The 144,179-nt window shown below is 40.0% G+C and overlaps 1 protein-coding gene across 3 annotated transcripts; it reads right to left on the bottom strand.

The window, feature by feature from the left end:
* Nucleotides 1-25,909: 25,909 nt before the first annotated feature.
* On the bottom strand, nucleotides 25,910-133,856 carry TBL1XR1 (transducin beta like 1 X-linked receptor 1). Of its 3 annotated transcripts, XM_030455995.1 has the most exons (17): nucleotides 133,504-133,801; nucleotides 86,276-86,340; nucleotides 63,951-64,018; nucleotides 46,507-46,609; nucleotides 44,684-44,829; nucleotides 43,015-43,234; nucleotides 41,195-41,327; nucleotides 40,851-40,992; nucleotides 40,499-40,562; nucleotides 40,301-40,398; nucleotides 38,587-38,647; nucleotides 37,261-37,382; nucleotides 36,723-36,797; nucleotides 34,196-34,323; nucleotides 33,850-34,015; nucleotides 32,891-32,992; nucleotides 30,363-31,344 (listed from the first exon to the last, which is right to left on the bottom strand). In XM_030455995.1, the coding sequence occupies exons 4-17, from the start codon at nucleotides 46,562-46,564 to the stop codon at nucleotides 31,318-31,320; spliced, it is 1,542 nt and encodes a 513-aa protein (XP_030311855.1). In that variant the 5' UTR covers nucleotides 46,565-46,609; nucleotides 63,951-64,018; nucleotides 86,276-86,340; nucleotides 133,504-133,801; the 3' UTR covers nucleotides 30,363-31,317. The 3 variants fall into 3 exon arrangements, with proteins under 3 accessions (XP_030311856.1, XP_030311854.1, XP_030311855.1); XM_030455994.1 differs by lacking the exon at nucleotides 63,951-64,018 and having other exon boundaries at nucleotides 28,264-31,344; nucleotides 133,504-133,856; XM_030455996.1 differs by lacking the exons at nucleotides 63,951-64,018; nucleotides 86,276-86,340; nucleotides 133,504-133,801 and adding an exon at nucleotides 49,065-49,136 and having other exon boundaries at nucleotides 25,910-31,344.
* Between the last annotated feature and the right edge of the window lie 10,323 nt (nucleotides 133,857-144,179).

Raw genomic sequence — 144,179 nt, 5'->3', positions numbered from 1 at the left:
ACCAGAAATTCAATGCTTGTCCTGACTGCTCAGCTGTCATCCAAGTATTCATAAAATATAAACCTTTCCCAGTTCTCCCACAAGTGAATCTTTGCTGGGATCTTGGCAGTAGAAAAGCTATGATTTGATTAATACTAAGCATGGAGTGACTATGGAAGCAGCATTTCTTGTAAGGAAAACCAGCTCGTTCTTCTCAGTAAATGAACACTAATACTCTTTCCTTATTAAGGCAGACTACTGCTTTAAAACTTTTATGTCTTCCATATATCATGTATTTGGAAGAAAGTTTTGCTATTTAAATAGCTGCCAGAGTGTTGCAGGCTGATATGATTGCAATTTACAGTACTTCATAAATCAGCAGGCCTAAGATGCATTGGACAGATGAGACTTGAAATTGACATCCTGCCTTTTTATGAACATTAAAAGGCTTGATCTCATGACATATTTACACAGAAGTATCCCTGCTGCCTTGGCCAAAATGTTCATAAAGTACTCTACATGAACTAACATGAGGATGACAACTTGAAGCTTTGGACATTTAATTATCTAAGTCTTCATGCTGGTCCAGAGGGATTAGCTCAAGACCAGGAAAGATCTCTGTGGTGCCTGTTGCTCCCAGCTTAAAATGGTGAAAATTTATCAAGATCAATATGCAGGAATCCCTTGGGCACCAGTAACTTTGCAAAGTGGACAAAATACATCCATCTTCACTTAAATGAGAGCTTGCAGAAGGCATACTATGATAGGACCAACACCCAAATCAATACATTTTGACTTGGCATTATTGCAGTCACTAGATGCAGGCATGTCAAAAAACACAGCAGGCATGAGCCATGCTTCCCTCTCAGATCCTTCAACAAGAAAAAAGAAACCTCATCCCCACTGACATCCTGGGTAGGGTCTGTCATTGCCTTTACCTGACCCTCAGCACACTCAGTCACCATTTGGTTACTGTACTGTGAGCCATTCCTCACTCAACACTGATGTTATTTTTCAAACTGGAAAATTAAGATAATAATTCTTCCCTCCAGAGTGGCTGGAGATATCTATGGAAGACACAAGCAATCAGGTTTACTCTCCATATGAGAATGATTTGTCTGTACTTCTGTAAAGCCTACATGGAGTGACATATGTGGTGAGATTTGGCCTTGAATGATGGGGAGCCCTTAGTCAGGTTTACCCAACTTTTCCAGCCTGGGTTATTTTGAATAAAGAAGAAGCAGTGCAGGGACCTCCCCAAAAAAAGGAACAAAGTGACTCACATGATCGAAACGGAGCAAGACCCAACATGCCTCAAGTGCCAAGTATATGTACTCTTTTCCTAATTTGCTTGGATTTTCCTGAATCTCTTTGCAATTGAAAAGTGCTTTTTCTGCCTCTAGCTGAAAGGAAAGTCTGTGCAAGCATCTCAGGTAATTGGAAATGCACAGCCCTCAGAAGCTCAGAAGACATTTCAGTGCAGAGACAGAACATGGAGCTGGATGCCATCAGCCACATTTCTAGTAGATTAAGCAGAGTTTCTTGTAAAAAAATACTATTTTGAGAGCATTGCTTCAGTCAGTGTTCTGGCCCAAATCCTCCAGATACATGCACAGACAAGTGAATTTATATAGCTACAGAGTTAAAGAAAATGAGATGACTTATACACATACAGCAGTGGAGTTATATAGTAGCACTTCTAAGAAATATGTGTTTTGGAAAAGACAGGAGGGTGACAACCACAGGACAAGCTTCCCTGAATCAGAGTTCATCTTGAACTTCATGGACTCAATAACTTCCCCCCAGGACTGCTATTGCATGCAGCTGCTGCAAGTCAGAAATTTTCAGGCTTTTGCCTCAAAGTGCTTTTTTTTGGAACCTCTCTGCATAGCCAGAAACTAAACTTTTTCAGACTGGGATTACCTCAGGAGAAAAATCATTTTGAGCCCTCCAGCATTCAACTCACCCACTAATCTATCTGATACATTTCAAGTAGAAATTAGACTCGAACATTTACATACTATTACCTAATGGGGCAGACCATCTTTTAATTACTACATATCTCCCAGCAAAACTGAAGCCAAACATCCAGAGCTTCTTTCCAATCAGAGGGCAACAGTCCACTTCTCATCATGAAAAAAATGAGCAAATAAGCCAGGAAAAAAATCATCACATCATTGGAAACCACCCCAGGAGGTAGACGACTGCCTTAAATGATGCGACTCATATTGGCCGTCTGTGAAATGATACCAAAGAAATTATTTGGTTATTAAAAAGCATCAAGCAAAAGCAATCACCCTCTGGACTCAACTCCTGGCTCTAATCAAATAAACATTCAGGCACATCTCTTATCACTCAGCCACATGTTCTAAAAGCTGAAAGAACAAAACTAATAATCAACATTAATAATAAACTCTAACTTGCTCCTAGTAAACCTCACTCACTTCCCCACTTAAAAAGGTATTGTTTGAAGAAATTATATCCTCCCTCTTCTCTCCTGCCAACGAGCATTGTTAAGAGAAGACATGTAAAATATTATGGATGTCATTATTGTCCTCGTATGAGCCAGCAATCCTGAATAGCTTCCCTTCCCTACAGCAACAGAGCTGAGTGGTTACAGCCAAGAGAGGAGTGAAGACCAGGCTCTGCTATTAGTTATGCTACTACAAACACCAGCAGAAGCTGAGCCTGTTGTTAACATCAGCGGAATTATTGTTACAACCAATTTGTCTCGTGGTCGGGATGCGGGTTCATTTTTCTAAGCACTGTGGAAGAAACAACAAACTCACAGCCTCTTCCTGGAGTGCAGAACGTGTACAGGATGACACCAAGCCCCAGTTTCAAAACAGGGTTGAATTATGGATGAAGGAACAGAGGGCAGAGAGATGCTGGAAGATATTATGTACCCAACCATGCAATGAGAGAAAACTCTTAAATATGAATGGGTTTAACTTCCTTCCTTTCCAGGTACCTCCACGTTGCACTCACTAAGCAGGGAAATTTGTGTAGACAAAAAAATGCAATACTTTTAAAGGTCTTTTTGACACTTGAGTCTGAGTCTGCCCCATCTACTCTCATACACCTGACTGAGACTCTTAAATATTTGCTATTTTGGCAAACCAGTTCCCCTCTGTAGATGCCCATCTCCCCCTGTTGACCACAACACCCCTCACCGCCATCACCTCCATTCCGTGTCAACAGTTTGGTGGCAGAGTCTCATTCCTGACTTCCCCAAATGTGGCCACATCCTAATTACCCTGAGCACAGCCAAGAGGCCCTGCCAGGCCTGGACAAGAACCAGGCTTGGTCCTGCTCCCAGCCACCTGCCCCTGCAAGCAGTCCTACCCAAACATCCTGCCTGCCAAAACAATGAGCCTCTTCTGTCCCTGCTGCTTGTTTCCACAGGGCAGCAGATGACACAGCAAGATGGCTCACACTGAGTTCCACCCATTTCATAGCCAGTTCATATAACTATTCCAGTCACATGATTAAGCAATCTCCAGATAAGGCATTAAATGTATGAAATCAAGGGCTAAAGTGAGGTCCCAGGCACACCTATGATATCATGGTTGTGACATCATGTTCTGCTCACAGCCCCAGAAATGGCTTTTTACAAAATTCAGCTTGGTAGACATGCCAAGTTTTCCTATAAATATGAGTTCAGGCAGCAAGCATAAGGCAATCCAACAAATTTCAATTTAGATATGTACAATAAGACACAAATGCAAAGTCTGTGGATATTTTGGATAATTTGGTAGCGCAGAGGTAGTAAGCAGAACAGATAAAAGGTAGGAATAACCAGTGCAGTTTCTTCTGATCCTGATATGGAAACTTAGTAAGGCAGGCAGTGCACAAGCTTTTTGTATTTAGCACTAATTATCAAGGTTAATCCAATATCCATTTTGATCTTCCCAAATGCTGTGAAGAACCTTCATCGACTGTGTAACAGCCTACAAAGCATTGCTAATTTTCAGTGATCAGAATCTTGACTGCAGCTGTTCCAGTATCACAGCATAGTCTTTAAAGTCATGAAGTTAAAAAAAAAAAAATCAATAAATAATAACAGCATTTAATAACCATCTGTGAATTATATTTGCATTTCTGGGTAGGCACTAGCTTCTGATCTTTGAAATGCAAGGTCACATTTTCTTAATGCTTTAAACTTTTAACTGGCTCAAGAAGATTAGAACCTAACCTTTTCTTTTCCTTAACAAAAGCTGAGATTTGCCTAAAATAATGTGATTACAGGAAACAGATTAGTTTTTATTGTTGGGCTATTTTTAGGAGCTAGACCAGGTGACACAGTTGCAGCAGAACCACTTCAATGGTACTTGTTCAGTTTATTATGGTTGTGATAGTCAATGACAACTGTGTTACTGCCTACTTCCTCCTGAGCTCTGTTTTTCTTTTAGTCCCAACACTCAAAGTTTTACTCCTTCTGGCAATCAGAAAATACAAACCTTTTGTCATTCCAGTGGAAACTTTATGAAATCAAGTGGTTTATGTATCTACAGCCAAAGGTTAAACTTACACAGTTTCCTGCTGACTTCACTGGTTTTAACATTTCAAGTTTGGTTGTGAAAATCCCTAGCCCACCCACATAAACATAAAAACTCAGAGGGCAGTCCTATTTGGGATTACTCAGGGATGTTTGACGAAGTATTACCTTTGCCTCTCTCAAAGTGATGCAAAAATTGGTTTGTCTGCCTGTAAAAATCAGACATCCCTTTCCTATGGACACATCTGCACAGGGACAGGGCAGAGGGGCACTGTTCCAGCGTGCTCTCCCTATTTTAGAGATAGAATTGTTCCATTCTTCTTTCAGGCTATGTAATACACTGTAGTCACAACTACTTTCCTGTATCTAAAAATGCCTCTTGGACAGAGATGGCTCCCAGCAGGACCAGAACAGGACTTGGATTCACTGATATACCAGGACAAGCAGCAGTCCTACACAGATCAGGGAGAGCAGAGGTGCTGCTGGGAACTGGTGAGGACCCTGGGGACACAGACTGCAAAAAAGACATCCTGATCAAAGCTACCAGGAAAAGGGAGGAAAAGAGGAAAAGAGAAAAAAAGTTTTGGGGTATGTTTTCAAAAGGAGACAAAGTTGTTCTTCAACAAGGTCAACTAAACAGGGCAGGATTCTTAAGCCTAAAGGTTTTGTTGTATTTAAGTAGCCATACTCAAGCCTGGGAGTGAACAGAACATTCACAGCTATTTACAGAATACTCTGTGCTGCCCTGTCCCTCATTAGTGGTCTCCTCTTGCATCAGCTGAAGAAAATATTTGTGCTAATGAAAACAAGGTCTCTGTGCCATGTGGTGTGAGCAACAGAGAGGGATAAAGCTCTACAAGAAAGGGCATTTTGAGGTTTATGCCTTGCATGAAGGAGTGTTGGAGCAAGCAAGAATTATTTTCCAGGAATATGGTACATCCAATTACATTTTATATTCTCCAGTGAGGGCTGCCATTTAGAACAACAAATGCATTATTTTGCCTAGCTTGGGTGCCTCCGCATCCATCTCCTTAATTTTTAGTATTTTCCTTTCAGGAGCACCAAATGCCTATAAAATCATAAAACTACCTGAATTCTGCAGAGATCTGCAGCATTGGGAGCTGGAGGCAACGTGTCACACAGTCTGAATGTATGGTATCCAGGGCTCACTCTGATACCTGTGCAGGGTTTTAGCAGCTTACTGAGCTGAGAACAACCAAGGGCATAAGTTTCACTGCCTCCTGCTTAGAATACATCCTCATAATGAAACACATTGGTAGCAAACAATCAATTAGTAGAACAGAGGAAGAGTTCGGAGCCAGGACTAGAAACACATCTGCATCTGTTCTTCTCTTGTCATGAGTGTCACCTTGTGCTTCCTGAGGGTCTGATCCTGCTTTTGATGCCTGAGTAACTGTGAGAGCTGCATGCACATAGCGAGGAGAGAGAGAAAGTCACAGCAAGCAGAATCACTCAGCATTGCTGGAGCACATCTTGGGCTGATGGCAATTCTTTGGACAAGGGAAGATATGCAGAAGCACATCCCTAGATGAAGTAGATAGCATATGTCAACATCAGCATTCCACATGGTTATAAAGAATTTGATTGAATAAAGGGCCCAGTCATAAACTACATGAGAGATTCCAGATTGCAGCACACGTATCCCTCTCATGCCTTTTCTCTCCCAGAGAATCGTATTTATGGGTAACACGTAGGAAGTGCTGCAGACTTGTTGACCACTCAGAGAGGAGAGGTTCCCTCACTGCCCACCGCTGCACTCTCCCAAGAAGAGCAATTCCTCCAGGTTTCCCAAAGCCACCACATTTCACAGAGGTTATGTTCCTCTGCCTTTAGTGGGAACCCAGCCCAGGTACATGAACCTATGGCAATAAAACTTAATTTGTTAAGACCCTTGCTTTCAGGGTGATTGTTAAGATGCTGCAATCATCCAGGAAAATTGTGATCTAATTTAGAGGCAGCAGGGCATGTTTTTTCTCTGAGACTTTTGGAAAACAGATCTGGGTTCCCACTTTCATGTGATGTAGCAATTTTTTTTTTCTTTTTTTTTTTCATGATAAACAATGTTCACCTTTTCTCCAGAAGGCAGAGAAGGCACTGAAATGCAGGCACTCTTCAGATGGCTGTTGGTTGGGCACACAGCCCAGTGCTCCAGCAGGGATTGCAGGTCCTGCACTGGGACACTAATCTCAGTTCTGGTGTCCCTGTACATCATCTGCTGCTTATGACAGTCATCCACAACTTCCACAACAGAGGAGAAAGTGGGAGTTTGTGATTCCTTTTTGTCACAGCTACCCCATTAAATGATTTAGATGGCTGTTCTACAGTTTTCCGTGCACGTCCTTCTTAGCCCTCAATTGTCAGGAGTGGTGCAGAATAATATGTCTGTAATGAGTGACCGTAGGTTTCAGCTGCAATTTTAATGTAGAGCATCCCATTTCACCTGTTTAACCCTGCCTCCTGTGAAGTGTTAGAGATAAGCTTAGAAGTATTACACAAACAGGCCAGGGGATCCTCTTTCCCCCCTCTTCTAGAAAATTTCTGGGTAAAGTCTGCTTCTTCCAGTCAAGCTAAAACTACTGAAGAAAGATTCTTTCATTTCTAATTGGAAAGGTTTCCTAAAGGTCACACACATTCGGACTGAGAGTTTCAGTTCCTGAGATTTACATTTATCTCTTGCACTGAATTTTTGCCCCTGGTGTAGTCAGGTGAGTGACAACCACAAGGGCAGTGATGGCAGCATGTCCAGCTCACTCGTGACCTTTCCAGCTGCCACTGGAGCCCAAGCACCACCACACAGGCCTGTGACAACAGGCTTGCAAGGGAGGGATCACCTTGGTCCATGGTAGTTTGGATGAAGAGCTTTCTTGGGGAAGGCTTTCAGGGGTGACACTGCCCCATCTCTAGCTGGTCCCCAATGTGATGCTGTATTTTGGCTCTGCCCCAGGAGATCACCCAGCAGATGAACAGTACAGAAGTACAGCGGACACCAGCTGTATTCAGGGCGAAGAAACATAAAAATATTCCATACCTTGGAAGATTTCTTCCTTCTCCTGACAGGAAAAGTTTCCTCTTTCCAACTTTTCTTCTGAGAAGCAATTCTCAAGGGGCACAAGGAGACTTAGCAGTGACTCACAAGGCAATGCACTATTTTTGGCCAGAGGCATTTTCCAACTGTACCTGTGACCAAAAAAAAACATGAGTTTTACTCAATACCATTATCATTCCTCTCGGCTCCCCCGGGATCATCCCAGGGCAAGGGACATACCATGGAGATACAGGGGCAAAATTGAGGTACCTTTTTTCCACCGTGGCGTCAGGGTTTCTGCACTGACCTAATTTAGCAGAAACCATTGCTGCTTCAGTGGGGACAAGACTTTAGAGGCCCAGCTGCTCCTGGGTAACTTGCACCCCCTCTCTCCAGGTTTGATATCCAGCACAAGTCCTGTGAGGAAGGGCTGAGGGTGCTGGGGTTGTTTAGTCTGGAGAAGAGGAGGCTCAGGGGAGACCTCATCACTCTCTACAACTCCCTGAAAGGAGGTTGGAGCCAGGGGGGTTCAGGCTCTTCTCCCAGGCAACTCTCATTAAGACATGAGGGCATGGACTTAAGCTCTGCCAGGGGAGGTTTAGATTGGATATTAGGAAGAAATTCTTTACAGGGAGTGTGATCAGGCATTGGAATGGGCTGCCCAGGGAGGTGATGGATTCTCCATCCCTGTAGGTTTTTAAAAAGAGACAACATGGCACTCAGTGCCATGGTCTGGGAACCACGGTGGTAGTGGATCAAGGGTTGGATTTGATGGTCTCAGAGGTCATTTCCAACCCGGATGATTCTGTGATTCTCTGATACAGCTACAGACAAGTGACTGCTTCAGTGCCCCCCATATGAGGCTTCCAAGCAAGGCAGGTTGAGTAGAGCTGAAAAAAAAAAAAAAAAATTCAAACCAAACCTCTCTTTTGAATATTTCCAAATTGCTCCTTAAACTGAACTGTGCAATAAAAACGTTTTCTTGGCTTTTTTTTTTTTTTTTTTTTTTTTTTTTTTAATTATCCGGAGGTAAAGGATTAAGAGCCGCTCGCTCGGCAGCCGACGCCTGCACCTTCAAACCACCTCAGGGGTGACAGGAGGCGTCCGCCACATCCATCAGGGAGGCGGCCGGATACCCTTAGTTACGAGCGGAGCCTCAGGCGCCGAGTTGCGGCGGGGGAGATCGTCAGCCCGAACCCCTGTAGAATCGGGTCGATAATGAGCATTAAGGTGCACCGAGTCGCCCCGGATGCCAGCGGGAACCCCCGACCCGCACCTGAGGGAAGGCGGAGCTCAGGGGCCTTGAGTTGCGCCTCAGCGGGGCGCGGGTGACACCTGGCGGCGGCGAGCGGCAGCTGCAGCGCGAGGGTGGCCCCGGCTCCTCAGAGACCCCCAGACCCCCTCAGGGCTCCCAGAGCCCCCTCAGAGACCCTCAGAGCTCCTCAGTGCCACCTCAGAGCCCCCTCAGAGCACCCCAGAGCCCCCTCAGAGCCCCTCCAAGCCCCCCAGAGCCCCTTAGAGCCTCCTCAGAGCCCCTCAAAGCCCCCAGAGCCTCTCAGAGACCCCTCAGAGCCCCCTCAGAGCACCTCAGAGCCCCTGAGAGCCCCTTAGAGCCTCCTCAGAGCCTCTCAGTGCCCCTCAAAGCCCAGAGCCACCTCAGAGCACCTCAGAGACCCTCTAGAGCCCCATAAGAGTCCCCAGAGCACCCTCAAAGCCCCCAGAGCTCCTCAGTGCCACCTCAGAGCCCCCTCAGAGCCTCTCAAGAGCCCCTCAAAGCCCCCAGAGCCCCTCAGAGCCCCCTCAGAGCACCTCAGAGCGCCTCAGAGCCACCTCAGAGCCTTCTCAGAGCACCCTCAAAGCACCTCAGAGCCTCCCAGAGCCACCAGTTCACCTCTCTCAGACTGTGTTGGCAAAAGCCAGCAGTCGCCTACCCCACACATGATAATCTACATGATAATCTGTATTATTATAAATTAAATTAAATTAGCAAACTCTCAGACAGAGCTTCTTGCCTGTCACAACTGCACAGGCTGGGAACATCCCCGAAGAACCCACACGAGCAAGGCCAGTTTCACCATCAGCTCCATCAAGCAGCATTTCTCTCCTGCCATGGATTCTTCGACATCTGGAAGAGCTTAGACTGCTTGTGTTGTCTTTGGAAAAGGCTTTGGGAGATCTGCTCAGCTCAACAGAGCAGCCCTGCATCCAAGCCATAGTGTTGGGCTGGCACCAGCTCTGGCAGCCCCATCGGCCACAGGAGGGTGGCTCAGAGACAGAGATGAGTTTCGGCATTAGGGCATCATCTGTGGAAAGGGCATCAACCCTTCTCCAGAGGTTATTCACCTTTAGAGAACTAGCTGCAAGCCAAGGGGGTGGAAATGAGTTGTGTGACTGACACCCATTCCTAGCACCCGATGGACTTCGTCTCACCCAAAGAGCACTACAGAAAAAATTGGCAGAAATGACTGTTATGAGCATTTATGTTCAATTCCTGTTCTGCAGGAATTAAGCTCTTCCAGCAATTAAAAAGAGTCAGCAGAATCCTAGATAGTGTAAACATTTGCAACCAGTAATTACAGAAATCGCTTCCCCATCTGAGCTGCCGAATGACTGCCGCCATCTGATACCCCTCTACTACCTCCCCTTTTAAAACAAAAACCAAAACCAACAATCCATTTTGCACTGCTTGAACAATTGCAGCCTATAATTTGAGGCAGACTGGGCTGTATGCATCATACATTTCTCTGCAGTCCCTATTTCTATCTGTGGGTTTATTTAAACCTTTCTGTTGTAGCCAGCTGGGAGGGAAAAGACTGATCCCAGACCACACAGTGAGGTGCCCTTCATGCCCCAAGCTCACAACCTGAAGAAAGATCATAGCTAGTGTGGGCCCAAGGTATTCAGCATCACCAGGGACTGAAGTGCACATGAAGAAGACTGGATTCAACACTATGCAAAGGTCAAACTGCATACTTCAACAGCATCTTACCTCAGAATTGCTTTTTAGAGAGTGTTAACCCAACTTCTGTGCCTCCTGGGGATACTCTGAATAACCAGAGTGGTTTCCTTTTTAACAGGTGGGTAAGGGAGATGCAGACAAAAGAATTCACTTGCTCAGACATCACTCCATATGTCCCACCAGCAAACTCGACACCATCAGTTATACCCAAGAATTCCCAGTTGCTAAATCTGGCTTTTATTTTAGCTGCTCTCTGACAGGAGAGTTGACTTACAGGCTGAAGTCTCACCAAAGATGGGTGATAGAGGGTCTTCCCAGTACAGGTAAGTTTTCATCTGACATAAGATGAAAGCTTTCCAGAAAGCTGAATTTTTGTATTTCATATGAAATTTCTTAATTTATTTTTAATGTCTACTAAGAAAAATGCAAACTTTTTCATGAAACAAAGTCAAAAAATTGTTCTGTTTCTATAACATTGAACCATTTTCTTTTGATAATGTCAAAGCATCATAAATATTATCTTATGCAAAATAGCAAGCAGATTGACAATTTTAATGAGCCAAAGTGAAATTAATTGACCCAAACAAGTCAGACTTATTTGATTTGACTTCCTCCTTTAAAAATTGTCAAATTGCCAGAAAACTGAGATTCCAACACTAACAATACTGCCTTTCCTAGATGGTAATTTCCAGCCTGAGCTTTAGAATAGCTCTTCACATCACATCCAGACTGACTTCAGTCCCAGCAATACCCATTGCTTTGCTGGTAAGTAGTCCAAATCCTGCTCTTCTGTAGCTCCTGGAAGGGAGACAAGGCTTGTGGTGATGGAGCTGACCACAGTCATAACGTGTACAACACCTATGATGTACCCTTGGGGCTACCTTTGCTCTGTCTTCTGCTGGTCCCAGGGACTGTGCAGCTAAAACTGTAGGAAGTGGCATCCAGGAGGCAGCTCGAAATCAAACAGTAGCCACTGGAGGTAAGAGGCCAGAAAACAATCATTATCAGCTCTGTGGAATCAAGTGCACAAATGGCTGAGTCTGGTCACTTCAATCTCGACATCTAGAGCTATACCAAACCACTCAGACTGTGCCAATTTGTAATTATGAAGGGGTGATTTATTGCACATTGAGAGCCCTGTAAATCAAGTTGAAAAACTGGGCTTGTTAGAAGCTGTCTGTTAGCATTTCTATTTCTTTCTGTGGTTACTGCTACTGGGGAACCTTCAGACTATGCTGCTGCAGGTCACACCTTCCTTTCACATTTCATTTTCAAGTATTTCTGCTCCCATGAAAGGACTGAACAATCTGGGTTTTTGATGCTGAGAGTCATGGCCCAGAATATTCCCTCAAGTCTTCTCCTCCAGAGAACACAAAAAAACTCAATGCCCTCCTACCACAGCTCATGTCCCACATTTCAAAAAAGCACAAAACTTCAAATACACTAAAAGACAAGATGGTCACAGCTCCCAGGAGCAGTGAGGGAAACCAGCTAAAGAGCAATGCAGGCTTGGAAAAATGAGAGAAAATTTTAATTTCCACAAAACCTCTTGCCAGTCTGTCTGCAGGCAGCCTGGCTCCTTGCACACATCACACAAGTTCCCTGCCTGCTGCTGTAGACCATTTTGATAAGGGGAGGATCCTCACTTTGTCATTTTGCTTTCCATCTCCCCTGGATGCAGGTTTGCCCAGAGTCCTCACCCTTGCAAACACCTCATCCCCTGTCTGAACCCACTGCTGCAGTATTAGAAAGTTTCTTCATCTGTCTTCCAACAAGACAGCAAAAAGAGAGATCCATTAAACATGATTAATGTATTTATACCTGGCAACTACTCCCACCAGCCAGTCTGGTCACCCTAAAGTGGTTGCAGGAAGGACCACAAAGGTCCAGCCACATTTTCCCCATTTTTAAGTCTGCCTGTGAGGAGCAGTGTGGCCTTTTCCCAATTCAACACTATTTCACATTCCAGGGAATTTCTTTCTGGCCCCAAAATGTGAGAATAGATAAATTTGGAGATGACATTTTTTTTCAGAGATATCTCCTGTTCTTCACTATTTGCATATTATATAGCCAGTCCTGTTTCACTTTGGTACATCTTTGTATCATACTGTTTTTACATCTGACAAACACCATTAGACTATGGGACTGTGCTGTAGTGTCAAAAGCAGACTGAGTTTGCTGATTGCTGGAGTTCTTTGTGCTGCTCACACAAAATTTCTTTCCCTTATAATACGAGTTGTTTGTATATTCGATAAAGTTAATATCTGTGAAATCAGTCATTTTCCCTAGCTCTAAATTATACCACAACAGAGAGATTGACTTCACTGTATTGACAAGAGAGAACTCTCAATGCTTATTATTTGTGGTGACTTGGAGAGATTACAAAAGCACACAGAATGGCTTTATCAGGGGAGTATACGTCTATAAGAGCTGATAAGGAGATTTTTGTGCATTAACAGTGGAAATAGTTTTTAGCAAACTCCAACTTTTCCAGTATTTTAGTGAGGAAGAACGAAAGAAATAGCATAAACCAACGCATCACTCCCTCTCTTCATGCCAGTATCCTGTTTAATACTGATCTCATGTGCAATATTTATGTCTACATAAATAATTCAGGAACTAATTAAACCAATTCTTTTATAATTACCTCTTATAATGGCATACAGCCCAAATCCCAGCAGCTTAATTGCTACTTAATGGAGATATTTATGACACCAACACTATTAAAGAATATAGGCACCCTCACTTATTTCAATTAGGAATGAGGCTTAAGCTACTAAACCCCTGATTCGGATTTCAAACACCCCTGAAGTTCTGGTGTTTGAAGACAGTACATGGGAGCAGTCTGAATGTTAAGAGTATCAGATTGGAGGGAACAGGATGCAATGCACTGTGAATCCTCTCCTAATGAACCACCCCAAGGACCAAATTAGACTCTTAGATGAAAAACCTCACTCAAACAGGTGAGAGCAGAAATGCATTGTGTAGATCTGGAAACATTAGAATAAGATGCAGGTTTCTTGTGTACTACTCACCCCAGCCAGGTACCAAGATGTGAGGGAAATCTCCAGCTCTCCCAGTCTCCCCACCAATGCTCTTCTGCAGGGTCAGGAGTTTATTCTTTCCCCACTGTGGTCAGCATCCTCGTGATCCAACACACTGGAAATCTGCTCAAGATGGACAAGCTCAACAAGCTTGACACAGCTGCAGAAAATACTCCATTTTCAAAACCAAGGCAGAAGACCTGGTTGCTGTGTGCTAAGCATGGGTCAGAAGTGTTCAGTGGGATGCTCTGGCAGAGATGAGCTGTGCCACACCACCCTGGGGGTCTGGCAGTAAAGACCAAAGATGTCTGGGATTTTGCTAGGCTGGACCAGTTTAAGGATTCTTTTTGCTTATTTTCCACATGTAAATATGAAGTATAATAACAGTATAACCAAGCAGTAGGAGCAGGCAGTGGCTTAGTGAGTATTTATGGTAGTTACCTGCAAGAATTGGACAGCCGGCTCTGTCAGCCAGTAGTGGATTTGAAAATACTTAGAAAAGTAAACAGTAAGTAAAGGAATCATTCAGGTCATAACCCTGTGGAGTTTTTTGCTCTAGTCACACCAGTTGATATTTATTTTATGGGGTCAGGTTAATAAGGGCATTAAAAGCATGAACAGAGTAATGAATAATCAGGTGTCACTGGTCACATCCTCATGTTCTATCATTTATATCTCAATAGGGGAAAATGCCCTGATTTAGAAATAAAAGAAGGTTAGCTCTCCCTGCTTCAGCTTACCAGACCTGCAATTTTCATATCATCCCTTCAGAGGAAAATGTGAGAGGAAACCTTGCAAAAAGAACAAATGTTTTAGGGGCTCTCTAATTTCATAGTCCTACCCTTAACTGTGAGTAGTGAGTACTCATGTGAGTAGGATATTTTCATAGCACAGTTTGTCACACACTGCCTGCTCTAGGAGCATCTTGTAAGCTTGTCTCACACACCACTTAAAATAAACCTTGAAAATACAAGACCATTCCTTGGAGTGCAATATAATTAAAAATGTGCTGTCTTTGCATACATTGCAGACCTCCCAGGCTGGCTGTGCATGTGCCTCAGCACACCTCAACCTCCAGAGTGAGACAAAGGGAAAAGCCTGGAGCAGGACCCCTCATCCTTCCTCTCAAGGACACCCCATGCTCACAACCTGTTTTAAGCAACAAGTTACAAGGTCAGCTGGAGAAAGACAGCAGCATTCAGGCAGTCTGCACTGAGTTGTTGTATCAATCTGGTTTACTTCAGCCTCAGAAACAATAATAATGTTCAGGCAGTGCAAACAGCTATAGGGACGAATGCATTTTGGATTCAAAGGACTGCATTTAGTTCAACTTGAATGCATTCTTGATTGATTTAAATTAGGGAAAAGTAAGCAGTTCTTAAACAAAAAATGAACACTCAGAGATTGGCTGGCACAGGTTCTTCCCATTGTGAAGAAGTTCTAAAACATTAATGGCTTTCAACTTGCAAAATCACAACAACCTGAAACTTTGCCTTGTTGCCTGTAAAGTGTGCTATACCAAAAAGTACTTGATAATTAGAGGCAATGTGGTGGTGTGCATATAGAAATCTCGCTTTAAAGTGTTTTAAAGCTTAAGAATACAGCTTCAAACTGGGAGTAATTTGGGTTTTAGGATTGCTTTTATCTTTACTAGCAGATAAAGACATCCTCTGAAGTCTTAAACTAGTCTTAATCAAATGTTTTAGTGTATTTTCATGAGATCTGGCAAATTTATTCCATTATACTGCTATTAACTGGTGGATGTTTTTTGATCAGGATGCAAAGGAGCAACTCCAACAACTAACATTTCACTAAGGAAAGTTTTGTGATTATACCAAGAGAGTGGGAAATAGGATTCCTAGGTTTCTTCTGTTCTGTGTGACAGATATTGCACTGTCCCCAGAGTGAGTCACCTGGATTCCCTTACCCACAAAACACAAAATAATGCTGATAACATATGATAGCAAGGTGTGTCAAGATATGTTCAATGAAAGGGTGAGTTTTTTGGCATTTAATCCCTCCAGTTGTATGCTCACTCTAGGGCATTTTAGTGCTGATAAGTTTTTGAGATCTCAGGTGAAATGCACAGAGTACTTTTATTGGTATTTACGGGTGCTTAATGAATTAGTCTCTTCCTCACTGACCTGAGTCACAAGACTGGGAAGCTGAATTTGAACAAACAACACTAGGTAAGAGGTACAAGATAGACTTTTACAAGGAAACTAAAAAGAAACTGAGTTGCACCTAAAAGTGTTTTCAAATAAACCCCTTTTATTTGGGGAGAGAGAACTACCCATCTTTGTAAAAGAAAGTGAAACCACCTCCACTCCAAAATCTAAAGACTGAAAATCTCTCAGAATTTTAATACAATATTGCAGTTGTGGTTTATTTTTAATTAAAAAAAAAAAAAAAGAAAACCAAAAAGAAACTCTAACCTGTGCACATGCTCCCTGTAGATCCTTTTCTTCCAGTGGTTGCTGAACAGACAGGGCAGACCAGCATTAGCAAGCTAACAACACAGTAGTCAGCAGAGGTCTCTGAGGGATGCCACTTCAGTTGTCTTGCAGAAATCCCAGAGGGCAGCTTGGAGAGCTGGAGGAGCATCAGGTTTCCTTTCCCATACCTGCAAAGAGCTGGGCAGACAATTCTTGCCAGATAATGTTCAGCCTCTTAATCTTCCTCTATTTCTAAAAAACTTGTCCCCAAGGACAAGGACATGAACAAGCCCTTTGGAGAGTCAGTATTTTTTAGCATTATAAAACTTACTTGCTCCTCTTACAAGAACTTCATCACCAGTGTCCCAGCTGGGTACCAAATAACCACTATGAAAATTCAAAATATGGGAACAAAACTTAATCCTGTCAAAAGCTGCCATGAAAAATGAGAAGACCCCTCTGTCAGGTGAAGCTCCCATGCCAGGATAGCTTTCTGCCAGGGTCCTCACTGCAGCCTGCCATGTGCCAGGCAGGCATCCCAACCTCTGGCTGCTGCATGTGCCAGTGTAGTCTCAAACACAAGAAAAAGTTGTTTTGAAATTTTCCATTGAAACAGCTCTACATAGGTGAAGTGTTCAACACTTCACTTTCTAACACTTTCTAGAGAAAGACATTTTATCCAAAAGACTGTCTTGAATTTATTAGATCCACTGAATTTGGTGGAAGAAGTCTCCTTTCTATGCTGATGGGGATTTATCTGCTAAGTCCAATGGCAAAGGGATCAGAAACTACTCTGCCTTCAAAAAGACAGCAGACAGAGGTTTCACCTCAGTAACTCTGATTTAAATGTAGAGAAGTTCTTGTGACTTCTTTTGTGTTCTTTCAGATCCATAGGAACAAAATGGAGAGCAGAACTTTGACAATGAGCAGCAGAACCACAATTGCCCCAGCTGAAAATAGAAAATAGTTTAAGCAAAAATATTTTCTTTCATCATGGAATTCCCAATTATCTTGGGAAATTAGTGATTCATTTCCAAAAGTAACAAATTCTTTTCATGATATGAAAAGAAAAGCAATAAACAAAAAATCCCATACAAAAACCTTTCCAACTTTTCACTTATTTCAAGAATATACTTACCTGGACATGCATATTTTTATTTCCATGTTTTATTTGAGGAACAAATTCAGCTAATTGTAAATACCAATATCTTATCCCCTGTATTTAACAAATAAAATTCTATGGTAATTTCACAATCAACAATGCCTGGTGTTAAAGATTTCATTATTAAATCTGATTGAATATGATTAAATATGGCTCATGCTTTCCAAAATGGGTTGCATGATAGATTTAAATGAACTCATTAGTGGTTAATGCAGCAAAGCGCTTTCTAAATGCTAATGTTTGGCTGCCTTTGGCTTGCTAATTAATTTGGAGATTGTGTAATTATCAGAGCTTTCGATTAGCATATGTCTACTTCTTTTTATTCTCAAATGACAGTTGTTTGCATGTAACTATTGGAAATTCAATTATATTTATAAGAAAAATAGAACATCAAATTGCCCAAACAAGCACACTGCAAGAAAACAGCATCTTTTCCTTTAAAGTCTTTTTTAATTAATGATATTTTCAAAAAGAGCATAGGCTCAGCAGCTTTCTCTCAGCACAGAGAAAGGATAGCAGAGTACATGGCTTTGCCAGATAATTACATACCTCTGAAGAGTTGTGCAAGATGATGAGGTCTGAATAGGGCTTGGAAAGAAGCAAAGCCTGAATTGTTTCTCCCTCATGCTCTGTGGGGCTTTTTCCCCACCTTTTTTTTTTATTATTTTTATTCTGCACTTTGCTTTTAAAGCCCAGCAGCCATAAAATGAGTCAGTACAGCACAAATGGTGTGTCCAGAACAGATGAGCTGGTGTGTGCATCAGGACACAGCACCCACCTGGTTGCTGGTGGAGAGCCACAGGTACCAGTGGAAGCTGGAAAAGTGCCACCTGTTAAACACAATGTGCTGACTCTTAGGGCAAGGAGTGCACTTCCAGCTTTCCTTTAAATAACACAAAAGTATGGAAATAAACCAGAAATAATCTCTTGTGCAAATATTAGGCAAAATGATGGGGTCATTAATGCAAGAAAAACCAGGAACTGAACAAAACATTGCAGGCAAAGCTTGTGTCTGTAAGAGGGCTATGAGATACAAGCACTTCATAAACATCAGCATGGACTCATGAGAAACACCACAGGGATAACTCATGTCTGAGATTGCTAGAGCTGTAAGGCTCACAGGTGGAAGAAAACAGTGCTTTATCTCCTACAGTTATTATGACTGACAAAAACTAAAAAAAAAAATATGTGTGGATCATTTCTCCCATGGTTTTTAAATGCACATCTGATTTCTCTAACATCTCTTCATAGCTGTCTTCACATGACACAGTGAATTCACATCAGTCTTTTTGACATTTAACAGGGAACTTGTTTGTCATGAAAAGATGTTGTTTCACTTAAGTATGGGATTTTTTTCTATAGTTATCCAGGGCCACAAACAGCTGGAGTGGCAGCACAAGCATAGAAGACAGAAAAACAGACCTGGAGGTTCATTAGCACACATACCATTGCCTGAGAGAAGCCCTTCTCTGCCAGCAGCTGCAACAGCAACAATGAATTAACATATGGAATAATTAACCCCAGTAACTAACTATTATGTTGTCTAGTGAAATAAAATAGCTTAATTTTCTCACTCAACTTGTATCTCAAAAATATCCAACATATATCATTTAGATAAATTACCTGATTAGTGCATCTTCTTTAATTGCTATTCATCATGGATGTTTATCCTATGCACATTTATATGGATATTTATTATTCAAAAAATTATCAACTAGGCATGATTAAATAGCTAGTCCTCTATACCCCCCCAAACTCTCAAACTTCAGAAATTTTCATTCAAGCAAAAAAGGCAAGGAATGATCATAAAACAAAAAGTGTCACCTTTCATTTCTTCCCTACTGCTTGTTTCAATGCAACAAAGAAAAATTGGTTAATTCTTTGGGTTTCACTAAAATTGCTGATTTGCTGTGTCATTCCTATTGCTGACAGAGGTTTACCTCTATCAGTAGCAGGGGGGTTGAAAAAGATAGGGTGTGGCTATAATGATAATTGACAGACAACTAGGGATGCCAAGATCTCCAAGGTGTCTTGGAGAAAAATCAAACCTCCAGTGGGTGCAAAGGCCCATTGCCAGCTTCACTGTCCTGGAGATTCCACACATCCCTTCTTCTGAGCTAGAGCCTTGCTGCTTGCATGCAGCATCACCTGAAATCCAATGTTTAATGCTAATGGCCATGGGCTGTGTCCCAGGGAGCTCACACAGTGGGAACAGGCAGCACTCCTGCAAGACAAACCAATGCAAGAAAAACCAATGCAAGACAAACCAATGCAAGACAAACCAATGCAAGGCAATGAGAAGAAGGGCTTCAGGTGCACAGTAGCTCACCTCTTTCTCCAAGGATAACAGTGCCTGTTGAAATTTCCCTGTTCTGCAAAGCTGACAGCCTGGTACACTTTATGGAGTCCTAACTTGTCTTTCCTTCCTTCCCATAAACACACGCACACACACTCACACTCACACTCCTGCTGTAACAGCAGACTTGACTTTGGAAGAGCTCTCCATCCACCCATCAGTTGAAGAGACTGTGGGCTCGATGCAGCACCTGACTTTTAATCCTCTTTCTTCCTATCCTTGTGGCATACTCCAGCAGGTTTAACTCTGCAGATAAAGAAAGCTTCTACGCTATCATTTACTCAGTGGATGATGAATCTGACAGTCTGATCTTAACTTCTTAACAGCTGTGTTTATTTACTGAATTGCTAAATTGTTTCCTCCAAAGCAGAGAGGGGCTGGGCTGAACAAACCAACATCTCTGCAATTTGGTGAGATTTGGTACTCGCATATGCCTTCTCTTGAGACTGTACATTTTTCTATCATTCAAATATCTCAATTACAGTCAGTCTTGGGATCCAATCTTAGTTTTAATGACTCTTCTGGCTGCTGTTTTGTGTAGAGGAGAAGGAAGGCTGGAAGTACTGTAAACTGGCTTACAAGAAATGGGAAATAGTAATACCACTTATGTTCTGCATCTTATTGACTTCCCGTTCCAAGGCACTTTTCTGTTTCCTAGTTGTAGTTTAATTCAGATAACACAAATCACTGCAACACCAGGTTGTGCTTTTAGCCTGTCTCTGCACTTAACACAAACTGGACACTGGATGGTTGCATGCAAGCAGCAACTCCCCAGCAGGTTTGCTGCAGTGCAAGGCTTGCACCACTCTGCTGCCTGCTCCTGCTCTTGCCCCATGACTGCTTCAGAGCCTGCACAAAGCACAATTACTGCCCTAACACTGAGAAAAGAAAAAAAAATATCTTGTAGCTTGTTGTGTACTTAGTATGGCATTGCTGCAGCAGTCCCAGCTGGAGTAGGAAATTTTGGAAAGTAGTGGAGACACAGAAATCTAATGGGAAAATAGCACATCCTTCTTGCTCAGCAGTAGCAATAAAATAATGCTAATAAAACCTCCTCTCCTACTTTCCACTTCTCCTTGGGGACATGAAAGGAGCTGAGAATACAGCACACACCTCCTCCTTCCACCACTGCTGAGGCTGTTGGATCCTTAAAATCTCTCTTTCAATAAGGCTGATAAAGCAGATGCCTTTTTTTCTGGCTTTCTCCCCACAGCAGCAGCTGTGCTCAGGCCCCTAAGGTTCAGGCTGCTCTCCCAAGAGCTCTGCAAGAGCAGAGCAGGTAAGAACCCAGAGCTGGAAGTGATCTGCATACTGAAAGTACAGCCTGTACCTCTTCACCCTTTTTCAGTCATTCCCACACACCCTGAGACACGAGAGTACCCTGAGGTGCCCAGTGACTGAAGGACACATCCAGAAACATCAGCACACATCAGGCTGTGGACAAACGTGGTCCAAGATCCCACCTGCTGGGAGATCCTGCTACCTGCACCTCTGCAAAGAGAAAAAATAGAAAAATAAAACCAGGCAGTGTTTTCCTTTTAGGCCAAGTGAGCAGAAGCAGCTTAGAGAGAGGAACCCTATCTCTCTTTTTGGAAGCTTTTAACCTTTCCTGTAGCCAGGAACAGGTGTTGGAGGCTGTTACCTAGGACGGGTAGATGCCATGTAAGCATCATGTAAGCCACGCTCTGGTGCCCTTCCAAGGGCTTTTTTCACAGTAGTCAGGGTTCCAGCCAGCTGTGACCGCTAAGGGGAGTGCTTGAGACAAGTTTCAGGTCATTGATCTTTACAGCTTAAGAGTTTTCCCCTCAAAAATCTCCATTTGAATTTAAATTATTTCTTCACAGTCTCAGCTGAGAAACAAAGTCTTGGTTAGTTTGCAGGTGTCTGGGGTTCTCCAGTTTTAAGAAGAGGTACGTGTTTAAAGCCTTTTGTTTGCAACAGATTTGGTTGTTTCTCAATCTTTGAAACATTGCTCTATTTAAAAAAAACTCTTCGGGAGATAAAACAGCTGGGTGGTCAGAAATTAGGAATATGTAGGTCTCCACAAGATAGAAGCAGTCTTGACTGAAGGATATTTTAATTGATTTTAAAAAAAATGTACTGCCTGAATTCTTGTCTAATATAAAGCAGTAAAAATTCTCTCTGTACTCTTACAAAGTGCATCAGCAGATCACTGGAATACTTTAGGCTTAAATTCACTTTTCTGTTCTCTTTCACTGCAGGCATCATGTACATCTCCCAGTTCCCAGGGTGTCCTTTCCTATTCTCACTATTTCTGGGACATTTGTAGCAGTGTTGGTTTGGGAGGGTGGTCCCAGGTGTTGACCACAGGGAGAAACAACCCACAGCCTGGTCCTCTGTCCTAGTCTGGGGGAAATGCCTTTGGCCAGGATAGGGAATTTTATTCCTAGCTTTGACATGGACCTGCTGGGCAACTCTGAACAGAACTTGCCACTAGCTGAAAACCAGGAAGTAGGAACAGCACAAAAGAATTCTTATAGAAAAGAAAAAAAGGTGTTTATGTAAAACTTCTAGGAACAATGGGGTCCCATCTTTGCTAGGCCATCAGTAATACAAACCTATAAATGATTGAGCCATTGTCTTTATTTATTATAGCAGAAATGCAAAACTGGGACTCGTATTTCATTTTCACAGTTCCCCCCCCTCCTCTTCCTTACTCATGCCAGAGACCATATTTCTTATAAACAAGATACTTATTTCAGTATTCATTAGATTGTTTGTCAAGAAGAGCAGCTGGTGTTGATTAAGGTGCACTGAGGATGGTTTAACCTAAAGAAGAAAAAACACAACAGACTTCAAATATTTAAAGGCTGCTGCAAACAATAGCAAAACAGCTTTTTCTTTCCCTCCCCATATGCACTCCGGATGGACAAAATAGTAAGTTTTTAATTGCAACAAAAAAGATTTAAATTAGACAGAAAAGTGCTTTAACATTTAAGTCTTCAGAGAACTGCAACAGATTGCTCAGGAAAGCCTCTGAGAGCAGATGAGCAGGTGTCAGAACCAGGCACATTCCACCTGCTGAGTTCTCTTTGAGACCCAAAACCACAGTCTGCTCCCTCCTCAGCCTTCCTCATCATTTGATGACCCATTACCTTCAAGCAAAGCATCCAAAACCAAAAGTATTCAGTTTGATCTTGATTATTCAAAAGTTCTCCTAAATAAAGTGGAATATAATGTCTGAAAAGCTGGAGAGACAGAATTGTCCTAATTCCTGTATCCAGACATACAAAAAGGGATTGAGCCACAATGGAAAGCCCCCTAACAGGTTGGTTCTCTAACTGACAGAGCTCCATGGGCACAGATTTCTTACCCTTATTACTTCTTGTCCAATTCAGAGGCATAACTTACCTGCAATAAGAAAAGCATACTATGGAAACACAGATGATTTATCCACCCAGCCAAGCAAAGAGTAATAAGCAAGGAGATAAATAAATAAATGGGTCATTAAGTATTTCATCCTTTAGTGCTCTGAAGAAATCACACAGCTAAACCCCAAACTCAGAAGCAGAGCCACTGTCCAGGCAACAGCAACAAACTGAACCTTTATTTCACTGACATTTCAAATGGGAGCTGAGCAGGGTATTTCCCTGCTTTAAAAACACACAGTGCAGAACTGTAATTTGTTCTCTCTAATAAAGCTATACTGAATGATTTCCTGTAAAATTAGCTGCAGGAACTGAACTGAAATGGAATATTTAATGAAATAAAATAACAGAATATTTAATTCAGCACACATAGCAAGATTTACTGATTGAGTATGAGATGGCAAATAATGCAGCTGCAACAAACTACCCACACCTCGATTTCTTTGCCTTGGGAATTGGCTTCTGGTTTCAAATTACTTACAGCTAGAAAGCAGTTTGTTCCCATCCACCTAATCAGCATCTGACTTCACTGCAGTACTCAAGCAAACTGAAGATAGATGAGATGCTGTAATAGAAAGTGAAAGAGCTGCAAAACTTTCAAGTAACAACTTAAAAAGTAAACTAAGCCTCAGTCATTGCAATTCTTCACTATTTTCTCAAGGCTGGAATTTCCTACCTTATAAAATGATTCACATACAAGAGAGGAAGGGATATCTGTCAGAATCTACTATGGCTCCTACTGTGTTAGGAATGAAAGGTTACTATATCATTAAGAAGTCATTTTCCATACTTATAAAACCACAATGCCATTCAAGTGGAACAACAAGCAGACACTACGCTCCCAGCAGCTTTTCCAACTGCAAATGATGCAGCACCACAACTCCATGAGGAAGAAAGAGCTTGTGAAGACCCAACACAGGTTTGGAGAACCAACAGCCACGTCCAGGTGAACTGCATCCTGCCTGTGCCTCTGTGCCTGGCATTTATTGAAGGTTGGCCACATGCCTTCAGGATGTTCCTTGTCAATAGATGGGACAAAGACAGAAATTAAAGTAAATGGAGCCTGAAGGTTTTTCTATGAAGGCAGAGGCAACGTGTAAGGAACAGAAAAAGTGCTTTAGAGTTGTTGAATATGCACTGCAGTATAGGGGAAGGGGAAAAATTATTTTGAATTATTGGATTTTAAAATTTTTGTCAGGAAGAAAACTCATCCACCATTTTTTTCAGAAGTGTTGCCCTAGGTCTCCTTTATTGGAAACTGGAAAGGAATTGGAAATTTTCCCTTAGCACTGCTGTGAGCAAGGGTCTTCCATTCTCTGATGGGCGAGAACACTCAATACAAACTGTGGTCAAGTCCAGTGAAGTCTTGAAATGTTCAAGAAACTATAATTGAAAAAGCTCAAAAGGCAGAGGCTCTCTCATGTTAGAAATCAGGGTTCTGGGCCTCTAGAAAAAATTAGAAAATCTCTGTGGAAACAAAAAAATACTCTGTTGAAAAGTACTTGACCTCTACTGAGACTTCTTGACATTTGTGTAAGAGCAAAATCTTGTTTTCTGAAGAATGAACCTGGAAGCTGAACATTAAGTATATGAAGAAAACCTGTCCTTTTAAAACAACTGTCCTTTAGGGTACCAATTTTCAGTTAGTCAAATGAAAAAGCAAGCCTCTGCACTGCAGATCTCTTGGGTCAGCTTTCCTTAAGGACAAGTTGTACTAACTGGGGCACCATCATTCTCTACAGAACCTTGATTAATTCCTCCTAAATTATTATTCTGTTATAGCTGTGCTGTGATGACATCAAAGCTCTTGTTTCAGACTTCTATTAAGGTAAGGAATATGGATTTTATGAATACCTGAGATCACAAGTTCCTACAGAACTACAAAACCCAGATTGTGAGAGCATGAGGGTTAAATGAAGGTCAAATGAAGACTTGGGCAGTAATAGCACAGTGCACCTACCTGCAACAGTTTCCTCCCCACAGAACAGAGGTGGGAATCACTTCCTTGCAAGTGTAACACAGATAAGCTGTGACACCTCTCTGTGGCTCCTCTGTCTCAGGCTGGGCATACTCTAGAGGGGAAGATTTGCACGAATGAAATCTAAAGACAAACAAGCTGCCTGTATCATGCAATTAGTAGAGTCTGCCTCATAACCATGAAATTGCTTCAATACGGCTCTCTCAAAATTCAAAAAATGACAGAGAAATCCTGAAGTGCACTCAGGCTCCAGGTAAAGGGAATCCAAGACTGGTTTTACACTTGTAAGACAGCCTCTCCTCCATTTTCAATGTTATGCATGTTTTTCAGCAGTGAGTTTCAACATATTGAAGTACATGGACTTTGGCAACATTACTGAAATAAGAAAGCTTTAGTTTTGAACTATACTAAAACAAATATAGGCTACATGCAAAAGCAGTTATTTGACCTTGAAGTTCAAGCAACACTGAAAACATCTGAGTTCACTCTCCTGTATTGTGACATGACCCAGAATTCTAAAAGAATTAAGACATCACTATGGATGCATGGTATTTCATGAGTAAATCTAATCAGATTCAAATATCTGAGATAAAGTAGCACAAATCATGTTCCTTTCTGTAATACAGGTGAATTCCTCTGCAAGAACAGACCCTTCTGACATGAGAATGTATTGGCACACAGGAGCTGGTTCCCAAACCTCCAAGGTTTTCTGAACAGCTGGGGTGTAGCTGTGAGTGCCTCCAGACTCGGTTCTCTTCCACAAGTGTCTGGGTGAGGAGATGATGAAGCATGTAAAACGCCCATGAGCAAACTGAGTTTGCCTACATCAAACACATGGGGGTTAAAGGTGGCCAAAGACAGCTCCACCATTTTCAGAGGATCTCCTGTGTGCTGGCAAAGAGCATGCAGCTGTACAAGGTACCTCCCATTGCTGCTAACACATTATCTTATGGGAAACCGTGCCAAAATAAATATTAAAAATTGTGTTCCAGTCCATCACTTCCCCAGTGAAATCATCTGTAAATCTTCAGCACCAAGCATTTAAAATTACATTCAGCCAACGTAATATCAAAATATATTTTATTCTGGACCTCTTTCAGATCTGATTCAAATTACAGTTGTCAAAGCAATACAATGCAAAGGGAAACTGCAACAGAAAATGTGCCTAGAAGGGATATAAGGGCCTTGGGGACAAATCATTGTGACGTAGAACCAAAATACATCATAAAGTGTAATTAACATGGTCCAGGACAGTATAGAACATCTATATCAGTCTTCTTTAGACAATAATCATGAAAACTGAACAATAAAAGTCCTTTAAACAAGTACAAAAAACTGTCATGGGCTGGTTTACACTTTTACAACAGTTGTAATTTAACTGGATAACTGAAGAAATGATGCAGACATTTTAATCCAGTGCTATAGGTAGGCTCACAGAATTAGACCCAAAGGATTTGTAACTCCAAATGAAACCATTACAACTACAATGTCAATGTCAGGAGAGAGAGAAAATTACTTTTGTATTCTAGAATTACTGTTCTGCACACTGCAGTCTGTTGAGGACAAGATTGCAAAGTACACTGGACTAGCAACAACATGCAGACTGTTTTCTTGTATTTACCCACAAATGTCAAAAAACATTATGAAGTAAAAATGAATGATTATTTAAAAAAAGAAAACGAAACAAAAACATGCCTCAAGTTATTGTCAAGCTTCAAACTTAAAGGCAGAGAAAGCGAATTATGTACTCAAAACTACTGATCTGAAGCACTATTAACACTAAATCCGCAATCCCTAAGAAAGGGCAGATTTTCCTGGTTTGTCTGCCTTCCATCAGACTGACAGTGAAGACAGCCACACTTTCATAGAACGTGGTATTTCAGAGCTTTCTCTAGAGGGAGAAGTGAAGACTGCTCCATGGCTTTCTCCCTATGGAAAATGTCAGGGATCTCGATGGAGATTTACTGCTGTCTCCTGAAGCCATATTTGCTTCTAACATGCCACAATGTTGCTTCTGCTTTCTTCAGACTTCTGGAGAGTGTGAAACTGATCCCACTGGGGAATGGCTCTACAGGACTTGGTGAAGGGAGAAGCTATCAGGCTTGTCAATGAAAAGGAACACCGGGATAAAGCCGGCAGGCCCTGCTCTGGCAAAACCCTCCCTGAAGCCAAAGGGAGTCTTGGATCGAGGGAGATGTCTCCTTTTTACCTACAGATCCAACGCCTCCTATGATTATTCTGGCAAGGTTTTCTCATGAAGTGAAACACAATGGGATTTCTGGTCAAGTAAAGATTGGAAAAAAAAAAAAAAATCGGGTCCCAAGGCTCCTCTTCACTAAACAGACAAAAAACATACAACCTTGTATTTACAAGCTGAAAAACCCAGTCTGCCAGTTTAATTAAATTCCTTCATTCAGCAGAACCAACCGCATCATCGGCTGCTGAGGATGCTCCACAGGCAAAGCGGCACAACCGCCCTATGCCACCTCTTCTTTTTCCTAAACACAAAGAACATTTCAAAGGTACAATGTCCCATTAAATACCCTAGCATGAGGTAAGCAGTATAAGGAAAAAGGAGTGCTTTTTAAATGAAAATTAATTAAAATTGGTAGAAATCTTTGGCCTTTCTCTCAAGATGCATTTAAAGTGTCATAAAATCAAGAAACATGCTTCAAAATGCCATGTCATTCTGACTCTGGTAACTATTACCTCCCTCCACCCAACTCAGAAAAAGAGGCACTTTTAGTGTTTCATATAAGTTTTCCAATCATCTAGTAGACACACTAAATAACCCTGCACAATTGTAGTCCCAGAATAAACTGAGTTTATCAACATTACAAAGAGTCTAAAAAAGCTTTTATGAGGACCTAGATATTCTCTTAACTACACTAAAAAGTCCACTGGTTGGGAATCTTTACATTAATTTAAAAATGCAGAAAAAGGTAAAGTAAAAATAGAAAAAGAGGAACTCTACAGAAACCTGGACCTAATTACACAGAAATGAGAAACAGGATTCTGAGATGGATGCATAGAAAGACAGCAAACTGACGAGCAGTTCATTTCCTATTCCATCATTAATTCTGAGCCCAATTTTTCCCCTTCCTTTTATTCTGTTTGGAAATTTGCCCATTATCATGTTAAACTGGAAAAAAATAGGAACTCTGATGTATGCAAAGGCTTATGCACACTTTGCCTTCACTCTTGGAAAAGAGGTGCAACAGAATTACCTGGTATGCAAGACTAAGCATGTGTTTATAGGAAGTTAGGGTCTTACTGACTTTTGGCATACTCAATTAAGGGAAAATTTGGATCCTCTACCTCACTATTCAATCCGAGGTCTTTGTGCTAAAAAAGATAATAATTAATGTCATGGTTCTCTTTTTTAATTTTTCTTTCTTTTTTTTTTTGGGGGGGGGGGGGGGGTGTTTCGTTGTTGGTTTTTTTTTTCTTTTCTTTTTTTTCTTCACATAATCACAGAACCTAGCACACCTTGCATGCAAGCATTTAACACAAGAGGGGAGAAGAGGCGTGAGCAGGAGCAGCACTGTGGCATGCTAGTCAAGGACAACAATAAAATACCTTATTGGCCAGATCCTTGGTGAGGGGAAGCTGGCATCACTCCACTACCGTGGGGCACTGCTGATCAACACCAGCTCGGGGGTCTCAGCCTGCACGTCCAGAGCACTCAACACCAGCTCTGACCTCCCTGCTGGACTGTGCTTCAAGCACCTGGAAACCCTGGACCTGTGCTACTGAAGCTCTGTTGTATCTATTTCTGAATACGTGATACTATACTTAAGCAACTAGAATTACAACCAAAACAGCTGATGACTGAGAAAGAGGAAAATGGCAATACCCTAAAACATGGCTGTATGATTTTGCAGCTATGTCACAGAATTCCACCACAATTGTTTAGATTGGCTGAAAGAATCATCCAATAACTTTTATGAAAATGGATAAACTGTCCATATTAAAATACAAAAGTACTATCAAGAATCACTTCTGACTTTCAGATTTAAATTCAGTGCAATTGACAAATGCATTGCTAAACAAAAAATGCAGCTTAAACATACTCAAAACATTTGTGTCTATTCCTGGGAGCACAGTTTAAAATTATTGCACAGAATTCTTTTTTTATTTTTTTTTTCATTAAATGACAGAGGTCAGCCACAGTCATGGACCTCCAGCAATAAAAGCAATATTTCAAGTGCCAGACACTCAAGATAACAGATTTCCTACATATTGTTACTCACAGGGTAATTGCTTTAAACATCTCTAATATGTTCCAAAACCCTAAAAATAGCTGGCACTGAACCACCACAGATGACTGTCTATGGATATGATTTTTTGTTGGTTTTAAATGCTGTGTATGATAGTATTATAATCCTGGGGTTTATATAAAGTCTGTACTGTTGACTTCTCTTTACCACTGGCAAATTGCTACCCTACCTTAGCCAAACTCAGACTTGCTTCAAGTCGTGTTTATTCCTTGGAAATAGCAGAAATCAATGTGGTTAAAATGTCAAAGCTGCATTATCTGAATTAAATCAATTTATATCTAACTTGGAGGGGAGAAAAATAAATAAAAAAAAAATTTTTTTTAAAAAAAAAAGGTTAGAGACTAGCAATCATAAGCCACAAAATTATTTGTGATTGAAATAGTGTTATAAAACTGGTAACTCTGCAAAGCTCTGTAATATAAACCATTTCTTAAGTAAAATGCCTGTGACATAAATCTGACAACCTCTCTTTTTATAAATTTACAGTCTTGGAATCTTATGCAAGACATGATGCAACCTTTTCAGCTACGCGTAAACACCACCTCATGCTATCATTTACAAATAAAATCACTATCAGTATACTTCAAACACATGAGCAGAAAAAGGTTTGCCATATACATCTGTCATTGTAAGAAAAATACTTGATATTGTAAACGAGTAAAAGACACTATATAGTAGTGATTATTAAAAAAATAGCAGCTTACACCTACCCTATATTTGGAAAAAAATGTAGTCACAAGATACAATAAACTGCAGGACTGGAGCAGCAGGGAAATTAGTGCAAGTATTCATCTTTTAAATAAGTTGAATCACTGCTATTAAAATAAACTTGAAGCAAGTCCTCTGTTTAAGATTTTTTTTTGTTTGTTTTTAAATCTAAGGTAGTAAACATTTTGCCTTTTAATGGCAGTTATCAAATATATGCCAAAGGTTTTATTTTAATAAAGAAAAATTACATGAGATACTTTTAATACTGGAGTTTGGTTACAATTATACATCTAAGCTCCTACAAATAATGATGGGCAACTCTCAGAGAAGCTGTGGCATGAACCTTTGTCCAGAAAGATCTTAACCTCTTAAAAACAATCCCCCAGCTACACTTTGCTCCTTTTCACAATAGTGCACAATTTAACCATATTGTAGCTATAGTCTTAAAGCAACAGAAGATGCATTTTTTCCTCTTTTTTTCCTTTTTCCTATTTTTTTCTTTTTTTTTTTTTTCCTCCTTTTTTGCATCTCTGTATTTTTCATTTCTGTAATTTTGTGCCCTTCTGTTCTTCAGTTTGGCAGAATTATGTCCCAAATAAGAAACTACTGCATTTCAGCCATGTCTCCAGAAAACAAAACATAGTATTATACCCATTACTGTCATACTTTGTAGATGAGGAGGACATGAAATACCACGCCTCGAAGAAGGATTTTTTTTTTTTTTCTTCTCTCTCCATAATCCCTTTTCCACCCTCCCTCTGTTCACAAAATTGTGCTCTGGGAGCCACAAAATGTACCAAACATCATCAGGTTCAATCTACCTCTTCAAAGAATGCATTAAAATATGTTTCAAAGGAACATTTTTTTTTTCCCAAGGTGAAAAGAACATAAACAAGAAACTAATTCACTCCCTTACTTCATGCATCCATAAACTTAACCAAAACAAAACAGAAAACCCAATGTTTAAAAGCAAAGAAAAAAAACTACTGCTGCAGATTTCTGTAAGTCCATTTTCTCTGTACACACAAACTGTTCAACTACTGAGAAGGAAAACAAAAATACCCCACAATCCATTGTTATGGATTTAAAAGGGGGAGGAAGGGGTAATGAAGGCTGCCATTAGTATCTTCTGAATTTGGTATGTATATGGGTCTGCTCTTGTATATTTCTCTCTCTCTCTCTCTCTCTTCTGTTTTTCATATCCAAAACCTTTAAGCGTTATTTTGGGGCACAGCAGATTCCAGCACTTGGTGAACAGGATTCACAAGCTGTGACAAAACTCTGTCATCCTCTTCAGGGTGTAATTTTTTTTTTTTCTTTTTCTTTTTTTTTGTTATATACAGTATATGTATATATTTCTTTTACGTTTGGCTGTAGTGGACTGGCCATGGTTCAATTGGGACTATAGCAGTACATGGGTCAGGGACAGTCATTTTGGCTATGTACACATTCATAGTCGGTCCATGGCTTCCAACTAGTAGCGCTATTTCCGGAGGTCTAATACACAAACCTGTAAAGAAAGAGAAACACAGGTACAGAAATCACGTTGCACCAGACTCCACAGTTCTGTCTGAAATATCCAGGACTCATTGTGCAAGCTTTGGCTCTTAACAACTGAGCTGAGGGGAATCACCAGGAGAGCACTTTGGTTATGAGTACCCAGCCAGACCCCGCACTAAGGCTACTGCTTCATCAGTTAATATCAGACTATTAAAAAGCAGTGAATTTTCTAGTTCTGTTCCAGAAACTAGTAAATACAATCACTTAAAAGCTACACTTTTAGTCAAACAGTTCAAATGTGCCTCTGTTTGCTTCGTTATTATGAGCTGTAAGTATATTTAGAACCCAGGGGCTGAGAAGCGCTTTCACTTGCCAACGACTTGAAACAAAACAAATCCAACATTTTTAAAACAGCAAAAAGTAAATGAAAGCCAATTAGCTCTTTGGGTCTAATTAACTGGAAGACTGGAAAGGTTTCACTGCACCTAGGGTGGAATGACAGCAAGATATGCCTTGAGCTTTTGTTCTTTTTATGATACCATCTATGCTTTTAAGAGAAAAGCCACATGAAATACCAATCTCAATTAATTCTCTAGAGTTTAGTCTACTTAAAATTCTGAATTTCCTACTTTCTGTTCTGAATTCCAACAAAGCAATGTTGCTTAGCAGTACTGGAGCATGCAGGACAGGAGAACACTCTGGCACCTGGTTTAGATAGTGCCTGAGACTCTGGGCTACAAAGCTGACAGGACTCCTTTTTGCTGATGTTTCTTATTTTAAGCTAAAATATTCAATTCCTTTATTACACCCATTTTGTTCTAATTTTGCTTTTCCCTTGGCTCTCTTTTCTCTTAAAACCATGGCAAAAGAGGTGTTAAGAAAAGAAAAACAGTGACTACAGTTCTGAAGAACTGCAAGTTAGTATTTTACAGCAATACTTTACAGGACAGTGTCAGAAGGGCTAGGAGGTGATGCTGCAACACATTACTATGAGATGACAGAATGCATTCATGGTTACTAAATGTACAATTTTATTCCCTGCTTCTTCTAAGCAATGTAGGCAGACTGGTATTTACATATAACTCCTGTCATTTTAGGAACTTTTTCATTATGATCTCAGTTTTGCTGCTCTTTCTGTTGAATGCAATGCAGAAGACATCTTGTTCCTATCATGCATTATAATAATATCACCTACACTGAACATTTTCACACAAAAAGGGCAAGCAGGCAAAATCGAACTTGATTCCAGACTATAATTAAAAGACCTGCCCAAATGAACACATTTCCATGTCAAGCCACAGCAGGGACAGAAAACTTAAAATGGAGGCATTTTCCTTTCCGAGATTTTTGGAGTGTTTAGAACAACACTGCATTAAGCTGGAATAAAGATATTTTCTCCTTTCAACATTACAGAACCTTTACATGTGAAAATCTAGATGTAAGCTGGCTGTATTAAACTTCAGCTAAAGAAGGAAATTTTGTCTTCATTTTAAGTCAAAAGATTTCCAAAAGATACGTGTTGTTAGAATGCCAAATACAAGTCAAGCTACACTTACTGAACCATCTGAAGCACTTGCTCCAACTTTGTCTCCTGCTGCATTCCAGCAAACCTCAAAAATCCCTCCTGTTCCCCGATAACTGTGGACTAGGGCACCTGTCTAAAAAGGGACAAAACATGTAATTAATATAACAAAATCCACACAAACAATAAAATTTGTACAATATGTGAAATTCTCCACTCCTTTTACAAACTGAAATCCACAGTGGAAATGGTTCAGATTAAACTCATGGACAATCTCAACACTGTGTGAAAGGATGTGACCAACACAATTATTGCATCTTGATCTTGTGCTTTACAGAAAAAAAAAAGGGATATTCATGACACCTTCCAGTTACTAAAATGAGTTTTTCAAAAATTGATATCCAATTCCCAGCAGCCAGAGATCACATCTTGTCTAACAACAAGGTCTTTAGACTTTCATTCTCATCAGTCCTTTCTTGCACCAGAAATAACAGTAATAGTGTCTTTTCTCAGAAAGTTATGTTGAAACATGTTGTCATCATCTTCTTTCACTTTACATTCTCTTGTTTCTCAGAGAAATCCAATGAAATAGCTATCACATTTTCACAGCAAACCTATTTTATCAGGAGTTTAAAGTTCAGAGTTAAACACAATTTCTGGATGCAACATGTCACTGCAGACACTTCACTGAATACATTTTATTACGTTTAGTTGGGGCTTTTTTGGTGGGTTTTTTTTAATTGGATTTGTTCGGGTTTTTTTTCCTAAGACACTACAAAGACAATTATTCCTTCACCATAGCCAGGCACTCAAAAAGAGAAATTAAATGTACATCCATTAACAGAAGTAACCTTAGAAGAAAGTTAAAGTGAATCACTGCATGAGCAAGGGAAGAGTTCTTTGTGGTGAAAACATGATGGAACAACAAAGGTTGGAAGGGGACTGATGAAAAAGACCAAACCACAAACTTCTAGACAGACAGAAGAGCTCTACCTGTGTATTCCAGATGTGCACACATTTATCAAAGGAGCCACTGGCCAGGTACCTGCCATCAGGACTGAAAGCTACACTGTACACAGGTTCTTGATGTTTTGTCAGAGTATGAATACAAATTCCTCTGTCTACATCCCATAACCTAACAGTAGAGTCAAAGGATGCACTGTCAAGGAAAAAAAAACCAGATTAATTACATCTCAATTTAATATACTTTTTGCTTCTAATATAATTGTAATATCATACAGTATTCTACATGCTTCAAAACATTCTGTGAACTTTTACATATTTAGAGTGAAGTAAAAGTAATGCTTAATTGGCATTTAAAAACAGGATTACACAGTACCTTGCTAACATAAGATTGGCATTTGGATTATTTGTTCCTGGTCCTGTAGGACTCCATTTGATAGTATAAATTTCTTTGTTGTGTGCTTGTAAATCATGAACACAACTGTCTTGCTTCATACTCCAGATCTATGATAAAAACAACAGAAAACACAGACATTTAGCATAATATTGTACTAAAATACATTTTAAAACTTTATCGTTTGCAGCCTGACTGCTACATTTTAGGCCATTGAAAATATCTGCTATTCCTGCTGAGTTTCTAGAGTAATTACAACAAGTATTATTCCAGTATCCTCCATTCTTTGAGCTTTAAGTACCTGATGGGTTAATGAGTAATAAAGGTTCTGTCTATAGAAACCAACTCACATGTGTTAACTTTAAGCCCCTTGAAAAGTGCAGGGATGACAACAGATGCTAAAATGAGAAGAGCAATATGTGTGTGTTTGTGTCGTAGCTGACAAAATATCACAGTCCTATTTTTAAATGAACTTCTTGTTATGCAGACTGAGCGATGCAAAAGGACAGCAGAGACATTCTTTGTTTTCATACAAAGCTATAGGTGCATACTGCAAAAACCATCCTGGCGTTTTCCTGGCTTATTAGGATTTGTATAGCCAGGTGTTGGTTCAGTACTTAATACAAAGGAGGAGTTCCTTAGAACTCCTGTATGATAACCTTCAAACAAAATAACTTCATTCTATTAGGTGTTTGAATTGCATACAGAAGGGTTTTGGAAGGCTTTTATACTTTTTTCCCAACATGAAACTTGATATAGCAGTTAATATTGGAATGCTTCTTCTAATGATACCTGGTTTAGTAGTGCTCTTATCTCACATTTATTAGAAAAAGCTAACAGGATCATGTTTAAATCCAGCTGTGTTTAAGATGCAATTGGGATGTAGGTTTAAATAAATGGCCCTCTTCAGAACTGGTGCCTCACTGAAGGGAAAATTGATTTTCAATGTGCAGACAGAATTAAAATTTTATTTCCAGTTTAAATTGATTTGATCAAAATCTAGCTTTTCTTCCCAAAACCAGTACAGAAAAGAGTGCATATTATCTGGCCTAGAGAATACCAAGTTAGCATCTCAAGAGAAAGAAATAAACAGGCACCTTCCATATGCTTCAAAACCTGACATCCCTTCCTACTGCCACTGAAAAGCAAGCAATCCCTAAGTGATTAGTGAAGCATTATGTACAGGCAAGTGGTGTTCCAGCTCATCCTAAACAAAATTTTAAATTCTTTCCACAGAGCTGAAATCAAAACAGCAACTGAGAAGTTAACTGCCTGAGCTGCCCAAGCCCACAAACAGTGACACGTTCCCAGCTGTCCTCTCTCTACTCACTGAGATGCTGTAGCAACAGCTTCAGCTCTAGACTGGAGTTCATCTCACCTGAGTTTGAGCTGCTTAAGTATTAAATACCCAACTGTAGCTGCCTATTTTGACTCCATCCATTACCAAAGGAGGAGGAGGGATGCTCTCAGGGGTTTACTAATCACATTTTACTTAAGACACTTAGGAAAGGAGGAATTGTTCTTCCTTGGTGCCAGGCACTGTTGACTAACAAAGTCTAAACATCTAGCATCAGACTGGAGGCTTAATGCTTAAAGATGTTTACAATTAGACAAAGTGGTTTGCATTGCAAGTGCCTGACTGTGTGCCAGCACAGGAGGCAGCATCTGGCTACTCCTTCAGTCATTCCCTGTCTCTGAGTAGACAGAAATTAACTGTCCCAAGGGTTACTAGCAGGACAGTGCTGTCAACATACAGAAACATTTCCTAAAACTTTACTCAACATAGTGCTAAACACCCACTAAATATGATGCAGTATGGGAGTAATGGAAAAGCAGAAACAGCACCAGTCTGTCAGGCATGAACAACCTCATTTCTCTTAGTCCAGCTATCCTGGTGGTATTTCTGGCATGGAACTCTAATGCATCTTGAAGTCATATGAAGAGTAGCCTCTGTGTTCACAAGTTTGCCCCAACTGTACAAGAAAGCAGGTTGCTATGAGTTATTTGGAGGAAAAACATAGATGCAGTTGAGAACTGTAGAACAACTGCTGAACTGGAAAAACCATGGAGTATACAGTCTCTTGAGAAAAAAAATACACCAAAGACTTTGACTAGAAAGAGGGAGAGAACAAGAAAACTGGGAAAGGAGCTAGAAAACCAGGAAACATAACACATACATTCTGGTATGTACTACACCTCTCAACTCTTCCATTTAATCAAAACCAACAATCAAGTGTGACAGCTTCATGATTAATGACCTGATTCTGTAAACAGCTAAAAGCACCTAATAAATAATGTTCCAAGTCTCAGGGTGGCAGCTTGTAATAAGTTCCCTGGACCAAAGCTTGGCTCTGATTAACCAAGATTTGCTGGGATTGCCTCATCTTGTTATATTTATAAAGAACAAGCATTAGATGACATGAGAAGTAGGTGATACTGCTGGATTGGTGAGGTAATGGTGCACTCCTGAGCCCTGCAAAGACAAGAGCAGTACCAGAACTCCTGTTACCTTTAGAGTCATATCATCAGAGCAGGATGCCAGAAGGTTACCAGTTGGATCCCATTTGATTGCGTTTACTTCATTCTAAAATTGAACAGGGAGAGTAAGTTGGAGTCTTCACTTCCATTACAAATGACAGCTTACGAAAATAAAGTTGGACAGCAGTTCTGAGTATCTGTATAACTGTCAGCATTTTAACATTTAATTTCCATTCCCAGCTTTGCCTTCAATAACAACAACTTTCTGCTACCTCCTCATCACATTTTCCTAAGCATGCTCTTACACAATACTGAAGTCACCATGTTTCTTCTTCTAAAGCTCACTTTTGTTATGCCATCCTGTCACTGGTAAAAAAAGCTGCACAGAGGAGTGAATATCATTCTAATAAAGACAGGGACTGCAATTACCACATGACCTTAACTAAATATCTAGACCTGTTGCCTAAGAACAACCATTACACAAGTGCTGTCCACTGCAAGTATACTAGGACCCCGATCTCTCATTAACAGAAATCCCATACAGTAACCCCCAGTTTTCCAACACTTACTGTGTGACCCTGGAAGGTTTTGATGGGCCTATCTTGTCCTAGTTTACAGACATGAATACACATGTCTGTACTGCAAGAGGCAAATGTGTTGTTACTCTGCCAATCAACATCTAATGCTGGTGCTAAAAGAAAAAGAAAAATATTCAGAACTATGGTATGAATTCAGCAGGGGTATGATTTGCAAATTTAGCATGCACCACCTTAGAATAAATGCCAACAGGAAGCAACCATTAATTTTAAAGCAGTTCTAAAGATAATCAAACACTATGAACACGAGAAACACAGTCAAAACCAGACTTAGATGAAAAAATGAAACAAAATTTAAGAAGTTGATTAAAATACGGAAAACATCTGAAATAAGTTAGACAGAAGACGTTGCAGCAAGACAATAAGCTGCAGTTAAGTCATTTAAAAATAAATCTCAAGAACCAGCATGGGAAACAGGTTCCCACATCTTAACAAATGGTCATGCACAAGCTCATCTTCACTAACAATCCCTGCCCGTGCTCATACATGGCAGGGAAAGGTAATGATTTATTTTCTTTCTTCATTTCAGCATTATAAGGTGTGGCAACTTGAAGTTTAATCATGGGTGACATATTCCATTTGGTCAAGCCAAGATATTTTATGGCAGACAGCACACAGAATTGCTTTGAGTAAATCAAGAACTGATGGTTTTGATTGTTGTCATGCCACTGGAAACGTAGCATGAGTGGAATGAAAAGTGGAAACGGGACATTTTTTAAACGCCCTTCAGTGATGTTTGTCATCCTTTCTATTCTATTTTCCAGCTGATTCTGGCAGGCTGGCACAGCACTGCCCACAGAGCAATTTGTTTGACCTCCTGAAAGGCTGCCCTCTCATCCCAGCTGGGCAGTGAACAGCCTTTCAGCTGGGTTGTGGCCAAACAAACTGGGGACAGCAGAGCAGGCAGCAGAGAACAATGGGATGCAGGGCTGGGATTACTGTAGCAGGGAGAGGACAAACACAGTCCCTGGTTGATAAACACAGATCCCTCCTAGCCCACCCACTTGGTTTGTCTTCCACTGTGTTACTGAAAGTCAGCAATATTCGGATTATCTGGTGTGACTTTCACAGGAGAATTGTGAGTTGTAAAGTTACAAAATCCAAACAATTCTTTGCTTTCATTCGCAAAATTCATAAAATTACAAACACTGGATTCAGTATCCAAGACTGCAAGACTTTAAAACAGTGTCAATAAGATCCACAAATTTCCAATTGTTTTCTTCACAGTTTTATTAAATAAATAACACCTTTTATTGTCTTTTCTGATGACAATCCTGAATGAATACAAGAAAGACTTACCAGAATGGAAAGGAAACTGCTGCTTGGCTTCACCAGTGTGGGCATCCCAAATAATTGTGGTCTGTATTAAACATATAAAAAACAATAAACAAACTTGTGCAAATTCACATGCATCAGACTGCCTAGCCTACTCCCCATTGCCCAAGCCTCCTCCTGATTATATATTTCTAGCATTTAACTCAGTACATAAGGAAATTGTAGATGTACAGACAGCAGAAGAGATCCTCAACATGTAATATTAAAAAGGTGTTTAGCACAACATCTTGGGGTCTGGAGGGAAGAAGGGTGGACTTTTATATTTTATAAATAAGCATTAAATAGATAGCTAATTAGCTCTATTTATAGTCTTGTGATCTACTCCATACATCTATCTTAACTTCAAATACTTGTATATTTAATTCCTAGTTTCAAATACTCAGTTGGCCCTAAGGAGGACTTTACATAAACAGTAAGTCTCATACTTAAAAATGAGAGATTCAATTTAAGGGTGTACTTTTGTTCCAAGTTTTTTTCTGCCAATCCTGATAGCTTTCTGGTGAAAGAAATCTTACTTAACACACTTAGTTTCTCTCTCACCTCTATATTCTATGCCAATATTCCTGACCTACCTCAATGAAAATTCTAACACTGATGTGGAAGTGTGAACTGACCACACAAAATTATTTATGGAAAAGAATCAGGAGGGTCTAATGTGGAATATTTTTCAAATTATAATCTTGGTTACTTTGTCCAAGGAGTTTTATTGACAGAAGCAAAGCTCTTCCAGAATATTTTTCTGCAAATTAAAGCTGTACCTCCACAAAGATTTAAAAACTGGCATAAGCCATCATAGCTGCCAAAAGAAAAAAACTCATCCTTTCCATGCTTTGTGTTCCAGCATTTATAAAGCTGAGCACTAAAGCAAAAGAGGTTAAACGTGTGTTGGAAACAAAATACCAAATACAGGAGAATATCTACTACTTTACAGTAACACTGCCAGTTTTCAGACTGTGGATTGCTGTCTTACTGAGCTTGTAGTTTGCCTGTCTCACTAAAAGAAACCCTGTGTTTGCTTCTGCACCTTGAACCAGTTACAGAGGGAAAACTTTTTACTGTCTGAATTAATCTTAAGTCTATTCATCACCATGTGCCCTTCCTACCATTCACAGAATCTCTCACACTAACAAAGGTTTTAATTTAAAGACCCTGTGACTCTAAATTTGTTTAGAGACATGAAAGAAAACATAGTTATAAAATGAACTTCATGGCATTACACTTGTGGCACCTTCCCAGTCAGATATATTGACTTTGCTTATGTTCCAGCTATAACATTTTTAATCATTCTCAGGCTTGACTGATATCCAATGCAGCCTGGGCCTACTCCTCCAGCACAGTTTTTTTTCTGAGGCTTTGCAGAAAGTATTTCACTGAATTTTAGATGATTCAGTTTTACAGAGGTTTAATGTACCTACATTCAAAGCAATGACTTTCCAACTTACACTAATCTAACTGGGAAAAGATCCTGAGTCACTAAAAACTAATAAATTAGAATTTCTCAACAAGCTACTAAAACACACAAGGAAACAGAGCTAGAATAATAAGTTCTTTCTTAATATATATTTACATCCCATGCCTTAAGTTTAATTTACTATCTTTCTATAGCTTTGCTATTATGCTTACAATTAGACTATAATGGTGAAGGAAAGAATTTTAATTTTAGCAAAGATCATCTCACCTTGTCCACTCCTGCACTTAAAATGAAGTTTCCTTTCTTGTTCCATTTTAACGCAAATATAGGACCTTTATGTTGCCCTAAGGTGCTGGCAAGATTACCTGAAAATTTATATTGATATAAATACATTAAAAAAATAAAAAACTATGCTGCGAGCCACAATACAGGAAAAATATACTGGAAATTAAAAACTTCACTTACCATCTTTAGTCCATATCCTCGCAAAGCCATCGTACGACCCAGTTGCTAGAAGTGTACCTTCACTCTGCCAGCAAAAAGGTTATTTTATTTATATATTTTTACTGTACAACTAAAAGCTAAAGAGCATGAAGCAAACTTCAGGTAGAATACATCTGCTTAAGATTTACATAACCGACTACAACTTATTAAAAAGACATCCCTGAAGTGCAACACAAGAAATTACCATGCGATTCACAACCAGAAACACCTGGGGAGCTGTGGATGTTCAGCTGCTGAAAGTTAAAATTTGACTCTGCAACCTTGCTGAGCACAACTTCCTCAGAGCACTGTGAGCCCTGCCATTTCTACTTACGTTCCAGTCCAGCGATGTCACGTCCTTGTTGCTGGGGACATCCTGCCCTCCTTCCCGTATACAGTGTCGAAGTACCAGCTGCGTGGAGCCACTCGTGCTGTTTTCACTGAGGTTCCATATCCGTGCTGTCGAATCTCCAGATCTACAGAACAGTTAATGAGAATACACCCTCTTCTCCCCACTCATCCCATCTAAAAAGGTAATTCCTTTCAAGACAGCAAAAGCATTTGATGGAGAGGAAGTTGGGGTAAGTATTGTTTTGTTACCAGCACCCTAGGTAAGGTATGCTCACAGAGTTAATTATAATTATAATTATTATGTACACAGGTGGGTAACGCACATACCCTGAGGCCAAAAGGTCACTAACGGGATTCCAGGCACAGATGAATACTTCAGATTCATGGCCACGCAGCACCACTGCCTTGTTGGGAGGGATTTCAACATCTCCATCTACTTCCATCATATCTGTGTGATTATCTGCATTATGGGAAACAGCAGAGAGAGGTGGACTTTAATATATTGGGACAACACACTGAAATTACTGTATGGCTGATATTCTTCTGGAATGAGCATAACGATCTATTCACACTGACCACTGTTTGACAAAACAGTCACATCCCTTTATTTTTCATGTTCACGTTTATGAAGTACTGTAAACAGATAGCAAGTTTCAAAAATGTGAAAAAGCTCTTAGCCTTTCTAAACCTCCACATCCAAAAGGACTAAACTTTGAAACTTCAAAACTGAGGCCCAAAAGTGTTGGGGTTTTTTTCCTATGATAAAAAAAAACCCAAACACTGATGTTAAAAGTACTCACATTTTTGCAGGAATGATACTGCACAGAACAGTATGTTATTAGTCTACCTTGTGCTTTAAAAACACATTTATGACACATTTGTTTTCAGAAAGCTCTCTTTTCTCCAACAGTAAATAGGTTTTAAACTACATCTCAGACACTTTGTTTACAAAATGGTTTTAATTAATGTAACAGCATTTGGAGATACCATAAACCAGTAATACAGCTCCTTTTAACTGCTTCAGCAGTTACTGTGGAATTGTGGCATATGCAGCTTTTTCTGTGGATGTAATTTTGAATCCATATTGTTCTGTACAACCTACTAGGGGTAATTCAACTGTCAAAACAGTTTTCTTGCCAGCTACCATTCTATTATTAAAAATAAATTCACACTGAGTTTAAATGCTGAGTTTAAATTCACCTGCTCTGAATTTATTCACTGTAGTTAAACCAACTGTCTCACTTCTCCTACTTAACATTAAGGGTTTCTGCCACTGTTTGTACAGGCAAGAAAACAAAAGACTATTAGAAAGTTGCTTCAATTAAAGGAGAATCAATGCTGGTATAATTTGGTGTACCGGCCAGCAGGGGCTGCTGGAACATCACATTTAACTCAGGGATGAAGTTTAAGTTCACTCTATCCCGTTGGCAGTTAACAAGTACATATTCTTTTGAGATTTTTAAAGTAGTGAGCATGTTTTCTTATGGCAAAGATTGTATTTCCAAGTTTATTTACTATATATTAGAATGAAAGATGCAAAACTTGTACACAGCTTGACAGGAACATTCCCATGATGGAACAGGAGCAGTGCTGGCAATGAAATACTCTGAATTTAAAAATTCACAACTATGATGCACCTTCTGCTGCAGTTCCAAATATCAAACTGGGGACAGTAAGAAGTGAGATGCTATCTGTTCAAGGATCACCCATCCTCTGCAAGCTGAAGAGTTATACATTGACCTCCTCACCTACTGGCTCACACTATGATCAGTGCCAAGGAAAGGACATTGGCATGGATTAAGGTCACAGAATGGTTTGGGTTGGAAGAGACCTTAAAGCTCATCCAGTTCCAACCCCTCTGCATGGGCAGGGACACCTCCCACAAGACCAGGTTGCTCAAGGCCCCATCCAACCTGGCCTGGAACACTTCCAGGGAGGGGGCAGCCACAACTTTCTTAGGCAACCTGTACCAGTGTCTCATCATTAAATTAAACCCTCAAATTAAAAAATTTCTTTCTGATGTCTAAACTTAATCTTGCCTCTTCAACGTTTAAAGTATCACTGATGTTAAGTCAGGATTTACCACAAGAGAGATAGGACTGTTTGTCTGATGGCAACATGAGGATGTCATTTCTGTTTCATCTTACTTGCTATAGTATGTGCTCCATTCTCTTCTCCATTTGCAGTATTTTCTCCATTTTTTGCTGATCCCTGTTGGTTAGTGGTGGCTGCAGCTGCAGCAGCTGCTGCCTGCTGTTGTGCAAGTTTATCTCTGTAGGCCTGTTGTCTTGTCTGTACCACATCAGGCATTACAGCATCTATCAGTGAGAGAGACTCTATCGGCCTACCGTCAAACAAGGTACCATCCTGAATTACAGCAGAGGGAAAGAACAGAAAAAGACAACACCAAGTACAAATTAACATTATGGGCAGAAATTCCAAGGAAAACTAAAGCAAATGTTTGATTTGATGCAATAAAAGAGTTTACAAGTGGTATCTCATCACTGTCGTGGTTGGGATTTTAGTCTGAAGTTAAGCGGTCAAGGTAACTGTGCAAAAAAAGCCACCACAGGACTCTGGCAGAGCTTCTGGTATCTAAAGTTACAGGCTTTGAAGTTGCTAAATCATCTGCTAAAGCAAAAAGTTCTGCAAGCTGTCTATGAATATGATTTCAAACACGAGTGGCTGCAACAACATCTAATGGTTTGTTTGAAGAGCTGCAAACATTGTAAGTCAGGTCACTGCCTTGTGAACTTATTCTATCATATTAAGACTAATACTTTCCATAAACATATTATCTGGAGAGTTGACTGGTTTTCTTCCCTTTTTTAAACAGTGCTGGCATACTTTCAAACAACAAGTAAGAATTTTACCCTGAAATGGACAAGACCAAGTTAAAAATACCCGTATAAATATTCTAGGGCTTTGTAAGGATCTATTTATAGGAGCAAAAAGGATTCCTCGAGATAAATATAGGGTCTCCTTCTTCTATTCCAATCACTTGCTTTCTTTTTCTGAGGCTTCCTAAGGGAAAGCTTTTGCTTCACTGGGACTATGAAAACTACACATCCAAGAAGACATAAGGGAGACTGGAAAGAAAGTACAATTAGTGAAAAAAAAAAAACCCACCTGTTTCCTTCTGCAATATAACTGACACGTACAAAGGCTGCTAACCTTCCAAGCATAAATGAGAACAGAAATCATGGGGCTCTGCAGCCTCAGGCAGGAAGATACATAGCTTTCTGTACTGCTGGAATAACCATTTAAACATCAAATTTAATAGATCCTGCTCAAGATGAATTAGCCAGCAGAGGCAAAAAGCAAACTGGCATATACCTTTATTCTTCCTGCCACAAATTGAAACCCTCTCTCTATTTGGAAACCTTGCCCTGGGGCTCTCATTACTTCATTATAATGACACATCACCCAAACCAGAGCTGCACAGCACTCTCCCACTTCCCTACTGCACGTCTAGGAAAGTAAAAATTAAGAGGTTACTTGTCTCAGTCACTGTTTTATTGCACATGTCTGGATTTACTACATGATTATATTAGAGTAAAAACTCTATAGCCAACGGACCTTTAAGCAATGAGCCAGAACACCATGTGCCTGGTGTTGTGTGGCTGCACTGGGCAGAACCCCTACCCAGTTATGTCACTCCATTCTGGTTCCACCACTGGAGTCATGGTGAACACCAGCAGTGAGGAATCTGAAGTAAAAGTAAATAAATAGGATACAAGAAAGTTAAGAAAAATACTAACAATCAAGCTTTCTGCAAGCAAGGACATGATGTTCCTGTAGGCAAAGCCTCCTTACCTCATTAATACTGACTTCTGCCTCTACATACTGCAGACCTTTCTGGATGATGGAAATCAAAGCAGCTGGTGGCACCAAAGCACCATTTATGTTAGACTGGCTGATATGGCTCTCTATACCAAAGGTAAATGCTGAATGGGAAAACCCTAAAGAAAAGGCAAACTGTCAGAATTTGTTTACAGACAGACAATATTACTTGCCAGACTACTGTAGGATCTTCTCTCCACAAATCTAAGCAAGCTATACAAATAGAACACTTATGAACTAAAAAAAACTTATCAAAACACTTTTGTTACAGTTACATGTTTCTAGTTTAAACATACAAAAAGACAAATGCTTATTTTTTATATAAACATTACATTTATTAATTATTACATCAGTAGCAGGGGTAAATATAAAAATACAAAAATGCAATCTGCAATAGGATTTAATATAGATATATATATTTATTCTGAAGATTTATATATATTAGTTCCACATATAGTATTTAATAAAATACATGTAAGGCGAGACCCTACGATGTGCTGGTTATTTTTTACTCACTGATTTGTCACCCATGGAAGTGAAATGGATCTGTATGCAGAACAGAATTCACTTTGTGGTTACAACTGTGGATGTTTTGGTACTAAATGAGTATCATGCACTGATTAGGAAGTAGCAAGCAGGGTATGGTGCAGCACTGGTGTGTTTGCTTGGTATTATTTCATTACCCTGAAAAGGCAAATTTAACCTAGAGAAAAATAGCTGTTTCATGACATTAAGTTTACTGTCACCAAGCTGTTTCTTAAATTATATAATTTTATTCTTTGTTTCCTTGCTTGGGTTTTTCTTTTGTTTGGTTTTTTGGTTTTTTTGTTTTGTTTTCTTTCAGGTAACTAGGAAGCTGCCTACAAACTTTCAGATAAAGATAAAGCAATTTTGAAGCTTGGCTTCTGTCAAAAAAGCAATCTGCAACTGGGATAAGAACCTGTAATAGTTTTCAGTAAACTCAGGAGGAACAATGAGTTTCTGCCTTCTTCTGTCAAGCAGAGACTGAAAAACTGTGTCATTCACCATTGCTTCCTCTGCCTCTAAGTCTCAGTTTGGGAAGTTCATGAGCAGTAGACAGATGCTGGATAAGTCAAATGCATTTTCAAGAAGCCTGAAGTTTGTTCTCAAGTTTGACAATATTTATCTGTCTCTTGCTCTTCCTCCTAAGAAGCAACAGGAAGGCAAGCCTGGCACTGAAGGACAAAATCGTCCAGGAAAGTGTCCTGCAAGGAGGGAAGCTTCTGAGAATCCAAGAGTCATTCCTGAAAAACATCTGCTTACTTGCATTTAGGCTACTTCCAAAGTAGCAACCACTTCTTCCTTTGAAATTCCTACAGCAATTATCTGCTGTAGGAAGTCACATATAGGAAAGGAATTGGGCCATGTTAAGACCAGCCTGCAGGAACACCATCGCTTCCAGACAGCACAGTAAAATCCCAGTATTTTGGTGGTCATCTTTTTTTCTGCTTCAAGGAGCCCCAGAGAAAATGCTGCAAATGCCATTGTCACTGTAGATAAAAGTCATCTCCTGAGAAAAAGCATTTCTAGCAATCAACTGATTTCTTAGCTAGGTGACTGCCATCTGAAAACTCCAAATGGCTGAATCTGATTAAGTTACAGAAGGTAACTTGGCAGGAATTAATTTGTTGAGAAGAAACACTAAGAATCAGTTCAGACAGAGTCACATGGCTCCTGGCAAAATAAATAAATGAGTCTTGCCCTTGCTAAAGCCAGCTGCAGATGAATACCAAGTAAATCATTTATTGTTAACAACCAGAATTAGAAAAACTCACCTGACTCTTGCAAGTATCTATATACCAGGAAGTTAACCTCATCACTGCTTATACTCATCTTTATTCCCAGTTAAACCATGAGGTCACAACAAAGGACACAACCCTGAAAATAAAGAAATAGATCAGTTAAATACTTTTAGTACATGATAATAAATTTCTCAACAAATGTTGTATTTATAAAGTACAGAGCTCCCTGGCAGCATAGACAATTATTTTATTTTATAATGCAAAGAAGTCTACTGTGTTCATTAAAAAGAGATTTGTCAACTCACAACTTAAAGGCTGGTAAATTAAATACTGAAGGGCTGCATTCTCAAAGAATGCAGATTGGTATGGACTGGAGAACTATGAACCTTAATACCATAATTTAAAAAGATTTTCAATCACAGGTGTCAAAAGAAATAACCAAGTGGGTTTCATCTAACCAACAATACTGCTATGGAACACATTCTTCAAACTGTGGATTTCTCTCTGCCTGGCTAACAAAGACCAAGAACTTGGTTTCATGTTGGTACCCAGGCCATTTCCCACTTTTACTTTCTAATTCCTTCAATTTTCAGGTACTCCTGCTCTAGTAAAAAGGTGCAGTATGGGATATAACACTGTATCTGTTCAAAGAAAGTCCAGCTATTTCCATTAAAAATCAGAAAAGACCTCAGCTGTATGCTTACTTTTTGCAAAACGAATACTTGAGATTAGAGACACGCTGTAAAAAGAGCATTTTTAGTACTATTTCTCTACACTTTCAATCGTTGCTTTTAAAATATTGATGGATATATAAACACACAACTTTCCCTTGATTTTATTAATGGTAAATATTTAGCAAGAAAATATCACATCAGATTATATATATACTTTTTATGACAAATTCTGAAAATATGAAGCAACAAGTCTTGAAAACACAAAGATTAAGAGCCAGAATACAGCAATTTTTTTTAAGCCTCTTTTCTGAGAATATTCTCATGACTTTTGAATGCTTGGAAATGAACAAATAAAAATATTAATTCCAGAACACAGTATAAAAACAGCCTATGCACCATGAAATAGATTCCTAGTAGTCAATCACCACTTTTCATCATCAGACCACCATCATTTTCTTGTATGGAATGGGAAACTGAGAAGGTCAGTAACTTTTCCTACTGTTATTTGACAAAGTTGGGCCTGGGGCTGTCGTTAAAAAAAAAAGGACCAGAGAAGAGATTTCTTCTTAAAAATAGAAAGTTCTTGCTGGTGACAATCACAGCTTCACAGTCAGGCTGCTGGCAGTGGGACATGGGAGCTCACAGCAGTAAGCAACAGCTTTCAATGAGGCTGCCAAAGTCTTTCTGAGCATCTTTTCTTAGCAAGCTCTCCTGAGGAAACAGTACAAAACCAACCATGCTCTGTTTCTTACAACCAACCTTTCAACTTTACCAGCAAACTACAACCAAATTTGACAGCAGGAAGGGCTCTCCAAGATGTCTCACCAGCCCCATAGTGCTGTGGAGGAAAGACCCAACCAAGAATGGAAGAGGCTGCAGGATAAACTCAGACATCAAAAGAAATGCATTTGCCCAAAACCACACAAAACTTTGAGGAATCAACAAGCACACGGACACCTCCTAAACCTGCCCCAGCCACTGGGCCCCCATTCTTGCTGGTTTGGAGGGCATGGGAAGCACCACACGATCTGAGAGCTGCACAGGGAGGGCTCAGACCCAGCCAGGACCAGTGGGACCCAAGTGGGAGAGCTGGGATTTATCCTGTGGGGAAAGAAGGGGGCTGCACATGATGCTCTGTGTGTCCACAGAAACAGACCTTATGCTTATAGAAAAGCTCAAACTGTGCTGCCACAGAGGGGAAGTTAGTTTTAATTTCTTAAGGAATAAATTAAATAAAAATGCAGATAAATATACATAAATTTTTAAAAATCAGAAAAATAATTATACAAGAAATAAAAATGCAAAGCTACTTAAATCTTTCTCATTCCTCTAAAGGAAAAAATAATTGTTCCATTACAGTAACTTCTAGCTAGTGCACCACAACTTGCAAAGGCATCACTGGTACTAATCCTACCCCGCTCCATCCACACCCTGGTGTCCCAGGTACACCTGCCAAATTGCAAGAGATTGTCAGGGCTTGTCTGCTGAGCAGAGTGTGAAATCAATGCCATTTTAAGCCATTTCATGCATTAGCAACCAATTACACCATGTACAGGATCAAACACTAATTTTATATAGCTATGGTTTGTTGTCATACCTGGCACAAATCATCTTTATTTCAGCCTGCTTGTTACAGAGAAATTCTGTAGGAAGAGGGACAATATTCTCCTTTAGAAGAAAAGGTAAGTAAATTTAAAAAGACTTGTAAAGAAGCCTTTTTACATTGCACACAGAAATGGCAGCATCTGTTCATGAGTTTGTTACTGACTTTTAAAATCTTGCTGCATCATCCAAAAAAAGGTGGATCAAAATGAGGAGATGAGATGAAATGCCCTTTGCTACATAGAGAAGAGCTGCATTATTCATACAGAGAGCCCCCACTCAAAGCAGAATTGTGGAGATACCACATAAATTCACCTGTTATGGAGCTGGATAGCTAAAGAAAAAAAGCTAACATCCGTCTTGTCTGTCAAAAGTGTTATTCATTCTGCCCATGTCAAATGAGGATCATTTTTCAAGGCTGGTTCAGGGAGTTTTCCACAAGCTGCTTTGGTAAGGTGAGCACAGCCTCGGGCTGGCCTGCCTGGCTATCAAGAGGTGGCACTGCAGCACTGCCTGCTGTACTCCTAACAAGCAGAAAACCACAGAAATATCTTCAATAAATACACAGCTTGCCTGATAAGGACATGAAACTGAAAAGGTTGCAAGTTTCCATTTTATTTTTTTTAACCTAGATATTGCTTTATCCATTTTTTTCCTTTGTGCTTATTTAATTTTGATGTAAACCTGTTTCTGTATTTACCCCTGCCACAGGATCAGGGGCTCAGCCAGTGCCTGGCCCAGGGAATTCTGCAAGAATTGTGAGAACAAGCAACACCAAACCACCCTCCTTCCCATCCCAAACACACACTAACAAATTAAAGAGAAAATACAGCAGCAGTACAGGCAGGAGAGGATACACTAATTTGACAAATCTTTACATCCAGCTTGGCTGCCCACCTTTAAGGTGGGGGCAATCCTGCCTTGGCAGCAGACTTTGGGGGCAGCTGAAGCAGCAGCTCAGAGCTGTGTGAACCCCACGGCACAGGATGCAGGCGAGGGGGTGATGTCAAAAAGGAGTAGAGGTGGGAAAGAGAGGGGAATCCCTGACCACCAGCCTTGCTGGGGGAGCTCAACACACATGGCCACCCCCTCGCTGCAAGCTGAAGTCAGAACATGTCAAGGATGCTGCCACAGAAAAAAAGTCATGGGAAAGAAAACAAACCTAGGAGCCACATGAACTCCATTTTCCCTAACACCCCAATAAGGTCCCAGGGCTTGTCCAGGAGGTGATGGGGAAGATGCCTTAGCTTCATGTAAACAGAAACACAAATAAAAGAGGAAAAGCTGGAAAGAAAATTAGAGAAAAAGAATAAATGGACCCAGGCATCTACACACATACCACACATAATAGTGGATCTACTTCATTAATGCCACATTATTTACCCCAAGCCCACTATTTCCATGTGCAACTGACTGCTTATTTTGGACACTTAGTAGGATAATAATATTGATCCTTATTTTAACTAAAGCAAGTAAATAACAGTGCAGACACAAAGTATGATGCAAAATAAGCAGAAGCGAGACATAATTCCTGCCAGTTTTCTAGCTTAACTTGCAAAGGGATAATAAAAAAATACTTCAAGATATTAGCACCTCTATGTCCCAAACACATTCTGAGAACATAACAAGATCTCTGAGGCCCTTTTTTCTGGCCCTTATGAAAAATCCCAAGTCTTCCTCAAAACACTCTGTGCTGTATGGAATACAGCAGTCTGGTGCACTCACAATACTTTTTAGTGCCCAGTGTGCTTTTCAAAGGAAATCCCCTGCTTGTCCCTGTTTTTGCACCTTGAGGCAGTCACAGGGCATGCAAAGTAGATAAAACTAGGATTAGGAAAAAAAACCAAACAGCTAAAAATTATGTGCACGGTCATCTGTAGAGTTCTATTCCTGGAGGATGAGCCTGTGGTTTATTATATCACTGGTTCAATTAGAATCCTCACAGTATCAAAATATCCCAGGTAATTTTTAATGTCACTATAGAAAGTCCCTGAACCAAAAAATTTATCAGGCGTAAAATACACAAGCCATAAAATAAAACTCCAGTGTCTGTACAGATGCTGCCCTCAAGATGTGATCAAGAGCTAAACGTGCCACGTCTCTGCTTTATAGAATTGACACACTCATTCCAACTTTGCAACCAGGTCAGAAATCACACCAAAAGTCATTCGGAAATGACTTTTTTTAAAAAAAAAAAAAATTAGATTTCTTGTCCCAAAGCCAACACAGCAATGCTGACAGCAAAAATCTGCCTGTATTTCTGCAGCCTGACTACCATAATGCAGCCACACCAGCAGGCAGGGTCTTACAAAGGCTGCTCCAAACCTTCAGCCCCTCCATGTGCTTTCAAACTCTGGGTAAAACTTGCAAGTAAACTTTATTGTAATGAGATCAATTCCACTGTGCCAAACACAGGCTAATGGGTGCCCAACAGTAGAAATCTGATTGCATTTCTGACAAATGATGAGTCTGCTCTGCATGTTTATGCTCGCTTTGTACTCTTCTTCCAGGTTCATGCCAAATGCTTGAGAACAGATGCTGCCTGATACGGCTCCCAGCCCAAAAAGGGTTTTTTTGTTTTGTTTTGTTTTCAACAAACCTGAACTGGTAGAGAAAGTTTATACACCAGATTAGGAATTTGTATCTCTTAATCACAGTGTCTAACAATGTATGGTAGAGTTACTACTGGATCATCAAACAACAAGAGAAGAAAGTATTGTTTCTGTAGTTTTAGGTGGGCTCTGACACGTCCTAATTAGGTGGGATAACAGAAAAATCTGGCAGGTTGCTGTGAATAGTAATTCCCCCCAACACACCAATCCTTACTTTGATACCAAATATAATATGTTAAAGGGAATGGCTAACACTCCGGGTAGCTCTGAAAAATGTTTAATGTTCAGATATAAACAGATTGCTACATTTATCCATGGAAAACAGAAGTCTGGCTACAGAAAGAATACATCTCCTACAACAGAAATATTGTCACTAGTCCTTTTATTTTTTCCTCTTTCACAAGAAATCCAGAGAAATATTTTGCCAACATGTGAGCACGTAGAGAGTGATAATTTTTTTTTAATTGCTGTTTATGCAGCTTCCTTTTTTTAATGATAACTTAAAAATAAAAAAGCAATTTATATGAACCAACCTCAGACTCATGATTCTTTTAATTCCACCCCAAAAAATTGAAAGTGCCTACAGGTCCTTCGGAAAGTGTTACTGCAATTCTGCTTTCTCTTAAAAATAAAGTCCTGTGTGTGATACACAATTTCTGTTTGTTACACTCCACAACTAACACTGGGAGTCTCTCAGGCTGGCAAACATTCCTGCTGAACTGGAGCTGTGTGACTGTTATCACAGACAATAATACCCTGTAGCTCAGGAAAATGCCAATACACTAAATTCCACGTTTTCCAACTGCATCCAGGTTGACTAAACCAGTGAGACATCAATGCCACCACATCTGCTTTGACCTCTCAACTCAGAGGTGCTGATCCAACCACTAAGAACCAGCAAATTCCTGGATTTGTGAGGTTTCAGGACTTCATTCAGACAGCGAATCTGCCATGTGAGTAATTTGCAGAATTAGAGTTTTATTAATTAAAGTTCAGGGGTCCACAAAAAGCTCTTTCCAATGACCACTGTTCTGCTAAAGCATTCTGCAAAGGTTCTTCCCCAAAACATGGTGGGTTTACCCCAAACAGCTACTCAACTCAGTAAGACTACATCTCTGGAAGATCCATGTACAGCCTTTAGAAAGGATTTATAGGAGAAAACTCATTAAAATGTTAGTGATTCCTGTATGTCAAGCCCACAGTGCATGACCAACATAATACATCATTCTGTGTAAGAATATATTCAACATCAGTTTCAAAGCAAATGAACATTTTTCTCATACTTTAGAAAGAAGAGAAAAAAGTTGAGCCTTCTTTAACTGTATCAACTAATTGCTCTAAACACTCCCATTTGCTGGTTAACATCTTCATTTGAGAGACAGGGTCCAATATTGTATTGGGCACAATACAAATGAGCCCTTATTAAAGTTCTCCTTCTATCTGACAATCTGCAATTAGGAATTCTTTATAACATGCTGAAATTAAAAGAAAACGTTTTTTTAAATGAATGCATAACCTTTGTTGCAACATGCTTTAAAAATGAAAGTTCTCATTTTCTGCAATTTTACCTGCCTCTCTAAATAGCTTTGCTTAAATGTACATTTTTCAAAATTTTAAGATTCAATGATCTATGTCAAATGTGAACTCACATTAAAAATAATATTAATTAAATAATTAAATAAATTAATTAAATAGAAAATATTTATTAAAAAAAATAATCTGTAATTCTATCTTGATGACCCTTCTTACTGATTTCCCTTATGATCAACCCTTGCTAGTTTTCCTTCTAGCAATTTAAAACAAGAGATGCTTCTCATAGTTTTAACTCTGCTGCTTTGCTTTTAATCTCAAGAATACAGCTTCATTTCCAAGTACTAAAAAAAAATAATTTTCCTTTCATCATCTGAATTGTTTTCCTTAGCTCAGGCAATAAATATTTGCATTCTGTACTTGAACATTAGTGACCTAATTTATGGCAACAGTCTCTGTCTTTCTGTGCCAATTTGAGAGTAAGAAGCATACAAGATGACAAAGCCAGTTTGAAATTTTCTGAAGAAAGAGAATTACAACCGTGAAAGGGAAAAAGAAAAAAAAACCAACACAAAACAAAACCCACCCAAAACCTTAGCTAAAAATAACTGCCCACTTATCTGAGTACTCAGGCCCCAGAAACACCAGGCACAGTCCTGAGTAGTGTTACAAAAGAAGCTGCAGATGAAGCCCATTTGTTGGTTTTGCCTAGAGCAAAGTAGTATTTAATTACCAAACTATGAATCTCCTCCCCAAATGCTGTGAGACCCAGGAGCCTGGGATTCCGGATGCTACAGCAGGGACAAGTGGCAGGATATTCAGCATTCTATTTCCAGGGCTAGGTTACAAAGCTGTGACTTCTATGCTTTCTGGAGTTTGAAATACACCTTCTTGGACATCTATAGGGCATCTTGCAGTCATTTTTGGCAGCCAGATTTTGTAAAACCCTTGACCAACTGAAGTAACAGGGTACTTCTGGCACTGACACTTTATTCAATATTCTTTAGGTTCTTCAAACTCTTTTTTTTTTTTTTTTTTCCCTATTACAGTTCAACATAAGAAGATATTAAGCATTTGGTGGGGATGTTTTTCTACTTCCTGCATCAGAATAGCAAAGGGCATGGTATATTAGTATTTTTAAGACTTTACAATTCTTTGGGGAACAACAAAATAAGTACCTCTTTCTGGGAAAACTTTTCTGCATGATAATTGCAGCCCAGTTGAGCTGCAGGTAGTTCTAACACATCAGGAGCAAATAGGCTATTCCTTCAAAACTTAAAAGCCAAACCCAGCTGGCTCAGAACATGCACCCACTGCACCAGAGTAAAACCACTGTCAGAAAGTCCTTCCTCAAGAGAGATCATTTCATAAAAGCCCTCCCTGACTGCTCCCAAGATCCCAAACATCCTATTTCACTGCTCTTGAGGCCACCAAGGAGGGAGCTTTTAATCCCAGAGTTGCAGTCCCCTGAGGCAGGCAAAACAGGATTAATTAAAACCAGCACAAAAGTAGTTAAAAAGTTTGATCGTTGCCCTCTGCCAACACTTAAGTATTTTCCAGAGTGTAGCAGGAAATATAGGCTAAGATAATTAAATTCTTCTTGATCAAGCACCTAATCCAGATCAAAGGCATTTTTAGAAAAGAGGAATCAGTGGCTTTTAGGGATGACCTTCAAGGTTAGACTGCTCTATCTGTACATGAACTGAGCAGGTACCTGTGGCAGCAAACCTGGAAATGCAGCATTTCCAACATTGATTAGAAACAGCTTCTGATTGATCACCAGATCAATACATGATAGCATGGTTACCTGGGGAAGCAGCAGCACAAGCTTGGTATAGATTACTTGAGAAGATGACCTGCAAAATCCACCTTCAAGGCTCTGTGTGCTAACCTGGATCTACTGGGAAAGTACCAGACTAATGTTTGTCATTACCCCAGGGAGAAACACTTATCCCTCCAAAAGGGGAAAATTTTCTTATTGAAAGAGCTGTCATCAGAACAGCGATACTATGAAGCAAGCTGTAGAGCTTCCATTCTTATGCCATTAGAAGTATGTCCCATCAGAGCAGGTTACAGTCCTTCAGGAATACTTAATTTAAATAAACAAAGCCTTCTGCAATCAAACATATAGACCCTGTCTCAAGAAGGCTTTGTAAAATTGCTAAATGGCTTTACTGAGGGCTAAAATAATGGCCTACTAATATTCTCTAGATCTAGACACAGAACAGCAGTAGGATGCTGGAATCAAGAGGTAGAGAGATGAAAATTGGATGAAGCATTATCTGCTATGTTGCTTAAAATCCCATGCAATAAACCTCCTTAGCATGCACCCAGCTTCAAACATGAATACAATTGCTCATCTCCTGTGCTGCATTAAAATCTTAGCAAAAAAATTAATTATGGATGAACATGGGAGTGCACCCATTAATGCTCACTGGGATCAAACTGTGTAAAAATTTCAGAGAAAGCAACCAATCGAGAAGAGCTCTTGAGTCAGTCAAAATAAGCACTATCATTCTGCTGAGACTAAGGGAGGGAATGGATGACATCCAAAAAAATGCCTTCTATTTGTGACACACCGTTGAAAATAAACCCAAGGACTACAACTCAAGCTTTCTGAACAAGAACATAGAGAAATTGAACAGTTTAAATAAAGATCTCCATACTGAGCTAAGTTCCTGATCTCAGCTGATTTATTCTCATTTTTGTTGCTGGAAAACCTCCTGAAGAATGTGGCCTCTAAGTCTGATCAAGAACATTCCATTTTCTCCAATACATTGTTCCTGATATTCCCACAATAAATCATTCAGGGCTCTAAGGGACTGTGTCAATTGAATTGAATGATACGGTCGCCTGCTGGTACATAAATGCAAAGGCAGAGCTGATGGGGTTTATTTTCAAAACAGGAGACATTGATCCTGTGACAATATTCCATTACTCTGACTTTATTTCTATCAGAGACAGTGATTACATCTACATTAATTGCTTCAGCTGATGGATACTGGTACACTAACAGTGACACAGTTTTTCACTATGCTACTGCTGCTGACCTGCATACTGATGGCTTACCAAAAAAAGATTCATTCTGAGCTTGGAATAATGACACTTATTTGTCAATGAAAAACTAAAGGAGTTTGGGCAGACTTTCGTAATTAGCAATTTTTCAACTGTTTGGGTTTTTGTTTTGTTCTGGAAATAGTATTAATGTGGAACAATGACAAGAGATGGTGTAGCCCTGACAGTGGTTCTATTTGTTACGATTAATATATTTATACTGCTACTTGATAGTAATAAAAAAGCATATGTAATTCTTACAGGCGTCTGTGGAAACGTATCTGCAGTCCTACAACAGCATCCCTACCCTGACTGGGGATTTTTTCATACAGCTGTATGGATTCCTCTTCTGCTTCTCTGTACTGTCACTCTTACAGTTTCTATCTGCTGTACTTGCATCTTTCCCAAGCTGGTGATCCATCTTCTGGCTTTCATCTCTTGATCTGACATATGATCTTTGAGCCTGTGGTCACACATTTGCCCTCCTTTTCACCTCTTCAACAAGTACTGACTACGTGTACTCTGCACTCCTGAATTCATCCCTCCAGCTGCCTTCAGAAGGACTGACTTAAACTCTGCTTCCTTCAGTCATTTCTTGCTCTATGTTCTTCTTTCCATTACGACACGAGGTGCTAACATATTGCACAAATCTTATGGTTGAAAAAAATGCAATTCATCTCCAACAACAGTGATTTCTATTCCATCTAAGCCCTGATAATTTCATTTGTCCTTTTTTGTTTCTCCTTATGCCCTGAGTCATGTCCTGAAGTGCCTGAAGGAGAAAGGACTTTCAGTCACTTCAGTGTATTTACCGCAGTGGGTTCCCTCATTCTTGATTGAGGTGTTTTTTTAATGCTGCCATAACAACAACAAAGTGAGGTGATTTGGAGTTATACCTATGCAGAGTGACAAAGCACAGCAGAGATTTAGCAGCATCTGAACAAGTGCAGACCCCAGCAGAGCTGCCAGAGCCAGCCAGCATCTCCACAGGGCACTCTTCCCTCTGCCCCATGCTGCCATCTGCCACTCACATCAGCAGAACATTGGTATCTCCTTACTGATCATGCACATCTCTACATTTTTCTTAACCAAAAGAGAACCCAAATCCTCCTCTGTGGTGTGTCCTAGCACTTGCAAGGCTGAGCCTAGGAGATCTGAGGACACTCAGCTGACCAGCACTGAATTTTGCTACTATAACTTTTGGAACTCCCATTGGAGGCACCACTGCCTCATGGTTTTAGACTTTTAGGTGTTTTGTTGTGAAACGCTAAGTTTTAATGTTGTGTTAAATTTGCTAGAATTACTTAGGTAATTGCCCTAAATTCCTGCAGGTCTTTGGGATCTGATTCTTCTTTCCCAGTCAACAACTGAAGACAAACTAAAACCCCCAAAGCACTTCCATCACTCTGGACACAGTTACACCAACAGGACCTTTTCCAACAAAGGCTCCACTTGTTTGCCATGCTCGTGGTGTGTGAGCCTGAACACTCTCAGCTCAGCTTTTGAAGCACCCATAAATCTAATATCAGTTGCAGATCTTATTTTCAGCATGGAAGTTGACAGAACTATCTTACAAAGAATATTAACCACATAAACAGAGCAAGAGAAACATTTTACACCACAGAAGAGCCAGGAGAAAGGATGCTCTATGAACTCTGGTGGAATAAGGAATTCACAACCCTGAGCATCTTCCCTAACTCCTACAATACTTCTATGAAGGTAACTTTAAAGATTTTTCTAAAGATCTTTGATTATCAGGCCTAGCATGTATCATCTGCAGTGCTGGGGATGTAAATGTGCAATTAGACTGGGGAGAAACAGAAAGACAGAAAGGAGGTGCTCTGTTCAAAGAGCTGCTGAAAAGGGTTTGATCTATCTAAACAAAAATAATTCCTTTCCCATGAGAAAGGAAGTTCAGGAATTGTATACTCTGGCTACATCTAGTTTGGGGATAACAAATAAGTTTTCTGAAATTCCTTTGTGAGTACATGAAAGTTGCCATGTTCTTCCTGAGGCAGATGTTTTGTTGAATACCACCAGCTTCAAGTCCACTGTTTCTGAATACTATAGGGTGAAATGCAAAATGCCTGTGAGAAACTACCATAAGGGAGTGGGAAGGAAAAAAAAAAGTTCCTTCAGTTACAATTTATTACCATTTCCAGTCAGGAAAATGTAAGCTGTTAACAAATAAAGATATAATTTCCAGCTTTAGTTGCCATTAATCAAGAGCAGCTACATCAGAACCTGTTACTTAATGAAGAGGAGGCCAGATATTTTTTATTTTAATTGGGATGAAGAAAAAGCAAGCAATGCTCTAGTAAGAGAAAATGATGAATTAATGATACTAAGGATGCTGTGCAGTTGGTTTAGTTGTTGTTTGTTTTTAGTTTTTTTATACTGGCTTCTGAGTATTTGGGTCAAGACCAGTATCACTCATGAGCTAGGGACTTCTGGCAATCTGGCAAATGGGTAGATTGGGACTTATGAATGTTAACAGTAGAAATAAACTGTGCTTTAGACATGTTTTTCTCTATTAACCCAGATATTAAACATGCTGAGAATCTAACTGCAGCTGGACAGCAAAATTTGATATTGAAAATACATGCCAACATTCATCATATTTAGTGCTCCAAGTTCTCTACAGCCATGAAACATGTCCTAAAGCCTGGAAAAAATTAAATGTAAACTGACAAGTTCTTTCTAGCCCCAAGATATTCACCTAAAAGATTCAAAGATGTGTAACTCATCCCTGATGGCAGCATTATGCATGAATGGAGAGTTTTAAAGAAGGCTTAAGAGAGTTTACACTCAGATTAAAAACTCAGCTGTTACCTTTACCCAAACACTTCCACATCCAGCCCCGTTCAATGTGAACTGAGCCTGTGGCAATATGCAGGTGAATAATCATTACAAGTACAGGAACTCACCACCTTTCACAAAACCAGAAATTATGGATAATATGCTTCTGCAATTAGCTACAAAACATTTTAAAAATAGAACAAATTGTTAATCTATGTGAGATGTGCCTACTCCCACACTCCTCCACTACCCTTGCTTTATTAGATTCCTGATCTGCAAACCAAGACATCCTCTTCCCATAAACACTCCACCAATACCACCTATAACACCACTATCTTTCATTCCCAAATAAAAGTCTGAGGAAACCAAAGGCAGTGACATTATTAAAAGGTGCAAACCATAGCTCTGAGTGTTTAAAAGCTGTCTTATAACTGTAACACATTACTGTTCAAGAATAATCAAATTGCAGTGTCTGCTCTGAAGAGGCAGAAATCAGTTATCAATGCAAACAACATCAAATGCAAAATGGCATTATGAAACCATTTTCACCTAAGCTTTTTTTTTTCTTTAATTTAAAGACCAATTCCTAGGAAGAAATAACGATATTCAGAACATTCCTCAGAAAAGGGAGAGGTATTAATTAAAATTAATTTAAGGCTTACAAATTTACTTTAATAAAAAGGACCATTGAAGTGGATTAGAAACCAACTGTTCTTACTTTAGCACCTCAAAATTTAACCTCAGGTGGACTTTGAAATTAGGAAGCTAAATTTTCCAGAAGCACCTATATCACTTAAAAGCTTTATTGCAATTGACTTCTGGTGAAGAACAAGAAGTGGAGTCCTTTCCTTTTCTGGGTACTCATTCAGACCAAGCTGAATCATCTCTTGAAGCCCATGAAATAAATTAACAAACAAACATCATCTGACAAACCTTATTTTTTAATATTCAAAGAGTCAAAGCTGCTCTTCTCTGTTGAATTAAAATTAAGTATTACAGACAGAGTTTAATATAAATTATCTTAGCCCTTATAAGGATACTGGTCATGGCCATGGACAGGACTGATGGCAGCTGCAGACAGCCTGCAATGATTCCTCTGTGTTAGGCTGTGACACTCCACCATCAGCCTACTGGTCCTATTAAAATAATAAAAAATGTCAGACCAAAGAAGCACTCTCATTTCTTTCATTGCACTGTGCCCATCTGCAGCATCGATGCAATCTATTACAGAAGTAATGGAGAAATAAAGTGACAGGAAACCTAAGCAACATCTCAGAGATGCTGCACCAGCCAGGGCTGCTGGACAAGGGGGTTCATGTGCCCAAGATGGCTCTGGGAATGGCAGCCCAGAGGCAGGGTGAGAGCTGTTGGCATAGGTCCTGAAGACAGAGTAATGCTTTCCTTCTACTGAAATAAAAGACTGGGTATTCCTGATCCACCCTTCTCATCTCTCTCTCTCGCTCAGGGCTGTTATTGCCTCTGCCACACAGAACCCAGGGTGCAGCACAAAAAGGGGGAGAGAGGCAAGGAAGTGATTTGTATAGCCCACATCCAGCTGCCAGGATGGGACAGGACACCCAACCACATGAGAAGCAGAGCTGCAGACCTGAGACTCTGACCAGGACATAGGAGGCTCCAAGATCAACACCTCACCCCCAATAGCTCTGCAACAAGGGCCAGGTTGTCTTCCAAACCTGCAAATATCTCTTGCTTCATTTATACAATTTTCAGGTTCTGCTATAAGAACCACCTTCATTTCAGACGTTTAGATTTACATCCTCCTCTGAATAAACTGTCAAGAGCAAAAGCAACACTAAGTAGCCCCTAGTGCTATGGATTTTGGCAGAGAAAATTTCCATCTATATTAACTATAGCTAAATTTCATACAAAACAATATTTATTTTTCCCTTTGAGTACATTTAATGCAAAACTCACTCATGCCTCCAAAGGTTGTCTAGACATTAATTCAGTCCCGCCTTCCCACCTTCAGCATCTGCTTATTTTTTTCCCTAAATGAAGCTGTACCAAGGGTCTTTTTGCAGAATATTAAGAACAGCATACATGCAATACAACCATCATCTTTGACCAGAGTTTCCATACCCTGCAATATATATTTTTAATTTTTTTTTTACTGGGAGCTGTTCCAATATCTGAATCATCAAAAGCAGCCTTTTCTTGTACAAAATGCCCTGAAAAAATAAAAGTAAGCTTCTTTCCTTGTCTGTTGAAAATGGAGTATTTTACTTAACTCAAATTATCCTAGATTATGGGCAACTTTGAATGAACGCCAAGTTCTGCTACCTTGCTGGTGTTTAAGTCTAGAGGTATATTTATACCATTGTGAAGAAAAAATTCCCAGAGATCCTACGGATTTGCCTGCTGTAACACAGCCCCAGACAGCTCCTACACACTGTAAAGTCACCTGAATCTGTGGAAGTTCCATTGCTGTTCATAGAAGATTAAAGAAATGTACCAAATGTTCTTCTTCCTAATCTGGCACTGTACAGAGGGCCTGAGTAGCAAAGGAACCTGAACACACCTGCAGAGGGATATGCAAGTAATTTCAACAAATTATTAAAAGATGGTTTAAAAGAATGGTAACTTTGCTCTTCTGCATAGCACATTGGAGATTTAAAAAGCTTTTGGTTTGTGAGGGAAGCATCCTTCAAACATTTATGCAAATGCTTGTGTAAGTGCCTATACATGCACATAAAAACCTGAAAATTTAAAACTGTTGGCTTTGTACAGTAGAAGCAGGAGATCTATTGAAGAGCCTCTTACCAAATGGACTGAAAGTCACAAAGGAGCCAATTAAGACAAAAAGTTCAAACCCAAAACACCACTTCTATCTGCTTAGGACAACACCAGACATCTGTTCTCACAGTTTTTTGAGTTAATCGCCTTTGAAGTAAACTCTTGAAAACTTGATAATCATCATATGGACACATGATGATTAAATAAAGATCCCTGATGATTAAGTAAAGATCCCTACTCCATTAGAAGGTGCTCTTTTGAATTAAGCAGTCTCCTCTACTGGTGCAGTTAGAAACAAGATCATAGTTTCGAGCTTTTTTGTAGAGAAAAGTGTTCTGCTTAGTCAAGTTCAAACTTCAGCAGAGATGGAAATACACCCCAGCTTATAACTGCAGGCTACAATTACATAGGCAGCTGCACTGGAATTGTCCCACAAATGACCTCTATGCTATCTTTTACAGAATGAAGCAATCGCAGTAACTACTTCTGCTAGTTCAGTTTTAAAACAAATCAGATGGGATGGCTTTAAACAAACAAACAAACAAAACAGAGAAGTCCCATGTTAGGTCATCTTTACCTTACCTCAAACACTGGAATAACAAGTTCCACACACAAAAAATTCCACTCCCTCATTTCCAGTAATAGGAGCTTTATTGGAAAATGGAGATGATAGAGAGGAAGTAGTCCATGACTTCTCCAAATCACATTATACTTTAATAAGCACTGCACAAATTGCTCCCAACATTTTGAAAAATTCTCAGTTTTCCTCAGACTCCAAAGAGCTCCCATCATCTTTCTTTCCTTACAATATTTATAAAGCTGTGATGTCTTTGCAGAATTGGCGTTTAATGTTCTTGAGTAATACTACTCAAAACTTTACAGTGCCATTTCCCTTATACAAATCTAAAAGCCTATTTACTTCCACTCCAAGATTTAGAAACTTGTATAAGTCTACATATGCCTTATTTGTGTGTACTCAAGTTATTATCTACCTATAGGGCTGTAAACCATACAGTGTGAACAGTCCCATACCCAAGCCTTAGACAGACCAATCTAATGCAATGGCAGCAGGGAAAATGCCTTCACTCTTTACACCAATTCACTTGCATCTTCAAATAGCATCTTTTTGCTTCCCTAATTTTTCAGCCTCCAGAACCTTTCCAAGCAAGCTCACCCAACCCATCTCTAACACAGAAGGACCTACTACTGGTTTCTTAGCTTGACCAGAGAATCCCACTAAGACATTCCTGTGTACCCAATCTTGTTTGTGGAAAACAAACTCAAGAGCTTGTCAAAGTATATATAGATGTGGATCAATCCAGAACATTCCAACGTATTCCTGCCCCATTGACTTAAACTGCTTAAGTGATTTGTTGGAGCAGCTCCAGTACAGCAGCTCCCTACAAGAGCAAGGCCATAAAGAACAGTCAGTAATATCCTTCACTGCCTTGTGGGTTTACCTGCAAGACAAGGCCTGTTAAAACAAACTCTCTCTCTTCCTTGGAGTGCTCTCTATAACCCATTATAGTGTGCAAATAGAATTTGCCAAAAACATTAAAAGGATTTTGGTTTAAAAGAGAACAACGAAACACAATAAATAAATTTTAAAAATTAAAAAAAGGGGGAGGAACCCCCCCCCATCTGCTATGCAAGACATTGGTTAAATTACAGCATATAATAAAAATTCTATAGATACTAATGTGATCTCAATTGTCTGCTGACAAAAAGATACTTAGTTGTTCTTTTGCACAATCCTAAAGCATTGCAGGTGGTAGATTGGCTCAGAAATAATTTTCCCTTTATTAGAAAAAGTAATCTCATCTGCCTTGTAACTCTAGCCATGAAAAAGAGATAAGAAAACACGTCTAAGGGAAGTATGCAAAATCAAACAAATTACAGAGTGATCACAGTCACATACATTTAAAGAAAACAACTGCAAAATCATGACTGTAAATTTAAGAAGAAGAGATCAGTAACAGCACACTGTTGGCATATTTCCCCTCTTAACCGTATACTCAGATTTTCCTTCAGGAAGCCAAGACTTGAAAAAAGATACTATAATCAAACCACAGTAAGGTTTTCCCCTCTTTAAAAACTGATAGACAGCAAGGCAATAGTGACTCCAGCACTTCATGTAGACAGTGCAGTTTTCACAAGGTGTTTTGTCAAAAGGTCCATTCATTAGAACTTCCATGCTGTGAATTGTTGTTTTATCAGAGTATCTCTCAGCAAAATGAATATGGATTTACACGAGGCAGTAACAGCTCCAAAAGGAGCTGTTAAAAGACTATTGAATAAAAGAACACTTAATGTAAAGATTCAGTGGACTGTAGAAACCAATACCTAATAAATACTGTAAATGCAGGTAATTGCAATGACTGATACCAAATGGCACCAAACTCTCCATCTACTTTTATGACAAATAAATAGATAAATCATTGAGTGTCCTTACCAGAACTACTCTCTGAAACCCCACAAAATTGAGATGTGGCAGCAGTACAGCCCTTGGTATTACACCACCTGTAACACAAACCATATTATGATAGTTTCTATCAATATTTATTTTAAAGGATGAAAAAAGGAAAACAGCTGTTTTTCGACCAGTCTTTTACTGAAAGCATTAAAACAACATTCACTTTCCTACTGACTATAATATATGTTTAGATAAGGAAATAAACAAATTGAAGACAATCTTTTGATTATTTACATGGAATTTTTTTTTTAAATTACAGGCACCTTTTCCAACTCTTTTTCTCCCTCCTTTAGTCGAAAACAAAACCCTAGCATGGAATAGAGCATTAGCTTTACTGGGATTTCTGTTCTTTTTGGCTGCTTATATTGACAAAGAAGAACTTTATGAAAGGTTAAAGTTTACAAATGACAAGATATTGATCCTGTAGCTTATTTTAATGTTAGATAAAGTGTGCAACTAATATGACTCAACAGCAAGACTAAAAAATAGGCCAAGATCAAACCAGCAGGTGTTTTCAAATTTTACCGTTCTGGATCTGAATATATCACCAATATATGGAAAAGAACCTGTTATATGAAAGAATCCTTAAAATACCTTTGTGGAGAAAATTTCCACAAGCCACTTCCAAACTTAAACACTTCCTAGGAGTTAAGTACATTATGCACCTGTGATTAGAACAATTCCTGATCCTACATTTGTATAACATCGTGGTTTCTTCCACCAATATTCAACACAATTCATTAGGAAGTAATCTTACATCATAGACTGAGGGATTAAAGAGTGAGGTTTAAAAGCAAAAGCACAGGCACACTGTCTGGGCACTGCAAGAAAAGGATCCATGTATCCAAAAAATGGAGTTCAAAGCAGAACATACTTCCTATGAAACAGATAACCCTGCCCTAAATGGAAGAGGATTAGGAAAAGGGAAAACTCTTTTTTAAATAATAAGCTCTAGCCACCAAAGGTCACAAAGTGTTAGAAATAACCCTGAACCTTCCCAAAGAGCTCCTTAAAACAAGGACTAAAACCAAGGAAGGGTAAATATGCCTTAAACAGCACACAGCATTTAAGACTTTGTCATCTTAAAAATAATGACTGGCCTCTAAGAAAACCTCCAGAATTCAGTCTGCTGCCACACCCAACAAGACTTGAATATGGTTTTTTTTCCTTTTTTGACTGAGAAGCTACAGATCATTTTGGTCAGCAACCACTTTCCCTGTGATTTCCAAGAGATGCAAATAAACCAGTATCTGGTCCTTCCCTACTCCCAGGCAGCTGGCTGGACATAGTCTTGAAACCTCTGAGAAAAGTCCTGCAAGAGAAACCGGGGAGCTCCACTCCTCATATCTAGAAACTGCAGTGTTTGCTTAATCATTATTTAATGAATATTTACACATTAATTGTTCTCCTGGTCAGAATGAGAAGACAAAAATCCTACGATCCAGAGGTGTGAGAAATAAATAACTACAAAGCATGACTTGAAATACTGAGATGACCACTTTCCTCATAAAAGAACTAACTTTATTCATCACATTTCCAAGAAAAATACTCCAGTCCCACCAGCCTGCTCTTGAAAAGTGTCCTTGTTTTCCCCTGTAACCACACTTACTGACAGCTCACAAAGTAAGTGAAAAGGTCCTGACCCTGTATTAATGTCATTTCAACTGTCTGCTAGGCTATTATGTACTGCCTTGATCATTTCTGCCTAACTGTACATATCAACTATGTTGCTAAAAGTTAATTAAAATGTAAATCTGAAGGAAAGTTTGGAACACTTAGAAAATTTTAACCCCAAGATGTGCGATAGTGTGAAAGGTCATTAAAAGGTTGAACAACTAAGAGGGAGCAGTAGGCTTCAGCATCCAGATGCTTTGAACTTCCTGAATTTTACACATGCATTAAGTATGTTACATTCACCTAAACTTCACTTCACATAAATAAATGACAATAAATGTGATGTCAAACGGGAGAAAAGAAAAAGGAGACCCTATGGGAGAGTGCTGTGCCACCAGACCCTCAAAAGAAGCAGCTCTACAGAGGAATTAGGGTTGTCTCCACTATATAGAGCATACATAAAACCACAAGATATACAGAGCATCATTGCATTGCCTCCCTGCAACAGCAAACCTGTTTACAGTTAACTATTTTGCCCTGGGATGGAGAGGGAAATGTTACTTTTTTTCCTGAACTAGTAAATTAATTTTGCTGGAACTGGAAGATGGGTACCTGATGAAGCCCACTCTGGCTTCACCTACCACTAGGGCGTGCTCCTTGATCAGCACCAAGTCCTCTTTATCCATGTCATGGGTGGGTTTTTTCACCAACAACTTTTCATCTTGCTAACTGAAAGAAATCTATGGAACAGAGCATCTTGTATCTCTCTAAATTAAAGAAAGATCACTACCCAAACTATATAGACTTAGTCTCTTTAAATTATAGGATTGTTAGCAACCTTCTCAGGCTTTTGGGCACCATTTTCCATCATAGATTCTTCCTGTCCATAACTTGTAACTGAAATCCTTACTTCTATTAAGAGGGGGACTCCTAAAGTCAATGCAATTTGTTTAAAAACAATAAAAAACAAAGCCTTATTTTTAACAAAGAAGTTGGATTTTTTTTAAATTATTGTCCAGAGCTTTTGCTTGTTTTGATATTAAAATGAGTAGGTAGAGGGGAAAAAAAAATAAAGAAGAAAAAAAAAAGTTACGTGCTTACAAGAAGCACTGATGTGCATTTCCTAAACTGAATATGGCCCAGAGACAAATCATCTACTTTTGAATGTATTGTTTACTGCTGGCTTCCCCACTAGACCACCTAATAATAGTATTTGACATTATTTTCTCTCTGTATGACTATAGCAAGGACTGCTACTAAGGCAATGAAATGCATGTGTACAGAAAAGGAATTCAGTACAAACTGGCATTAAAAAAAAAAAAAAATGTGTCTCTCTTGAACTTAAAGCACTGCTTTCTTCAGAGAGCTCAATGCATGAATAAGGCCTTATTTCTCATCTGTCCAATGAGCACAGCATAATTTCTGGTCTGCTTCTCCCTCTATTTGCATAAACCCAAATGTTACCACTGAGATATTTGTTCTCCTCACTACTACTGATTCCCTCTAATCCCTCTGTTTCAAAGACCATCCAACCAACAAATGTCACCAGCAGAGAAACTGAAATCCAAGCAAAGCGTTAACAAAATAAAGGTTGGTTCACCTACAAAATCGAGATTTGCTTTTCCATTTCATCTCTGCAAACAGCACCACAGTTCCTTTTTGCCTCACCTGAGGAAAAAAAAAAAATCACAACTAACTGGAGAGGCTGCTTAGAGAAAGCCAAAATCTTGGGTTGAAAAATTCACATCAGCCTCTTACAAGTGCTCTATGAAACATAAACAAACCTGTTACATTTTCAAGTAGGACTGCACTGATTGCCAAGTATTTTGTCATAATTCAGAAGCTTACACACAGCACAACCAAGCACAGCAGCAGAAGTTAAAACTGACAATAAATCACTTATCACATGCAAAGTTCAAGATCACAATTCATTGAATAATATTTATGATCACAAGGTAAATACAATAAAAGTGGAAACAGCAGACACAGAAGTTTCAAGAGAAAATAGAAACACTCATCACAGAGTAAGATTCCAAGACCACTAAGAGCCCTAATCCTGCCAAAAGGGACTCTTGAGTAAAACTATTCAGATACTGAAAAGTGGATTTGGTGAAGTTTCAGCATTACAGAAGTTGAAAAGTTTTTGGGTCAGACCCATACCCAAGTGAAAACCTCCAGGAAAATTTTATCCATGCAGACAACTAACATTTTCCATAAAGCTCCCCAGGCAGATGACAACCAGACATGGATTAAAATGCTACAGAGAAGCAAAGCTTCAGCAGTATCACAACTCTAAGTGTAACTGTACTATTAAACATTACTTGATACCAAAACAGTTATTCTGGGCTCTAAAAATTAAACTATGATGTTTCAGCTCTTTAGCAGTAAAACAGTAACATTCTGCTTTGACTACCTCAAGGCAATGTCCCAAGTAAATGCCCATCTTTTCTGGTCTTTCATATCTGCTGTCATTTTCATAATTCATCCTTGTAATGATTTAAAAAATCGTTTATTACCAGCACAGAGGATGTTTTCAGAAACAATTGATGGTGCTCAAAGCATCTTGTATTTGTCCTGATGCTGAGGGCACATCAAGGAAGCAGCATGAACATCTCTATGAGCTTGGATTGGTGCATATATTGAGCAGACAGGTTTCTTCATGATGAAGATGGGGCTTGAGGTAATTTTGGTTGGGTCTGTGGCAGAAGCATTTATTTTTTTAAAGGTTGCCTCCACTTACATTGGTTTATGACTTGCAAATGCCACAGGTACTACTTCACATACTTATTAAGACTATCTCTGGTGCTTGCAACTCTTTCTTCTGAAAAAGCAGCCTTCAAGATACATGCTGATCAAAAGCATTGTAAAGCCATTCCAACGTCTCATTCCTGAAAATCCTCAAATTTGGGGATTAAAAAATTTATTTTAAAAAATGATTTTATCCTTTCCCCCCCCCCCTTGCCATTCTGCATAACCTTGAGCAATTTATCTTGCTTCAGCAACCCTCACCAGGATCACCATCCCAGAGAAGAAGGCTGCCACATGCTTCATGCTTGCTAATATAAGGCAAGCAGCCTTCATCTTTCCCTTTACTTACAATAAAACAGTACTGCTATGTTCTCCCAAGTGCAAAATGCAAGAGCTGAAACACACCAAGTGACAGCAGACAAGGACACTCCAAAACAAGGTCTGCCCTTGCTGTTTTTATTGGACTGGGAGAAGGGAGATCCAACTGCCAGGCAGTGACCACGTCTTGCAGTTTCTTTTGAATAAATATCAAGTGGCACTTCTGGAATGGGGCACACACCTCAAACTGGGCTTTAATTTTCTTGGGTATGCATGTAAAAGTCATGGGACTTGGACCTAAGTTGGACTGAAAGTAGGTTATATCATAATTATGTCATATCTAATTAAAGTCTCTATCACTAAAATAGAGGCTCACCAAGGTAGAGACAAACTTCATTTGGCAACCACAGCAGTTCCCAAACCTGTAACTGGAGCCCAGCTCAGGAAGCCAAAGTGTAATAAAGTAACTGATTGAATAGCCTGATTTCAAGAAATTAGGTAGAGTTTGCTTTAATTTATAGCATTATAGTAACACTTTACTAGAGGAAGACAGGTTTTTGGATTTCAGAGTTGCAATTCAATAGCCATATGGAGTTACAACATAGATAGCTATTGAGCTCTCTCAGGAGAATTGAGTTAAATTCTTGGCTCGGGTCTGTAGTGTAAATAAACAGCCAGCATTAATCAAGTCACCATTTACTCATAAATCACATTAAAAACTCCAAATCTTAGTTTACTAAATGGCAGCGCAAAAAATTATGAATGCATCTGTCAGGAGTAACAGCAAAAAGAAGGTGCCTGACAAAGTCTTTGCAGCATCTCTGTAAGCTAAATATCTTCTTACAGAGACAAAAGTCAGCTTGGGATAGAGAGATTCATGAAGTCAACCAAACAACTCAAACCAGGCTTACCAACAGCCACAGTCCTGCTCTATGGAACAGACTTCTGACAAGGAAATCATCTTTTCTTCCAATTTTGGAAACACTGCAGCTGTGTATTGCTTAACAATTTAGTTTTTGAAGGCAACAGCTGTCAAAATCTATACAAACTAGTTTGTCATGCTGCAATTTTACATTACTGGAATCTTGTTATAATCTGACTAATGCACACTATTGCTCTCTAACCATGCCTATAATTGGTTTCTTGGCCATACAGGCCTAAAGACAGCAACCCAAAACATATTTCATTACTGAAAAATATACGTTTGCAGAAAGTTGTATGACTTAATTTTCAGATTCAAGAGGCCTTCAATATTTTGAGATAAAAAAATGTTTGCAAAAAAGATGCTAATATGTTGTGCTATTCAAAGCATTTCCTATGTGAGCAGAAAAATAAAACCTCAAGACCCATAAATGCTAAAGAAGCACGTATGGAGATACTTAAGGATTGCAAGACACACTAGAGAAAAAAAGGTCAAAAATTCATTCAATGGTAGAATGTATTCCAAGTCTATAGATCCAAACCACACAATAAACTCAGACAGTAAAAAGTCCCATACCTCTAAACTTATGGAGGTGTGACAAGTACTCATGAAGTTTACTTTTTTATTTCTAACACATGCAACTATTGCCCTTATTGTTTGCTGGGAGTTAAGTGCTCACAGCAAAGCTGTGAGCACTGGAGGGATGAGATGTAAGGAAGACAAACACTAATTCCACAGCCTACAGCCACAGCCCGGGGTTTCACAGCATTGCTTTATCAAGTTCAGGGCAATGCATTTAAAAGTGTTTGGATACGTGACAAAACAGATCTAAAAATATCAAGCACATGTACAGTATAATGCATCTCACACATAATCTTCCCAATTTTTTATAAACTCATTTAAGAATTCATTAAAAGAGTAAGTATCATGTATGCTTATTTACAGATGAGTGTAAATGTGAGAGAGAAAGCGGGATGCAAGATGAAAAAGTAGATGAGATAGGAACCTTTGTGGAAATTTTCCTGTCTGAGCAAACCAGAACATAACACCTCTTCTATATAGTAACACGTGCTGGGAGAAGCAACTTCCATGTTTGTCTCTGATCTCAAAGGATCAAGCTCTTACAAGATGCCCTTTCTAATTTCATTCCTCTTCAGTTTGTTTACGAGCTACCTGCTTCCAATAGAGGCCCAAAATCTGCCTTGTGTTTTACTTTATACACAGGAAAGCATTAAGTGTTGGTGCTGACTTAGGACTCACAAACTGAGGTGAGATGTAGGCAACACATAGCTGGCTTTCCTCTTTGGCCTTGTTTCAAGGGGGAGGCTTCTCTTAAAATAGTTTAAGTGTCATTACTCTAAAATCATCATCCTCAGAAAGAGGTTTTGAGACCATGACCAAATTTGCTTTTAAGCTTCTGCCTGCAAAGGCACTTAAGTGCCTGAAATAAAAGTTTCAGAATTAGACACATATGCAAAGAAGGATACACAGGATAGATGAATAATATATGCCTATAAATAAGCAGGAAAAAGAGACTTATAATACCCACATAACTATTAATTAGTTATTAATATTAGATCTCTGGTCTATTTCCCTTCAAATTAGCCACCCACTAGCAAAATGTCAATTGCAAAACAAGAGACTATATTTATAGTACAACCTACTTGGAGTTTTAAGGGACATGTCAGCCACCGCTAAATTACAATACTGCTATTGTGTGCCTTCCCAAATTAACACCTAATTTTCTTCATAGGCAACTAATGCATATAAAAGTCATATTAGATTTTAATAGTCTCTATTACATCACATGAGTTGGTGCAAACATTTTTCCATACAGAAGTCTATACAAAAAGAAGAAAAAAAGAAAAAAAAGGAGTGTTAAGTAATTCATGGGTATGAAGCTATGTCAAACACTGGCACAGCCATATTCTAGGTCTTGTGCAGAAGGTTTGCTGGGAGATAGTAAAAAGAAATTATTTGATTTGATTTAATTTTTACCCATCCAGAGACTAGTTTTGATTCCTAGTACAAACAATGCACCATGAAATGCAATACAACCCACTGCTCCATCTTTACACTGTATTCCTGTGGAAGAGTCACCAGCAAAGGGGAAATATCTCCACCAACTAATTGCATCAATGATATGGGGAAGGTATAGTAAGATGCCCTCCACAAAACCCTTCTGCATCCAGACCCAATCCTCTGGTGACTGTCAGCTCCCCAAAACAGAAAATACACTTTACAGGTGGCTCCCTGCTGAAATACAGGGGTCCCTCTACGGCCTCTGAGTTCTCTTCTATCCTAGAGAAACCAAGTACAATCACCATGGGATGCCTCTTCTCTGCAGCTTTTGCAAAACGAGTCAATTCAAGACTGCTCTGGCAAAGCTAGACCATGGTGGGGATTTCAGAGGAGGTCAAAAATCACAGCAGTGAATTATGGTTTTAAAGATTATGGACTATTCTGCTGAATTTTCTTCTGGTTTGTGTTTTGCGATTTGCCTTGAAAACAGCTCTCCTCCCTTGCTTTCTCAATATACTTGACACTATCCACCAAAAAAGCACGAAAAAAGAGCACCCTGCAGAGGTTCAAAAGACAGAGAGCTCGTAGGAGAAACTCTGGCAAAACATTCATAAATGTCCCAAATTCCTGAAAGAGCAGCAGGACTCCTTGTTTTGGGAATGTCTGGCATAGAGAAGAAACAAATACTTACATGGAAGCAATTCCTTAAACAAAGGTAAGACCAAGGCACACCTCAACAGAAGGTGACCTGTGCTCCCATTTTGGTGGATGCCAGTCTATTTTATGGTGTTATAGCAGATTAATTTGGAATACTGAGAAATGTCTGAAAAAAATAGACTTTAGGAGAAACACAGTAATCATTGCTGCTCATCCTTCCTCTTGGTATAAAATCACATCACTGCCCATCAGCTTGCAGGAGCACACTCTTCCTAATAACAACTTTCACAGCATTTTCTTCTACAGCTAGCTTTTTTTCTTGTAAAAATTAAAAAAAAAAAAAAAAAAAAAAAGCATTCGAGCCTTAAGATTTGCAGAAAGCCAGAGGCCCTGTGCCAGCTGCTTAATTTCTCATGTATTTATGCATACCAAAGTATTTGTACAAAGAAATCAATTGTAGCTGCAACTAATTTTGCACGTTGCCAATTCACCTTTAAATCCACGGGGAGTGAAGAGAATCCTGAATTATTAAGATCTTCATTTGCTATCAGGGAACAGGATTGTCTACGTCTCTCCGTTTCCTAAATTTTCCTTTATCTTAAAATTCACATTAAAACTACAAAATAAAAAAAAAAAGTGTCAAAATTAAGAAAAGAAAACAAGAGCTGCAAGAAAAAACAAAATACAAAGCCAGCCGGAATCCAAAGCCACTTTCACCACATGGGATATTTTTATAACCATTGTACACTTTTTTTCTAATAACTGTCACACATGTAAGCAGGAAAGCTGTGAAGTACTTTGAAAGGAGACAAGAAAGAAAAGATGAACAGTCTCACCCATACCTTGCTGGGCTTTTCCTTTTTTGTATATTGAAAATGTTTAAACCCTCAGCAGATCACTTATAATTTTTCAGGATTAGGATGGGCTTTACCATCTGAGTGGCAACCTCCACTGTCAGTAGATTTACTTCAAGGAATGGCTGTGGTGAGATCAGAAGGTCTTATAGCTTCATATAAAAACTAGAGCCCAGTTATCAATAAGCAAATTTGCCTCTGTAGCTACAATACTGCAACCAATCTCACAGCACCTGCTTAATATCAAAACTACCATGGAGTCAAGGCCTAGTTCTTATCTTTTGATTTTTCTCCTATTCCAAAATCACAGCTTACCTTAGAACATGCAAACACGCTCAGCACAAAGAAAATACTATTTAATTTTAGGGATATTTTTAGCTGCACTTATTCGAGACAAAATACACTGCACTACAGAGGGAAGGATTGCTATGTTTTAATTAATCTTGATAGAAACAGGGATAGAACATAGAGGTTTGGGGATACTACAAAGATGAAGACGTGCATTTTCTTGGGAAGCCCTGGCTCAAGCAGACCACTCAAAAAATCCACAAAAAACCTTATTTCAAACCACAGGAAAAAAACCAAGCCAATAACAGACACTTAATGCCTGTTGCTGGTAGAGAAACACCCATTTCTAAGCACTATAGCTTCAGATGCTTACTCCAAATTCCACAGGTTCCCTGCCACTACCAGGGACTGATTTTCCACCAAACTAAACACAGACTTGACAGTAAATGTAGGTGCATCTCCTGGTGAGAGCATCCTTCTTAAGGATGTCAGTGAAGGTGCCTTTCCACAGGCATTAAGTGAATTAATTCAGTTATTAACTGAATTGTAATTATTGTAACTGAATATTCTATTATATAAGCACAGGAACAATAAATCCTTTACCATCTCATCCTTCACCTGATCTGCAGGAGGAGAGCCAAATCTGATGACCCCGTGGAGCACAGCAGGAAAGCTGACACGGTTATTCACTTACACAACCTCTCTTTGGATAAAGATGAGGGCAAAAGTGTGTTTCAGGCAATAGAAGGCAAGTCAGAGACAAAAGAATGAGGTGGCACTGTGAAGCAATCACAGACTTTAACTAGATTCTCACTAAGGTTATTAAAAAAAAAATTTTTTAAAATGTTATTTTCTGCCTCAGGTGAAGAAAATTGTCTGTCTGTTCAGAATAGCAACACTCAGATGAAAAAAAAAAGGTCCACTGTAGATATGCCACAACATCTGTTACAGAAAATCAAAACAGTTTATTATGTCAAAAAGAAAGCTGAGAGCACTTGCAAGAAGTTTAAGATTTGTAGGGCTTTCTAGACCTATTGTAAATTACATTTATCCATCCAATATTTTTATAAGTGCTAGGAAAAGACAGTAGCAGATCCATTTTTGTTCCCTTTTATATCGAGAAGTAAACTATCAAGCACTAAATACTCTCGACAATGCAGCTAAGTCCCGACCCAATTTCTAGACACAAACAAGCAGTGTTTTTCACAGCACAGTGATATGTAACCAACTTCATCCATATTTGCCATGCCCCTTAATTCTGTTTGCAACAAGGAAACCTGAGGAAAAAAAAAAAAACAACAACAAAAAAACCCCTAAGGATACTGCAAATCAGTGCCTGGGATAAAAATGAGCAGGTATGTACGCAGGGGAGTTGGTGGTAACCCACACGTGTATTTCAATGACTTGTAGAGAAGAAAAAGTCAAGCAACTGCCTCCAGATTTGAAATCACTTATCTGCACTGCAAAACAGATAGCAAATTAATTATAAGGCTGCAAGACCAGGATTATATAAAACCAAAAAAAACCTCTGGCAGTGGTCATCTTTACTGCCCAACATGCATCAATACAAACCCTGTTAAAACAAAACACACACGATTAAAAAACACAACATGCAACAGAACATGGGGATTTTACTTGTTACACTTAAAATTTTCTGTTCCATTTCAGGAACCTCTCCTTTTGCTCAAGGAACCTTCACACACAATTAAAACCAGACACTGTAAACATTATTATTACCACTATTTATCTGAGTAACAGCAGCATCCAAAAGACCCTTTCGCAAGATGGGGGCCTCATTGTGCTAACGTTGCATAAACATGTAAGACTCCATTCCTCTGCTGAACAGATTCTAATCTAACCAGACAAGGTCGATCAACAACATGAAAGTAAAATGTCAACAAGAACAACAACAAAAAAAATCTCCTGTGCAAAAATTCTGCTGTTTTGTTCTAATATATTTTCCTTAGACCATCTGCTACTCTTCCTTACCGACCAAGGTCCTCCAGATACTCTGCATCACTGATGATGATTCCGTCCTCCTAAGCACAGCCCATTCACAAGAAAATAATAATAATACCAACAACAATAATACCAACATAATAATACCACCACCAACAACAATAATAATAAATTCCTCTTCTGTGGGAGGCAAAAAGCATCGAATAATCTTCAAAGACAACAAAAGTGCCCAGATGTAACATAGCTTTTCTAGTCAATTGTTTCCGAGTTAGGATAAACACAACGTTGCATATTGCTATCTTTAAATTCAGTAACTTCTCTGCTCAGTGAAATGACATATTTCAGCACTAAAGCAAACATTAAGTGCTAGCCCTTGCTTTACGCACAAAAAAACCCTAAGTAACGAGCTACATGACAAGTCAACTCTGTGCCTGGAAAAAACAATCTACATACAACTGAGAGAAGGAATTTTCTCTTATTTTGAACTAGTTATATAGCAAACCTATAGACAGGTCCTTCCTCAGCCCCTGTGAAGGCAGCAGAAATGCAAGCACTGAGCCAGGTTAGAGCTTGGTGAGAAGGAAAGGGTTTTGAGGGAAAAGGCTGAGGGAGGAAATAAAAAAGCATCACGGGAATGGGCCCGTTTTCTGTTCTTGGCTCTGGCTATTGGGCTGAGTTAGACAATGCCTTATTAAACAGCTGAAGCTCTGCAAATTTGCAGCCATTATCCCAGTGTGAGGCAAAACATTACCCATCACTTCTGTCTGTCTAGAACTCTTTCTTCGTTCGGCAAATATTTAGAAGATTTAAGATTCCCCAAATAAATTATTTTTCTAGTTGTTATTTCAAATCCATGCAGCTGGCCTAGATTTATTTAGAAGTAATAAACAGATGCATTTCCTACAGTGAAGTCCATGCTTTACAGAACCTACAGTTGTTTCTCTCATTGCAACTGAGGACAAGAGATATGAAGCAAAAAAAACTTTGTTAAAAATTATCTGTTTTGTAGGATTTTTTGGCATTCACCTATTGCTACAGAAACAATCACTCCTCTCCCCTTTTCAGTGCATTCCTGCTTTTCAACAGTGCTGCTGTTTTCACTTACCCAAGATGTCTATCATGAAATTCTTTCAGGAATACACAGCAACTCAGGGAACACTTTACCTACTGACAAATCCAGTGTAATTAAGAAACCAAAGAGTTTCCTTCAGCCAGATGTCCAACTAAACTTCCTAATCATAGCACACTTCTCACAGGATTTCAACATGTGATATCAGAGTATAAACACACTGTGAATTTAAATCCAAGACGGTTACAATACTGCTCTTCAAATACACTAAACCCACACCTGCATTGAGCACCACTGCTTCTCAGCCCTGACACTGTGCCACAAGTTGCTCGTGTAAATGTGCCACAGCAAAATCTTCCAAATTGTTTTAAGTGATGCTCAGCTCCCGTAAACCATCCAAGGAAGGGCTACAAACACCTCCCAGTGGGCAGCCCTGTTTCACACACTTCTGTTCCCAAACAGGCCCTTTTAGTTGACCTCTAGGCCCTTTTTGTGGGTCTCATCAGAAGAGACAGATGAGGCAAGGCAACATTTTAATGTTTTTTTTACAATATGTTACTACTCTGACATGAACTAATTTTCCAGTGGAAGATTCCTGGGGAGGTAGCACTGTTTAAAATAGAAATGACATCTTGCCAGAGCAAGAGAATAAGAAAGCATTACTCTGTGTCCTAGCTCTCCTCCTTTCCCTACAAATTCCTACAAATCCCTACAAATTGCCTACAAATTCCTGTGGATTTTCCCCTCGACGAGTTACAAATCACAGAAAGATGTCAAACAATTAACTTCACTTAAGCTGCAATGCCTTTTTTCTTTTTTCACCCAAAAGCAAGCACTGGGGTTCCTAATTTCTGTGTCTTGCATAGCTGAGATCTTTTGAAGTCGATGTCATGTCACCCAAGGCAGCTGTAAATTGGCACTTGCAGTAACACTGCACAAACTTTGCCTTTGCTGATGTTTCTTCATTATGCAAAAAGTCACAAATCAGTCTTGGAATAACAACAGAAGCTCAGGAACCCAAAAAATGAGTACTTTTTCCATAGGTTTACTCTATATAGATCCTAAGAGTTATCTTTGGAAGGCTTTAGAATTTTCATGTGTAACACTCCTTTTCAAAGCATAAATTTCAAGACATTTACATAACCGACTAAACTGTTCTCTAAATCAGACAAAAAGTTAGTCCAAGACCTATTATATGGTTCTGGATTTGCTGAACTATAATGTTCATATTCATTATACTGTTTTCTCCCAGGGGGGCACTTTCTGTCCCAAGTTCCTAACACAAGGACATGATTTACTTCCATACGAGTCACACTTTCTACGCTGGCAAAACAGAAGAGGGCTGGAAGATTGCTGATGTTTTCTCCAGGTGACACAAAATTAACCTCTCTTATCTTTCAAAGACAAAATACATTATTCCACAAACAAACTGTGCTTGTCTGGAAGACCACTACGCTCCACCCTTGAGCCTAGCTTGTATTAACAAGTGTCCACCTAGTGAGGCATTTTTCCCTCCTGTTATATTTTGGGAAGATTATCCCAAAGTCTTACTCCCCTGGTAGATGCTATTTCTAATTTCCAGCCTGCATGTACTCTGCCAAGAGACACACATTTCTTCTTGGCCCAGTGATCTCTTGAATCTAACACATAAAATATCTACACTCACTCAGGTCTTTATGAACACCTCAAGTATTTATGGAAAGCAATCTTATCTCCTCTCAAACTTCACTTTGCTGGGACAAACCAACCAAACTCTCCACGTCCATGTTGCACAACAGACTCAGCTCTTCCTTAACCATTTCCAATTCTATTCTTTTCAAATCCTATTCTACACCTGCTCCACTTCACACTCACCTTTCTTGAACCCAGTCTAGCAGAGCAGTTCAGTGTTACACATGGGATTTAGTGGTGCTGCCTTGCACATGCACAGCACTAACACTTCTCAATTTCTACTATTAAAATACCTCTTAGCCTCACAGGCCTGAGGAGCACATCTTTCAGAGCTACAGAGTCCTTGTGAAAAGATCACTTGGATTTTGCTGGCTAATGTACTCAAATCTTTCCATTCCTCTATCATTTTCAAGAGATGAACACTCAGGTTCACCACACCTATTCAGATGTGCATAACCATGCACCACATGCTATGAAATTTCAGTCCAGTCTTTCCACTCAACTCCTAAAGATCATCCAGTTCTTCCTGTAGGCTACTCTGCTCCTTGCCTATACTCTCCCAACTTTATGTCACTTGCAAATTTTATTGCACACTCCTACACTTGGTGTAGGAATTCACCAAGTTCATTATTTAATATATTAAAGTCAACCCAAGACAACTTCCTTTAAGCACAGCATATCCCCTGTGAGAACAAAATAACCTGACTTCTCTTTAACACACTCTTTATTCACATCACAATTTTTCTATGACATCTCATCAGTATTTTAATGAATAATTTCCAACATGCTGCTGGAGCAAGCATCATACCATAGTCTAGACAGTCTAGTGCATTCTTCTGCCTAAAAACAAAAATGAAAAATTTTAGGAAAGGCACACAACATAGATCCTACTATAGGTGTCCCATTAAGCCCATATAATAAGTATATTGTGATTGTAATGATATGTACATACACAGACATACATGCAATACAGAGTAGCAACCCTTCCTCAGTTCAACTGCAATGCAAAACCAGAGCTCCTGTGACCTCCAAGCATTGGGACGTTCAGACTAAGATATTTCAGAGGATGCCACTGTTATGCCATGGAATACTCTTTTTCCAACTGTGCTACAATCCACATTCAATTGCAGATGACTGAAAAGCAGCGCCATGAAAATAAGAAGCAGAAACAGTACCGAGGGTATCCCCAACCTCATTGAGGCAATCCCTACAACTGCCACAACACATTGCAAGAGAAAAAATGGTAGTTTGTTTAGTTTGAATCAAGAAAAAAAGGAAATGCAACTGAAATGCATGGACCACCAGACCACCAAAGAGACACAACATGTGAGTTAGTAAATAAATAAATAAATAAATAAATAAATAAAAGGCAGTGCTTGCTCCTGTAGGCTATGAGGGGACAGATCATGCTGATGAACTTCAGTCAAAACTGGATGGGTCAATGAAAAAAATTTCACTCCACAATAGTCCATTCACAACAGCTTTCAGATGGAGCCAAAACCCAGGACACACAAGACTCTGCTCACTGACTGCAGTGGACTTTGAACCAGGAATCTAGCAAGCTGCAACAGTGCAGAAAGTATCATAGCAATAACCAAAATGGAAGGAGTCAGCACAAAAGGTTTTATTTATTCATAGAAAAGTTAAATTTAAAAGAAACGGGGAAATCAGGCTAGTGTAAAGGTATCCCAATCCCAATCTGTTCTAAGCTGCATTCACATTCCCAAACTCATAAGCAAACTAGTTACTTGCTTAATGTAAAAAGCATGAAATCTGTAGAGGGAAAGGCAGTAATGATCTTGCCTAGAGAGCAGCACCATTTGCAATGTATGTAATTAATAGTCACCTCACCACAGTGCCTCCTTGGGTTCAAATACCTTTACCTACTCCTCAGGTTACTTTGTATTTCCCAGATGGTCAGTCTCCAGAAAATACCTTCTGTGCCTCAGGCACTTCTTGGTTAAATCCATTTTGACGGCTCATTAGTAGAATAATTTATCAACTGTTGCAAGAATAGCTGTTATAAATTTGTTTTCTATGCAAATCAGGTTCCATGCAACTAGGATGGAATTCCAGCCTTTTCAAATGCATTTTAATGTGAAATGCTAACATGAAGTCTTAGGTTTGTTTGATTATTTTTCTGTTTATGTTATTAGTAATCAGTTTTTCTGGCACTTTTTTTCTGTTCCAGTTCAATCACTCAGTTGAATTACTTGAACTCCTGGTGAACTGCACCAAAAAAAGGAAAATTAACTAATGCCTCATTTGATCTTGTGACCATAAAACTTCTGTTTTCATTCCCTCTTTAACCTTTGACCATCTATTTTCCCCCCTAATTTGTGTGTTATGTACCTGATAGTTTTAAATTTGTTTCTTTTATTCATGAAGAAAGAATCTGCTCTGACTGTTGATTTGCCCTCTATTCATTTGAACTACTGCTGACTTTATTCTTGATTCTCATTAATAAGTACACACTTAAACCCACTCCTTCATAGTCTATCAAACATGCATGTTATTCGACTTACTGCATTCTCTTTACCAGAAGTGCATGGCTGTTTTCAGACAAAGCAGCAACTATACTGACAGAGAAAACAAGCTCACAAAAGAATGAAATGGATAATTTCATAAAAGCTCATTTGTCTGCTTGTGACTTTAATAAAGTCCTCTCCTTTTCATACTGTTATGACGGACTTGAACTTAATTTATGCTTCTGGGTTTATTTGGGTTTTTTTTAACAGATGTTGAACATGTGCTAAAACATTTTTAAAGCATACGTAGACTAGAATAAAATATGGTCTATCTACAGCATAAAGAAATTATTAAATGCTATTTCTGCAAATATTAAATTCAGGGATGGGGCACGATACATATGCTCAACATGAACCACAGGAGGATTCAGACCCATTGTCTTGAATAGGTTTTTTATATATCTCAGTTAAACCACAGTAACACCACCACACAAGACCTTCATTTGCAAACATGGGTGCACTAACCCAGTGATTACAATCTTTATTTCCATTCATACAGTGAACCAGACTTGCCATGGCATCTAGATGTGGTATCCACGTTGATGGCCATGCAGATGCAGGATCCCTGGCCTCTTCTGAGCAAATAAAAGTTGGAGTATTCAATTTCATTCCCCTTAGCCTACAAAATTCCTGTTGCTCTGCAGCAATACTCATGATCTCCCAGCATCAACACCACTGAAATTATGGGAAGCTTTTACTTATTTTTGACTTGAACTATTATCAACTTTCAGTTGACAAGAAGGAAACCAGGATCAAGACCTGATGATACAAGTGACACTTTAGCATGGTCTTCTGTGAAAGAAGCCCTGCTCTTCTCCAGAAGATTAACACTCATATTGGTTTGGACACAAAAGAGCCTGTCCTTAGGTTTCCTCTACAACATCCTACTTCATGTACACATGTACCCAGTTTCATTTTTGAAATATGCAACAAAGTTGCTGCCATGAACATTTAACACTGTATTTCTAATGCTTTCATATAATAGAGTGAGAAAAGGGTCAATTCAGGTTACACAACTTCACCATGGGCATATGGCAGTGAAGCCACAGCAGAAACATAAAATCTCCCTCTCCTCTAAAGCAGATGGCATGTTGATCAAGTGAGATCTAATCTAATGCTAGATGCACTACTATTGCTGCTATTAACTACTGAACCAAAACCAGTATAAAGTAGTAAAGACAAAAAAAAAAAAAAAAAACAGGGCAGGGAAAGTGAAGGGGAAGGAAGACAACACGGAAACAAACACAGTAAAAAAGCTGCAATGTAAGACAACCTATTGCAGCAGGAACAGCCTCTTTTCAGGTACATTTAAGATGTAAAATGTTCTGGCAACAGGCAAGAAACAGCAACAGCCCTTACCCTGCTTTAGAGGACATTCCCCTAGTTTGAGACACTGGCCCTGTTCCCTTTGCTCTTGTGATTGCACTGGGCACCTGCCAGGGGCTACATATCCTGGCTGCTTAGATAATTACATATTTATGATTCTGCCGAGAATTCTTCGTCAAAGCTTATTTCTGAACTGTAAAATGTTTAGAGAATCAGTAGAGAAAGTTCTCTGACAAATGCTTCTTCAAAATAGAGCCAACCCTGTCAGTTGATTCATTCAGTAATTAGTTAACTTTAACACATGGTAGAAAAAGGAAGCAAGGGGTGTTTTCCATCTGAGTAAGAAAGGGATCTTGCTAGTGTCTGAACTTGGTTTCTGCAAAAACATAGAAAAATAAAAACCTTCTAAAAATAGATCAGAATGTAATAGTACATCATTTTTTTAAATGCTTATCACAGCATACGCCCTACCATACCACATGATTTTTTTGTTTAACATATTACTAGAACTTCCCTTTCACCACCTACACCACTAGATCAGCTAATGCATGCTGAGCCAGCAAAAAGAACTTATGGATGAACACCTGGAAATACAACTGTTGAGGTGTAACAAATTATCAGACAAAACACATTGCACACCACTTTATTTAGAATAGAATCCACTAACTTTTGACGGAGCAAACCAGTCAAAAATTTAATGCTGTCACTTCACTTAGACTATTTCAGAAACTGATAGAAATATTTTTTTTTCTGTTTAACACTGTACCCCATAAAGTGCACGACCAACAGCCTCAACAATAAACTTCATGAGCACTTCCAGGCCCTGCCATTGCAAACACTTTCAAGCTTGGTTAGCTTTATGCTTGGGAGTACTCCTTATTTATATCTCCAAAGAACTGTTTCCTACACTTGAAGGTAGGTGTCCACACATGCATACGGATTTTAATAATAAGGGTGTTGGTCCTGCAGAGTTATTTGGAAGCAACTATTCATTTCTCTCGTGGCCAGCATCTTAAGTAGTGCCAAGTTTCATAAACTCTTTAAACCAGAGGTCCCTTGTCTTTTAGGGAATGGTAAAGTCATAGGATAGAACTACAGAGGCACAACTGAGGGGTTTCGAAGAAAAAGTCTTGCTTCAGACTCAGGATGTTTTTGCTTTTTTCTTAGGAGCAGCTTCTTAATTCTCTAATCACTCCTGCCATTTCTGGGCTAAATCTGGTCAGATAACCAAACTGAAGTGTTGCACACATTGAATTTCTTGGCCCAAAAGACTTACTACCTGCAGAGTTACTCTCCTGAACAAGTCTCTTAAATGTAAAAAACAGCTGACGTAACTTTGTAACTTTTACACCTTCAAAATACAGTAGGGTATATTCCCCTAAAAGTAGACAGCATTGAAAAGAATGGATTTAAAAAACCTCCTCTGTATTCCAACCAAGACTACAAGGACATGACTTAGCTGTTGACAACCCTGCTTTCCTGGAGACTAAGTAACTGTGTGCTCACTGCCTGCCCTCAGACTTTAGCTGTGTCAGCTTAAAATAAATGATAAAATCCTCCATTCCCTTCTGCAGAAGGCCTTTTTAACCGATCAGTGTGGTGATCTTTGTCAAGCCACACAGTAATAGAAGAAGCCAAGAACTCAGGCACTGGGTTTTTCTGGATGCCTCTCAAAAGGTCACAGTGCTGCCTTCCTAGCTTGGTTCTTCTGCAGCCCTTTTTGGTGATTTCCTGTGAATGATGTGTATGATGGTCACATATGGATACTCCCAGTTTTCTGTCTGTTCCTGGGTTTTGCACAGTCCTTTTAAATTGTAAATATACACACAGGTGTGTATCAATACAAGGACACCCATATACAGCCACAAGTACAGATAGGCAGACAAACAAACTAAAAGACAAGCAAACTGTTTCACTTCTAAAACTTACAAGAGAACCTTTGCAAGGTATGATGGAAGCACTCTCTCAAGTAAGCTGTTTCATCACGGAACAAAAAAATTGACTTAATAAAGTGTTTGCAGAAATCCTGATGAGAATCTTTGCTTGGGCCACAGGTCTGGGACTTCCAACACATTCCCTAACCCTTATGACCCTGGATTAAGTACCATGTCACAAGCCTCTGAATGAATCTGCAGAATCCTAGAGAAAGTAGCATTAAACACTAAATTTCCTTCACTTAACACATTTTTTTTTGGTTAAACCTTTGCATCTTTTGAGTCTCTGAGGATTGTTTCAGGTGACTGGACAACAAGGAACTAGAACTCAGATCACCTGCCGTTCTCTCTCTTAGTAGGCTGTACCACAACAAGTATTTTATTTAAAAACAGATTTCCAATAGTTAAAACAGGCTTGTAAGGAGTAACTGACATGCTACCCTATTCAGACATCAGTTAACATACAGGATTAAAAAAAATACGCATCTTTTAATTACCTTTAACAGACAAAAGTAGAGACAAAATAGGTTGTGTAACTTCTGTGTTCTATTCGTCATTTTTAGTACTAAGAAAGGCAACTGACAATTATGGTTACAAAACTGATCAAAAATGCACAAAACAATGTAATAAGAATGTAGAAAAGGGTTTTTTTACTATAGACCAGATTCAGTTATGATTACTTCTGGGATGATGAAGAATGTGTCTGTCTCCTAAATCTACAAACTGTTCCAAAGTTAATTAAGAGGTGAGTAACTGTTTAGAAATCTCTAGAATAATTAAACAGAACAACTGAGAGCACAAAAGCAGCCCTTAAAGAAAAGAGCGAGGAGTATTTCACTTCAGTACAAGTAACAGTTGAGTATGTTTTATGATCACTGTAAAAACTAGCATGCCCTTGAGACCGTGCAATTTGTAGGGAAAAAATTAGGACAAAATGCAGCAGCATTTCAAGTACAGTCTCTCAGTATTTTAAAATTTTATGAAGTATAAGGACTAGGTTAATATGGAATGAGTCATGTTTTTAAAAGCAGCAGTAATAGAGACCTGTATTTCAAATCCTAACTATAACCATGTTCAACTAATACAAAATAAAAAGAAGTCAAAGTAGATTTTTGTTGGAAAAGCAACTCAACAAATCCATTCCCACAAGCTGAAATTCATTCCAAATCAGTATAAACTTTACACACATCAACTCAGAGCCTAAACATTAGGCTATTAAATGACATAAGGACTTGGTTCAGTTCTTCTGACTTCAGAGTTATATTTGCTTTACTTAGTGCCAAATATAAGCTGCACTGCATTCCATACACCACGTCCTCGAGAGTCAACAGAATCCCTCACTGCCTTCCAAAATTAAGCACTTATATCCAAGCACACTCTTCCCTTTTGCTCAAAGGGCAAAAACAGTGGAGTTGCAAAAGTCTAAGAGAGGCTAAAATTTATTTGCATGCTCTTTGGAATCATGCCCACACAAAAACCAAAGGAACACAGCTTAGCTGTGCATCCCAAATTTGAGTTCTCAAAGTCAGTGGTTAGAAATACTATTCCTTCAACTTTTGTACTAAATACAATCATCTAGAGATGCTTGAAATACAAAACTTAGGCTGGCACTTTACACCCTTATTTCTCATGGCTAATGCTGCAATAACCATTCTTGTACACCTCATCTGTGACAACACAAAATATGAAAACTGCCAAAAAAACCTCCCTATATTTGATCAAAACTGGAGCAGCAAGCTCCAATCCTTCCCTTCAGACCACACTTCCACCTTGCACCTGCACAACTATCAGAAAGCCTAACTAAAACCATAAAGACAGTCTGCAAATACAAACCTACAACAGCCTGTAACATGCAGTAATGTTCCAGAGATAGAATAACAAGACTGCATCAACCAAACCCCTTTCTACAGAAACTATGATTTTAACTTCACCAGCCTTATGCAGTTAAATGTGCTGCAGCAAAACACACCTGACTCTGCATCAGTTTTTGTTTGTTGTTTTGTATTTTATCTATAGAAGAAACTGTTAATATAGAAACAAACTGCAGAGAGCACCCAAGGAAGGGCAATAGAGCACTCAAGCTTAGCAACAGCTCTCCTCAAACAGGCTTTTGGCCAAAAGAGGAAACAAAACCAGTTACCAACAGGATGAGCTATCTTACTGTCAAGTCACACGTCTTGCTTCAGAATGAACACGCTGCCCAACTTTCCACATGATAAATCCAGATACAATTTCAACATTTTTCTCAAACAGAATAATCGTCTAGATAGTTCTTAAAAAATTAAAATAATCCACTAAAAGTAGTTGTTCTAAAATACTGTTTGCAATACAAGTCAGATTATGGTCTATCTGCAGGAAACAACCACACATACAGCCAGTGAAAAAGGCACTTACCATTGGCAGTGCATTGATATGCAGAAGTTTTCCTTTCAGGTGCCTCTGGCCACAGAGAGGTGATGCTGACAAGAAAAAAAAAAGAGACAAAATAGGAAATATTAATTATTTTTTAAATAGTGGCATTCACACAACATAGTGTTATCAAGTATGAGCCTTCCTGGCTCTTGCAGCCTACTTTGTTGGAGGTGAGCAATTGCCACCAAATTTGTACACAGACCAGAGCAGCAACCACCAGGGCCAGAGGAGCACCCAGAGCTGGGAGTCTGCAGGTATCCTGTCACTAACCACATCACACAGACCGCTCCCAAACACAGACTTTGGAACAAATAAACCTGTTGAATGAACATTCATTCAGTCAGACCTCAAAAGAATCACATCTGTTCAGTACTAACATACACAAACCAAACAACCTGAAATCCTGATGTATGGATTTTTCCTTAGCTCTCCAGAGAAGGCCTTAGGAAGTTACATAGGCCAAGCAGGTAGCTTAGAGTATCTTCTGCCCACCCCAATTTTCTTCTGGAAATAAACCTCAGCAACCAACTGATAAATTCTCTGAAAACACTCAAAATAAAAAAAATCAACGTTCCAGTGGTTTGACTTCCAAAATGGTTACATCCCCTGAGCAGTAAAAAAAAATATTTTAAAAATGTTTTCCTAACACATATTGCACTCAATAACTCCACTTAGGTACACAGGTGTGCTGATGCACAAAGATAGCTACCAACTCCTGTGATCTCAGTAATTAAAAAACCCCAGCTCATACTAGTTGCTGGTTACACTTGACAACATTTACATAACAAGAATGTTTCTAGTGCAATATTCAAGAGAAATCTTTCCCATCTGCAAAAACTTAAAAACATAATTAAAAAAATATTCACGCTGTCCTGCATTTTAGTGATTTTATTTACATATCAATAATGTAATGCATCTAACAATAAGACAGTTAAATATAAGCAAACATTTTGATGTCCAAATATACGTTAATTCCATCTCCTGTAATGCTCATTTTTACACAGTAATGACGTGATTTTTATTCACGCAAATATTTCTGAGTGGCTGCTCTCCACATAAATACTTGCCAACCTACTTTTCTTAAGGAAATAATCTAATCGCCCTCTCCAAGAGCAGGAAGGGGCACAGATGGACATAGGTGACAAACAACTATCAGACTATTTTTAGGTAAAACTATTTAGAAAGTATCTGTAAACCATGCTCAAAAAATTTACTATGAGCAAAGAATAACTGTGGTTTTCAGGGCTGCTAATCAACACACAGTTCTCACATAGTTCCCACATGCACTTTTCAAGCTTGACCAGCAGAAAATGGTTTATTATGAAGCCCTTTTTGGACACCACCAAAAAAAAAAAGAGCAGTAGTAGTCAAGTTTATTTTATTCTTAGAAGATCCAACCCCACCACCAAGGCAGACAGAAATGCAACCTTCACAGTGCAAGTGAGAGGCACTGCAGAGGATGCTGAAGAATGCAGGAATGCTGGGAACTGAAAGAATTTGCAAACATGCCCTTGTTCCCTTGCTTAGTTGTACTGGTGCCGAAAAAATTATGTACATAAGGCTGAAGAAAACTCCACTTCTCAAGTGGCATGGCTTCCTATGAAAAGCTACTCAGAAAACTTGTTTTTTCCACAGCCAGAGTTGCAGCCAGCAGAGAAGATACCGTACACAAACATTATTTAGGAGTTTTTCTTGAAAACACAACACCATACCAACCAATATTTGCACTCTTATTCTGAGAACAGACTAAAACATTATAAAAGCTGTGTGCAGAGAAAGGCTCTGCTGCCCTGGTCCAAGTGTGATGCTCGGTTTGGGTTATTTCATTTGGGAAGGAGCACTGTAAACATAAACAGAAGGATGACTGCACAAACATAAACCATTTTTGTCAATGAAAAAAGGCTTTCTTCAAAATACACTGCCCAAACTGTCTCCTTCCAACACCCCTTTGCCCTTGTGCAATCTTCTGAGTGCTGTACTTATCGTTGAAGCCAGAGAGGGAAATCTTTCTGTCTGATCTGTAGAAGAGGCTTCTTGTCCTTCCCTTTATATCTAAGCAGGGCAGTGACATGGAAAGAAGCTGGAAGCAAAGACTCAAGAGAGCAGAGAAAAGAAAGGGTTCACTGACTCTGCTTCATTCCTTGTTTATGTTAATTGGTTGTAGGCTCCAGTTTTAAATAAGAGCACTTGAAATGACACAAACATTCAGAAAACTCTGCGATGCCCTTCGTCAGAATCAAGTACTGAGTACAAACACCTCATCAGCAGCTTTTTTCTTTCCAAATTTATCCTATTGAATTTTGTCATTTTGGCATCTACCTTCAAAGAATGCAGGTGATGGCTATAATTTATTGATTTTAGACTGTCTCTAGCCTTTATATACTGACCTGTAACAGTGATTTAAACAGGCGACCAAATGTAGTAACAGCTGCCCTATGTGACACTTAAAAAATAATCCACCAGGTGCCCTTGAAGTTGATAAAGCACACCTGGGGAAAGCACAGCACTGCTCAAAGTTTGGATCCTTCAGCTCAGGAGAGCTGAGGGCTCACCACTGACTGATGACAACTGCCTTCATGCCTACCAACCTCCTCCCAGCCCACACCCACCAGTTGTGGGTTGTTATTTTTTTTCAGGGTTTTTCTGAACAACAATGACACACTTGATGGCTGTGTCCCCTCCACAACACCCTGTCCAAACACTCAGTACAATCCCCAACATCATCTCCTTGGAAAGAGCATCCTGTTGTGGTGCACAGAGCAGCAGCAGCACCTGCAGCCCTGACTGCACACAGAGGTGGCAAAAAAGGTCCCAGGCAATCAAGATGCAAGAGATGGGCAGTTCCCATCTGCAGGACCAAACTGACACACCAAACCAGCTCCCAAAAAAAGCAAATCCGGAACCAGGCTGCTGTTATCACCCCAGTGATGAGCACGTGGTACAAAGACAAAACCACAGATCAGAACAACCCTGGCACTGCTCAGAGACAAATCTGGTTATCAACACAAAGCACAGCTGTACGCTGACGTTATTCCTCACCTGTTTCCAAACATAATCAGTTCAAAGCAAGGATTTCTGTAGAAGCTATTAACAAAAATGTTTACCCGTTTTCTTCTAGAAAAGCCATCATTTATTTTCTCCCACCCATCCATTACACAACAAATTACACTGGGTTTGTGCTATGGCTAAGAGAGTATTTTCTGTGCAAGCTTTTAATTGCTTCTGTTCCTCATGAGAACCTGTGTGCTTATGTTTTCCTCTTAGGATCCCACAGCATATACTATTTTCTGAGATTTTGGTGCTATTTCAGCTTTAACAACAAATATAGTCATTAGACAGTGTGCTTTGTGAATTACAAAAGCTTTTTAAGGACACTGTATCTTTTCTTCTAAAATCTCCTTGAATATTCTGCTTTTATGTGGATTCAGTATCTGGAAAGAGTGTTCCAGTCAAAACAGAATTAAAAATAAACAAACCCTGGATATACCGCTCAGTAACTAGGATGCACAAAGCATCAGATAATAGTTTTAAAAGCCTACATTGAAACTAATTTCTCCAGTGAATCCTTCCTCTTACTTGGTTAATAGGCATATACAAAACTAGAAGTGATACCACTGCTGTGTTTGGAACATAAACTGAAAAAAACCCAAAGTTATTTCTTTTGATCATAGTTCCAAAGAAATAGATGGGATTTTTTAAAACAATTCAGCACTTCTACAATAATCTGCTTTTCAGATATAACAGAGAAGTTGAGATGAGAAATACCAACTCAAGAAATTCAAGAGAACCAAATACATATGAGTAGGGGGAGGAAATAATCGGGACCACACACAAGACAGCACTAAAAACTGTCATTACCTACAACTAGTTGGTAGCAACACGGTTCCTAGAGACAAAACAGCAGACACAAACCACACCAACACTCCACAGGACCAGCACAGCACTGAAGTGTTGCTGGGATGGAGGGAAAAGGTGTTTTATAAGAAGCCTAAAGATGGAACACTCAGAGTATCTGAGACTTGCCCAAAAACACACCCACTTATATTTCTAAAGCTGTCAGAAACGGCTTTTCTCTGTCAATTAAGAAAACTGTATTTCCTGATCTTTGTTCTATCTTTAGGCCTTAATTACACCAGAAATATGGAAAAGCATGACATAAGCTAGCTTTCTGGGTGTTTCAAAGAAGAAATGCTTAACATATATATTTATATGACATAAAAGTTGTGCAACTTTCCACACTTTAGAAATACTCTTTCATATACCAATGACCTGTTGTACGTGCTATACCAACACCACATACATGTCTGTGTATGTGGACCAACTATTAAAACACAACAGGGGATCTCGGGGGATAAAGAATAAGTACTAGGCAAACAGACACTATTTTGGGGAAAGATCATCAGGATATATGAAGCACTCTTCAAAAGCACACAGTAACAGGATTCACTGTGCAGTGAGAAACATAGGAATTAGATCAAAAGAGTATTACAGCAGCTACATACAAGTTTAAGCACCGACTTCTATAAAAGTCAAAAATTGAGGCAAACACAAAAGATAGCTTATAGCCCACTGAAAGGAAGCTAAATTGCTGGAGAGGAAACCATCTTAGGCAGCTCTAATAAAACCACATAACACATGAGAGCAATGCTGTCAATGCCAGTCAGCTGGTGCCATCAGGGAGGAGGGAGGATGAGCTGCGCTGCAGCGCGATGTCACTTGCAAGGCATTTCAGTGAAATTCATTAGCAAGTAACCCCCTTCACTAAAAGCTAAAAGATCCTAGAAAACAAAGTTAAATCCAGATTAGATTAGGAATTAGTATAAATAGTTATCCTTAAAAGCGGAGTATTACATCAAGGGGCTACTCTAGAGTAGTCACAAAATCCCACCTCCACAGACAGTCCAGAATGGGGGCCCAACTCTGTTAATTCAGAGTAGTTTCTAATTTGTGTTCTTGTTTTCTGACAACAGTGGGCACGATGACTAGTGACATATTGATAATCATAGCAGCACATTAATAAATATTGCTTGTGCTTTTGCTCCAGAAGTGAGTTTTAGATTTAAAATTCATCACTGCAAGATCAATTAGGGAAAATACTAGCAGCCTGTCCCACTGAGTGCCCTCAGCAGACTCACATCACATTGGAAAGAGAAAAATAAAAATTTTCCTTGTGTAAAAGAAAGTTAAACTGACATGTAGCATTTGGGAACCACTCTCTTTATCTCAGTGAGCTTATCACAGATTTCAGATGCATACCTAGAAACTGAACCAGGACACAACCAAAATATGCCACTTAAAAAAAAAAAAAGAATCAGGATTTTTTTTTTTTTCATTCCCTCTCCTAAAAGCCATATATCACGTGATACACTTTCCAACTTGACTCAGCAGTGGTGCTCAGGGACAACCTTTCCCTTCAGCATGCAGAAGTTAACTCGGAGTTTTCACAGCTGAAGGGAGGCAGGCACCTGCTTTTGTCAACAGGACACTGTGTTTGCAGGGAACTGATAGTTGCAAGGTTACTGGGGCTTTTAAATTGCTCTCTAATTTAGGAATATGGAACAAAGCTCAAACTGCTTCCCTGGGAAAAATATCTTCTTCCTTCTCCCTGCTTCTGCTAATGGTGCCTGCCTTGGCTCTGTTTTTAGACACCCAAAACAAGATATTTCTCTGCTTTGGCATTAACGGTGGCCTTGCAGAAGCTGAAATTGTCCATTAAATATATCAAAGAATAATTAATTAGATATTCCAAAAGTACTGCCCATAAAAAGGTGCTGCACTTCTGCTTACAGTCCCCATCACTCTCCCGGAACTTTTCAAAAGTGTGTAACATTTGGTGCAAATGTACTCATGCAGTAGCACCATCTTTCTATAAAAATTCTGCATCATCTTTTCACACAAATAACCTACATATTAATCTCTTTCTATACAGGTAAACCCTGTGATTAAGCAGCAGTTCACACAAGGCCAAGCAACACATATGGAATTTTTCCCTTTTCAAATCTCCACATCCTATTACCAGTAGACAATTTCATTTTTCCTACCAACCCCTCCCACCTCTGCCCTTCATGCTCCCATCATTTCTCTAACAGGGTGATTTTGCCTGAGAGCTGTGACTCACAAGGAGTTAAAACCTACTCAGAGAGGGCTGTTGTGTCCAGCCATCCCTGCTAAGAGGCCAACTTATTCCGACACAGCAGCTACTGAACTGTGACAAATTGCAGACCAGGGTATAGGAAAAAAGACTGCTGCTCATTACCATGGCAAGCTTTCCTGCTTCTCAAGCAGGTAAGCTGTCCTGTTGTGGAGGCTAAAAACTTTGAGGGCAGAGGGTCAGCACACTGATCTCCAAATAAACTGCCCCTTGTCCATAAGAGCTCAGAGGGTGTAATTCACCTGAAGGCTTTGGTATAGCTTTATTCTCAAGCTACATCCTAGCCAAGACCTGCCTGCCATTGCATGGGGAGAGGAACTTGGTGCCTCCCACCGACCTACTCCTGGTTGTCACAACTGCCATTATCATAAAAAAATGGAAATTATTAGTTCTCTACCACTCAGCTCTTGAGGCATCTCACTTCAGGGTCAGAACAGAACTGGCTCAAGAGAGAAAGAGGGAACACAGTCTGAGGGAAGGAATGCCAGAACTGCAGTGCCCTATAGCTGTCGTGAAAACACACCCCTGTTTTGGACCACCTGGTGCCTTGGATGGTGATGAGGATCCCAGCACAAAAATCTCCCAGCAAACACTTAATGATGTACCAAGTAACTTGAGTCATACCAGAAATAACACAGACACCAGAAATAACGCAGACACTAAGCGTATGAATTTATATATATAAAATACCCTGTTCTGTGCTCAAACCATCCAGATACCAGAGTTGAAAATCTATGTTTCTCTGTCACGCTGACTGAAACAGGGAAATAGTTGCATCAATACGAGACTTACACATTGCCTACAAGACACCAAAACCTGTTCCAAAGCATAAGCAGCCTGCAGTACAGATAAACAGAGCAAAATATTGACGTCAGGAGTCTGGTCAAAGGAGAATAGCATTTATTAAATAAATGAATCAAAGGCATTAATCAAGAGCAGCATTAGGACATAAGCATGATCAAGGAAAGCAAATAGACTTGATTCACCAATGACAGCATGTTCCAAGGATTTGATAAGCATCAGGAAATGAAGCCACAGCAGAGAAGTCTCACATACAGACTGTCCCTGGGCTATGGTTAATTGGAACAACCTAACAGTGCCCTTGTTCAGGCTGTTCTTAAGTAGTAAAGTGAGGCTTATCTACATGTATACAGTTAAACTATCAAACTATCTACCTCCTGCCCCAGGTCATCTATTCCAAAATAAAAGCGCTTTTCCTAAAAATATTGTTCATTAAGATAATTAACATTTCAATCATGTTAGACTTTCCTACTGGAGGGAAATGGTTTCCTCATTGTAAATGGGTGCAAAAAATCCTAAGCAAACTTAATTTTTTGTCAAAATGAGTGAAGTCACTATTTTTGCTACATTGAAAACATTTTGTCTAATTTCCTATAATCATTTCAGCTCAATTTGTAGTGTCTTTGAATTAATTATTACATGTACAGAGCAACCCAAATCAAGTGTTTATCCTATGATGATTATGCTGCCTTGTGTACAGTTTAAAAAGTGAAAAAAACTTGCTAACATTAGTTCCTTAGGACATCATGTTTCCCTTAATACAAAATGAAATATTTTATCCAAACAAAACTGCAGGAGACCTGAACAAGGCCTGAGGAGTGGTCATATCAGATCATCCCAAAGGGTTCCCCAACCCATTACCTTCTCTCCAGCGGTGACACAAAGGCAGATGCCCAACTGGAGAGAGAAAACAGCACCAACATAATGTAGTCCCCTAAATCACCTTTCAGCCTCCAGATAATTTCAAAGCAGATGAGTTTTCAGAACATTATTTGTTTGGTTTCTGTGTATTTACTAACCTCAAAGGAATTATCTTCCATTCACATTTTCAGTCCTGTAAACATTTAGCATCTACCTCTTCTGGTAAGCAACTTACAGGTCTGCTCCTCGCTTGGAAAAAGAATTGCTTGTGTCTTTCTTTACAGTTTTATGAATCTGCCTCTTCCTAGCTTAACTTGATATTACTGTAAGAGAGAAAGGAACCTCTGACCCATAATTCAACCTCTCCATGGCTCTCATTACTCCACAGACCTCAGCATACTCCACTCTCATGTTTTAACTTTTCTCTAACCAGTTGCTGCACAGAACAGCTACCTGGTTTCTATATTGCATTTAGATATGATAAAAACGTGGAATTAATCCAAGTCTCCCATGGCATTTCCAACCTTCCTGCCCTTTCTGATCTTTCTAGTGTTGCAACACAGATGAACTTTTCTGGACCACTTGTACACCATCAGAAAAATAAAAGCACTTCAAACATTGTTATTGAAGGTGTTCAGCTATAAAAATGTTCATCTAGAAATGTGAAATGGGGACTCAAGCATCGAACGTGGTAAATGTTAAGATAATGCCATTAGATTGCAAGACTATTTTTGAAAGAGCATCAGCCAGTATGTGCTCATCAGGATAAGCTCACACCTACAAAAGGGCTCAGGTCCTTACATATTAGTTTTCAATTCTGGAAACTATGAAGAATAGTTTTGAGAAACAGCCAGTGCCATGGGGCTCCTGTTATTTTAAGCAAGAGCAGTAAAAATTCTGGAAAGAGTAATTCTGCCTGAGGAGGCATCTAGTATATAGTGTTTGATCTGACAGGGCTTTTCCCTTTCTTTACTTTTTGATTCTTATCTTGATTGCTTCACACCAGGAATCTGAAATTGGCTGAGCTATGCATCCTGCAAATCTTGCTGTTCAAACTAGAACAGATAGGATTTCACCATTTGGGAATTTCATTTACAGAATTCTGCCTCTTCGGCTGCCTGCAGATTGCTCCACAACTGCTACCAGGACTTCAAAAACAGGGTGGGGCTGGGGCTTTTTTTTTTTCTCTAAAAAAGTCAACTTACATTTATCAAAGTGATATCAACTGATAAAGAAATCAGCAAAGGCTCAAGTCCCTTAGTCTTAGTCTTTGGGGAAAAAAAATGTCTTTAATATTACAACTTGTGAAAGAAAAATTACCCACACCTTAATTTTAAAATAATCTAGATATCTACCATGACTGAAATGATGGTTGCTTGCAAGTACCTTCTTGCATGTTTTTTGCTCCTCTGCTACTTACTAAAGCATCCACGGGATAGCCTGAGATACTCCTTTTGAAAAGAGAAAATAAAGTGCTGACAGTCTATAGATTTAAAAAATTAAAATAACAACAAAGTGCTTTATCACTTTTTTCAGTTTTAATATACAGATATTTAGTTCTTTTTACTGATGAAGAACACACTGGAGGACTGTATATTTTGCTCAGAATTGTTAACCAAAGAAACAACTGACAAATCCTCCAGTGAGGAATATCAAACAAACACATTTATCAAAAATACTCCACCTAGCACAAGCATTTCCCCTCTGTGTCAGATACATCAAGTATTGGTTCATCTCCAAACAAATTGGGTCTGGTTCATCTCCAAACAGAACACTGTAGTTATTTTAGTCACACATAGTCAAGGGCTTTGCTTCTCTCTCTCTCTTTTTTATTTTTTTTCTTTAAGCATGCTTTTTTGCTACTCTTTTCAAAGTCAGCAGTTGGATTTTAAAATGGAACAATATGATGTATTTAGCACTCTCTAATAGAGCAGCCCACGAGTAATAACAACTTAGATTTACAAGCTGCTTCACTTCAGAGAGACTGTTCACCAGATCAGAAAAAAAAAAAGTTTAATATATATATATAGTGGCATGATACTGTACAGATGCAATAAATTATATTTTCCTGTGTCTTACTCTTACCACTGCATAAGGAACAAGCAAAATCTGAAATTACAAAAATATCTCAAACACTAGCACTTCTGACCCATTTAACACTTTTTTTTTTTTTTTTTTTTTTTGCACCAGCTTTATCCAGAAATAAATCCATTTGCCATACTCTCACAGGAATACTGCTACTAGGCTGATTTTGACACCTTTACAGAGAAGTCTTATTAGACCCTCTTGAACTGCACTTGTAGCAGGCCATGTGTGCACATCACAGACACACTGACTTTTCCCCTCCCACAAAAACTAAAAGGATGGTATTTTGCTAGTGACATTTGTAAATTAAACAAGCTGAGTTTAAGAACAATTAGCAATATTTGTTCTTTTGCCACGTTAAGGTAGTTCCCTTGTGGCATTTTTAACTAAAATAACATTAAATCAATGATTCAGAAAACAGTTCTCTTTTTGTTCTTAATAACATCCTTTAGTAAAGTAGAAAAAAAATAAATATGAAGCCATTTTAGCCAGCATATAAATAGGGGGGGTTATTACTTTGGTGTGTGAAGATTTTACTACAAAATTCTTAAGCCACTTGAACAATTGCCAGTCATGAAAATTACACATTCCAAACACTATTACCAAATTTTGAGGACGCTGATTCTACAGACCACCCATGGCCTCACAGGGCAAAGACGAATGTGGATGAAGGCTTGCAAATATTTCATGCCAGAGAAACAACACTGCTGTAAAGTGTTAGTAATACCTGTATCAAAGGGATCTGCTAAGCCTCCCAGCCCCCTGCCCAGGCAGTCAGATAAGGAAAGAGGTGAATTCTAGCAACATGAGGTAATGAAAACCAGTACATGCACATATAGGATGGGAAATGTAAATAGAGAGAGGTTTACTTCTTGGCTTGCAATCACAACTTAGGCATGCAGTTTTTGTTAGTACCTAATAACATTTCTAACAAGGGAACTTAGTTCACACCTCGCTCTCTATGTAAAAATCTCTCATGTGACACATTTTAGAAAGAAAGATACATTTGCAAAACCTCAAAGGCAGTATCTGAATTTATTTCGATTAAAAAAACAGAAAGACCCAGTCTGCTCAGCCTTAGGCACCAGCAGACTTGACCTGGTGAGGTCATTTCAGCAGTCATACCTGAGGCACTCCACCCTAAGCCCTCCTGTGGGTTTGTTGGTTTGTTTTTTTTTTTCTTTGGTTTGGGTTTTGGCATTTGGCTCCCAGCAGATTGCTTTAGCACTGCCCTTACTACTAACCCATCAGCTAAATAAAAGGTTCAGAAACCATTGCAGCTACTCACTGCCTGGACGTGAACCGTGCACAGCAACAGGAAAGTATGGGCACTGCCTGAGATAAGCAGCTGAATTATTCATGGCCAAAAAGACCCAAACAGCCAGAACTGAGGCATGATGAGCTTAAAAATTCTGGTAAAGACACTGACCACAGACACTTTTACAATACTAATGCTAATGTTGAGATTTAAGAAACATTAAAATACAAACCCTACAGATACAACACAATAAATTTTAAACCAACTAAAACAAGACAGAAATAAATTATGGCCTAAAGAGAGCTGGAACACAGCAGCTGGAGCCAGTACCAGTGGCTCCCAGGGTAACCACAGCATTAAGGGAGTAAAACACCAAAGAAACACTTTTTTTGCTCTTTTGAAAGAGTATCTTTTTCATCTTTGGCAAAAATTTGTAATAAACAATATTTTAAAAAATCTTACTGTTCAGTTGTAATCCTTCACTGTGTTTTAACCACAACAAAACGCCGCTGTAGCATCTCTGGTATGCGTGCTGTTCTCTTAAGAAAACAAATCTTTTGCAAGCATATAGTTCATCTGGGATCATGTAACCGAGATGAAAAAATGTTGGTTGGTATCAACCAAATCTGTGAGAAAGAGAGAAACCCAGCAGTGGGGTGATGCCCTACCACAGCTTGCCACGCTGGACGATGTGGGTGCACGTTGCCTGTAAAAACTCCATAGGGAAGGGCTGCATCAAGTCACACTTGGAGATCCTTCAAGCACTGAACAGCCTTCAAAACTTCGGAACACATCACCACTTCACAAGAAACCTCATATCACTATTGCCACTTTCCATAAAGCAACTTATAGATTGATACTGATGAGCAACCCAAAACAATTCGAGACCCTCTCTTCTCCCATCTCTGAAAAGTAACTATGGTAAGAGTAGAACCCATTACCAAACCATTTACAGGTTCAGAAGTTAAAACTGGTATTTCAAACTGACATAAAACCACACACCCATGCAAGGCACTCAGAAAAACAATTCTTGGTTACAGCAGGACCAGTGATCCCCATGCCAGCTCCCTGCTGCACTGCAAGGCTGGCAGAGTCCAGGCAGCAGGAACAGCAACACCTGGGTCAGGAGGGTTTCTAAAGATACATCACCTGTCAAGATTGAGTTTAAATTTTAATTTAAAATTCAATGTGAAATTTTGGCAGCCTATACCAAAATATGACTTAAGCCAATAGAGTAATTTCAGACAAATTAAATATTCAAGCAATTCATTAAGTTTTAAAGAAAGCTGAACCACTGATGGAGCTGTTGGAAGCAACAGGCATAGAGCTCACAAAGAGCATCTATGGTGTTAAGTGGTAAGCTTCTGCAGTGGCAGAAAAATTAGTTTCAATACTCTAACTAATTTGTATTCAGCTTCAGTACTTTGAACATACTTTGTACATTCAAGGATGAGAAGTTTATCTGCCAATTATGAGGGCAGACTCCCACTTACTCTGAGAACCTGAAGAATGAAATGAGCTCATTGTGCTTACAAAACAGTATTTTTTCCTAGTTTTAATGTTAAAGTTTTCATAAATAATCCCTCTTTATCCAGTATTCTGCAACAGTACAAACAAGTGAAGATCTTATGCACTAGATACCTGCTTTCATCTAAATGTGGTATGACACAGTAAATAAGAAACATGATACTCAACTTGCAACGTTATAAAAAGTCATGAAAACTTAAATAATCTGTCTAAATGAAGGCTAAGTTATGTGCCTTAACAAAAGTACACCAAAGCAGTAAATCTGTCTGATTAGCAAATGAAATACCACTTTTACTACAACAACTCAGCACTAGTAGCAAATCAAACATTTTTATAGATCGCAGCACAGTTATTTTCTCGACTAAGTTTGATTTCTCTAAATCCAAAACAAAATTACAATCAATTACTTCCAACAACAGCTTCTACATGTCGATTAAATTGTTTTCACTTTCATCCTCCCTGGGCCTAGCAGACATTTCTTCTGTTATTAAATAGTCAAAGGTATAAATTAAGGCTTGAAAGATCTTCTTAAAGCAAATCTATAATAAGCCTTGATATTCAACGAGCAGTCCAATACTTTCAAAGGAAAAAGACCTTAAACAGGGTAGTAAGGACATGCAGCAATAGGGGGTGTCTCTGTTTCTGGATGCAAGTCATTGAAAGCTGATCCAAGGAAAACCCTAACAGGACACGCCCGCATCCTAAGGTCGCACTAACAACAACTGTGAATAAAAGCCCCAATGTGCTAAGCAAAGATATAATCTACCTCTAGTTAAAGTAAAACAGCAAATTCTGTAGAGAAATGTAACACAAGGAGCACAGAACTGCCTCCGTGCAGTGACTGGGAGTAAGGGGAGGCAAAACCCCCCAGGCTGCACATCGCTGAACTTCCCAAAACGGCGCATGTAGCAAGACTACTTCTGCTTCTCAGGTCTGCCTGAACCTCTCCAAACTGTTAGTGCTGCTGACAAATACAGGTTTAGGCTCTTTGAAGCAGAGGCAGCAAGTCTCTGAGCATCCAATACAGCAGGCAGGTCCAGAGGCTACACAGAACCAAGAAGAGTGGGCCCGTCCCTGCCCTCCCTCAAGGCAACAGCAAAGCTGCATGCCACAGGTCTGTGGATTATGCAATGACAGAGCTCCTGCTGTGATTTAGATTGAAAAAGAGAAAGACTTGTGACATCCTCTGCTCATTCATCTTTACACTTGGAGAAATCAAATCAGCACGAGAAGGAAAAGAGGAGGTGCTGAACAATGCACAGTACCAGCAAATTGTGTTCTCAAGTTCTCAGCTGTCAGAATTGCTCCTTCTCCTGTCCTGTTACAGTACTGCTTTCTAAATGAATTTTAACTTACATCAGACTGTCAAACAGCCACAATTTATAAGCATTATCTTTTCTGCAGTAGCCAATTTTGCAGGCCTATTTTCAGTAATTTGTATTAAGACACCAGGACTCACAAAATCAGAAATGCAGATGTAATTATTTAGGCACTACCAACTATCAGAAAAAAGTCTTATGTTCTTCAGGTTTTGTTTTTCGTTCGGTTTGTTTTTTTGTTTAGTTTTATAATTTAATTCTAATCCATCAAACATTCCATATTTAACTAAAACACCAAGTTGTATCCAGACCACTGTAATCTTCAAGTAATTACACTGAGAAATAAGGAGAGAGTAAGAGCACAGTTGCCACATAAAGTCACCCTATCTTAATTGTTCCTGCAATTATTTTTATACTTGGTGTGCATTCAAATCTAATCTTTTTGTACTTCACTTCTATGATTTATATTCAGGAGTGCCACACTTGCCCTCACTTCTGCAGACAAACATTCACCAGAAGTTCACTTTGGAAATGATAAACATCTCAGGTCACTGACAATTAACTAGCACATCTCATCCAGACGTTTCTTTACAGTTCCTTCTCTACATCCTTTCTGGAACACCAGTAAGAAACAAGGACTAGACCCAGAGACTTTATTTCAGCTACAAAGTCAGAAGAATAATAAAGTTGCTCCCATTTGTATGGTAGTAAATAAGGAATCAATATAAAATATATACATTATTTTAAAATATAGAAAACCTTTTCTGAATTCGGGTTTCACTGTCCTACAAATTTAAAAAATGTGAAGGACCCTGAAAGATCAATACAACCCATAACTGAGATGCAGAAATAAAATTTTAAAAATACATTAAATAGTAAGGTAGCAAACACTGAGACAAACCAACCAAATCTTCATAGAAGCAACAAAATAGGTAATAAATAAGGACTCCCATTATCTAAACCTCTCATATCTTCTAATATGGAATGTTGTGAAAAGAATGCGTGCCAGAGAAACTGCTTCCGAGTGGGCACCCAGGTTTTTCTCACGTCAAGTAAGACCTTTTATTGAAGCAATGTAATCTCTGAACATTTTTTTCTCCATGTTCTCCCCTTCTCAATTTTTAAAGAGCTTTCTAAAAATTTGCTTATTATCTTTGTTTGGGGGGATGCCAAAGGAAGAGGGCAGTACCCTTCCATCAGCACATACAACCCTTCTGCTAGTTTTGGAAAGTTTTTACTTACAGTAATTTAAAAAAGCTTTAGATCGTAGCACTGAAGTCCCATTTTAGATCACTCCTGGTTTGGAGACACAGGGGATTTGTGTTCTGCCAAGTCATTCCTTCTGAGAAGTAACTGAACTCAGGCACTGGAGTCCCTCAGCAGAATGTGCATAAAAGGATCCAGCAAAATGGGATTGGCACCTAACTGCCCCTCTGGCTCCATCAACTTGCTGTCGGATTCACTTTTATTCAGTTCAGTGCCTGAGAAATTTCCAAACAAGGCCGAATGAATCTGCCAAACCGTGATGTACATCCACACCACAAGGACACGTACGGACTGTTTCTAAGAATGGGACAACATTTTGGATAGCTAAGAAAACAGCTCATTAGAGCACGGGGAGAAAATCCTTTTCTCCGAGGACACTACTGTGCTATGTAATAGAAAATGCTATTAAACAGAAATGATCGACTGCAAACAAACACTGATCATTTACTGAGCAAAAAATATCTTGCAGTTAAGAGAGAATATAAATTACCATATGTGCCCAACTAGTATGCCAAAAGGGCGGGGGCTTGCTGCCCCACAAAACTAAAGCAGCAAATGCAGAAAGTCAGTTACTGGCTATGTTTTGATTTCAGCAATACAAATTTAAAATAATCCAAAATTGAGGATGTAATTGCCAAAAGGATGAAACAAACAACACAGAAAAAGAATAATCAAGACTGGGGAAAAAGAGATTATCAAAGGCACCTGCTATCAAAAGAATAGAAATGAGATCTTTAGAAGCCCTGAAGGACTCCTTATGGAAAAGAAACAAGAAAAGCTATTAAAAACTCAAGAAAGTGATCATTACTGATTTGATCATTTTGGCACACAAACAGAGATGTACTAGAGATGGTAAAGTCTGCCTAAGGGAACAAAATTTTTTTTAAAAAAGGGGGGGGTTGGGGAGGAGGTTGTGGGGAGCCTGTATTTATCTCATCTATGCCATGCTAGATACAATCCCTGCCTTCGCTGCCTCCATCCAAACCCCTGCAACCTGCTGGTTCTGCAGCAGCTGCATCACTCTCCAGCTTCCCAGATACACTGCTCCAGGAAAACAAAGACACTGAGGTGTAAACATCTCTGTGAGACTAATGCATCATCTGCTAAAAGATTTCCACTGATAGCACTGCTGATGGCCCCAGCCCCCAGACAGAAATATTTCTTTATTCATCAGAGCAGAAAACACCTTGTATCAAAACAACACAGAGGTTTCACTTTGTTTTTCTGCTCTGACGGGAGAGCTTTTATTCCACCCTTCCCCCTAACTAGAGCACCAATTGCCTCTCAAAAAACTGCATTTGCAGAATGTGGGACATCTTGAACACACTACTGACTTCTCCAAATGAACCAGGTATCTGTAAAACCTGACGGTTTCCATAGCAATTTTACCTAGACAACTTAAGATCCCATAGGAGGAGGATAACTGTTTTATGTTTGAATGCTCTACTGCAGGTATCTGAGATAAAGTGTAAATATTGTTTTAAAATAAATTCCACATATTTCTACTCATCTGCAAGATGATTAAAACCAGTGTGAAGTTCTAAGGAGAGGAGTTTTGTTCATTCACCCCCTGCATTTACCAGCTCGGAGTTCATGCCCGCTGGGCAGTGATGGAGAGAGTGTACATTATTTAAAAACCAGAAATTACATATGAGAGACCTTTCTAGTTTTATTTTTAGCACAGCATATCTGTTGGTAGAAAGATTGTTTTTTAACAATGTAATGGCAAATTTCTCTTAAGCATACAGCCCCAGCAGATCATAAAGACTGTATCATTATCCTCCTTGGACAGTAATTGGCAGTAAGAATACATCCTCTTCTCTCAGTTTTTGTTTCATTGATGAGTTGTAAGGAAAGGGAAATGTTGCTCATCCAACATGGTGTTTATTTAATATTCAGCTTTCTTGAACTCTCCCTTCTTATGCAAAGCACAAATGCTGATGATCAATTATTTCTGCAATCATAATTCAAGCTGAAATTTTACACTCTGTAAACACATTATCATGACCACCAGATTATGCGTTTGAAAAATTCCAGTTGCAGCAACACATACAAATGTACATGCTGCACCAGGTTTACAGTAAATTCTGTTCTGACTAGACATCCAAGGGTTTTTTCCCTAACAGTAAGGTGAACGTAGCTCAGCACATACATGCTGAGCATTTTTCTATGCTGTGTACAGCTGCATGCATACAGAATAGAGCATTCATGCACTTATTAAATACTAAATAAAAATATTCACCCTTATCTCTAACAAGAAGTTACTTCAAATATTAGATTTTATGTTTTAAACATCAGATTATCAGATAAGACAGAGAAATCAAAGAAGAGCTACTGTCATTTGAGAGGAAAATTTCCTTTAAACTTCATCAGGTTGACAACATGGAAAACCAAGCTTTCTGAAGCAACTGGTAGATCTTTGGAAACAATCTAGAACGCCCTCACACTTGGTGGGTGGCCTCATATATCCCAAAATATAAGTCTATTATTGAATAAAAATGTGCAAAATTCAGTTTATACATTTAAGAAGAACACTTAATGCACATATAATTAAGGTGTAATATATACTGTTCCACATTTCACTGATAAACCATAATTTTTCAAATCAACATTTCATGAAAATGCTTAGCAAATACTTTGACATTTAATGTTGCAAATAATAGTAAAAGGCTAAAGAGGGAAAAAGTGGGCCTGCTGCTGAAGGAGATGGATGATTTAGTGACAGCAGTTGGAGATAAGGCTGAGGCTCCTATCAGAGATTACTTCATACAACCAGTTCTCTAAGACCAGAGGGGCTGTATCCAAGGGTGAAGAGCACCAATGCCATAGGAAGGGAACCATGATGCCAAAAAGATCCTGGAGATTGAGGGGGCTCCCTATGACTGCACAAAGTCAAATCTTGCACCACTCTCAAAAAAAGACATAAAGGAACATGCAGGACCTATGCTGGTCTCCAAGAAAACCACAGAACAAGTCCTCTTGGCAGACATTTTTGACTCAAAAAAAAGGATCTGAAACACAAAGTCTGGTTGTCCAAGGAGAAACTGCCACTAATTAATCTGACTGCCCTCTCTGATAAGTGGACAAAAAGAAAGGAGTAGAAGGCTATTACCCCAACTTCAGCAAGGCTTGGCACCACCTGCCCACAGTATTCACATGTCCAAGTCTGGGATGTTGTCATCTGAACAAGAGACCACCAGATGGACAGAAACCTGGTCGGACAGTTGTCTCCCAAAGGCAGTGATTAATGGGCTCTCCAGTTACTGACCCAGAGGCCAGACACATGGGACACACAGCACCCATCTCTCCTGGGCCCTGTCCAACATCTCTGTCAATGACTCAGAAAAAGCCACAGAGAGCACTGTCACCCAGCCTGGAGATGACAGGGGCCTGGGGGAAGTATCAGCTCACTTAGAGGGCAGGGCTGCCATCCAGAGGGAGCAGGAACCCACTGCCACTCACCAAGGACATGGGCAGAGTGCTGGGACTGACAGCCAGGGAGCAACACTGCTGAGCAGAGCCTGCAGGTCCTGCCAAGCAGCAAGCCCAGCACCAGCCAGTAGCATTTTGTACCTGCTGGAATTCTTGATCTTACAATGGTTTATTCTGTCTGTTCACTGCCTTCGGAATATTTACATTTGCAACCTTAATAATATTATCTCAGTAGTTCTTTTATGAAGTAAAGTAGCCCTGGTAGAGAGCATGACACCAGCACACGAGTGTCCAGCAGGTACTGCTAGTTGAGGATTTTATGTTTCCAAAATGTGTGTTCTGAATTCAGAGAGCCACTGCATTGCCTTCAGCAAAATGACTGAAAATTGAGATTCCTGTGTCTATAATTAAGCTATGACTGGCACTTTAAAGGGCACATTCTACAGTGCATGCTGTGAAAGTAAATACTATGTGCATGAAAAAGTGCCACTAGTTTGCCAAGAGAGTTCCATGAATTCGTATTTAACTGATTCCTTATCAAGCATGTTAAAAATCAAGCAATTGGAAAGTCCTGTAAATATAAGCCACTATTTGAATTTCCATTAATACGGTACTTAACATGCAAAACCAAATCAATTTATTTCCACATGCAAAAATCTGAATGTGTTGGATCTGAATGCACAAGCTCACACACGCTTGGAACTGAGCAAAACTGTTACAAATTCACTGGAAAAATTGCACACTGGGCATATGTACCAGGCAATTTGTGAACATGTAATTGCAATTTCTAACCCAAAGCAAAGCAAATCTATCCAAGAAACATGTTCATATAAACACATTATTATATATATATATATATATATATATATATGCATACATGCATACACACATTTTTAAATATTTTATATAGAAACACATTTTGAAAGCATGAAAACCAAAGCATACTGGGGACATTAAGAACCCTGCTACATTCTCTCTAGATGCCAGGTGAGCAAAGCACATGTGCCCACACTATAACCAATGCCACCCCTGAGAGTTATCTTCTGCTAGGAAACACAACAGCAGCTGAATAAAGAGAAAATAAGTGACTAAACCATGTGTATTGAGAGGAAGAAAAAGAGGAAAGAAACTTTAACATTAATTCCTTCCCAAGGCTGAACAGCAGCCCTACTTTCAGTCCATACCATCTCGCTTAGATTCCAAGATGTGTTAAAACATTTGTCATACAAGGATCCTGAACTTAGGATCTTTTAGTTGTATAAGCACAAGCACTCCTATATACTTATGTAGATTAAAAAAAAAAAAAACAAAGAAAAAAAACCAAACCAAAAAACCCCTATTTCAGAGTTGGTAAGAGGAATTCTCTTAAAAACTAAGGTTTAAACCACAACTCCAGGTTAAAGCAGATTTAATTTGGCAGGGTGTTGTTTATAGTGTTCTTAGAACTTTGAAACACCTGGAAAATCACTCTTTTCTCCCTAGCTAGATATCCGCTTAGTCTAAAATTTCTTTCCACAATAAAACTCAATCTCCTGACATATAAAATTAACAAAATACCATAAACATTCACAGATTAAGGTTTCAAAAAAAGAACCTATGACATTCACCTGAGCAATACTTGGCAGATCACAACATACCCTCATAAAATGATCAGTTTGAAAGAAAAAAAGGTTAATTAAAGCAAATACTTGTAATGTTAGCTTAAAGACTGACATAGACCATCATTCAATTTTCTTTGCTCTTCAGTAGAAAACCTCTTAACTAAGCCTGCACAATCAGAACATCCACTCCTTAAATAATCATGAAGAAAAACGATACCATTTTAGTCCTTGAAATCTCAGTGTACATTCCAGGGCTTCTTAAAGCAAATGGTAATAAAAACCACAGGTATTCTTATTTTCAAAGGGTTTTCATAGGCTTAGAGAATGTGATTGTACATCTTCAAAATGCTAAAGTACATACATATACAGGAGTCCAAATATCAATGCAATTCATTTTAAAAATGTTGGGGGTTTTTTGCTGGTCTATATGCCTCTCTCTTTATATGGAATATAGATTTATCTGGGTTGTATCTAAATTTTACAATTTTTTCTGCATAGCACTACTAAAACCTGGTCTGTTCAGTCCATCCATACAACTAAAATTTTTACCCATACTTTCATTATTCTCATGCCTGAGCTTACGCTGGCCTTTGCCAAAGCAAGCTTGCCACTCTTACATCCATTTAGGATTCTTCTAAAATCATCATTGTTTTCTGTCTTGCCGCAGCTCTGTGTACTCCTTCACCAGCTTCACTTTCTAATACTTCTCTTTTAATAGCCCAGGTGGACTTTTACACTTTGCTTATTACTGATTTAGTACCAAAGACCTAACTTTAGCTGCCTCCAAATGACTAACAATGCACTTGATGTATTTTCTAATGAGCATCATCACCCTTTCTCAGTCCTCATTACACGAGGTGCTCCCAAATTCACAAGACTGCTTTGAATTCCTTTTCAAAAGTCTCATTTTCCACATCAGCTACAAAAACTGTGATATTCAATAGCTCCAGGTGAATTTTTTCATTCATGGATATACATAATGGCTTTCTGAATTCACATACAATTTTAGTATTGCCGTGTTCCGAGACAAAAAAAATTTCTTCAGGAATGTTCTAGGAAAAAACACCTACATGTGTTTATTTTGGACATCACTTTCTAGCTAAATATGATGCCTTTAGTTTTTGTATTAGTGTAACAGCAATCATTCCCTGATTACCTTCAACATAATCCTCCCAAGTTTACAAACCTCTTCCATCACCTTACTCAAACTGGAGATTATTCCTCTGTTCAATGAAACTTTTCCACTGATGATTCTGACTGCAGAAATTGACCTTACTCGTGGACCTGAGCAAACATATCACTACGTTTCTAGTAAAGTTTAAAAAAAAAAAAAACAAGCTTGTTTTCTCATTAGCAGGACAGGCTTCTGGAATTGTTCTATCTCAAGGACATAAAATGCTGAGTCCAGTGTACAAAGGAAGGTGTCAGCACTACTAATTTCTGCTGCCAGGAAAAGAGAGATGTTCTGTATCGCCCATGGCAGCAGAAGGAAAGCAAGGGATATTTAAGACTGTCAAGTCCTCCCTCAGCTGCTATGGCTATTAGTCTCCACATCTTGTCTTTCTACTGTGAAAAAACAGAATTAGATTTTTTTTCTCAGGGGCTGATCATTACTGAAGATGATGAGGTAGATCTGATCAACCAGAAACCTGCAGGGAAGCCACAGGCCTGGTTCCCATGCAGCTGGGTAGCAGCTCTAATGCAGCCCTTGTTAGAGCCTGATCTGCCTCCTGGTCCAATTCCTTATTCTGCAACAGTAGGAAAAAAGTGATCAAGTTCCTGCTGTAGGCAGCAAAAGGGAATGGCTGAAGTTCAACATGCATGCCTCTATTAATTCACTAGATCAGCAACTTCCCCATGATACCCTCAGCACAGCAGTAATGTCATAATAAATTCATATATTAAAGTTTAAGTCAGAAAATCCATTTTTGGTACAGATTTGAAGTTGACTGAGACACAAATTGATGATATTATCTAGTACTGGTTTTCTTTGAGCACGAACTTGTAAAAGCTTTGGTAAACACACTAAAAGGTTTTACAGTTTCAGTGCCTTGTAGTTAAATAATTTTTTAGCCTTTTCTGAGATGTCTCAACTTTTTAAAGTTCTGCCTACTGAGTCATGGATATTTCCAAAGACCTTGCCACATTTAACCACTATTATTTTTTCAGTCTCCAAAAGAAGCAGAGTAATCATTAATATATCATCAGGGAAAAAAAAAAATTAAAAAAACCTTTCTCACTAAGTTAACAATAATAATTTTAAACTATAAAATCATTCAATTTTATCTTTGATGTTTCCCATAGTTTCTCTTAGCCATTTTTTCATGTTTCTCTTAACAAGGTTTGCATGAGATGACCTGGTTTATTTGCACTCCTCCCAAACTGTGAAGTAGAATGTGTTAACATAAACCAAATGGTCCCAGTCATTTTCAAACAAGCTTCTCCTCTGCCAGCTTCTCACCCTCTACCACCTCTGTCTACTGCCTTGACACCTTCCAGCCATGTTTCCTCCTAGGCCTTTGCTGCCATCTCCTTTGCTCTCAAACCTTGCCTCAAATGCATGATACCTGCCTGCTTTTTTTTCCCTGGGCTGGTGCCATTTCCTTCTCCCTCTCAGGCAGTTGGATTCCACCTTACAACTGGTTGCTCCTCACCTCTAATGTCAACAAACATCACCTTGTGGGCATCAGCAGCTCCATCTCCTGTGAAGCCAAGTGCTGCTCTTCAAATGAAAGCAGTTTGCTTCCCAGCCCAGCAGACACCATCGGGTAACACCACTGCCTCCCACCACATGCTTTAGAGAGCAGTTGAGTGCCCTGGGCATGGGAGAAAGCCCAGCTCAGATTTAGTGCCAAAATACAGAGGAGAAGTTGACGCATCCCCTATCCCACTGCTCAGATGGAGAGAGAGAGCTTCATATACTGATCCAGTGAAGGTGTCGCTGCCATCCCTGCCATGCAGGATTACTCAGGTTACTATTTTCATCTTTGTTAAGGCAGTACCTATGGTAAGATGACAGCCCAAAAATTGCATAATGTAACATAAGGAAAAAAAAAAACAAACCCAACCAAAAGTAAAAAATAAAAAAATGAAAAAGAAAGAAACAAACATGTAACAGCAGCGGGCAAAATGCCTTTAAAACTTTCGTGCTGTTGTGGCTTTGTTCTGCTATTCAGAAGAAAAATAATATTAAACAACTTTGCAATAAGCTGCCTGAAGCAAGCTATTTTCAAGCTTCCTCTAGCTTAATGACTACTCATTTCCTCACTCCAGAGGCATACCTCTAAGTGCCACAGGCCATATAGGAGGAAACAAGTGCCTGCAGTACTTAGGAGGAGAATACACAGCAAACAGACCTGCCAAGTGCAAGCCTGAAGGACAGATCGTGAATTGTCAACGGGGGATCCAACACACAGATCATACAGAGTGTAAGAGTCCACCACTCACACAAAATGTTGTTATCTTTAAAATTACCTTAACTGCACACTTCTATCTCAGAAGTTCATGTGCAGAAAACATTGTGGAGTCTGTTTCTATATTAAGCAAAGTCTCTCACTTATCCTCAAGTTTAATGGAAGTTGTTTCAGCTGTTGTGAAGTTTCAGAGGACATCAGATAAATCCACAGGAGCCTGAAGTCTTAGAGCCTGAGACCATGGTAAGAACCCAAAGGAACTAAATCTAGTGTACCTGACCCATGGCTGCACTCTAAGATACATCTTGCTCAGCACCTCATGAATATCAGCATGAATCCACAGCAGATTAGTCCACCCTAAAAGGACTGAAAGGACAAAACTTTCTCCTTTCATATCTGAGGACTGAACAGCTTGAGAAGGATACAAGAGAAATATGATGTCTTATTCCAGTACTGGCTACCAGAGACTGTTTCCCCTCACACCCTGTGCTGCAATAATTTGAAATTCTTACAATAACAAATACTCTTCCTTGTACTGCAGGAGGTTTTTTGTGCCACAAACATGAGCCTTTTCCCATTCTTTCTCCAACCACATCGAAGACTTCCAGCTGAACCAGACCAAGGGCTCTTTCAGCTGAACACGAACCAACACAGCAAATTGCCACAGAAGACACAGGGAGGAGCTGGTACAAAATTATGTTAGCAAATGGAATTTGCACAAAGAAGCCCAAAAGGAACAGCTGTGATCTGGCATGCACCAGACTTGATCAGACACTATCTCCTCCATGGGCAGAGTATCGGTCATGTTGTGCCCTTCCTGACTTCCTGGAAATAAGAAAGTCATAAAGCACACTGCCAACTGGTTCATTAGCAAGAACACAGAGCCCTGGCCAGAACCTGGTTTTGTTTAGCGTTTTTAGGTGATTTAGGTAACTTAACTAGTCTTCACCTCAGACTAAACACAGGACAGAGAATGCAGATGTCATTTTCCACTTGGACATCTACTAAGGGCAACTTGCAGGAAGCTTGAGCTTTTGTGTAGAGATTTGGACTTCTTAAACATCTATACTCTGAAACTGTACAGATGCCTATAGTTGTTGCTCAGGGTAACTAGAAAAAAACAACACCAAAAAACCCACCAAAATTGCCTACTGCCACTCAAAGCTTATAATTTCCAGGAACACGTAAACTCAATAAAATGCAACAGAAAAGTGATCCCTGACCAAGAACAATCCTGCCTCATGTGCAATCACACACTGCTGCACAAGACAGCCCGGAACCAGAAGTCACAAGCAAGGAAAACTAATTCAAATCCCCTTTGCACAAACACAAACGCTTTGTCTGCTGGACTGAACAATTCAAAGATTCAGTCTCTCCCAGCTACCCCACTTCTCCACCCACTGCTCATTTCTTAGTTTGTTGGGTAAGCTGACACCACCACCCCCCAAGTTGTAACTGAAAATTATAACTAACAAGATGATTATTTAGAAGGATAAATCTGGTTTAAATCAATGGTGAATTCTTGCATTCTTTTGCCTGTTGAGATTCAGTTCATTCTGAATTGTGGACGAGTAACTCCAGCCATTCAGCATGGCTTCCTGAGATTTTTCTTTCACTGCCATGATTAAAAAAAAAAATAATTTCCTAAATGAAATTTAAAAAAAGAAAATACAGGAACCATGGAAGTTAACCAGGATAATACAAGATCATATTGCAGGCACTGAATCTGGCCTGACTTCCGTACAAGCTTGTTCTCCTCTTTTTAGGGGACCACTGAAAGCCAGTAATGTATGAAATAGCTCCCAAGTAGGATTACATTTTTTTGCCACCCCAACCTTGACTGTTTTACCCAGTTCCACAAGGATAAGGACAACTAGAAAGTCTTAAAAATATTAAACAAAATTGCCACCCCAGCCTACTGTCCCCCAAACACCCTCCAGAAAATGACTCTTCTACAAGAGCAACTTTGTCTTACTGATTGCCTAAAACTCTAACAAATGGATAACCAATCTTAAATACTGCCTCTCAGGTGGGGAAAATAACTTAAACATACACTGTTAGTCCACATCTAACGTTAAACTATAGGGTATCCTGTATACCCACATTACCCAATATCATCTGGATTAATATGGTGAATTAATTTGAGCAAATATTCTCTTAGCTCTCAGCAGTTTTCAATTAAACCTTAAATGTTCTTCCTAACTGTTTCCACTGTGTGTAAACATGTGCTGAGACCTTACCTCTCCCTTCCCACTCTGAAACCTGGACCATTCATTTGCAATTAAAAATAATAAAATAAATAAATAAAAAAAACAACAAAACCCCAAGACTGGCTATTTAACATGCACATCCACTGCAATCCCAAAGGCCTAAAAGTTAAGTTGTGCTGTATAGATAAGGTACAGCCAAGAAAACACTCAATTCAGTTTAGTCTAATGAAAGCAAAATTTTTCACATAACCTCCAGCAACAACCCCCAAAATATCAATTTTCCTGGCTTTTACGTCAATAGTTTTCTCACTCCCAGGGGCCATTCCCAAAGCTAATTCAATTCTTTCCATGACCTGTCCTCCCTCCAGTGATACCTGCCTTCTCCATGCTTAAACATACATCAGGTTGCATTTCTGTCAGTTCCAGCCTGGCCTGCTCACAAAACATAAGAAAAGTGTCTCTTACCAGATCTGTCCACAAGCCTCCAAAACCATTACAAGATTTTCTCCCAGTAAAGGCTGGGATCAAAGCCAAATGGCACTGTCAGGAGGAAGGCAGGCACAGAGGAAGTCAATACAAGATAGGGCTTCCCAAGCTATGAAGTGCATTGCATCACCACAAGCAATAAATGAAAACAAAAGTCCTTTCTCCCCTGGAGCCACTTATTCTCATAAGAAGTGAAGCCTGATTTAAAAGATCAATTGTTCAGTCAGAACTACACTTGGATACATGCAAGATGATTAATACCAGTTGAGGATATTATTCTGAGCTTTGGAAAACATAGTGATGCAAGAGATATCTGAGAAAAGCATGGAGTTGGCTATGGTTTCATGTCTCACCTGTGGACAAGGGTCCTAAGAGGGTTCCTTATGCCTCTGTGTAGTCTGCCTAAGAGTTCACTGCATAATTCAAACCCCCCCCTGATGCTCTGATTTTGGCTTCTCCACACCAAAGAAGTAATCAGTCAGCCTTCTGATCTGGCAGTTACAGACTTAAACATCTAAGGCTGTACATTCAGGCAGCAACAAGAACACTGTTCTCTACTCCAGGTATTTCTAAACTCCTCATGATGGCATTGCTAGAAAAACATTCCAGGTCACGTTCTGAGTCAAAGAGTGCTCCGGTTGCTTGAGCCAAGCTGCCAGTTCAGAACAGAAAAAGGGACACAGGAAAATTCAGCTGAAAACATCAGTATGAGGATTCTGCTTAGGAATGTTGATAAGAGTCCAGGCATGATACTTACATCACGCTTACATTTCCATGCCATTTAAATAATTATTTGCATACAATTTATTTCAATTATTTGCATGCCTATCACAGGAGCTGGGGCATTTCATTAGAAGATTAAATAAATAGTATTTCACACAAGGCAATTTTATAGGAACCTCGCAGTGAATTAATTATAAGTCAATATAATGAACTACAAAATATAAATTACCCCATAAATAATGAAGTCCCTCAGTCTTCCCATGCTGCCTTCATACCAGTAATCATACTGGTTCACTAAATACTAGAATAATTTCCACCATTCAAATTAAATAGAATGCAACTAACTTCATTTACACACATGAATTAGCATCTGCCACCACAGAACATGAAAGCAGACATCCAGCCTGCAGTCAGAAAGTCACAGTTTTCTGGTATGTTTGGACAGCATTCCAAATGGTACAGTTTTTCCACCTCAAAATACACTTTTTAAAATGTATCTCTGGGGGAAAAAAAAAGTTCAAGCAGGAATGATACCAGAATGGAAAAAATGTTTGCCTTGCTCTCGTCTTTCGCTGTTCACAATCCATTTCTATTATAAAGCTTCTAACCATAACCCTAAAAAAAAATACTTCATACCAACAGGAGGCTAAAAATGTATCAATTGGTGGATTGTAGACTTGGTGAATGGGTTAGGGCAGGTGGCTGTTAAACTGGAAGTGGATGATAAATGGGTTTTTACTGAGAAAAGCCAACACAAGAGAGGGAAGGGACACGTAAGTGTGGAGTTAGCATTACTGCCATAAAAACTGATTTTGCTCAGGCAGTAAGGAAGAGTTTGAAAGGAAGACAGCACTGCATTACTTAATGTTTTGGGGTTTTTTGCTAAACAGACAAAAAAATCCTGAACACAAATTAATTCATTGACAGATAGGCAGTGGTCAACAACTTGCATATTTCAAGAGACAAATACAGCAGATAAACAACCAGTGCTGTAAACTGACATGTGAGACTATGAAACAAAAAGTTAGGTTATTTTAGGAGGAAAAAAAGCAAACAAAAAACCTCACAAATAAACACAAACAAACAAAAAACCCAAATAAAACAAAGCTCTGATAAGAATAAGAACTCAAAAAAACCAAAACCATGTGAAGCATATCTAGTGCAATTTTAAAGTTTCTCTGACTGTCAAACAACTTTGATTAAAAAAATACTACAGGCATCTATTTGTGACACTGCCCTATTTGGCACTCACACCTCCTGTTTTCTCTTGGTCCAACTGGTAAAAACAGTGACCCTACAAAACACATTCTCAAGTCACACAGGGGACACTATCACCTTCTTTAGAGCACCAGTGACCACTTCCGACAGCAGAGATTTCTGTGTGTATTTTCCAGAGCACATAGATACATAACATTGTTCAATATATTGGGGTTTTATTTGTTGATGTTTAACTGCTTGACAGCACAGACTGGTAATAAATTACTCTCCTGCTTTTGCATTTAAATCTAGATTATGGCTCAATTTCTTAGAAGCTTAGAACTGCACTAAGAACAAAAAAAAGAGTGCCCTTTTTTGATAGTTTTACTGAGATGCATTCACTCCTTAAAAAAAAGAAAAATAAAATCAAACAAGCAGATCACCAAAAAAAAAAATCAATTCCCACTGCATCATAAGCGTGAAAAGTGTTTTACTACCAAATCCTACAGATGTATGAGGAGGAAAAATAAAATCCTTCTGCAATTTGGGAAACCCCCTACAACTGACCCACAGGAAGCTCCTCACTGCTAGGACACTTCCTCTGCAGATACAGCCCCCAGTTCAATATATGCCCACAACCTAAAGAAGAAGTGTAATTAATGGCATACTTAATTCTACCATGCCCTTTCAACGAGCCTAAGAGAGAAAATTCTAAAATACTGAACATTGTTACGCAACTACCTCCTTGTGAAAACATATTCAAAAAACTCTCCCATAATTTGATTTCCACTGTTCATTTCATTTGCCTTCCTTCTACCCATCATCCCACCACTTTTCTTCCTAACTCTGGGATTTATTAACTTGAGTAAAAGTGATTTCAGTATTTCTACTAAAGCAACGCTCAGCAGATGTCTAGCATCTATATTTATACAACTCTAGAACTGGTAATAAACATGACTTTTGTACTGCCACACTACATTTTTTAATGAGACATCATTTCTTGTCTCTGTTTACAAGAATCACGTTGGCCACAACTGAGTCCTTATCCCAGATTATTACACCATAGAACAAGAGTTTGGAAAGCAGAATGGAAACTTCCCCCTATATGAGAAGGAATGCTTAATGGCTTAGGATTGGTGCTGTTCTCACCATGCGTAAGGACAGCAAGGCTAGTCAGACATATGCAGGGAGGTACCTAAGGAGAGGGAGAAGCCTGGGAAGGCAAGAGGTGTAAACACTCAGACTTTGGAGCCTGTTTCCATTCAGATCCCAACTGCAGCGACTTTCATGGGACATTTGTCCAAGACTGAGTGCGTGGATGAAGCATGGATGGTGATGTCGGATGTCTGGGCAGCCAGCCAACTTCCTATGGAAGTGATTTCAATATTGTTAAGTTTAGTCTAACTGTATTTATCATATGATTACTTATGTAAGGCGCCAGCAGCTTGCAAAGGTAGCCTGTGTTTTTTTAATCTAATAAAATAGGTTTTGAAAATACAAAGACATAGATTGAGGTGAACAGAAATCTCAATGAAATTTCCTGCCTTCCTCTAAAGCCACTTATTCCAGAAAGGAACAGATGTTAGGCAAGAAAAAATTCCACCTCTGCTCAACTGAGACTTGGACAGCCCATGATGTAAAGCAGAGTATTTTTTCACCTGCAAATTTACAGTTGTTCCATACCCACAATTACAACCCAAACATAAAGCCTTGTCCCTTCTACTCATGCCTCATAATAGGTTCTCACTGCCCCAGGGCTTTCCATAAACATCCACAAAACCTGCTTGCTTTTTTCCCTTTGAGATCATTCTTTACAGAAAACTCCACCCATCCTACCAAAAAGCCAAACAAATTGGAAGAGAGTTATGCCACGGGTTACTGGAATGATCATTCTTCATGGACAACATAACATTAATACTTACATGCATGGCTTCATCTCTCTGCATCCTTTCACCTACAGCTTCATTTTCTCACTGAAGCTGTGTGTTTTTTCACTCAACCAAGCCCCACCACATGAACAGAATGCCGATAAATCCCTGTCCCACAGGCAAGAGGCAATGCCACAGCACGTGGCAGTATTCTGCAACGTGCTCATAATCATAAAATAGTTGATTGATAACAACCAGAAAGAGGATGCTAGTGAAGTTCCTATCATGTTAAAGCAGAGCACTGAACTTAATGCATTCATGTCAGAGAGTTCAGAAATTAATATGCTCCATGAAAGGCTTTGGAAGAGAAGAGAAAGAAACAGAATTAATGTAACTCCTCCCCTTCCTCTATGCTCTTTTGGCCCTGCTCTCCTCTCCGACTCTGCAAAACGGAAATATGCATTCGCAACGCCCCGGTTCAGATTTCAGACTCTGGCAGAGGGTTTCCAAGGTCTTTGCTGTCCTTTCTGATCATCCCTCTCTCCTAAATAACATCTCAGAAGTTCAGTGACAAACAACAACAGGAGAAGGACAGCAGTAAAGTCTCTGTCCTTCAGCAGGGCCTTCAGGATTCACTGTATGCCTGACGGACTATACAGACCATAACCAAACTCCCTCTCTGTTCACTGCAGTCTCACAGCTTTTCCATTGAAATATCCAATTTCCCAAACTTAGATCTTCTTGCAAAGCTTTTTCCCTATTGCAACCACATTTTCCATTGGGATCATAAAGCTAAGAAATCACATAAACAACTGAATTTCTTTGAGGGCCACCTTCTCCCTCGCAGCTTCCTTTGCCCATCCCGACCCAACACCTCCCACTAGGAAAGGCCTCTGATGGGTGCAGAGCTTTGGACAACCCCACACACAGGAGCCCCTGATATTCTCCCTTTAAAACATCAGGGAACAAAAAAATATTTTCCTGTTTTGGCAATCATTGCCAAAATCAGGCCCAAATCAAAGATCCAGACAAAAGCAAACATTAAAAGAGCAGGAATCGATCTCCAAACTGGTTGTTACCCTTGGTAAACTCGAGCTGAAACAAGCCTTATTTTGGCAGATTCTAGCATAAATTGCCACCTCTAGTTAAGCTCATTTTCAATCACTTGCAGCTATTTTGGTGTTGCCAACGTTCATGCATGGAGTGGCTCACACATATATTTACTGGGTAATTCTTCTGGTAAGTAAGCATAAATGATCTCTGTATAGTGGAACCATCTTTTGAGTGGCAACAAACAGGATCTTACGGGATTTCACGTGATGAAAACAGGACACCAGATCCTATGCTTTTAAAATACTTCTTGGCTAAATAAGGTTTTAAGAAAAATAGGCAGTGAATATAGCCTAGAAATCCTGAACCATCTCAAAACACACAAAGGAAGCACAGAACAGCAAGTATTTAAAAAACTGTCCAGTTTGTTTTGCAATTGATTTTGCCAACCCACATTTTGACTTAGCACATTTTGGGGCCAGTGTTATGCAGTAGAAAAAAAACCAACAACAACTTGTAATTTTTAGCAATTCATAACCACCCAGACACACTCTTAAGAGCAGGCCCAAGGCTGTTTGCAGAGATCTAACTCTGCTTTCTCCACGTATACATAATGCAAAGCAATGTGATAAATATGTAACCATGAAGTCACACACTATATTGCAAATAGGATACAGAACTCTTCAGTGACCCAGGAGAATGCAGGCTACACCATGTTCTGTGATTCTTCCCCCCTACCCCCCATTTAATTTTCATAATGGTCCAGCACTCACTTTGCAGACTTTTTACACCATCTTCTCTCTAAGGTATGTAAATAATTTAGTCACTAGTAATGCATTATGCAATTTATTTTCAGCCAACAGCACAGCCCTCATTAGGTGCAATTCAAGGGAAGAAGCAGTTAATTATGGTAATGCATCTGCAGTCCTAGGTGAGCAATTTCACTGTTATTCTGCTATCCTACTTAATATGCATATGCTGTACAAGAGCAGTTAAATGGCAACTTTCAAAACTGACATCCCAAACCCTGAAGTCTATAACGAGCTCTGAACTTGGGCTTTAAGGCAGAGCTACAAGTAAACACTGCTTCTGGGAGGCAAAGGAGTCATTTACACAAAAACAACTTGCAAGATCAGGGTTTAAGGTAATCTACTGAATAGACCTCTCCAAGATCCTAGAATAATTCTATGCTATTGTATTGCACTATTTGTGGAATGGTATGTGATCATATAATTAGAGATCATATAGCACATTCACACAAAGAATATTTTAGGGCTTGCCAGGAAGGGGAACAGGGGAGGTGGTGGTGAGCTCTTCTTGTAAAAGAAAATTACATTATCTTAAAATCCAGAGCTAATCTCAACAACTCAGAATGCTACCAGAGAGTTTTTCTTTCACTGACTTCAGAGTAGTATTTTTCAGGTCTGATTTCTGCCCAAGGAAGAATTACTTCCAAACAAAACAAGCTGAGGTTTTCAAGTCATGACGATTTTTAAAAGCCTGAAAGTAGTAGTTAGGAAAATAATCTGAAATATGTGTCGGTATAAAAAAAAATAGTAATTTATAAACTGCAAGTCTATGACTGCAACAACAGGGAGCAAAGACAGCATTTGGTTCAGAACCAATGTGTGCAAGAAGAACTCTGGACAAGTACAGGAAAAATACCACAGGTTTGGTAGCTAAATCTGAGAGGAGAAATGGAGGGGCTGGTCTCAGCAGTTGCAGGAGGATGGCAGTTCCTGGAAAACACTGGGATCAAGCACAGACCAGTGAACCCCTGTGCTCAGGGGAAGGCTCCAGCCCCTTCTCCAGTTGGTTTGAAGGCTGTCTGGACTCTCCCTCCTTTGGGGCAGCCGAGCAGAAGCAGCAGGCAACAACCTGACCCAGAACCTGCTTCCTTGGGCCTCCTGGTACATGCCTTTCAGCAGCCTTAAAAGAAGAGTCCTTGATCTTAGGCCTCTCCTTCACTGCACCCTTCTCTGTTCTTCAGTGCTCCATCCCCTTCTGTGGCCTGTCTGCAGACTACAGAAAGGGATTGCTAAACGATGCAGCTTGCATAACCCAAGAGCACACAGCTACCAAAGGGTCAAACCTCTGCCAAACCCCTGCCCTCTCAAATGAAGCACATGAGTGAAAGGAAAAAAAAAAAAAAAAAGAAAAAAAAAAATCACTGAAGCTCCACTTGCTCTGGAGAACACGCAGCCAACTCAGCCAGATTTGTATGTGGGGTGCTGGACTTGCTATAAACCAAGCCTAGAAATCTGCAAATCCCCCTCAATTAAAAAGCTTAAAGTCATAAAATCTTTAGATAGACACTACTTGAATGATAGAAGGCACTAAATTTTCACACCAAGAGCGTCTCCTAAGGTCTCGGTGAAACACAGATCCAAGATGCATGCACACAAACATTGAGACAGTTTTAATTTTAACCTTACGTGTTGATATAGCTGCAGGACTAAAACATCAGTGGTCTCCAGCTTGTTTGTGACTGACTTCATACCTAGAATGTGGTTTGCCAAAAACTCAAATATAAACAACACATTGCAAATATTTAAGACTTCCAAGCAAAGGCTTACTTCTGTACTTCTGTAAATTACAACATCTAAACAGGCAACAAGCATTTCAGACACTGAAAGGAATGACTGGCTAAAAAATGCTACCCAGTCCTCATCATCTTAAATGCTCCATTTTCTGTTCTCCTGAAATATGCATGGCACTCAAATTATAACTGAATAAATGTACAGATCCCTAGCTATTTAAAATGGAAAAAAAAAAAAAAGCTTGAAAATATTAAATTTAAATCTTTTTGCTCAACCCAAGACTAGAAAACTATTCAGCCCTGAAAATGAGTTTTGCAGAGCCTTAATGCATCTTAAAATGGCTTACTTGCTAAACATGACAAGCAAATTCCAAAATAAAGGGAAACCCTTTCCCTCAACACACATGCTAATATTTTTCTTTCCTGAAGGTTGGATCATTTCCAGAAAACCTGAATTGACTTCAATGGAGCAGTAATGTATTTCTTACAAAGAACATGTAGACTGCCTCAGAATACAAGAAAATGGTTCAACTAAAGAAAGGGCTTCACTCAGCTCTTCTAAAAATAGCCCAGGATCCCACTTAAAAGTGATTTTTTTTTTAAATAATTAGGGACTTGACTACACAACAGCTGTAATCTGCTGGGTATATAGATACATATATACTTACTGAATGAGGAGATGGGAGACTTTTTTTTTTTTATGGAATCACTCAAAAAAATGCAAATGCACTGTAAATACACACTTCTAACTTCAAGCCATGCTACCTACCTAGCAAATATACTACATACATTCTTGTAAACTTTAAGGGATTTATTATCGTGCTCACAGGATTTTCTGTTGTAAATGAATCAGAAGGTTCTTCTCAGTTGTGAGTATGATGAAAATAAAAAAAGTCACAATATAAAAGCAGGACTTACAACAGAAAACCCAAATGTATAAAACTCTTTCTTAGATGAAACAATTTCCCAAAAATTAAAACACTCCTAAAATTTCATTTTCCAGCATCTGAAAAACACCCAAACATGAAACAAGTCAATGGAATAGAAAGCATGTGCTCATCAGTACCACAAGCACAAGGGTGCTGGAACCCACTAATCAGGTACATCACAAACAAAAGCAACCCGCCCCGACCTTTAAGGCAGCAAATCTATAATGCTGGAAAACTCTCACCAGAAAGCAATATCCTACATTAGGACTGCACATCTTGCATAGGCATTTCTTACAACAAGACCTGCAAAGCTCTATCAGCCCCAGGCACACAGCTCTGACAGGAAAAATACCACTGGTTCTTAGTAAAGGGCATAAAAAAAGATCTTCATACGAGTTGGTAATTTATTTTCTTTTTTACTATAAATTTATAAACAAGAATCATTCAGGAAGTTCTTAAGGAAGATGTGCTCAAATCAAACTGTAAGCACATGACAAAGACCCTGTCACCACTTAAGTCTGCTTTACATATGGACAAATCCAAGCAGCCCAGGCAGGATGAGTAATGCAGTCATGACAAACACAAAGGCCAGTGTCTGACTGCCTTCACCCTAAGCTGGCCCACTGCAGTCTGCTAAGATTTTGTCTGACAGCAAAGGTGATGAAAGAAGTTCATGACCCACCCTGACCTATTACAGACAGGTTCATGCCTATGGATAAGCTATAGTTAAGCACCACTTCATGGTAACAACACAGGCGTTCTGAGTCACTCTGTAAAGTGGTTCAGCCAAACCAGTTGGGTTTAGTACCCACACACACACACACAAGGTCTTAATGCAATCCTTCCAGAGATGATGTTTCTAAGACCAATAGCAGAGGACAGAAACTTCCTTGCCAGACAGAGAAGTTCCCAGGTGTCCACCTGTAGCTTTCAGAGCAGGGTCAGCTTGGGGGTCCCACCACCCCACTCCCATCCCCACTGCTGGGACAAGCAGCTGCTTGCATAGGTGGGCTCTGACACCCAGCCCTCAATGGCTCCACAAAAAAAGTTCAGCTTTTTCCCCATCCCCAAAGTGCTGCTGGGGTCAAGAAAAAGTGTATGAATGGTCAAAATTCATATAAGATTTCATTTTCAAATTATTAAGGACACAAACGTGCTGAACTTTACGAACCAAGCACCCTGATTTCAACATTATTCTTTGTCATGCATGAGCACTATCACCAAACATTTCCAATGTGAAGAGCATTGTTTTGTCCAACATAAAAGAAAAACTACAAGACACACACAAAACCTATGAACACAAAAGGAGAACTTGCCTAATTTATGAACTCCAAAAAAGCAGAGACTGGAAAATAAAACATAAGCCACTTTTCGCTGCTACACTGCCTTTCCCAGATTCCAGGGAACCAAACTGGTCTGAAAAAAACTCCTGGTAAGTATTAAATCACTGGTGCATGGGTAAATTTGTTAATCCATTTGCTAAGGTCACACAGTGGCAGAAATAGCAGATAATCCTGACACCAGCTTTCTGTCCTAATCATCATGTGGACAGAAAATCTTCAGTGATGTAAACTAAAAATAAACTAAACGCAGTTATCTGTTACATACAGGAATATTAGGTCAACCCAGAAAAGCAAAACTGTGGGTGTGGGTAGAGAGCTGTGTCTCTGGGGATTCACTGCAGATCTTGACAAGTCCATGAAAATTTAATGAGGGACTTCATAACCAGGAAGTAATTCCATAATTCCCTCTAATCAAGCAGGCCCTGTGAGGGGACTGTGTAGACAAATGGCAGAAGTGCTGAGACAAAACATCTGAAAAGCTTGAACAGGAACCCACAGGATATATTCCATTAGTGTACAGCACCCACATTAGGACACCAAAAGCTTGCCATTCGTTCTGTATTGTAATTACAGTAGTATTTTACAGACTGCCTGTATGCCACCAAAACTGGGAAGCCTGATAACATCAGAGGGCAGGCACAGAGCTGACACTGCCGACACAGCCTAGAGAGCTACAACAATTTCTACCAGCTTTAGTGCAATTACACAATAAAGTCTCCTGGTAATACCCACTATGGAGCACTGACAGTTAAAGAGCAATTTGGTGAATGCTTTTGTATGAGTACAAAATACATGTCAGGCACCAGTTTCTGAGGAGGAAATAGCAAGACTATGAGCTGACAAAAAGATAAAGCCTCATTCTATGAATTAAAAATACCGAACCAGACAATGAGCTACATTGGCATTATTAAGATGTAGTAAAAACAACATAACAAAATCACTGTAGGCAGGAAGGTCTGTTCTTCCTTAGGCAAAACTCACAGCTACTTCAATGGGATTCTTCCCCAGATAAGGCTTCATGACTATAACCACAACCAACACAGGCCAAGCTTGCTCCTGTAGCCAGTCTCTCTTGCATCCATCTTAGTTACACTATGCTTATCCCAGTCACAGGAATGTATAATTTAGAGGTGATCCATAAAACTGACTTTAACAGAGCTGAGGTTCATTATTATCATCTCAACTGCCAACAGTTTTGTGGTAAGGGACTTGCATTGGAAAGACTTTCAAACAAAATCTTTCACTGACTTTCTAAGAAGCACATCTTGCATTCCCTTGGTCCCAAGAACATCCATTTCAGAGACACAAGACAATCCTGCTATTCAGAGGTGTCACGGGGCAACAAGGTACAGGAGAGTTTATGATGCATTTTCTCTCCCATTTATTATATATTATATATATTATATATATATGCATTTTCTCTTCCATTTATTTTCTTAGGTTCTGGGCAAGAAGACACCAAAAAAAAGGGTGTTTAAATACCAAGCAACAGACTCTTTCATATATTACACATTTTCAAGACATGAACTCTCTAAAGCCAATCTTTCAACTCCAAAGTCACAATTCTGCACACTCATCTGTGCAGCACAGGACAAAGGCGCCTGAGCGCACGTACCAGCTCAAAGCAGTGTTTGTTCACCCAGAACAATGGGGCATGTGACTTGTCAACACCCCTCACAATAAAAACAATAAGATAAGGCTGCCACTGATCTCAACATGACCGACTTTGTTTTTGCTAATTTTAAGTCACAGTCAATAAAAACTTCAAATCCCTTATTTTAAAAAGCTCGCAGCTCACCACTATCTTTTACAGCTAAGGCCAAGATTACTTTTTTTTTATCAAACACAGGCACTGCCAAAATCCGTCCTCTCCACTTCCTCACCTGCATGCCCGTCCCAGCTACCCCTCTGCACATCTCTGCCCAGCTCACTGCCTGAAAAATGAGATTTCTTCAGTAGTCGGGCAGGTTTCACTCTGCCACGGAGCATGGCTGCACCATCCAAACCCAGGATCAGTTCTATATGTTACACTCCAACTACCAGTTAGGAGGAAGAGGAAGAAAGCAGAGCAAACTCAGAGAACAGCAATAAAACCTCACCCATTTGGCTTAAATAACTGGGAAAAAAAAAAAAAAAAAAAAAAAAGGATAGGAGGAATGTAAAAGAAAGTCCACAATGACAAAATGAAGAAAGTCCAATTGGGAATAAAAGCCAACAAGAAGTGGGGGGCAACGGGGTGTGGTGAAAATCAATCAAAGCCTCAGGAAGGCATAATAATAAAATTATGCAAACTGTCAAGACTGAGACAAAAAACACCCCAGTAGAGTACATTAATTTGCCACATTCACACTCCAGTATGAAGAAGGAAGAAGAGGGAAGTAGAGGAGACAGCATGGCCATACCGGCCACTGGGCCAGGGCTCATTATAGAAAGAAAAAAAAAAAATGAGCAGAATCTTATAAGTGTTTTAATTACACAAAGGGAGGCTTTGGGGGGTGTTACTGTAATCACACAGAACAGCAGTAGGCCCAACAGCATCAGACTAATACAAGTGGGCAGGCAATGGGCACACGGAAGTACAATTACAGTTCCAAACTTTCACCATTTGGAAGTAACATTAATGCAAATGGAAAAGCTGACTAATCTGATCTCTGAAATGTCTTTTTAACAAACAATGTGTTTCTTTCTTTTCACCTTGAAAAAAACAAAAAAAAACCCAACCAAAACCTATTTCATCAAGTAGGTAGTTACAAGCCACAGGAAAGTGAGAAGCACATAATGCACGCAAATAAGATTTAACATATTCTAACATTGTCAACAGAGCTTTCCAGAGCTCCTTAGTGATGTCCAACATACACAAACCTTGCTGCAGGCAATCTTGGCAATTTAAAGCAACACTGAATCTCAGCCTATGTAATGGCATACTCATAGCTGGGAGTCTGATGCTGCATCTCACATACCCTTCAAATCTCTCCCTCTGAGGTCATCCATAGCACCACACAAGCGGAGTCAACAACACATCAAAAGTGTTTTTCCCTGGCTACCTTCTGAAAGTTTCCATCCTTTCATCCTTCATATACACATTATTTTAAAATTCTTCTTAGCAGTTCCATCAATACACACAGGATTCTCTCCAAGTCCCATTTTGTGCCCCAGCACAATACAAGCAACCCAGCACCTAACACGGACTATGGCTGTGGTGAGCCCAGGCACTGGGTCAGTGAGAGGAGGCTGACAGGAATATTCACTTTGGTGCTTCCCACCACTATCCCACAGTACCGACACAAAAAGGAGAGGGTTCATTTTTAAGACATAATCAATGCCAACCTATTATAACCAGAAAGGAATATATCTGGGAGGGCTGTGGTGCCCCAGACATCCCAACAGAATGGCTGACAATGGTCAGAAGTTTGTTTTGATTGTCCTTAACAGACTCCCTAGACCTTAATTTATCGTATTTAGCATGTACTTTATGTATAGTAAGAAAAAATAGTTACAAAGGGCCTTGGTGAAATAGAAATAAATATCATATCAAAATAACCTTGAATGTGTAGACAGCAGAGGAACCAACTAACACGACTTTGCTCAACAGTAAAATAAACACATTGATATTTCTAATGTAATGAACAGCCATTCAGAATTTGCCCTAGAAACAGTCTGAGAAATACAAAGCATTTTTCTTACAACTCAAACAATTGTGACAATATTTACTATAACAGTGAAAGCTGTTCACAAAAAAAAAAAAAAAAAAAAGGCTGGTTTCTATTAATCAGCTACATTTAGACATCGCTCATGCTATCAATTAAGCTCACCAAAACTGCTTAGTAGGCTGTTTCATTGTATTTCTGTTGTAAGTTTTTTATCACAATTCAACATCCTTAAAGTTTCATACTCCTGACTTTTTCATCTTACGCAGTGCTGTAAGTTCACACCTGAACAAGGCACACACCAGATTTGTAGAAATTTCAGTTTGTGCACTTGAAACAAAGTGAAACCCAGGTACCACATCTGGCATCCTCCACGTCATACACCAAGTATGGACCCCCCACTTCCTCTGAACCCAGATCTGCTGCATTAGTTGCAAGGAAAAGCTAATCCATTGCCACACAAGGGATGTTTCTATCATGATTTCTTAACGTGAATATTAATAGATGGTTCAACAACACTGTTCTTCATTTTCCTTCATGCACATTTGTGCTAACTTTGCTTTAAAAGTAAATTTAAAAATATTACATCTGAAAGAATGTACGCCCAAAGTACATTACAGATTCACAATTATCATCATGGCAAAAATCTGTATTTTTACAGAGCAGTTCCTAGTTAAAACTTAGCACTAAGTGTCTGGATTTAGGAATGTTTGTGTTAATATCCAGGCAAAAATTTCTGCACTAGAGAAGAATGTTGACATCCGTACAAAAATTAGCTGTGATTCATTGTTTAACAGTTGTCTTCCCTTTACAGAACACCGCAGACTGAAGGACATGTTGCCAAAATGAAAGCACCAATACTTCCTTTAACCTAATATAGGACAAATAAATACACTTCAACAGATACTAAGTCTTGCACGTCCTACTTTTTTGACCCAGATCTCTTGTTATTTCCCCCATAGGTCTATGCAATATCAAAACTATTTTTTCCCCCCACAAATTCACACTTGGCCTAAAAGAGGAAAGGTTCTCAGCAACTCTGGGAGCTGAACAGAGCTGGGAGCATGAGGAACATCAGCCTGCAGAATCATCTCTCTTAATATCTAATAGTATTTTAAGGTAAAATTTTCAGCCACACTTAACACTCTCCCAACTGCTGAAATTCATGCTGAAAATGCTCATTTGTTCCAACAGGACTGTAAGTTATACCAATATCAACAATAAATGAAAAATGAGATCTTTTTATTACTATTTTTACAAGGCAAAAATGTATTTTCAGAAGTCATGCTGACACTTAAGCATTAATCAGTCTGCCCAAAAAAAAACACAAAATAGCTATAAAATGTGTTATTTCTCTCCTCAGCTAGCCTGGACAACTCCTTCCAGGAAATCTAACTGTCCCTTCTTTGCCCAGTACTTTTAGGGAACCAGCAGTGGACTAAAATTCAGCTCTCCTATGCTCGAATTCAGTGGAATTCCCAGCAATAGGTCACCCAAGTGAAGTGCCTGAACTTTTAACACTGTTAATGTCAAATGGATACAACTTACAGATAAGAATATACAGTACTCTAAACCTTGACAATTTCTGTGGTTTTGGCACTGGGCACAGTATTTGCACATAAATATTCATGAATAGTAAATATCTGACCCTTAACTCACAACCTTGGGAAAATGCTCAGGAACAGGCCATACAGAAATCTCTATGCTCTGGAGTCACTGCCAGCAGGCACGTAGCTGGTAACAGAACAGGAAAGTTTACAGAGTCACTTTCAGAGTCCTAATCATAAAAAATCTACCAGTTGGGCACTGATGTCAGTGAGCTTTGATGGAGCCCTGCACGCAGCTGGGGGAAGTGACTGATTCATTGCCCAAAGCCAGCAAGGGGTTAAAAGGAGCACTAGCATTAGCTGCAGAGACAGCTGCCTGTCTGCCTTGGCCAGGTTGGCAACAAATTATTGTCCATGGGGGGGAAGGGAAGGCCTAGCACTCACACCACACCAGCTAAAATTTCCTAGTAATGCACCTCCAGAGATCTGAAATAACACCCAGAATGTCTGCATGTGGGACATGGTTGTAGAGTGTCTCTAATACATGTTTATAATGAACAGTGACTGAACTCAATCTCAGATCATAAGAAAGAAGAAAAATAAATAAAATTTAAAAAAAAACCACACCACAACTGTTTTTTCTCTGGATGATTCTGATTTTTTACTGCTCGACATTACCGATAAACACAATTGCTCCTTTGCAACATGGAGACTTAAGAGTTATGACAAGAAACACAAGTCAGAGTACACAACATAGCCTTTTACCAATACTGCTCCCAGAAAGAGACAGAAACTGCACCCTCATGGGAGTTTGCAAAAGCCAACAAGCCACACACAAGACATGATTTTTAGAAATGCTACGCACACACAGAAATCGCCAACTTCACACACAACTGTGGGGACTCAGCATCTTTGAAAACATGACTATTAATATCCTACTTTATAGATGCAGGTACCAGTTTATACTCTTATCAAAAGTCAGGTTTGCACCAAGAAAAACCACAACGCAAATTGGGGATCCACATTCCACTCCCAGCACCCAGTGCTGTGCATCTCTCTCAGAGCTGTGCAGCATACATGCAGGCACTGAACCAGCTCAAGCGCTACCAGTTGACATCCAGTTTGCTTGCATTACTCATCCCAAAAAAAGGACCTATTTGTCTGATAGCATGCCTAGGTATGTTGCTTCTGGTATTCAAGGTAACTTGCTTAGAAGACCTGAGTATCTCTACAAATTATGGAATTTCACCATGGACACTTACATCCAAACACCAAGAGGACTCTACAGAAGACATCGCATACATCAACTGAGACAATTCTGTAAAACTCCCTTCTCATCACTCTGGAGGTTCTTTCAGTAGGTTTTTCAGAAAGCTACACCAACTCACCAAGTATTTTTACTACTATTACTACAGGTAAGAAAATAGTTTCCGAAGTCTTTCTAGCAATCAGCCCATCCAAGAAAGCAAGTAAAGAGAGTAACCTGCAGCACATGCAATTTCCCTCCTTGGCTCACCAAGCCAGCCAGACCCTAAGCACCCAGCTCGTGTGTACATTCTCCCCTGTGGCTACACATCCTCCAGCTTGGAAAGACCCCTTATTTCTTAGCAAGGAAAAAAAAAATTTAAGGCTTCTTAGCAACACAAAAAGAAGTCTAAAGGATGACATGTAGAACTATGTGGTAAACTACTGAATAACCGATGTTTCAGAGGGTAAGCTGAGTTATGGTTCTATAGATCCTTCAGAACCAAAGGAAACCTCAACTTCCAACTCAAGTACAGCCATCCAGAGAATTTGCATAAACAATTTCAGCTTTGTTTTCATTATGAGATGGAAGAAAATGGCCTTCTCATCTTGGATTAGTTACCACAGGGCAGAACCCTGACAAGAAGTTCACAGATTTCACACAAACTGGAAGTGATTTCTAGACCAGGCCTCTGTACTTGTTCACTCAACCCATCAACCCGCAGGAAGTGACAACTACACTGCCTCATCTTCACTACTTTTTACCTCAAGTTAGCTAATTCAATTTTGTAAAATTGAAAGAAAGCCAGCATATTCCCCTACAATTTCATGTGAAAAAGATATTTATTATTTCTCATTTCACTGGCGTACTTTATGTCAGAGGAAACCAATTATGAGATTAATAAAAAGGTCTCCATCTACTCTGCCTGGGATCTCCAGATGAGCCTTTTCCTATTTAAGTCATTCTCTTCAATAAGCTATTTCACAGAAATTAAGATCATCTAGCTTCATGCTGCAGTGCTTAGAGAACTGCAAGTATATGGGACAAGGGTAGCTAAATTAATAGCAGGAACACAGGAGATGTTTCTTCATCACCTGTTAATTTCAGCTATAACCTTAATGCTGCAATGCAACTCGGAAGCACTGAAAAGAGCATATTCTCACAGTAGTCACTTTTTTGCAAGAGCTGAACACACATAATTACAGAGTGTGAGCACACACACTTTCACTTCTCCTCCAACCTGCAGCTACTTGTAGGAGCTGATGTTTAGGCCTTAAAATATACAGACATTATTACACCCTGGATTCTGTGTGTGTACCCATGCACAAGCACACACTCCTACCACAGTCAGGATACAGAACAGTACCACAAATATCAGTATCAACACGAATTAGAGTAAAAAAAGGAGTTTGTACTTCAGTTACAGCACAGTATTGACACAACACAGTCCTGCAGGACATTCTGGCCCTTGCCCCCTCTCTGAAGACGTGGGGACCAACTTTAACACCTCCCTGTCCAGGTTCAAAAGGGGAAGAGCTGGCAGCAGGTTTGTGTCTGTCTCTTCTCCACTTGCCACAAGTGTCCTCTCCAGAAAGGTGTCTCAGGCACCACAATCCTGAGCAGCTGTGGGACCCTGGGGAAGGGACAGGAAAACTAAGCCAAAACCAGGTGGGTGGCTACCCCTTGGGTACCCAGAAGATAAAAGGAATGAGATAAGTGAAGGAAAGTTGTCACGCCTGTCACTGCCTCAGCTTTCCCCAAAACACTTAATAGTGCTGGAATGCCAAAAAAGTATCAGTGTCAGGAAAGATTCACATCCTGTTGCCCACTGCTAATACAAAACACACTCAGCTTCTGCAAGCAACCTCACACACATCTGCAAAGCTTATTCCACTGAACTAGACCACTGATGTTCACAAAGTTGTGTGTGTGTTTTTGCAGGACTTCCTGACTTCTGCACAATTACATCCTTGTACGACGTGGACCTTTACTACCACTACAAAATTTATAACAGCAGACAGCATTCTGACTCAAATGAGAAATCCATGTAAATTAAATTTGAGAACCAAAATCAAGGTAGGCAAAAATAACTTGGTTTGCTTTGCATTATTCAGATCTGTTGTAACTAAAAAAAATATTTACTGGAAGAAACACTATAAGCAATTCTGACCATTTCCCTGATCCATCCAGAGCCTCTTTTCTGCTTAGGGCTGTAGCATTTTTAGGATCAAGCTCTTTCATGATGGGGAAAATTACTCTGAAGTACTTAGCACTTATACCAAGCCTTACAACTTCAAAAGCATTACACAAACATCAATAATTACCATATATAGTGTAAAACTGAAAGAAGCATTCGTATTAAAAAACTCACAGGAAAAAGAAATTGTAACTACCTGTTTGAAGAGGAAAAAAAGCTGAGGCAACAGACTCTCCTGTAATTACTGCATTCCTAATGCTACACATATCTATTATTCTCTACACATTTAAAACTAACAAAAATCCAACTCTGGAAAAAAAAATAAAAGACCAAAAGCCAAACCCCAACTGGTTTACACATTTAAATTTATTTCCTTCCCCTTCCCTGGTGGCAGTGAGAACTAAGTCTTTTCCAGTGTTCTCAATAACAACTCGGGAGGCATGCCACCCAAGTTCCCCAAGACACAGTACAACATGAACCCTGTTCTCATGGAGACAAATCCACCTTCCCCTAAGAAAACTTTTAAAAGTGATAGTGTGCAGGCACAGGCCATCTTAGGTAAATAATGTGACATGTTGTATTCCATTAGAACTTAACCAGAAGCAAAATAAAATTTAAAAACAAAAACAAAAAAAAAACACTACAAGGAACCACAGGTTGCTGTGATCACTTACAGAACACCACGTGTACCCTTGGGCACCACCACCATAATAGCACAGTCCTTTCTTTCCATGAGGACTCATAAAAGAGTTTGCAGGATCAGTCCTTATTTGAAATATATTCTGAAAAGACCTAACTCCACAGGAAGGCCCCAAATCCAGCCTGACCCTCAGCTTATGCCTTCAGGCTGCTCAGGGCAAGACAAAGGCCCAGAACTACCCAGCACACCCAAAAATTCAGGTACAACTTACACCCCAAACACCAATATTGCAAATGGTTCCCTCACACACATAGAGCACAAACCACAGACCTTAAAAAGACCCAAATCTAGTGACCACCAACACCAAACCACCTTATTAATACACTCAACGTGCTCCTTTATTTTAGCAACATAGGACAGGAGAGTCAAAGAAGCCCAGAAAATGGTTTGAGTTTGTTTGGTTATTTTTTTTACACAACAAAGCCTGGGTCTCCTGGTCATGCCTCTAATACTTTTAATAATGAAGAAGGATATGTTTTGTGACCCCCTGCATAAATCAGCCAGGAATTTGATTTACACAGACAGGAAAACGAGGAAGTGGAGCACACTGGAGAGTAGTAAAAACTTCACCAGCAAACTTCACTTTCCTACACAGCGACCTACAAACGCCAAACTTTTCTTCCAGACTCACGTTCATCCATCTGAAGCAACAAGCCTCTGCCATTAAGCACATATAAAGTTTGCTGTTGGAGGGATAAAGCAAAAGACAGGCAAAGGGAAAAGACTTTCATTCTCTCAAGCTGCCTTAAAAGGAAATTCGGTGATGAAAGATTAAATTCACCTGGAACAACACGATCAGTTTAACCCTTTCGGGGGTACAACAATAATAACAAGGCACATGTCGTGCTAGTGCAAGATCCACGTCCTCTACCAAGAAAATACATTGCACCAACCGTGTGAGCCCCCCTGGAAGGTGCAATGCACAGTTTGCACCAGATTTTGGACAGGCACAGGCCCACCAAGAGACAACCTCTATGAAGTGCAAAAAATAAAAAGCAAAACCAAAACCACTTGATTTTTTTTTTCCCCCCTCCCCAAACTGGGCCTGCCCTCTGCCACCGCGGGGTATTTCACATTCCACCCTGAACTTTGCAGGAAAACTGATAAACAATAACTTGGCTGCTTCGACCAGGGAGAGAGAGAGGGGGGTGGGGTGGGCACACGTTGGGCAGGGACAGAGCCCCCCAGTAAAGGCCTGGAATGGGCCGGGGGAGGGGGGAAACTCCACGGAGCGGGGGAGGGGTGGCCCACCCAGTCCGGTCCAGTCCGGTTCGGTTCCCCCCTCACCCCGCTTCCCCTCCCCCCATAAGTAAATATACGGGGAGGGGGAGGGGAAGGCTCTTCTCCACACAAATCGGGCTTAAAATAGGCCGCTCGCCATGGCTCCCGTGTGCCATTCTCTTATCCCCCGCCGCCCCCAACACCCTTAAATCCTTTTCCAAAAAAAATGAAGCCGAGTGGGGGAGGGGAGGGCAGCGGCGTGGAGAGGGGGAGGGGAAGGAGGGTGCCGTTTGATTAAAAAAAAAAAAAAACGTATTACACCTCTTCCCCCCCCCCCCCCAAAATAAAAAAGACCCACGGGGGAGCGTGTGTCCCCGCACCCCACAAAGCATTAATTAAAACCGGGGGGTGGGGGGAGGCCGTGGCAGGCGTTAAGCGAGCGCCCATCCCCCACACACACACCTCCAACCGCCACAGAGACAAACACGGCGCCATCCCCCCCCCTCACCCCTCCTGGACCGGCCCGGTTCGGTCCCGGTCCCTTCCCGCCCGCCCGGCCCGCGGGGCTCGGCGGGGAGCGCCCCGGTCCTTACCTCCGAGCGGCGGCGGAGCGGTGCTCCCCCCTTCCTGAGGAGAAATTCACCCTCGTTTGTCTCCTCCGTGTTTTTATACAGCCATATATATATACATACACATCTCTGTGTCCCTCTGTGTGTGTGTACACACGTATTTGTATCGATAATATTATTATATATATTTATATTTTTTTTTTAGCTGAAGTGTCCACACCAAGAGGAGGAGAGGGGAAAAAAAAAAAAAAGGGGGGGGAAAAAAAAAAAACACCACACACCACCACACACACACACGGGAGGAGGAAGAAAAAAAAATACCCAGCGAGTAGTGCTGTGATATTCAATTATATCCCGAGCCAGGGGCTGGGGGAGGGGGAGGGTGGGGAGAGAGAGAAGGGGGGGGTAGAGATTAAGTCCCGAGGAAGGAGGAGGGGAGGAAAAAAAAAAAAAAAAAAAAAAAAAAGTAATATCTGTGTGTGTGTGTGTGTGTGTGTGATTTAGATTGAGGAGGAATTGAGGCAGAATGTAGAAGCTGTTACTAAGGGAAGGAGCCAAGCGGCGGGGAGCAGCCAGCGGCCCTCAGACACTCGGCGCGGGGAGCGGGTGGCCAGCCGCACGGAAATGGGCGCCGGGGAGAGCGCCGCCGCGCTGAGGGAAGGCAGGGAAGGGAAAGGAAGGGAAGGGAAAGGAAGGAGCCGGGAGGCGAGGCCAGGCGAGGAGGAGCGCGGCCGGCTCGCTGAGGCCGCCCGGCACAACAAACCCGCCGCCCTGGCAGCGTGGGGCTCGGCGGTTGGGGCGGGGGGACCCTCTCCTCCCTTCCTTCTTCTCTCCTTCCCCCCCTCCGCGCTCTCCGGGCAGGCGCAGCGGCGGCCGGGCCTGCGTGAGGGAAGGCGGGCGGCGGAGAGGCCGCCCGGGGCCCTGACAGGAAGGAGAGGCCGCCCCGGCCTGGCGGCGGGAGCGGGGCCGAAGCAGCCGCCCCCGGGGCTCTGCGCCCGCGGCTCCGGGAGCTAAGGGTCGGGCCCTGAGGGAGGCGGGGGGTGGGGAAAGGCCGCCGGACACGGTAGGCCCCGAGCGGCGTGGCTGTGGCACGGGAAGTTTTTCTAGGAAAGGCATTAATTAATTTCGGCTGCCAGAAGCGTTTGGGTAAATGGAGGATTTACCGTGGTGGTTTTACTTCTTTTCTGCAGCACCTCGCAAGGGTACCTGGCACTGGGGATCTAGCCCTGCAAGGGGTCCGGTGCAGCGCGGTGCTCACACCTGGATCTATTACTACCCTGTAGTTGTGTTTAATAAAAATAATCACCTTGTAGCCTGCCTGAGTGCTGATCATTTTTAGACGTGAAACACTATGTCATTTATATCCCAGGTTTGTGTTTTGTTTTTTTTAAAGCAAACTGTGTTAATCAAAACCACATTCATCACTAGGCAGGCCTTTCCATCTTTAAATGTTCTTGCAGTAGCATTTCACACTCTTGGGCATTGGTCCAGTGCTCTCATGTCCAGGCATTGGCACCCATGCACAGATCTGATGGTAACATCAGGTGTCACTGCTGCTTCTGCCAAGGGCTCCCTACACAGGTGTGAATCCAGATTCTGGTTTTCTCCACAGTACCATGCTTTTGCTTTTTCTGAGGCTGGCAAAATGGAAAAGGAGAGAGAGAGGGGCCATGAATGTAGCTCTTCTTTATCTTTTTCCTTTTTTTTTGTTTTGTGAACAGAGCTCAGTGTTGCTGGAGAATTCTGCTAGTCCTGAAGCTGCAGTTAGGGGATTAAGGGTAGATATTTATTTTCATCCTAACACCTGGGACATAGCGTAGACAGATCCCACCTACCTGAGAGTCATCTCACAAGCAGATGGGACCCTTCAACTCCTCAAAGCCCTGATAAAAGCAGATGGGAAAATCTCTGGGTGTAGGATCACCTCACAGTGCTCATTTTTTTAAGGGTTACGCCAATGTGCTTTTCCTCCTTTTATGAATAATACCAAATACTTGCAGAAAACAGATTTTTTTTTTCTCATTGCAAAACCATTTAATTCTGAGAAAGCCCTGGGTTTTCATGTGCTTGAAGAGGCCTGAATTATATGAGGAAAGCAAAAGTCCCTCTGGAAAGCCAGGGACAATATTTGAACAGCAAGCGGTTTGCAACTACGACATTTATTTCTGTAATTATTTTGATGGCCCAAGTTGCAACTTTTCTTTCCTCAGTAATGGTGTGTATTATCAGCTTTAGGTATGTACAGAGGCAATAATTTTTGAAGACCACAGCTAGTCCAGTTCCAAACTGATCACTTTGCTGAGAGCTGGAAGATTTTGAAGACGCAAAAAATGCGGCGAGGGATTGACCTTAAACCTAACCCTAACCTTCCTGTTTAATAATCTCAGATCTGTCCATGCTTCTAAAGGAGTTTAGTACTCCTTTACTTGTATCAGAGTACGTGGTACTCTGATTTATTTCCCAGGTAAAAGAAGATAATAACAGCAGGTGGGGGAGAGGCAGTAGCCTAAGGGAAGAGAAAAGGAGATAAGGGAGACTGGGAGGCACCAGGGGCCTGAAAAAGTGTATGGGAGGAGTTGTCCCATGAAATAGCACTTAGCTGGTGTGAGAACCAGAGGAAGGAAATCCCCACAAAGATGCTTTATTTGCCCCACAGGAGCTATGAACACCATCTTCCCATCCATCAGCTGAGCAGTGACAAGATGCTGAACTGATCTGGCTGAGGGCTTCCATGGTCTGGTGTTCTCCAAATGTTCAGCTGTGACTCCAGGGTGTCAGGATTTCATTTTTAACACAATGATGTACAAGACTGATCACCCCAGTCTACGTTCTGCAGTGGAGAATCTACAAATTGCATTCTGGCAGATTCATGCATTAGTAATGTTACCCCATCCATTTTGTTCTGATTTCTGTCTCCTCACAAAGGCGAACACCTCAGAGGACTGCACAGAGGTGATTTCCACGAGGAGCTTCAGACTTTGTTGTTTCATTGCCCAAAGACGCAGCAGGACTCGGAGTTACTGGGGCGGGAGGGAAGTTCTCACTTTCAGAGGTTTCCAAGAACGGATGTTGGGAAACACAGGGCAGTTGAGCAGGTTATGGTTTACAGTGGGTTGTTCAGTGAATTGGCTTTGCCTTGAGCTGGGAGAGGCACTTCTAAACAGTAACTGTTAGGTTTCCTTTCCCAAACTCTTCTGCTAGTGAGAAAGACAGGACCAAACCCTAACTTTGGGCTGCAGAACTGGACCTATCTGAGGTCTTGGTTCTTCCATGTGTTTGAATAGAAGCGTGCCTTCAAAGTGCTTCAGTAATAACACTGCTCCTCACATTCTGTGGCTTTGCCATCACAACTACTGGAAAGTCTTCTCACGGCCCTATTTGTAAGACACATCCTTAAAATAGCTGAAATTACTTGTAACAGTGAGTGCTTGGCCTACTAAACACATATAAGCAAATATTTGCAATAACTGGACCAGTGTTTGCACAGCACCAAGCACACTGCCCAGGTTCCATAAATAATAATACTTGGCACTCACAGAGTGGTTTCCATTTTCAAAGCACTTTAGTCATAACCCTTGACACCTATATGGCCTTTTACATCTTTACAAGAATTAATTAATCCTCACAATGTCCTGTGAGATAGGTATGCACTGCAGTAATAACAACAACTAATAAATCATGCATTCTACTCAAAAATCACTTCAGGGATTAAAGTGAATCTGCAACACTTGTTTTTTTATTATTAACATTTTCCAGCAAATAATAAAGGCCGTGGTATTGTGTTAAATCTCTAATAATATTTGTCCATTAATCTCTTGCAGATTGGGGTGAAACTGAAGGCCCAGTGAGGTATCAGGATGTTGGTAGGAACTGAACAACTGACTTCAGAAAAGCAAGTTCAAAGCCTGGTCCACCATGCAGCCCAGGTACCAGCATGAAACCTGCCAGGCACAGCAGTGCATAAATAAACACCAGCAAACCAGGAAGGCCCTTTGTTCATTTTTAGCTCTTGTTTATGGAAAAACTCCCCCAGTTATGGCATGCATTATGGGATCCCATCCTATACAAACACAGCACCAAGAAAATGTGAGCGCTTACTGGGTGAGAAGTGCCAGTGACTCAGCACCACGTTGCACAATGGGGAGGGCAGGGACAAGTCTGGCCAACACCGGGGCAAACCCTTTCCCTCCTAAAAATTACCATAGTGCCTTTGATATGCAGGCAAGCCCCAGTTAAACCTGATATTTAAACAAGTGAGACTTAAAACCCTGTTGACTTAAACAGAAGCACCAGCAGGCTCCCACCACAGCAGGAGAACAAGGAGATAAGGAGGGACAGGTGCTGGAGTCAGGGTCCCCACACAAACTGCCCCATTCCCCACAAAGGTGCTTTTTTCAGTTTGTGCCCCAAAGTGCATTAATGTAGATGAGAAAGGCACCTTTAGTCCTAAGAATATTGCCATGCTAGAGAAAAAAAAAGCTGGGAAAGAGTAGAGATAGTAGTACATCCACACCCCAGCAGTTTCCCCATAGCTTCCTCAGGTCTGTGCACACTATATCTGAAGCACTGAGCAGGTAAGGCCAGGGGTCTTCACATAATTAACATATAATTAACATACCTGTGGCAATACCTTTTATTTTTATCAGTATACATGCACAGATACCTTGTAGATCTTCATAAGGCAGAGAGGATTTGATCCCAAAGCAATCATCTCATTGATACACTTACCCAGATCGATCTTGGATGCTTCTGCTTCCCAGAATAAACACCAAGAGCAGAGGAGCAACGTAACCAGGTGAATAGTCCCTCATTCATAGTCAGTTGATGAACTGTGTGATCCAAAGCCATGAATTGGCTCTTTCAGAAATTCCAGGACACGAGTTAGGCTCCTTCCAGCACGTTTGGCACTGCTCTAAATCGGTGTCAGGAAGCATGAGCCAGTTAGTGTCTGCCTGGTATACAGAGCTTCAGCAGGGCACAGGCTGCTCATCCCAGACATTCTGCACAGGGGCAATTTAATCTTTCTGTCTTTAAAAGCTACTGACAACCCCCCCAAAAATAGCATAGTCCACAGATGAAAAAATAAAGAACCGCTGCTGTGGAACTGGGGTATTTACCAAGCAAACCCATTGGCCTTGTCTCATTGCTGCTGATCTCCTACCTAAAGGCCCAGTATACCCTAAAGGCTTTAAGAGGAACACAATATGTGTGTGAATGTGCCACACCAAGGAGAGCTTTCAGACCAGTGCCAGAGGAACATATTTTTAAAGAGAAAATGACAGAAGAGATGGCAACTGCTTCAACCCCCTTCAGGCAAGGGCTCCTGCACCTTCCTGCAGTGGAATGGCCACTCCCACCAGGGAACTTTTGAATTTTTTTATTTTTGTGAGGAAAAAGGAAAAACAATGGGTTTGTTGGTTACTTCAGTCCCAATGCCTCCCTGCCCACAGTGGTGAGAAGATGCTACCATTCCCTCAGGCTCCCAGAGCAATTCCTGGCGCAAGAGGGAGGACACAAAGTGAAAGCTGCCCCAGGACAGCCAGCAGGATTACTGTAGTGATGAAAGCCCTGAATATCATCCCTGTGTATCCAGAATCTGGCCCTGGGAGGATTTGTGGGGGTTTTTTGCACAATTGTGGAGGAACAAGATGAGTAAACAACATGGAAAGATGCCAATACAGATCTGACTCCAGAAAGCACCATGGGCTGCCTGGGTTCAGCTGTGACAGGTGTGGAGCTGTAGTTTCAATGTGAACCAGGATGGTTCCCTTGCTGGGCAATGCTCTGACAGGGGGTACCATGACAGCAGGCAAGCTGTTGTTAAAACAGCCTCTCTGTGAGCACACCCAGCAATGCAAGACCAGACTGCCTCAGAGTTCCTGTAGTAATTAGTTTAGACACAGTGAGCTGAGTTAGAGACATGGGAACAATTCCTTTTTTGGAAGGATCACTTCAACCTTTTTTTTTTTTTTTTTTTTTTTTTTTTTTTTTTTTTTTTTGCAGATGGATATGTAAATACCTACATTTTTTTAATGGAAAAAAAAGTGTTACCTCTCAATTAAAAATACCAAAGAGCACCCTGTTAAGTCCATGGTTATGGCAAAGCTCCCATCATGGCAGGGATGGATAAGCAAATCCAAACTTGTTTTATTTTAACAAGGTTACGAAAAAGGGTGTGTACCAGCAGTTATCACACACCTCTGAAGTTTCAAGCAAGACGTATCTGGCTCACATTAAGATCAAAATGGATTATCTCACAGGGCCAGGATGTGGTTGCAAAAATTCAGCATTGTAAGCGTCACCGTGATTCATAATATAACCTACATTACTCAGAATAGTTACCACAGAGTAAATAAAACTACAAAAGGTGTATTTATTAGGTGTTTACCTTTAATTCTATCACATAATATTGTTAATATTTCCTGGAAGCTGAGGAATCCAGCTAACTTGAAGAAGATTCACTTTTCTGGTCCATATTTAAAACCCTGTTTTATTATACAGACATTTTTCTGGTTCCAAGCAGTGGACAGAGCCAGCACTCTTTGCTCCCATTCCAGGCTCCTGAAAGTCTCCTCATGTGGCCTTCACCAAGCTATTTATTTTCAGGGCATGAGCTTCCATCTAAAAAAGAGACGACTAACACAGCTACAAATGATTATATTGTTCTTAACACATAATTATTTATCTCAGTAGAAAACTAAGAGGGTAAAATTGTGTTTATAAAGTATTCTAAAGATGACAACATCATTTATGTGAGGGCTATGTTTTATGTCCTGAGAACAGCAATTATTGAAAACCACCTTCTGATTACTGACAGTGTCAAAAAGGTTTAGAAAAAAAAATCAACAGGTACACTCAAAAGTCTCTGATTTTTCTTATTATAGCTATCAACTGCTTTCCTATAGAGAGGTATGCTATAGCCACACCTACATTAAGCATTGTTTTCTGGCATATTAAACATAAAATGAATGAAGTACATGGCAGTGCCAAAGCACACCCTGCAGTATGTTTTTATGCCCATGAAGTCAACAGAGGTTTTGCAGCTGAGATTTTTTTTTTTTCCCCCATCACTCCGGGCTAGGATTTCATCCTTGATTTCCAGCCTTGTCTTTCACTGCACATCACTGATGTGCCTAACACTCAACCAAAGCACATCTTGAATTTATTTTACACAAGCCCTCAGCTGTCAAAGGTTGATGGCACATACTCATCCGGAGCTGAGTGCAGCACAAGTCCAGCCAGAAGTATTACTTTCCTGGGGCCTTCACTATTTCCCTTTTTCAAGTCAATTTTATCTACATTTCCTTGAACAACCATTTCTTTCAGGTTTATTCTTGAGGACTTCTGATAACACAATCTTCACTCCCTCCCATGCGCATCGCAACAACGTTACCTCTGAATGGCTGCAGTAGATTAAGCAGCATATTTCCACAAAACGTTTCCAATACAAGACCAAATTTTATGAGCTGTGCAAGCACCCTATGTAACATTTCTAGCAGGTACATAAAACACTTCGGGGTATATACAGAAAGAAACATTCGACTGTGCAGACTAGTGCATGAGAAATGCCTCTCAATCTTTCACAGTGCTAGATGTGTGCCATAACATGAGACCAAAAGACCAAGGAAAAAAAAAAAAGGCAGAGAAAAACCTAAATCATGCAGTGGAAGAATGAACGGAGAGATTTTTCCTCTGCTGAGCCAATATTTCCTACAACACGGCTTTCTGTGAGTCAGCCTTTTTCTGACACAGAACTTAAAATAGCAAAAGTGAGATAGCAGTAGGCTTGTTAAATAAAAATTTTCAAGGGGTAGCAAAAAAAAAAAAACCAACAGCTTTTAGACCAGGAGTGGTAATGAGCATGGTGGTGGTCTGTTGGTTATGGAGTACTGTAAGAATATGTGGAATAATCCTAAAAAGGTGACATTTATCTGAGATTGTCAAATATGGTAAATCCCAAGTATTTGGGAAGCCAGTCCCCATCCCTCTTGCCATGCTGAGGGCAGCAAACACTGACTGCTCACTTTCTCCCTCTCTAATAAGCACGAGTTTTTATCCCAACTCCTGCACCTCCTTTAGCTTTGCTTACGTTGCTGAGAAGCCTTGGGCTGGCAGAGAGAAACCTCAGGCAAATTCCACACTGATTTCACATAGTTCAGGATAGTGCTTAATAAATATACATAGAGGAGGAGAGAGAATATTTCTAGAGGCAGAGTGAAGCAGGGGTTGGGCTAGCAATTATGCAGGCTTTTTGGACACACCCCAGCCTTTGGTGGTTCCTCAAGGGCTGTGCCTGCCAGAAACGAGTATAAAGTCTGGATGAAAGGCATCTCCCACCAAGCCCATCAGCTTCCCTATTTGGTTACAAGATGTGCAGTGCACCCAGGTAGGACTGTTCCCACTGGGAGCAAAGATCACATGCCTGACGGGAATTCAGCACCCTCTACTAGAAGCAAATAGCATGCCAAGGGGGTGGAGCCCCACTGTGGCCTCTATAAAAATTAAAAGCATTATTAAAATGGAGCCAAATGTGAAAGAGGCAACCCCATGCACCCCAGATTTTAGCAGGGCTGGCCTTGTCTCTTCCATTAGTGGCTTAATGAAGCCTCCTCTGGCCACCTCAGATTTCATCTGCTCACTCACAGTCCATTTGGATCATTCCCTCCATTCCCCTATATTTTGGTTCCAAACATAATATTTGCTTAATTAATTGGACACGGGACACTTTGCAAAGAAGTGGCCCCATGCAGATACATGGCATTTGTTTTTTATTTTTCATTTCTTCCTATCAAGCACAGGTCCCTTTCTGTGAGGCACTGGGCAGAGACAGCTGCACCAGATGTGTCACGTAAGCAAACAAAGCCAAGGTGTGGATACTGCCCAGATCTGTCCGGGTTATTTCTAAAGCCAAGAGCAAATCCTCCCTCTCCTGAGCCTCATGGAGGGAAGGCTCACTCTGGCCAGGCTGTGTCTTGACATTCAAACCCAGGCGTTCCCATGTTCTCCCCTTCTGTTGCTCAGGAATTTTTATTTTAAAAAGTCTATGCGGACATAAAAAAAAACTTTTCATTTCCCACATCCTGTCATTAAGCAGCTGTACTCTGAGCAATGAATGATGACAAACCAAAGCAACAGTTTTAACCGAAGCAGGATTACACTTGGCATCACTATTTGTTATGTGGCTTACTGGACAGCAAGACAAATGCCTACTTCTGCTGCCCTTCCCTGCTGCCAGCTCTGCCCCCTGGTAATACAGAATGGCACGACTGGAGGGAGCACTGCAGCCAAATCAGCTGCAGGATGAGAACTCAAAAACCAAACGACTTCTGGACCAGCAAGGGGTGAGGGGCTCCAGTCTTGGACAGGCCCCAGGGTTCCTCTGGGCTGGAGCTCACCTCCAGCACGGACCCAGCAGTGCCTGATGCTTTGGCAGGAAGAAAAAGACTCACACAAGGCTTCTGACCTGTGCTGTTCCAATATACATGCAGGGAGACAGATATTCTGACCTGAGGGGGATTAGCTCACCAGAGAATTTTAACCAAAAACCTGCATTGCATTGCGTTATTCCCTACCAGATTAAGGTGAAAACATACCAAGTCCCTGCTTGATTAATTGTCACAGAGTACTTGCAGAGGTTTAAGTAATATCACACTTTGCTTGTGCATCCTCTACAGCCTTGCTGGTAATGCTGATACATTGCTGTTAACAGTAATGCCATTTAGAAACTAGAGGCACAAAAAAAAAAAACCCCAAAACAACGAACATTTGTCAAGGATGCTGCCAGCTTTACCCAAATTGATGTGAATGTTGAATTTCATTCTTCTGCACCAATGCAGTACCTGAAAACTGAGAGGCTGAAACTGCAGAGCCTGTGTGGTGAGTGGGATCCCCCCTTGAGAGACTAGGTCCAGTCTGCAGAGCGGATCAGGACACAGGCATGATCCTCCTCACATTGTCTCCTCCCCAAGCACAGCTTTTGAACAGTGGCACCCAGGACCCCATGGCCCTTATGTCCCCAGGGTCCCCAGCCCTCACCAGCTCACAGCTGGGGGATGTGCTCTACAACACATGGTAAAGTCTGCTTGGAAATGTTCTCGTTTCCTTCTGGACCACATTTCCATGCAAACACAGGATCCATTCAGCCCAGGCCACATCCACAGGCGACTGGGAGTCAATGGGATTATTCATGGTCCAAAAACTCTGCACACTTGAGCTGTCCCTTCAGCAGCAGCCTGGGCTGATGCTGCTGTGCACTTCCAGCCCCCATCATTTCAGTTCTTGCACGTATTTCACCTCCCTCAAGACCCACAGGACTTCTGTAAACATAAATAATGGCAACATTAAGGCTCCATTTCAAGTCCAAGATCGCAAATGGTATTTCAATTTACTATTGAGCTTCTATGTATTCGTCAAATGCATTTGAAAATCCATTAAAGAGGAAATTAGGGACCTAATGACCTGCACCATCATTTGAAGTTGGCGTTTTAGATACAGGCACAGCTCGGCACTCGCGTCTCCTCGTATCTGGTGACTCACTTGAGGTGGGAAGAGGAGCAATGAGACAGCAGCAAATCTGCCTGTCTCTGTCTGTCTGTCCTGCAGGTACAGTGGGGACAGTCAGTCACCTTCCAGCTCTTACAGAGAGCCACGACTCACAGGCAGGACAATGACTGAAAGCAGCACCTTGCTGAAGCCAGAGC

This window comes from Calypte anna, chromosome 9, assembly GCF_003957555.1.
Source record: "Calypte anna isolate BGI_N300 chromosome 9, bCalAnn1_v1.p, whole genome shotgun sequence".
NCBI lineage: Eukaryota > Metazoa > Chordata > Aves > Apodiformes > Trochilidae > Calypte > Calypte anna.
The sequence above is the reverse complement of the archived record's forward strand: the minus strand, read 5'-3'. Positions and strand labels throughout refer to the sequence as shown.

Excerpts from the sequence above, each read along its gene's own strand:
- TBL1XR1 (XM_030455994.1), bottom strand. The coding sequence starts at position 46,564 with ATGAGTATAAGCAGTGATGAGGTTAACTTCCTGGTATATAGATACTTG. Across the intron at positions 44,830-46,506 it reads TAGATACTTGCAAGAGTCAG|GGTTTTCCCATTCAGCATTT; the intron begins GTGAGTTTTTCT and ends CCTTTTCTTTAG. Across the intron at positions 37,383-38,586 it reads GCAGTTTCCTTTCCATTCTG|CACCAGCATTAGATGTTGAT; the intron begins GTAAGTCTTTCT and ends TTTTTCTTTTAG.